Source organism: Salminus brasiliensis, chromosome 19, assembly GCF_030463535.1.
Source record: "Salminus brasiliensis chromosome 19, fSalBra1.hap2, whole genome shotgun sequence".
Classification (NCBI taxonomy): domain Eukaryota; kingdom Metazoa; phylum Chordata; class Actinopteri; order Characiformes; family Bryconidae; genus Salminus; species Salminus brasiliensis.
This window is the reverse complement of record NC_132896.1, coordinates 6,800,355-6,930,524: the sequence shown is the minus strand read 5'-3', so window position 1 is coordinate 6,930,524 and position 130,170 is coordinate 6,800,355. Positions and strand designations below refer to the sequence as shown.

Below are 130,170 nucleotides of genomic sequence, written 5' to 3'. Positions count from 1 at the left end.
GTGTCGGCATGGAGATGATAATAATGATGATGAATGAGCCGTCTAGAGGCCATATCACATTAGAGTTGCCTCTAATCAGGTAACGTGTCACAGTGAGGACTTTAGATTTATGACCTGATCTGTGTGTTTCTCTTCACTCATATTACTACCATTTGTTTTCACTGTTGGGCTCCGTTTCAACAGTGCAGAGCCTGAGCCAGCCCTCTTACAACACAGTTACCGTCTATTCTGTGTACTCTGTGCTTGTGCCTATACTCTGTGGCTCAATACTGAGGCTGATGCTTGAGGAGCATTTTTGTACATGTTCAAATATTTGTGGACACCCCTTCTAATAAATGCATTCAGCTTCTTTACGTTGCACCCATTGCTGACACACAGCTTGTCTAGTCTGTGTAGAGAAGTACTGCCAATAGAACCGGGCTCTCTGGAGCAGATAAACATGAACCTGTTGGTTCATAGTGGAACTCTGTTCTCTGAAATGATGGATCCATCCAATCCTTCTGGCATGGGTTGGCCTCACTGATGTTCTTTTTGCTCAATGCAACCAGATACTCTACAGCAATGCTTTCAGAAAGTCTTCTCCCCTGGACAGTGAAGAGAAAATCAGGATGGACTTGTTTTAATAGCCTTAATTTTGGAAGAAACAATGCATTAGCAGGTGTCCCAATACTTTTGTCCATATAGTGTATATAGTTTCTGTTACCAAGAACAGGTATTCTGGTCTCTGTGGCGTTCAAAAAGGAAAGCAGCATAGCTCTGCTGAGTGCTGGTCACATAAACTGGTCCAAGATCAGTACTACACCCTACACCCATCGTGAACATTAGTCCTGGTCTTTGAGTGTGTGTTTTTCTGCTCCCTCTGAAAGACTAAACAGCTGTTTAATCTTCCCTAAATGTGAAAGCTCTACAAAATAGATTAAATAAGAGACGGGGGGAAAGGGACAGGACCAGAGAGACCCAGAGAGTGTCCAGTAATGGCCGCCTCATGTCACACCAGATTAACTCTCATCTCTGAAACAACTGCTCTCAGGGGTGACATATTGATCTGTATGTGTGTGTGTGTGTGTGTGTGTGTGTGAGGCTTGATAATGTTTTAAAGGAATTTTCTGTCATTTTGTGGTCAAGGTGTTCGGTGTGCTCTATATGGGCTTATTATTGAAGATGGTTACTGGATTTGTTGTGGTAAAGGAATGCATGACTTAACATGAGACCCCTGAGCCAAACTACCATTTAAAGAAACAGGGATTTAATGCTATAATGTAATAATACATGCATAAAAAACATCATATCGGAATATTATGACCATCCCTGGTTTGGAATGTATTTGGCACATTATATGAGCTCATTTTACCATAAAGGAGCACTTTGTAATTCTATAATTCCAGACTGTAGTCCAAAATGTCAAGGAGGAAAAAAAACATCTTATTCAAACATCTTATCAACATCTTATCTTATCAAAAATCTTATTAATCACGCTTTTCTTTCATAGTCAGTGACACATGCTGGTGGTGTGGATCAGACTGTGTGGATACTCTGTAATGCTCAGCTCAAGCTCAGTTTTTTTCACTGCAGGAATCACAGATATAGAAGAGGTTTTTCAGTTCCTGAAGGAGGGAATCATCTAAAGGACTTCAGCCACCCCAACATTCTTTCCCTGCTGGGGATCTGCCTGCCCAGTGAAGGCCTCATATGAAGCATGAAGACGCAGCTTCATCGGGAATGAAACCCACATACGTTCAGCCAGACTTCACACAGCATTAACACAGTATTCCCAAAGCATTCACACAGCCTGACCCACAGTCCTCTCCAAACCAGTTCAGGCGTTTTCTTTTTCACCTCCACTCAGAGTGTTTACTGTATACTGGATGAGTATTTCCCTGCAAAACCCCACAGTGTAGGACCGCATGGGTTTCGGCCTGCAGGTGGCCAAAGACATGGAGTATCTCATCAGCAAGACATTCGTGCACAGAGAGCTGGCAGCCAGGAACTGCATGCAAAACCTTCAGCAACAGTGTTGAAACACACACACACACACACACACACACTCACTCACACATGTTTCTATTTTCTCTAAGGGGTGTATGTTCAAAAGACAACATCAATAAACCACAAACAGAAAGTCTTGATTGGCGAGTCAGGAATGTGGCAGTGGTGGTTCAGTGGTTAGAGCACTGGGTTGTTGATCATGTGGTTGTGGGTTTGATACCTGGGTTCACTAAGCTGCTGCTATTGGGCCCCTTGAGCAAGGCACTTCACCCTCCCTGTTCTAGAGAAGCTATGGCAGGTTTCACATATCCCATCTTGGAAACAGAAGAATTTCCTTGCACTGTCATGAGCAGTATTATGTGAGGACTGGTATTTTTGCAACTAGGCTCCCCCTACAGGTGGGGAGTATAATCCACTTTGGCACAACTGCAGTAAATACAAATCACGATATGAACGCCCCCTCATTGATGGCTAAAAGCATCTGTTGACAAGCGGGGAGATGTCAGAGCCAGCATTTAAAGGTAAAGAAGCATGTGGACAGAGGCCATAAAGAAAATGTACCAGATTACGCAGGTTGCGCAGCATATCCAAAGATGAACTCTAGGGTCTATGCATCTGTGGTTAAAAATGCTAAATTAAAAACACCCACCCAAACATCCATACATCTGCTTTTACCATTTTGTGGAGAAGAAACCAATGCCAGAACATCCTTACCCAGAGAAATGGCTCGGTTCTGAAGCTCTGGTGAAGCTGATGAGTCGGGTGCTTGTGAGGCTATCCTAAGCGCTAATGCTAGCCTAAGTGCTAACCTACCTAAGAACCTCACAAGTATCTGGTGGCCTTCATGTTTGGGTTTCCAATGTCTAATGGAAAATAAGATGGATATTGGTCATTTACATTCTGTCCTATTCCTGACTGGTTCTTTTTCTTGTGCTTCGTCTGCACACAGTGGCCATTTGGAGTGCTACTATGAGAAGCTCCGCCCTACTCTGATGTACCAACTCCTTTGACATCACAGTCTTTCCCTTGCAAGGTCAGAGACTCCTGCTGCCAGAGTTATGCCCGGATGGCCTGCCAGTATACACACACACACACACAAACACAAAGGCCACACACTCCAGCGGGAGGGAAGCGTGCCTCAGTGCTCTCATTAGCTTTGTACAAGAGCGTAAAAACAGAGAGCCTTTGTTGAACCTCATCAGATTCAGTGACCTGGCAGTAGCTCATCAGAAGCCTCAGCCAACTCAGCTCCACATGACTGCTGAAGTGTCCTCCTCTTTTCCCCTATAAAAAAAACCATGAAAACACACAGACAAGACAGGGGTCCGGGTCAGTACATCCTATATCATAACAGAGCTTCAAATATGGTCAGAGCCAGCTGGACCAGGATTGCTGCACCTGAGAGAGACAGAGACATACATTCTATGAAGCAAAAGCTGCCCAAGGCCACTGCTGAACACTGTAAAGGGAAGCTGATTGTCTTTATCACTGTAGATAGAGTACAGCCCTCTGAAGTAAGTCCTGCTGATACAAGCCTCTGTGTGCAGCAGGCCGGACGCAAGCGCTGACAGACATGGACTGGCTCTGCTGGACTCCTGACTGTACGAGCCATCAGCTCTCACACGGCTAACGCTGACAGAGGAGAGGGCTAAGAAAGCTCTTGTTTCTTTTTTAACCCATTAAAATTCTAAGGGTGTGTATATAAGACCCCACTTCCATTACTGCATTACCTATATTAGCTTAATCGTGTCTAAGTCATGACAACAGGGTTCAGTTTGTTCCAGATTTCTGCATAATGAAATTATTAAGATGTGCAATGAATGAGCAGATGTCCCAATACTTTTGTCCGTATAGTTGATTAGCGTTATTAGATGTTACTCAGCACAGCTGTAAGGACAAAGGCAGCCGAGATTAAAGCCTTTCTTAAGCAGCAGCTGTTTCTGTGGCCTCACCCACTGTTCATGCAACATACCCTATACAGCACTGAAACTGTCCAGTTCTGACTGTACAGGTCAAATATACAAATACATTAGGCTCAAACGTAACAATCTACTTTAACCTTATCAGTGTCCTGTCTAGAGGCCCGACTATACAAATAAATAGGCCTTTGTGGGCACTATGGTGCTGTAGCTCCGTCATCAGGTTGTCTCTGCTGAACAGATAAGCACTTCCTTGCTCTCTGAATGGTGACAGTGAGGTCTCAGTCTCTTTCTCTGCCTGTCTGAGAACTTTGACCATGACCTTTTGTTTACCCTTGGTGCACTTGACCTAATGTTGTCTAGACAGGCTCTTTCAGTTCCCTTGTGATGGACAGATTCCCCTCCCCCGGCAGGAAAACTGAACGTACGAACTCTCTGTTTTACCTCTCCATACAGCTGAAATGCTGCTTATTACAGGCAGATGTGGACAGTTAGTAGTCACAGGTACTCAGTCAAATGTTCTTTAGAGCAATTTTATTGGATTTGAACTTCCCTAAGTAGAATGGTAAGTAAAACCAAGCAAGCCTAGTTTTGCTGGACCGTCATTGGTTGCATAGAATTGTCATTGTGGCGAGTTTGGGACGTAGTTATGTTTCATGTATTCATTGCGTGGCATGAGTCTCCAGCTTTATCCTCAGAGCCTTAAGATGTAGACCACATATTTACTAGTTTTTAGATATGAAGGCCTCATAAGCATCTCCTAAACGGTGGCTGGTGCTGTAACAAAGCTAGCACTGTGGTAGCGATACTGGGCATGACAGGTGATGCTAACCTCATGGTAGTGATGCTTATGCTGTGGTAGCAATGCAGTACAAGGCCGTCGGTGTCCGTCATGGTAGTGATGTTAACACTGTGTGTCGAATTTGACACAGTTCAGCTTACCTAAGATTAGCTTTGTGGAAAAATATAGTCCTCAGACTATATGTATGTCTGCTATTTAATAGTTACAGTTGTATTCATTAACACTTAGATATTCATTTATTTTCACATTTAATTTTATATGTTGGTGTCCTGCTTTGTGATTTGTCTATTTTGGACCAAAATGAGAAAAAGAGAAGAATCGAGCTACATAATCTTCAGTTTCTCTGCTGGTAGATACTGGATGTAAAGAAGGTCCACTGAAGTTCTGGTGAGTTACTCAGTACCATTTATACCGATCAGCGATTATCTGGTTACAATGGCATCTGTCACAGGGATGGAATCTACATATTAGGCAGCGAGTGAACAGTCAGTTCTTGAAGGTGATGTGTTGGAAGCATGGAAAATGGGCAAGCATAAGAATCTGAGACTCTTCGACAAGAGCAACAGTGACTAGATGACTGGGCCAGAACATCTCCAAAACATCAGGTAGGCCTTGCTCCTGGTATGCATTTACATTCACGGCATTTAGCTGAGGCTCTTATCCAGAGCGACTTACAAGGTTACTTGTATTACAAAGGGCCAATGTAGTGTTAGGAGTCTTACCCAAGGACTCCTATTGGTGTAGCACAGTCACCTAGACTGGGAATCGAACCCTGGTCTCCCACATGGTGTAATAGCTCACTGGCAGGTAGTGGTGTTATCTGTTGAACCACACCAACCACTATGCAGTGGTCAGTAACTTCCAAAAATACTTTAAGGAAGAACTACTTGGGCCTCCAAGGCTCACTGATTATATCTAAGAAGGCCCCACCTCACAATTTACAGGACTTAAAGGATCTGCCACTAATGTCTTGGTGCCAGATCCCTTCAGAGGATCCCTTCAGAGCTCTTGCGAAGTTCATGTCTTGACAGGTCAGAGCACAAAGGGGACCTACACAATATTAGGCGGGTGTTTTTAATGAAATGGCTGATCGGTGTAGTTGAGTATGGATTATTAAGTATTTTTGGCTAATCTACACACCTCTGATTACAGCAGTGCTTGAATAATGGTTATATTATGCACAGGATAATAGTACACATTTTAAGGTTTTGTGTGAGTGAACATTTTTATATTTGAAATATTTTAATTAAAAATTTGACCTTATTGAACTAGTCTCCCTTAAACCTGTTTATCTCAATGTATCCAGCCTCCACAAAGCCTTTGTGTTTTCCTTGCTGAGCAGGTACTTGTTGGAACGTAATAGGTGAACCGGTTCACTCATCCTTACCTCAAAACCTGCCCCCACAAGTGAAGGAAATCACAGCCCCCACCTCCCCTACATTACTCAGCACTGCTTCATAAAGAGCAGATAGGCTAGAGGCTTGAGGAACACAAGGGCCAACCAGATAAATCAACAGGACGGCCTCTGGCCTCATGCCACGCACATCATTGATTGTGGCTTGTGTCAAAAGATTAAGGACGTTCTTCAGAGAGGTGAAAATAACTGCATTGCCACCTAGTGGATGATTTAGCACACTTTATTGCTGTATTTGGGCCAAGCTGTCGAACATATTTTAAATTCAGAATGAGAAAAATGTCTGACTTTAACCCGAACTATAAAGATCATCATCAAGACTCTGAAAGACGGTACAGAGAACAGAATGTAAGGCTTCTTGGTGTTTCTCTAAAAATCTCAGAGAGTCTCACGATATGATCATTTTTAGATAATTCATCTCCATGCTTAGAGTCTTCCTTCTTCTGCTTTAGGTCCCAGTTTCCTTCATCCTCCTCCACCTCAGACAGGTTTAGGGAGATGGACACACAGACAGATGTGCATAAAGGTCAATGCTATACAGAGAATTTCCGGTTGGAGCTTGGATGGGTTGCTGGGTTTACATGCTGTGTGATATGTGTCTTAAAGCTTTTTGACCAGAAGGTAGGGTTGGCTGCAGTACAATAATAATAATGATAAGTATTATTATTATCATCATCATCATAATATAAGTGTCATAAAAGTTAATATTACTGTTTATTAATAGTGAATTGTTCAATTTCATCATTATTACTAATATATTAATCATCATCATTCAGCAACAACCATTTAATTGTAGGAAAATAGCATGGTAGCAGTAATGGACTCATACCCACCCTCACGTTTAGCAGCTCCAAACTCTCCACAAGGGGGTGCTATCAGCACTCAACTTGTGCGCATCACTGAAGTGACCAGTTTAATGGCTCACAGGCTCATTTGGTTTGATTCAAAGTTAGGCTTAAGTCTGGCTTTGTAAAAGGACTTTCTGTAGAGCTACACAAGATACAGCATTAACATTATATGGACAAAAGTATTGGGACAACAATTCAATCATTGTTTCTTCTGAAATCAAGGGTATTAAAAAGGTTTATTTTACTCTTGTTGGAGTAACTGTCTCTATTGTCCAGGGAAGAAGGCTTTCTGCTAGATTTTCGATCATTGCTGTGAGGATTTGATTGCATTCAGCAACAAGAGCATTAGTGAGGACAGGATGTTGGTTGGTCACCACCCCACCTCATCACCAACTCCCCAACTTATCTCAAACGTACTGGAAGGAGCACCAACCATCATTCCAGAGAACACAGTTTCACTGCTCCACGGCTCAATGCTGGGGGGCTTTATTCCCATTTAGCCCACCCCTGGCATTAGACCAATGGTGCCAATAGGTTCATGATTATTTGCTCCAGAGAGACCTATTCTATTGACAGTGCTTCTCAACAGGAACTGGGCAGGGTGCAGGGTGGTGTCCACAAACATTTTGATATATAGTGTACTACTTGCCTGCATTTGACATGTTTTAAGGTTGAGCTGGGGTATATGGTCAACCCAGTGTGGGACTCTGAAAGTGTAGCCGTCCCATTTGAGAGTATGGTACTGAGGGTGGTTTGAGAACCACTGGTACAGAGAGTGTTACCATTCATGCCCTTTATTGCAGTTTGTAAAAAATAAAAATTCTACAGATTCTAAATTTGAACTCTCACCATGGTCTGTAAAAACCATCAGAATGAAAACATAATTAAATCCATAATTATTGTCCTTTATGTAAATCTTTATTATACCAGGTGACTGCAGAGGGTACAGTTACTCCTTTCTCATTCAACACAAGAAATTGCAAATTTATGGCACAAGGCCAGCACTTCTGTCGCTGATTTATTTAGTTGGATGATTCTTGCCTCATGACGTGTTCTTTAAGCCAATTTTCTCTTTATGAATTAGTGTTGAGTAATGTTGGAGGGGGGTGGGGGGGAAAGCTGGGGTAAGGATGAGTAAACAGGTTGAAATTACTGTCAATAAGAAAAAAAAACAGAAGAGCTTTTGTTCAAACTAATTTACTTACATGAAATCAGTTTCTCAGATTTGGGTGTATAAAAGCTGAAATATATATCATATATGTCATATCGTTTTACCATTTTCATGGCATAAATCAAATCAGACAGGCAACCAGTAGTAAAGCAGTGCTGGCAAAATAGCATTTCTAGTGTGTGGAGGGGTATAATAGAGAGGTACTTAAGCTTTTTTGTTGGGGGTGGGGACACTTCCCATCATGAGGGAAATGGAGGAGCCCGTCTAGACAACAATGGGTCAAATGTCAAGAGCACCAAGGGTAAACAAAAGGTCATGGTCAAGTGTACAGATGGCCAGTGAGAGAGAATTGCACTGGAACACTGAAAGTATTTGTTAAAAAGCCTCTCAGTCCAAAAAGGTCCATAAAGAGCCTGTTTATTCCTCCATATTTATTCTGCACAGACAGCCTGATAACGGAGCTTTATTCAACCAGGTTACAAGAAAAACAGAAGTATTATTTGTACCATGTTCATTAAGAGTGACCACAGGGGATATTGTGTTGTCTGTGCTTCTATACAGGAATATACAGTGTCAGAAATGTCGCTTAAACAAGACCACTGTTGCTTTTATACCAAATGTATTTGAATGGTACCAGAAACCAGACTATATATATATATATATATATATATATATATATATATATATATATATATATATATATACACACACACAAACACACAGCAGGGTCGGACTAGAGAAACATTATTTACAATCCCTCGGTTGATCTTTAAGCTAACTCACATTCACTGTCATCTCTGCTACCTTGCTCATATGCAAATGGATTGACTTCAAAAATGCCATTTCATGAAGACTTTATCAAAAAAGCACATAATGCAATACTTCAGAAACTCAACTTTTCAACTCTATCCAAACAATGGACCATTCGTACATAAATCAGCTGAAAGAGAGCACATATAAAAATCCAGACATGTCTAATCAATGAAACATAGAAAGATATAATGGCTGGAAGCACATTCATAGAATCATCATCACATGTAACACATCCAGTGTTCTGTAGACAGCATCCTGGGCCGCTGTGTTGGGGCCAGTCTGACGCTGGAGACAGGCACAACATCCCAGATTGCTGTTTTTCATCACAGATTAAACACACGCTCAGCAGCACAAACCACCACAGAGGAAGAAGGAACGATATGAGAGATCTTTTATCTTCGCCCCTATGGCTCAGGAGTCCCAAAATAAGACCTTCTCCTTCCATTAGATAATACAGTAGGACATGAGAGGCAAAACCTGATCAGCACTCTGACTCTGAACAGCTTGATCTGCTTGACTCCACTTAAATGAGAATTTGATCAATGCCCTCAAAAATAGGATTTTTTAAACCACTTAACCTAATAAAGTGGTTTCAACAGTTTCTAAAACAAACAGGCTTTTTAGCCCCCTCTTCACAGCCTTGGAAAGTCACAGTGAGTGAGTGTGGGTGTGGTGGGTTCAGTGGGTATGGTCTGCGCTCTCCTTGTCTATCAGCGTGAGCCGTGTGAGAGCTGATGGCTCGTACAGTCAGGAGTCCAGCAGAGCCAGTCCATGTCTGTCAGCGCTTGCGTCCGGCCTGCTGCAAACAGAGGCTCGTATCAGCAGCCCTGCTCCGTCCACAGGACTTACTTCAGAGGGCTGTACTCTATCTACAGTGATAAAGACAATCAGCTTCCCTTTACAGTGTTCAGCAGTGGCCTTGGGCAGCTTTTGCTCCATTGAGAAGTGCAAATGGTCCCTGGTTCACAGTCCAGTGTCGCAGATTTTGAGCAAACACACACACACACACACAGTCTCCCTCTCTCTGTTTCACCCTGCTTTTCTGTCCTGCTCTTTTTGTCCCTCTGTCTTACTCTCTCAGGTGCAGCAGTGCCGGTCCAGCTGGCTCTGAGAGGAGATGAGAGAGGGGTAGGGTGTCATTTTGTCGATGTTGACGTAGGTGGTGTTCAGAAGGATGTAGTGCTCTCCACTGAAGCTGGAGAAAATGGCAGAGATGCGCGAGACGAGCTCCGAGAAGGTGGGCCGTCGCTCAGGTTTGGGGTGCCAACACTCGATCATCACATTGTAGCTGAGAAAAAGAGAGAAGGCATTTTAGTTCTAGTTCTAATAAGGATCATAGGAACATGCACATGCTTTCAGAATTATTGTCAGTGTGTATCTTTTGTGATATGTGCTGGATAACAATGTATAATGGTGGTGGTCAGATTCCCACAGTGCTACTGGAAGTTCCATCAAAACAATCTCACCCCATCCAACTGTCTCCATAATTCAGCCATTTCCAGTCTCCACCACCAGCGTGAACTCCCTCTGCCATGCTACTAGCCCTTGGAGGGCTTAAGTCACTCAAAGCTAGTCACTACATCTGTTTGAACTGCAGCTAACACAATGTCATTGGACAGCTTCACACGCTTGGAGGAGAGTGTTCCTCTCTCCTGAGTTTTTGTTTTTGTACATTGTTGGTCACCATTGTGCTGAGTGCTCAATGCTCTCTGGGACAGCAGGCTAGGGATGGGGACCTAACCTGTGATGGGCCCATGCATTTAACCCCATCTGGTCCCATCACTGACCCTGGTGGGCATTGATATGCGGGGTTAACATGAAACCCATGACAAAACCTTCTGTTTCCTAGTTGGGCTACCTATACAGGCCTCTAATAGAAATGTTATTTGGGGGACTGATAAGTATTTGTTGTCTCGTATTTGTATTTGGTGTAAAACCAAAATCTTTTCTGCCAGTTCATTCCATAAGCTGTGTAAGTTCTTACTTACAAAGAATTGCAGCTAATAGAAAACCCAACCCAACCTGACAACTCAAGAGGCCAACACATTGTCTCTATATCTATAATAGCTCAAATTAACTCTGTTGTCTGTTTTAGCTATACAAAACTCTCACCACAGCCAAATAATATATCTCCAGAACAAACGATCCACACATTCTAACATTCCAATCCACTAATCTTCTGAGCAGAGCTGAAAGAGGAGGAGGAGGAGGAGTACTCTGACTAAATGGAATAAAAGTCTGTCAGATCATTCTGCAGAGGAGGTGGTGCTGAGCTTATCAGACATGGTGTTAATAATGTTAGACATTGAGGCTGTGACTATATCTGTTCCTCTGGGTGCAACGGCTGCCTGCTGGGGGAGTCCTCATATGTCCTGTGTGGTTATGTGTGTGTTGAGGGGATTGAAGGTTGACTCAAATCACAGAATAGACTTGTAGGGAGGGAGAGTTAAGCTTCAGCAGTCATGTGGAGCTGAGTTGGCTAAGGCTTCTGATGAGCTACTGCCAGGTCACTGAATCTAATAGAGTTCAACAAAGGCTCTCTGTTTTTACGCTCTTGTACAAAGCTAATGAGAGCACTGAGGCACGCTTCCCTCCCGCTGGAGTGTATGACCTTTGTCTGTAAGTGTGTGTGTGAGTGTGTACTCACAGGGCATCCGGGCAGAACTCTGGCTGCAGCAGTCTCCGGCCTTGCAAGAGGAAGACTGTGATGTCAAAGGAGTTGACATCAGAGTAGGGCGGGGCACCTCGGGTCATGAGTTCCCATAGCAACACCCCAAATGACCACTGTGTGAAGACAACAAGGAGGCAGAAATGAGATACAGCCAATGAAAACTGAACTTTTTCTGGCCACAGCCTCCTATGAGAGGTCAGTTTATCTAGATGGTTAAAACACATAAATTCTTTTTGTAAGTCGAGCAGTCACACCCGTTTTTAAGGCAGACCCGGGCAGCTTAGACATGAAGGCATGAGTCATAGCATACCTTGCAATAGCTGCTGTAATTGGCATGTATGTGCATGTGTAAGTAAGCAACTGAAGTGATATAGCAGAATGGCCAATAATGTCTTCTGTTTGAATAGGTAAGCTAGATAAACTGTGTTCAATAGGCTTTCGAAGTCTTGCCTGTTGAGTGAAAATCAGGTGTGGTTAGAAATCTCAGCTCACAGCCTACAGTGGAACAGTTATTTAGCTTTCTATTGCCCAACTCACTACACTACGTGGTCACTAATAAGCTATGTTTCCTTTCAAAGAATCTATAGTCTGATGGTTTTCTCTTACACGCCTCTTACAAGAAACATAAACAACATGATGGAGATATATGAAGGAACTGAAAAGGAGACCAGAGTTTTAAATGATGATGCTTTTTAACTGGAATGTAAGAAGAATTAAACAATGACAATTAAGGGACGTGACTATTAAAAAATTAAATAATTAGTAAGAGATGATTGGCTTTTTTTAACTGATTTTCCAATGCTTTTTTGTTGCTTAAAGGTTTTGTGGAAACAAAAATCACTTTTTTAGCGCATTTGATTTATTTGATAGTGCTTATAATTCGCCTAGAAAGTTGATGAAAGCATAGCTATAGATGCAGAAATCAGATAAACTGTATATTATTTACATTTGTCAGCTTTAATGAACTGATATATTATACAGACAAAAGTATTGGGACACCTGCTAATTCATTGTGTCTTCTGAAATGAGGGATTTGATTTGATTGCACTGGCCTAGAAAGTAGACAGAGGCATATACAGATATATAGATACAAATTTAGGATAAAAGTTAATACAGTTTATATAATTAGCTTCCTGCTTTATTAGTTTATTGCTGCTTTCATTGATTTATAGATGCAATCAGTTATGTGACTTTAATCTGCACTGGATGCTACACGACATTACTTAAGAACAGTGTACAGAATACCTACACATTTTCACAAATTGCTCAGTGGTATTTAAGTATGAGAGAGCCACTCACAACATCCGACTTGGAGGTGAACTTATGGGTCTGCAAGCTCTCTAAAGCCATCCATTTAACAGGCAGCTTGACTCCGCTCTTGTTGTGCACGCTGTAGTATTCTTTATCATACACATCTCTGGCCAGGCCAAAGTCAGCCACCTTCACTGTATAGCTCTCATCCAGCCTGCAGGAGGGAACACACAAAGTGCAGTGTGGGTGTACTATTTCTACTAAAATATGAAACATACGTTTATTGATGCTATTCTTTTTTTTACACAAGCAAGACTTGAGAGAAAGTAGAAACATGTGTGAGTGTGTGTGTGTGTTTCCACACTGTTGCTGAAGGTCTTACATGCAGTTCCTGGCTGCCAAGTCTCGATGCACAAACTTCTTGCTGGCGAGATACTCCATGCCTTTAGCCACCTGCAGGCCAAAACCCATGAGGTCCTTCACTGTGGGGTTCTGCTGGGAAATGACAGTAAACACTCTGAGTGGAGGTACAAATATAAACACTACAGCTCAAAAACAACAAGTGTTAGCACTGTTCTTCTGTGCAGCGTATTCAGGTCAGTGTTGAATAAGAAAATGCCTGAACTGGTCTGGACAGGACTATGTGGGTCAGGCTGCCCAGACAATATGCCCTTGTGGGGCCTGTATGGGCAGCCCAACTGGGAACCAGTAAGTTTTGTCCACAGGTTTCATGTGGGTCCTACATATGGATGGGCTAAACATGGGCCCCATCTGGGTTGTACACTGCACATGGGGCCTAGATGGGACTCACATGACATTAGGGTGGGCTGTAATGAGGGGTCCATTTGGGAAGCTCATCTCAGCCCCAGTAACAACATATATACAAACCCATTCAGAGCCCATGCCCACCTGGAACCCATCTAGCCCACATTCCACTCATGTGAGACCCACATGAGCATGCCGGCTGGAGTGTTAAAGCTGTGGAATGACATGTGACATGTGAAGACTGTGCAAATGTTGTGTCAATGTTGTGTGAATGTTGTGTGAATGCTGTGTGAAGGCTGGCTAAACTTACGTGTGTCTCATCCCTGATAAAGTTGCGAAGATCTCCATGCTTCATATAAGGCAGCACCACCAGGGGGGAGCCTTCACTGGGCAGGCAGATCCCCAGCAGGGAAAGAACATTGGGGTGGCTGAAGTCCTTCATGATGATTCCCTCCTTCAGGAACTGAGAAACCTCCTCTATATCTGTGATTCCTGCAGTCAGAAACAGCACAGCACAATGTTTTTCTACCTTTTTTTTACCTAAGTCTCTTAAGTGATGGGTTTCCATGACCTAGTGATTTTGAATACCAGAAAATCCATTTAAACACCATCCAGCCTCACACAGCACACTAACACAGTTCAATATGTCACCCCTGAGAGTAGCTGTTTCAGAGTTAATCTAGTGTGGCATGATGCAGCTCTCTGGGTCTCTCTGGTCCTGTCCCTTTCCCCCATCTCCTCTTTAATCTATTTTGTAGAGCTTTCACATTTAGGGAAGATTAAACAGCTGTTTAGTCTTTCAGTGGGAGCAGAAAACACCAGAAAAACACACACTCAAAGACCAGGACTAATGTTTACACACATTTTAATGGGCATAGGACTGATTTTGGACCAGCTTTTGTGACCAGCATGCTGTTTTCCTTTCTGAACACCACAGAGACCTGTTCTTGGTAATAGAAACCACATTCAAAAATCCTCCTAATCCTCCTCAAGCACAGCCGATTAAAAACATGCTGTGGTGAATAAATCCAAAGAGGTAAAATAGAAAATCGATGCCTCTCCCAGTATTGAGCCACAGAGTACAGGCACAAGCACAGAGTACACAGAATAGACGGTAACTGTGTTGTAAGAGGGCTTGGCTCAGGCTCTGCACTGTTGAAACGGAGCCCAACAGTGAAAACAAATGGTAGTAATATGAGTGAAGAGAAACACACAGATCAGGTCATAAATCTAAAGCTGTCACTGTGACACGTTACCTGATTAGAGGCAACTCTAATGTGATATGGCCTCTAGACGGCTCATTCATCATCATTATTATCATCTCCATGCCGAAACAGTCGTATTAAAACAGTGCTCTAGTATATTAGCATTAGGTGTCAGAGGTCAGTAAAAACAACATGCAGTAAAACAAACACAGTAATGTCAGCATGGACACGGTATTTCCCACTTTAATGACTTTTAATCCCTTCTCCCACTACACTTCTCTTTTCAGTCCCAACCAGTCATACCCTTCCACATCTACCCAGCAGTGAAAGGATCTGTCAGTGCAGGAGATAACAGTGGGGAGCTGTGAGCCAAACCTCAAACAGTCAGCTCATTAATTAGAAGTGTTCTACTGTCCTTGATATAACTAAAGAGAAAGAGTACAGATGCTTTGGGTCTGCTTATTTCTCATTAGCAAACAGAGTCAAATTCCTGCACAGTTTTGTGCTGTTCTTGCTCAGGCACACTCTAGCACTAGCAATAGGAGGTGAAGGACTTAACGCTTCTTCTCCGATACATGTGAAGCCAGCCAGTGCCTGTTTTCGAATAGTTGCTGATGCAGCATTGCATCCGACACAGTCCCCACCACACCAGCTAACAAACGCCTGTGCCAGCCAAAATCACTTAAGAGTGATGAGGAGAGAGAGCACCATCTACCCTCCTGGAGAGAACACAGCCAATTGTGCTCTCTCTGACTCCGGCTGCTGATGCCAAAGTGGCTCGTGAATCGAGCGTGTGGCTCCGGGCCATAGTGGCAGCACAATAGACTGCTTAGCCACTCTGAGCCCAAGATGCAGGATTTCTACTGATTTATTTCTGCTACCAGGGCTAGCAAGGTACACTTGATCTACAAAAACTTGTTCCCCTGGTAATATCTAAGTATTATATCTAATATTTACAGAGGTGACAGAACACAATAGGAGGTTTCCAAAACTATTGTGAAAAAATAATAGACATAGGGACATCTTTAAAATAGCAACTTTATAGGATGTAAGTTAATGTGAAGAGATTTTACTCAAAGTAATTTTGCACCATTTCTATTGGTTTATTCATCATGAAATCTACACACAATGTAAAAGGCAGCTGCTGTGGTCAAATCATGTAGAATAATCTAAACTGAAAAAACATGGGAGATGCATGTGTTTTTGGACAGCTATGGTGTGTTAACACTATTATTCTATTGCCTGATTATTGTATTGGCCAGAGTGCTACAAACCACAACCCCAATGAACACACTTACGGTTCAGAGACTTGACCGCACAATGCTGCTTCTGGCCGTCCGGTTCTAGCAGAGTCCCATGAAACACACAGCCGAAGTGTCCTGTTGGTCACACACAAGGAAAATACCAAGAAAAATAATTAGTACATCAATCTGTCAGATGTCCTCATTACTCCAGCTGATCTGGTCAAGGTTTATTTCACTGAGCTTTTCACAGCCTGCACAATGAAGAATCCCGAGGGCAGACTTCAGTGTGAACAGCACAACAATGCTGTTTATAAGTGTTACTATTTCCTGATCTCATGTCTCCCCCATACTGCTTTCTTTCTCTCTGGGTTTCTCTTTCCAACTAAGAGGATATTTTCCCAGGCTGGACTTTTTACCATACAAGAAAAGTGCTGAATACGATGCTGAATGTGTTTTTAAGAGTGGGTTTACTGTGCATATTAATCACTGATGGACCTGAAGGTGTCAGTGCAAAGTTGCTCTAACAGACATCAACTCTGCATGTGTTCAGTGACTGAGGGGTGTGTAAAGGTGGGACTGTAGTGTTTTTGAGTGTGACTTGTATGTGTGTATATGTGTTTTAAAATAATGGTGTGGAAAGAGGAGTAATCTCCCCTCTGAGCTGCTATCACGTCCTCCCAGATGGCAGCCGAGTCAGATTACGGCACGGAGCCTCAAGACAGCCCAACAATGAGCCTGGAATTTAACACGGGAACAAATCACCACACACACCCCAGCAAGCACCCCAACACACACGTATGCACACACACACACACACACACATATACTAACGTTTACTCACCACACGCACACATGCACACACATCCACACACATGCAGTTTGGCTTTCTCAGGAGGCCTGTGGTGGGGTTAGAGGGGTTTTAGGGCGTCTGTGCGGGAGTAAAGAGTGAGCATGATGGGAACAGCCTTTTATGCAGAGCTCCACAGTAAATCTGATCTAGCTGAGTTCACACCCCCACTTCTGCAGCACAATGGGGTAGACTGGCAATTTACTGCACAGACACCCGGCAGTGTTGCGCGGATCAGAGGCAATTTTAAATGGCTTCAAATTTCTTAATCGCCCTTTTAAAAGGAGTATAACTTTGCATGAAAGTGCACATTCAATCTGTGTGTGTAATTTACACTGTATGATTTCAGCATCTCAATCACACAGGGCATCTGGGAAAGGTCATGGAGACTGTTTTGCAGTGTTCTGTTTTTTTTTGTATGTAAAAGTGGTATTATGGATGCATGGAGTGTATCTATTAATCCTTTAACATATAATAAAAAAACAAAGTGCCATGTTGGTTAGATACATTTAATAAGTTATAGGTTTGGACTGGATTCTTAAGGACAACACCTTAACCTCTACTTAAGTGTATTTACTAACAAATCCTTTTACTCCATTACTAGATTTGAGTCATTTTCATTTTGCTAATTACTAACTACTATATTGTCACTAAAATAACTGTGATTAATCATATTATTGTCATTTACTACACTGATATAATGACATTATAACATCATAATAATGCAGTTACACCCTTTTAATAAGCAATAAAAAATTAATAATTAAGAATATTCATTCACTAGAACTGCAATATTAAAAATGTTTAAATATAATAAATAAATCAAACATGACATATCGGCAAGTGTTGAGGTTTAACTGAGAACTCAATTTAGTGGGTCAAATTAAAACTTTTATCAGGCCCGTCCTGGCCTAGGTTTCACACCTATGTTTAAATGTTTATAGGAGAAACTGATCTGCTGGCCTGAATCTGCTGGCGTTTATGGGGCTAAACTGTGTTTCTGTTGGCCAAAGAACTTCTTCTATAAAGTGCAACTCTGATGAATGTACTCCTTTGTTTGTTGTCTGACCTCTTCCAATGATCTCGCTGACATGCAGTAGCAGGTCCTCTCTGGCGATGACCACATGCTGCACCTCCTTCAGCAGCTCAGGGTGCAGGCTGCTCAGGTCTACAGGGGCAGAAACAGGCAGCAGCGGGGAGGCCAGGTCTCCTTCTGCAGCCCCAAGCATGGGGGACAGGTCCACATGCGCGTGAGTGTACGGAGGAGGCCGGCACGACTCGCTCGGGGACATCGGCAGGCTCTGGTCTGAAAAGTAATGGAGTGGGTTCAAAATGTCAAAGGTCAATCACAGGCTCGCTGAAGCTAGAGGCTACAGAGGTCAGCTAAATGAACGGGCTCGCCTGGGAGGTCAGGTCATTACAACAACTACAAAGAGAAGAGGGAAACTCGAGGCCCGGCTTTACAGACGAGAGGCTGAAAGAGAGAGTATTTACTCCTCTGGCAGAGAGCGAGGGAGCATGCAGAGGAGACGAGAGGAGCGTGGAGGGGAGGGGGAAGAGTAGGATAAAGTGTGTGTGCTGAGATCCAGAAAGATCCCCTTCTGAGTCAATACGACAGAAAGAAAAACAAAAACTGAGCTCACATCGGCATGAAAGGGAAACTTTTTTCAGAGCAGGAAACAGCGAGACAGCAAAACGTACCCTCAAGCAAAGTGGTTCTATAGTCCAGAGACTCGTGAGACACCATTTCATTAGTGGGACTCACACTCCTCGCGTTTGCCAGCATGTCCAAGTGCGGAATGTGAGCGCGGCCGTCATACCAAACCATCCCCTCAGCTAAATCTACACGCAGAGAGAGAGAGAGAGGGAGAGAGAGAGAGAGAGAGAGATAAAGAGAGGGAAAGAGAGCGAGAGTCTTTACAGGCCGCTTCCCCATGTGCTCCTGCAGCATCATTCAAGTGCAACCCAGAAAACCGCTCCTTCTCTGTCTCTCTTGAGATACGACACACTATTATCAAAACGGCTCGTCAGTAAACAGGACCTGTTTACAGCAGCCACGTGTGATTCATCCAGAGTGAATCTCAACGTATTCTGAAAACAGTCCTTTGCACAGCAAGTGGAACATTCCTGGCACAGATAAAGCTCTCACAATCAAAACCAGATTATAATTTCTATCTCGGCTGGCTGACTACAACGAGAGTCAGCACTAGGAATTACACTGGCAATTGTGTAACATCAAAACCCACCCCTTCCCTCACAAGCACACAGAAAGAGTTGCATACCATCGATGTGCTTCTTTCTCCTTATCCAGGCAAAGAGTGCGAGCAGCATGACCAGCAGGACGGACACACACACCACGCCAATAATCAGCGGCTTGTAGTCCTGCTCCTGCGCCAGGACTACACGTCCCAGAATCACAGAGGAGGTGGCCTGCATCCACTGCAATACACACATATACACACACACATACACATTTATACATGTATTTACCATTTATACATGCCAGTCCATCACAAGATACCACATACACTATGCGTCTAAATGTTTGTGGACACCCCTTCTTATGAATGCCTTCAAAAGCTAGTAGAAAGTGTTCCCTGGACAGTAGAGACATTTACTCTACCCCTGATTTTGGAAGAAACAAATATAATAAGCAGGTGTCCCAATACTTTTGTCCAAATAGTGTACACGCCTTCACTAACACACTGACACCTAGGGGGACATTTAGCATGGCCAATTCACCTACCCTGTGTTTTTGGGAGTGGGAGGAAAGTAGCCGGAGTACCAGAAGGAGACACACAAGACTCCTTTACTACAATCTGGACAATTATGTCTAGTTACACTGGGCTGTGTGGTTCACTGCCCATCACCTACCACAAGCAGAAGGAGCATTTACTCACTTAAAAAATCATCTCGAGTGGTCAGACAGTGCACACACACACTTACACAGACAGGACTGGACCAGGAAGGGAAATTGGATAAGAGTTTCCTTCATGTGGAGGAGATTATTATTGGCTGAGATGAGTTTTCACACTGTGTTGAGATGGAGTCAGATTAGAGGCCCGATGTAACACACACACACAAACACAGGGTACCACAGCTGTACACACTTGATGGCACTATGATAACACTCTCTCAGTGCTAGATCCCTCCTATCACATCATCTTGGGCCAGCCTCCAGACCAGGAAGGTTTCTTTAATGTTCTCACTGAGCTAACTGTGGAGCTAGAGGAAATTTCATCTGTCTTATCAGTGTTGGGTTTGGTTCATAAAATAAAAATAAACAGGTTTAATATCTAATATTATTCCACACAGTTTTGTGAGGTTTTGTGAGGTGACAGAAAATATGAGTGCTGACCTAATCTGGTGACCTGATTTAATCAGGCTACTGAGGAATGGCAAGAGGTGGAGGGACAATCGCAGAGAGAGAGAAGCACTGAAAGACTGACTAAATGAGAAAAGTGGAGTCTGAAAAGGGGCTGTGAGAGAGAACTGCTATAGACTAGCTCTACTGAAGCCGGGTTATTTGTACCAGAGGAAGTTCAGTAATGTAATTTGTTGAGACCTCATCGGCTGATTGGTATGGAGGTATCTGTGTGATTTACCGAAATTCCCACAAACAGCCCAATGACTGTAAAGGCATCGTTCATGTCAGTGTTATGCCACACGCCACACTCAATAACGGTAATATCATGTCACACAGGTTTTACTGTTCCATTGGGAACTCCAGGTTCAGACAGTTACAAAAGGCCATTCACTCCACCATTATTACTGTCAGGCTGCTTAAACTACACAGAGTGCAGATTCATACTGGATTAAAATCACTCCACAAGTATTAGTGCCAGACTGTAAAAACGACACACACTGCAGATTCATACTGGATTAAAATCACCCCACAGTTATTACTGTCAGACTGTATAAAGTTCACACACTGCAGATTCATACTGGATTAAAATAATCTAATCATTAATCACTTATTACAAATGACAGCACTTCCCCAGGTAAATCAACCCAGCTCTTGTAGCCTATATATCTTAAGTAAAACAGAGAGAGAGAGAAAGAGTAATGAGAATGAAAGAAAGAGAGAATCTGCTGTGACTGCTGTTCTCTAACCTCCACTTCCAGCTCTTTGGTGGCAGTCTGGAGCTCAGGGGGTACAGTGCACTCCAGAGTGTTTCCCACCAGAGTTACACTCATACATGAGCGATTAGACACTCGCAACACCTCTCCCTTCACTGCCTCCACATCTACACGAGGAACCTACACACACAAACAAAGAGAGAGCAAGATGGAGAGAGAGAGAAGGATGTGAGATACACACAACTTCATGTCCAGCACTGAAAGACAACAGGTATTTCACAGAACAGCATTTTTCACTAAGCCAGATTAGCCAAACGTGATGCCTGCCCAACAGCAGGAGAGCTAATGGACATTGGTTAGTAATCCACTTTCTGGTTTAGGTTATCCAGTTTACAGAGAAATCCTGCTTTGTGAAACACTCCCATCAGATGTGTAATCATGTTCAACTCCTCTCCTAAAGTCAATCTGCTCTTCTAAATGACTCTATCCACTTCAGACCCAGCCACACTCAGAGCTCTGAGGCAGGAGAGAGAGCAGAAGGCAATAAAGAAAACGATCACATTCCTTGCATGACAGCCTGGGCTTTACAGATTGGACACACAGTTCAATTCTGCACCTGTTACTGTACAGTACAGGCCAGCTTGAGACCTGGTCAGAACAGGCAGGCACGCAACACTTACGCACATACATTTGTACCTATAAACAGATTTCTATGAGAGTTTCTAATAATTCGTAAAAATCCCAATATTGTTTGGCATGTAGAAAGTCCTCCACCATATTTTATGCATCATTTTAAAAAACCACACCAATAAGCAGTGAAGAACGCTATATGTCCAAATGTTTGTAGACTTCTAATGATTGCATTCAGCTATGTTAGGTTGTACCCACTGCTGAAACAGATGTAAAAATGCACACACCCTGCTTGTTTAGTCCCAGCAGATACGTAGACGTACTGCCAATATAACTGGACTCTGTAGCAGATAAACATGAACCTATTGGCACCATGCCTAAAGCCATGTGTGGGCTAGAGAGGTATACAGCCCCCCAGCATTGAGCTGTGGAGCAGTAGAAATGTGTTCTCTGGAATGATGGTGGTGCTCCATCCAATACTGTTAGGGTGAGTTGGGGAGTTGGGCATGAGATGGGGCAATGATCACCCAACATCCTGACCTCACTAATGCTCTTGTCACTGAATGCACTCAAATCCTCACAGCTATGTTGTAGTAAGAACAACATGTAGTAATAAGGCCTTCTTCCCTGGACAGCAGAGACAGTTACTTCAACAAAAGCATGATGAACTCTTTTTTAATATATGATTCATTACGGAAGAAACAATGAATGGGCAGGTGTCCAAATACTTTTGTCCATATAGTGGACTAACTAATAAACGTTCTCACTGTTGGTTCTTCTGACAAGGTCTGTAGTTGTATTTATAGTCTCTGATATTCTACAGAGCACAAGACAAGCTGCCAAGTGCAATTTTCATTTCTACAAACATGGCCCTGCCATCCAGCAGCAAATGTAAACAAACAAATTGCATGGGAACGACTGCAGTGGCATGATCTGAATGATAGTACGACTTAATTAGATCCAAAATAAATGATAACTGCTTTAGTTCCCATTATTGTTTAATGCATCAAATCTGAGTGAATGTTCCTCATGTCCCCAGTATGTGTGTGAGAGTGTGTGTGAGATGGTGTGTGTGTTTAAAGGGACCAGTGCAGCATGGAGGGGATATGATTCTGGAGGAAGGAGCAGGATCTCATGTAACCCCCCACCCTCCACTCAACAGCTGCACTGGGCTAGTGAGCGGCACTTCTAGAAAAAAAATCCTCTTGTGCTTCATTGTTAAAAATGTTGAGTTTTTCGCACCGTTTCCCTCCAACAGAGTCTCACCATTCTCACCATTAATGTGTCAAAGCGTGAGGAACAATGAGGGAGAATATAGGAATACGGAGGGTAGAGGGTCAGCAGGTCTGCAATGGGAAACACACTACATTTCCTGTTTGGTCTCAGTATTGTTTCCTTCCACATCAGTGAGTGCAGAGAATCGAGGTGGATTTGTGTGAATGTGTGAAACTGAGCCCGTCTGCATGCAACCTTTCTTAAGGATGTGAGTGTATGCTTGTGTGTGTGTTTGCTAGATGGAAAGGGTCTGGCTCTCTTACCTTGATCTCCAGCACACTCTTGCTGCCTCTGGGCGTCAGAGTGGGCTTCTGAAACTCTTCAAACTTGGGGTCTTCCACGTAGGTCAAGTCGTACTCCCGCGTCAAGAAGCCGTCAAGCACAAACTTCATCTTGGTGGCGACCGGAGGCCGAACGTTTAGGCCTTTCAGTGAGGGAGTGATGCACACGATGGTCAGCTTGTCTTCATCCTGCGTGCAGGTCTAGACACATGAAACACAAACAGCACATTTAAACCACATCCTCTGCTCCAGATCTGAGCCAGAACCTAAACCATGTCCAAACTAGTTAATCTCACTCTGTTTATCTACTGCTATCAGCAGCAAACAGTGCAAAGCTCAATGTGGTTCTCTCACTTTCATCAGTATCAAGTGTTCCGAAGGTACTAGCATCATTTCTGAGCATCTCCTTTTCATTTGCACTAAATTTCATAACATGTAATCCACTCTGGCCTTCATCTTAACTCACTCATGACGGTCTGAGAGCGGGCATTCATTAAGTCCTGCTATAAGGCGTATTGCTGTCAGATGGTGCGCTTCATTTACAACTCAAAGAAGACAGAGCCATGCCAGAGCACACACTGCTTCGCCATTCTGACATTATCATAATGACTTCATACACGCAAGCCTCGGGATACAGCACACACACATTCCACAGGCTCTAAAGCCTCCAATGCTAGCAGGCTATGAAACTGATGCTAAATCAAATAAAAGATGGAATATTCAGCACACGGGATCCAGATGAGGAGCTCCATGAGAAGCTGCATTCGGTCTCAGCAGTGCTGGTATGCAGAAGATAATCTTCAGGGAAAGTGAACAGGGATTCTTTGTGCGCGTTGGGGTCTGACTCCAAACACTGTGTGAGTTATGACTCGGGAGGCCTTGCAGATGCCAGCGGTGACTCTATCTTTTGGCAGGTCTCTTCAGCCCATCATGCCTCCTGTCCGTTCCACACTCTCCTCTGCCCATAACAGGCTGGCTTTCACTTTACGCCTGTCATCTTCTTGTCATTTGTGAAGGACATTTTGCTTTCTCTCTGGGCTTATGAGGTGGCCCTGGAGCTCCAGGCACATCCTGAAGCCTTTGATTTGATTATATTGAAAAAGAAATCAGAGGTGGTCCCCTCTGCTCCAAAACAACTAGAATGCAAAGTTCTAGTCCAGCTTTTTGGAGCTACTTCTGAAACCATGGCTGGCAGATTTGCTCTGACTGCCTAAAACAACTCTGTCACTGCAGTGGGTGAACTCCCCATAGGGAGGCAGACCATGGTAAATATTTGCAATGTGGTCAGAACCATTGATGTAGCACATTTATCTACTGCACCAAAGAGACAAACATGACCTAGGCTAGAGAGTCTAAAATAAGATTAGATAAAGTACAAGCCTGGCAAAATAAAAATGGAAAGCTAGTTTAAAGTGTTAAAGTGCAGATTCTTATAATGCAAGGATTTCATAAGTTTGGTAAATATCCCATTTTTGTACAGTGACTAACAAAACCCACTGTATATGAGACATTATTCAGATCACAATCATATGTGAGAGATCTACACTGGAGCACAGCGCGAATGTCTTCGTCACCAAACAAGGTTTTCTCATGTATCTCATTTAAAACCAGAGTAGTCACAGTTTTGAAAAAAACAAAAAAACAACAACTGTGTCTTGTTTAACTGTGGTTACTACTTCCTGTCAACAGTTTCCCCGACCTCTCCTCTCCAGGTTCAGATTGAGCAACATCACAGATGGAACGCAAACACACTGCTGCTGGCCTTGTTCATTTCCACGAAAATGCAAACTTACTTTGTGTCACCCCTGTCCAACTGAAGACTGCCCATGCAGATGAACAAGGCTTGTGTATTTAAGTGAACCCTTTGCTAATTTAGACAGAAGAGCCAAACTCTGCAGGAACCAAGTCAAATATTTCTAAAGCTGATCCATCTCAGCTTCGCTTCTTGACAAACAAAGCGTTTAAACTGTCTGGATTATGTGAGATAACCCACTGCTGACTTAGATGTAGGCAGAGGGGCCATGATGGTGGGCCTAGGCAAACACGTCTGAAGCTGATTGGCTTGCCTGGCTCTCTGTTTGAACAAAACAAAAACAGTGTTTGACTCTTTGGTCTTTTTTAAAGGTATTTATGGTTAGGTAATAACTGGTGAAGAAATATCAGAAGCAAAGTAAAAGATACTGAACGCCTCTATATAGTGTAGATACACTACATGGACAAAAGTATTGGGACACCTGCTTATGTGCTGTTTCATTTGAAATCAAGGGTATTGAAAAAGAGTTTATCTTGATTTTGTTAATAACTCTCTACTGTCCAGGTAAGGCATTCTACTAGATTTTGGAGCACTGCTGTGAGGATTTGATTGCATTCTGCAACAAGAGCAGTAGTGAGGTCAGGATGTTGGATGATCACCGTCCCACCTAATCCCCATTTCCCCAACTCATTCAAAAAGTATTGGACAGAACACCAACCATCATTCCATAGGAAACAGTTCCACTGCTCCACAGCTCAATGCTGGGGGGCTTTATACCCCTTTAGCCCATGCCTAGCATTAGGCAGCCCCCCAGCATTGAGCTGTGGAGCAGTGGAACTGTGTGCCAATAGTTTCATGTTTGTCTGCTCTAGAGAGTCCTATTCTATTGGTACTACTTCTTTAAAGTGACTAAACTTTCATTAGAAGGGGTGTCCACAAACATTTGGACATATAGTACACCATCAAAGAGAGGTACACAAGTACAAGTATGTATAATAATAAGGGGCAAAACATCAGTGTAACAAAACACTTTAGTTCTGGTATTTCACCTAGAAATGAAGTACTAAGGTAGGCAGATTCTTAGATCACTATCTATAAGCCTGCAGCACGCACAGGCACTACACACACAGCTTTAACATAAGAGATATCCATCATGAAGATGTCCTACAGAAAAGCTTAGAGCAGATGAGTTCCAGACACTCAGATGACCTCTTGGGCACCACCAGACTGGGCAGGAAAAAGAGACACCCACATTACTGCCTCCTCCACTGCACGGACATGCTGTTTATTAAGAGTTGAGATGAGAAAGACAGCTTTGGCTTGTATTGTTGAGTGCAATTCGACCCATAATGGATCTTGAAAGCAGGTGTTTCTCCATCTAGGCACCCTACTGAGGTCTTTGAAGCACAGAAGAAACCTGTAATCATCATTAACCCTATTCACAATAGCCTCATAGATGACGTAGCAAACGTGAATGCTTTTCACATCATTCACAAATCTTCTAGGAGCTATGAACGAGAAAGATATCCTGGAGGAGGCCGGGAACCCGGAAGGAAGCAAGGTCTTCTGCTTTTTAAGTTCACTCTCTCCTGAAGGATGCCAGCCGTTAGCAACAAGTTGCAGCCTGTAAAAAATGTCTTTTATGTCGGTGGGAAAGCTGAGATTGGTTGAGCCCTGGATTTAGTAGAGATTGCACTAGCAGATATGGCAGACAGCTTTTGAGATCCCCCCCTTACTGATTGTGTTGGGGTCCAAAATTTGACTTTGGTTGCCTACTCTCCCTCATTTTTGTCTCTGGAGGTTTTCTTGTGCATGGATACAAAACCCACTGATGATTAACAACAATCCACAGAGCTCTTCCTTTCCAGATATACGAGAGTCCTGTCACCGACCAGAACGAAGCTCTTGCCCACAAGAAACGAAACCTGAAACTCCAAACCACATTTCTGTTTCCGCCATTGTCAAGCAAACTTCAACGTAACGGATGACAGGTCCACTCAGGTTACGTGACTGAGGCACACTCGAGACAGGAAAAAGCTTTTCTTCCACACAGCTTCCCAATAAAAGCACAAAAACTATAAAACACTTGTTCTTTATAGTTCATGGTGGGAGTGCTGGACCCCACACTGTTTATGGCAAAGAATTTACAGTGCAACAGCTGGGGAGCCATCCTAAATCATTAGTAAGGATAGTGTAGCATCTATTGCTTGGAATACACAGAACTTCAAAGGTGCTTCACAGTGCTTTTATTAATTGAAAATGTGCTTGTGTTGTTTTGTCTTCGATGCCAGTCAAAAGATTGAATATGTGCTGATCATCATCTTGAAAACATTTAATCCGAATGCTAGAGACCACAGTTTTGTTTTCAAAAACATAGACACCGGTATCCATTTTAGTAAACTGGAAGACTGTGGCAAGGATGGAAAATATGTGTGAGGATGTAAATACATCTCAAACCATGCAGCTACAGTGCACATTTACTCATTTAGCAGAACCCCCCACAGCTACGACATCTTAACTATCTTTTTTCATGGTCATCCCCTAGCATTTGGATTGAATGTTTTTAAGAGAATGATCAGCACACATTCATCCCGGTGTGTCCAGGTTTTTGACTGGAACTGCTAAAAAAAAGGTAGGTTCAGACTCAATGGGTTTATTATGGTAATTCATATTTTTACAGATTTGGGATCTTGCACAAAGAATAGGACACTGAGGTGGCCAGGAAAACACTATATGTCCTAATATATAAGCCTTCTCTAGAGAGTGGAGATTACTGCAACAAAAAATGAGAAGGTGTCCCAATACTTTTTTCTATATAGTGAAGCAATCAGTATGCCCACCCTAGGGACCTGTATTTGTATTCATACTTATCACCATCACTGCGTGTGCAAATGCCTACACCGTGAGCAGACCACACTTTATGAGTCTTTCCTTTTTTGCAGACTCTGAAGAAAGATGAGCTGCAGTACCTTTTAATTACATGACCATAAAATAAATAGTGACTTCAGCTAAAGTTTTTGAAGTGGTCATGAATCTTTGGTCCTGAATAGGCATTTTAGAGCACTGAGAAACTGAGACACTGCTGAGAAATCAGGTGAATAAACAGGTTGGCTTCCACACTGGGAGCCAGAGGTGGTGACAACATGGAGCGTTACGCGTGGCTTTTCCATTTCCTCTTCACATCTGCAGCTCCAGCACTTTCTTTTCCTTCACTCTAGGAGCTCTTTCTCCTACACTAAGGTTAAGTGCAATAACATGCGATTTGAGATTAGTGGGTTTTATGATGGCATGTGCGTACAGTAACAGACTCACCACATAAACCTCTTTATCCTTGGTGAAGGGAGGACCGCTGAGGACCATCTGAGGCTGCATGGCTGAGTGGAGGTAGACGCCAGATGCGATTACAGTGCTGCCTCCGCTGTAGGCACATATACAGACACAATATTGCCAAACCTGCTGTCAAATGCACCACTTATACATGTGCATGCTTATTTCCTGTCAAACTTCCCAGCACCACACATGCATAATGCATCTCAATTCCCAAGGCAATCACTTCATTCCTCAATGGTCCATTCACTCTCTCTCCCATTCTGTCTTTTCATTTTCTCTTTATTCATCCCTAGAGTTCTTGCTTACTTCCCCTGTCTTACTTCCTTCCAACAAATCGGACTCTGTTCATTTTCACTTGTCTTTCCTTTCACTTAATCCTACACTAATAAACTTCACCCCCTCTGCACTGTATTTCCTTTTCAAAATCTCGCCTCCATCATAGCAGTGCAGCCATTCATCCACCTGTTCTCTTCCCGTCCATGATTAACCATTTGCCTTGCCAAAGATCTCTCTCCTTTACACCCACTCTGTCTTCTGCAGCAGTCTGTTTGCCTAGTTTCCTTCTCTGCTCTATCTCCGTTCATGCTTTTCATTCCACCGCCTGTTCAAGTCTTTTTGGCCTCTTTTCTTCCCATGAGACAGATGGAACATGCAAATACACTGCGTGAATCTATATAATTGGGAATACATGCAGGATAAGAACATAAATCAGATAAGCTAATGACTATGATTAAAGAAACAGTGTGGGATATTTTAACATTTGTGAGGTAAATTTAACTTCTGGTTCATTCATTTTGACCAAAGCAATCAAACACTTACATTTACTTACACTACACATGCAGAAAGTCTTACTACACACTAAGGTTATTATCCAGGACCTCTGTACAAACTGGTGGGGCTATTCATTTGTAGTAACACCTAGGGCCAACAATTTAACCCTTCAAACCCCACATCTATTCTTTAGTGACTATTCTGAATGAATTTTTAGTAAGTCCTAAGAAACTGCATCGGAGGTTATATAGATATGAGAGTGAGGAGTCCCAGTGTGGACTCACATACAGGCCTAAGGGTTTCAGGGCTAAATACTGCCCAGTATGCCCAGTAGTGTGGTTGCAGTAGGTGTAGGATGTGAGGGATGCACCTGATGAAGGACCGTGTGGGCTGGACACTGTGAATGAGTGGGTCCTCATTGTAGGTGTAGTTGGCAGGAGCTTCCCGTATCACTCCATCAATATGAAGCTGCACTTTGTGCTGGGAGGGCATGTTTTGTGACGGAGTCTGGCATGTCAGCACAGTGGCCGAAACACTGGGGGTGGAAAACACATACACACACACACAGACAAACACACCAAGCCACGTCATGAACAGTTGGCAAACAACAAAAAGTTGAGCAAAGTCTTTAACTTCAGCTAAAAGTTGAACTCACCTCTGAACCTCACAGATGGCACCTCCAATTGTCACCTTCTGAGAGCTCCCACTGTTCAGGTAAAAACCACTGATTGTCAACGTAGTTCCCCCAGATTTGGGCCCGAACTCAGGAAAGATTCTTGTGATAGCAGGGTTCTAGAGGGGCAACATTAGCACATTACATAGATAACTAAACATGTACTCTGTATTCTCTGAAGTGGTATGAACAATTTAAATAGGGCTTGATAATAGGGTTTGAGACTGATGTTAAATGCTGGTGTTGTGCTTTACGAGGACTTACCACAAATGAGAAGGCCTTGATCTGTTCCTGCTCCTTACCACTTCGTACTTTGACCAAGTGGTCAGAATTGGACACGTTCACATGATCCAGGCTGCAAACCAACCTAAACACAAAGACAAAAACATCTCCCACAGCTCAGACAATAAACAAGCTCCCGTTTATACGCTTGTGGAGTAAGCAAGCTATTAGTGCAAGCTAATTTACTAATAACGAGCGTACTACTATGCACAAACAACACAGGAGCTATTCTCTCAGGGAAATTTCTTGTCGTTTCTCAACAATGGGTTGGCTGTGGAGTGTCATGTCCTGAGGCACAAAGGCTCTTGAGTAGTTTGGTGTATCTGTGTTAAGCTAGTTGGGTACGCAACTACAAACTGCACAATGAAGCAGTTTTGGGCCATTTTTGCATGGACCGCAATGCTGGGAACATGGTTCGGTCCTCCTCTGAAGTAGCTTTTCGCGGTATCTGCGAGGCAAACGATCTTCCACGTGAAACAACAATAGCAGTCATTCTTTGGAATACACTGTTAAAAGTATAAGATCAATCAGGACATTTTGGAGGTTTTTCAATTTGAAACTGTCAAGGAACCTCTCACTTAAGGTGCTTTGAGGAACCTTCAAGGAACCATTTTCTTCTAAAAAAAATCCTTAAAAAAGGTTCCTTAAAGTTCCTCAAGGATATTATACTTATAACAGTGTACAACAGAAACTGTGACCTGACTGCTGACAGGAATGTACTTTAAGTTGGACATATCTTGGAGTCCTAAATACACATGGAAAGTATGGCAACAATTTTGGAAAAAAACAAAGACCTTACCGATGATTGCTGCTGTCCTTCCTGGCCAACTTGCACTTCGCTCCAGCTACTTCAACGTCAACAAGCCTGCCATCAAAACGATCTTTCTTACTGAAGCCAAAGTTTTTCCCACATATTGTGATGTTGGTGTTGCCATTCAGTGGTGCAGTGGCAGGAAAAATCTAGAAAAAGAAATGGAAATTCTTGTTTTTTTGCAGTGTATCAACACATGCTGTGATTTTATCCTATCTGGGCTCAACAACGGGTTACATGTCTCTCACCAGAATGTTGGTAACTTTTGATGATGATCTGTTTTGGCAGTGTGGCTGCTACAAGAGCAGAATACCTTCTAATCTGAAGAAATCCCAATGAGAAGCTGCTGAACGTTGAACAAAACAGCAGCATGTGGCCACCAGTAAATTTGTTTCTCGTGCAGTTGGCCACTAAAAAAGGGTTTAAAAACCACTGCTTTGTGTCTTAAACTATGGGTTCATTGACCTGATCTCTTTGTGTGAACACTGCTTTGTGCAAGTCACTTCCTAACTGTGTACCAGGATGGATGCAATGGCAACGTCCTGTGGTTTACAGACACTATGACTTTATCATTTTTGCCAATTATTTTGAAGTGCTTCAGGGAATTTGGTCAAAACAGTCTTGATTCAAGTGCCTGGTAAGACTTCTGCATTGCTGTAGATGATAATCGGCATACCCATTAGGTCCTTAGTAGGCTAACCAGGCTAATGTTCCCAAAATAATGAGAAAACTGTTCAAATGTTCATTTTTGTTTGTTCCCAACAAATGCTAAAGACGAGCCACACAAAGGGACTATACAAATGAACACTTACTGATATTTAGAATCAATTACAACCCTTAAAACAGGATCAGAGAGCTCTAAAAATCGTGCATCATTGAAGAAAATACCACAATGTCTAAAGCAACAAAAATCAATGAAGGTCACTGAGAGTTTCATCTGCGGTCTCCTTCCTTAAAGCACTTATTCTATTAGCTTGATGCTATTGTCTACTTTGTAACCATGGCAATAAGGTTTGTGGTTGGGCTGGGCAGTTACCTCGGTGATGAGGATAGGGCAGGAGTCCTGGCTCCAAAGTCTTGAATCATTGCACTGAGGTGATCGGGTGCAGAGGTTTCTGTTCCTGCACCATCCACAGCCCATGAAGGACGGAGCCAGGAGACATGAGCTGCAGTTCCACAACTGCTCACAGCCAGGCCCAATCACAGGCACTTTAGACACCTGCAACAGAGAAGCAATTAAGTAACTGGACAGTGATGTGTTTTCTTCTGGGTTTGGCCCAGTATTAAAGCACATTGAATCAGAAGTGAAGCAACGACTGAGCGACATCTTTACTGGGTGAACCACGTAGGACTAGACCATCCTTCCATTTCAGGGGACATGAAAATAAGTGTGCAGACTGAGAAATACCAGCGGAAACCAGATCTTTCATGGTGATGTTCTTTAAGACCATGAGTTGCTGCTTGTTTTGGAGACTTGTTGCATTCAAGCTTCAGTACGTGAAATGCTGATCAGTGAGGTTCTGATCTCTACATGATCTCTAGCAGATTGTCTTGCTGCAACGTACAGCCTTTATGATCATCTTTAGAAATGATCATACTATAAATGTAAAGGTCTAGGATTCCCATATGGTTCACTCAAAATAAACTAAATAAAAATTATGAAACTACTGCTGCACTACATGACTAATACCTTGGCTGAACTTTCTTTCTCTCTCTCTCCCTCTCTCACACTCATACACGGTTGCAGCCTGTTTATACTTCCTCTCTGAAGCAAAGCTGTACTGACAAATCACCTGCAAGAAAGTCTACTTTCCTCAGAAATGCTAAATACGTCAAAGGTTCTTCACCTTGTTTCCTGTGACCAGCAGTACGGAGGCATCTGGTCGCTGTGGAGACAGCAGGGCTACCTCTGAGGACACGGGGAGAGTGTCCAAGAGGAAGTCCACATGCGGCTCCGTGTTGCCAAAACGGGAAACCACCACCTGCAGAGGATGCCAAAAAACAACATGAGTGACCTCTCACATCCAAAGCTTTTGTTGTGGACAGTAGAATTTAATAAAGCATGTTCACCATTTACAGTAAATGACTGCATTCTCTGTCAATACTATGATGATAAAATTCCTGTAAAAATATTTACAGGAACATAAAGGACTATAAATAACAATATGCTTTGCTTTGCATTGCATGTCTAATTCTGGGTGGGTGGCTGTTTGAATATTAGTGCTAGAAAAGACTGGCAAGACTAAGACCAGTCCAGGTCAGTGCATCCCAGTTCAGTGTAGCCCAGGCTATTTCAGAAAATCCAAAGGTCATAAAATGTTAAATTACAGATTAAGCCTTGGAACTTTCCTCAGGAGAGAACCAGAATCAAAGCAAAGAGTAAAGGGACGAGGCTCTGTTTGCTATGGATCCTATAGTAACTGCTGGTTTACTGTCTTTCAAGGGAAGATGACAAATTGCAGCATGACTGCGGCTGATGGCAGGGAGTGGGAGCAGACAAAGGTCCTGGCCTCAGGCGAGAGAACAAGCTAAAGGCTGCTGCTGCTGCTGATGTGGCATGTTGAGAGGTGTTGGAACACTGGCTCTGTCTCCACACACCTGGACTAACATTCATCATCTGCAATTACAGGCCTCTAAGCTAGGCCTAGGTCTGAATTTAGGATTACAGCATGTTTTCCATTAATGATAACTAGATCCGTGCTTTGACACACCTGTGGCGAGCTAAGTGTGGTGTTGGTGGCACATTTAGTGTGCAGAAAGTGCATACTGATGGAGAGGAGAAGAGTGCCTGTGAGTTAGTATGGGTTAGAGTAAGACTAGACTAGTTCAGCTGTATTGCAGGGGTTCATGTTTTCCTGAGCAGGTTTGTCCTAAACAAACCTGGACACTGGATTGGTAGTCTATATAATGGCCTCTTGCAGTGTTCTAAAATGTTCTAGATATTTAAAAATATTGCATACTATTCTAAAATGGTCTAAAAATGCTCAAAGAGGCTTGCAGGGTTCATGCTATAAAATCCTGGCGATGTTGCAGATGTTAGCAGCCAAATGCCCAAGAAACCACAACTGGCCTCAATTTCTGAGTGGGAATGATGGCTCAGTTCCTCTCTCCTGTTGATCAGAACAATGCTAGCCAATTGTGGGCACCTGTTAGGTCATGTATACAGACTTGGGTTAGTGTTTTTGTCCAAGCATTCCGAGTCAGCCACGACATTGTGCCAGGGGCAGGGGCAGCTCAAAAATGTGATTCGTTATGCATGTCATAGAGAAAGCGCATTAGAACTAGCACCCTCCTATTTTGGTAGCTACTGCATTATAGACCTTGAGAGTGGTTGAAACTGACCATTGGTGTTGGCAGGCAGACACTTTTAAGGGGCTTGTCCCAAAAGTCATCATTGGTTTCTACCGTTTCTTAAGTTTTACATCTTCTTCAATCATTCTTTTGGTCAGATCAGGCCTGAAAGCCATGGAAAATCAACAAAGCAGCTCTGAGAGACAGACAGACAGAGGCCTCACTGGACAAACATGATGCACTAGATTCACCATGGAGAACACCCTCGCCATGTGGACTTTGAAGTGGAGTCTCCAGTAGCAATAAACCATAAGATGCAACAGAGCCCCAGTAGCAATCCAACTAAGCCTTGCCAAATGAAGCCTAAACAATCCAGAAAATGGATATAAATGAGTAGTTATTGTGGGAAGAATGCTGTGCACTCAAGGGAGAAATACATGGGGACAGCACTAATAGCCGTGTGAATTACAGCTTATTGTGCTTGTAAGGGAAGTCCTGCTCAGAAACACCAGGCTAGGTGTTGAGTCTTTCACACTGACAGGGGGCGAACTAAACATTTCCTCACAGAATCAGGGTCTCTAGAGCTCTCCCTCTATCAGCAAAGACTCTCAGAGTAAGACTTTTCCTTCAGAAAACACAAACACACGCAGCGTTTATGGGAGCTTAGGGATTTAACATACACACAATAACCAGTGATATTTTGCCCTTCTGTCCTCATTTTAAGCTTCAGGCTCTTGACCATAATCTGTTTGTCTTCTTTTCTCTCTCTCTCTCTCCCTCTCTATCACTTATGGTCCTTGAATGGGGCAGCTGGGCTACCGCTCGCCCGTTCCCAGGCCTCAATGTCGAGACAAAAGGGGCGAGAAAAAGTTGAGGGGGAAAAAATACTGAAAAAAAAAGAGAATGAACGACAGCTGCAACTGTTCCAAGAAAATGCCGCGTGAGGACATGTCATCGAAGCCCAGTGCTTACTATTAACGCGCCGTACAACTTCTCCGCTCCGTTTCCGTGCAGCTGTCACCTTCTTTCTGCACTAGTCATTTCTCAAACACTCGCTTACCCTATTTACAAAACATGAATGGAAGCTTCTGGAAGCACATTTTGTCTTAAAAATTCAACCAAGAGCAACAACTGTTTTGTTTTACTGCCTCAATGCGTCAAGTTGAGTGTAGACGAGTGCGCTTGCTCACACATTAAGCTGATAAATTAAAATCCTGGTAAATTATGCAAAGTGCAGTCTCACAGTTAAGATACACACTGATAAGCAAGCAGGTATGTTTGAACAGATGGGTAATGAGCTGGAGTTTCTGGTAAAGCGGTGCAACGGGTCAGGGGGTGACTGTGGAGCAAACAGGAAAAGGCCACATTTTCCAAAATGGACCTGGCACCTGCACATTCATTCTTCAGGCCATTTTCACTGGTCACGTACCAGCATCCTGCCCATTTACAACACACATACAATAAAGCAGGGAAATGCTGCTGGCCATTGCAAACGTCTGACAGAAATATCTGCACTGCCTTAGAATTTTGGCTAGTGCTAGAGGTGTCGGCTAATGGTGTAAAATAACTGAATCTGCTGTGATTTGAGTTTCTATAGTATGTGTGTATTAGCATTAGACTCCTCTTGGTTCTGAATGCGCTCTTCAGTGCTAGTTTAAAAACTTGCAGACTCTAAAACCTAAACCTTCTGAGAATGTCCGCACTGCTGCTGGCTGGGAAATAATGTCCATTAATGGTGCTTGAGGTCACCAAATGGAGCTCTGAACACTATGGTTAAAAAAAGACTTGGAACTGGATTTGGATTAAAATGCCAATGCCCAATGCCCAATCCATTAAATTTGCCTGGATCTGCCCTAGAAGCTGGATCGAAATCAGCACATCCCCCCAAAAAATATACAATATTCCTCTTACCCAATAATTTAGACAATCGACCAAGACAGATCTCTGAAGTTTGTTTCTGATCTTTGCATTAGACCAAGAATTTAATGTTACTGCACTTTAACAAGTAATGGAGGTTTACACTTTTCAGTCTGCATACTTACATCTGCCTACATCATCACACTTTACTTGATCCAAATGGTGTCAAGCTGCTAAGCAATGTGGTTTCTTGCAGCTCGAGTGCAAAGTAAGGAAACAAACTTCAGCCACCAATCAAGTCTCGTCTGATTAGACCGAGCTACAGGAAACGCTGTGTGAATTAGATTCGATTTTCATTTGACTCACTCTTAGTTGTTTAATTCTTACCTGGATGACCCTCCCATCTGCAGTCCCCAGTGTGGCCACTGTGTGATCCTTCATAGGCACCACGGCAATGGAGGTGATGAGGACGTTGCGAAAGCGGCCGTTGAACCAGTCTTTACGCGGGTGAGTTCTGGTGACCTCTAGCCTGTAGCCCTTCTCGTGTTTCCCACAACCAGACGAATCGCCAAAGGAGCTCTTTGGGAAAAGGAAAAACAGTTCTTATCAAAAGCATATCTGTTACTGAGCTTCCACAGTTCTGAGGGTTCACTTATGTTAGCATGAAAGACATTTCAACCTAACAGCAAACAAAAAAGTGATTGCTCTAAATACCAAGAATTCCAAATGGTGGAGGCTACAGAACAAGTATGATCTAATTGAGTTGTGTGCATGACATATTCAGCAGCACAAGTGTTATACAGGCAGAGGTCTTCATGGTCTTCAAGTCCTCCATGGCAAATTCATTTAATTGTTAAGACTGCTTGAGGAATGAGGGAGGTGGCCTCTAAACAGTGAAGCTTTATAGAAACTTGGCATCTACCGTTTAATATCGCCTAATGTCAAAAGGAGCTAAGCTGTGTGCCTTCGCCCGCGGATCTTGGATCATCCTTGCCGCATTCGGACGGCTGTGCTCACAGATGGCAGAAATTCATGAGAAACTTGGTGGAATGTGGAACTCTCCTGCTGCTCCTCTAGAGCTTTCGCTCGGTCCAGCTTTCTTTGGCTCAGATCGCCACAACCTGTGGAGCTTGGTGGCTCATCCAGTGTTTCTTGCATAGTTTGAAGGAGTCTTGAAGCAGTCTGGTCTCTGAAGTCTTCACTGAGTAGATTTTGACAGCCCTATGGAAAGTTAGGCCGGCCATTCCAGCTAGAACTCAATGTCTGTGTTTACTCTGTAGGATTCCAGATTACCTGCTATTCAAAGTGGAGAAAGAAGAGACTTGTGGCCCATTCTGTGTTCAAGCCTCAGGGTCACAGACCCCAGCATGAGGGCCAAGGAGTCATCAATAATTAATGAAACTGGAGCCTGGCACTGCAGGCCATGACTAAAGGGCCCAACCAAATACAGGGAGCAGGCGGTTAATGATTAAGAGGGGGATCACAGCAACTCTGCTCAGCTGGTGTATTGTTACACTGTATAATGGTGTTGGCAACACAATTATGCAGAAACACACACACACACACACACATACGTTCAAAAAGACAGAAAAGGTCAGTTTACCACATGCCAGCCAGGGGGTGTGAAAGAGAGGAGGGAAAACTTCAGTACGGGAGGGCAACAGTACTTACACCAATAATCCCATAATTCTTTACAGAGTTTCGATCCTTCACTCTATCTCTCTTCCACGGTGAGTAAGGCGTATGAGTCACAGCCATGACTGAACTCTGAGTGAAACTTAGTTTCATTTGAGGGCATGTCTCAAAGGGAAGCTTTGAAGCTGAAGAGAACAATACAGTCAGGCGATAAATCAGGTCAGAGGACCACTGGGCCCTGCTCCCATTACAAGCTCGAGTGGGCTCACTCTCTCTAAGTCAAAGCCAGCCGGGGAGACTCTTACTGCAGGTGACACTGAGGTGGCTTGATGCCTATTCCCTTGGTGGACTGGAGGGTAGGCCTGAATGGCTTATTTCAGCATCAGCTTTGGTAACACTGATATTACAGACCACTGCAATATTCAAATGAGCCGTCTAACCTAACTCGAACACAGTGATTTTACTGTGGGTTGTGAGCATCTCGACCAATCACAGATCTAGCTGCATTACCGGGGTTTGCTTTTGCTGTATCAAGCCATTTATGTAAAACCAGTACAATTATTATTGCCATTTCATTTCCAACGTCATTTCAAGAGTTCCCCCAATTAAGCTTTTTTTTTACCCACTTTTAAGTTGTAGATGGCCAGTTTCATCCCCTACTAAGGTCACCCTTTATCACATGATGTTACTTAGCTGGGAAGGTGAAGTCTTGGCACTCCTGTCCAAAGGATGCATTGTGTTTTAATATGGTATATTGCATATTGCTGCTGTCACATAAAAACCTTGTATCTCCAAAATGGCAACTTTACAGGAGAAGAAAAAAAAGTAAAAATCCTTTATCCCAAGTCATTTTGGAGCATTTCTATTGGTCCAGCCATCCAATTTGGACGAAATGTAAAGAACAGACAGACATTTTATAAAACGACAACATCCAGTAATACAACACAAAACACCTATACTGTACTTACCTTACTACATAATGTGAATGCAATGTAAGTATATATTGTAAACCTTTAGATCTTAAATACATGGCAGTTGCAATGTAGGCATGCAGGCACAGTGTGGTATTTTATCTATCTCACACAGCCCCGCTGGAGTGCTTCGGCAGATAGAGCATGGTGAAAGAGATGGAGGAATGTGTACAGGAGAGCATCGTCGCTAGTATGATATGAGGTGGAGAGAGACACGAGAGAAAGGAGGTGCAGTGGAGACAGCCAGTGCAGGCGGGCAGCTCTGATGGACCTTCAGCCTCATCGGGTTTGTGGACTTTGTGGATTGTGCACCTAGCTGGTGATCCTTCATACACCAGCTTTATTTTAAAAACCAGAAAATGACCAAATACAACGTTCAGTTAGTTCACAGGGTGATAAAGTGAACACTGCACAGTTTTAAAATCAATCATTCAATAAATGTAATTCTGTCAATCGGACCAGAGAGAGAAGAGGGTTAGCATTAGCTTAGTTAGCAGGAGAACCATCTGCTCACCACAGAACTAATTCAAGTCTGTAGTTGAACTTGCAACTTACTACAACCTTAGTACTTACTACTCCCACCTGTTTTCAGAGCGTGACACCACCAATCAGTGAGCGCCCAGAGCACCCTCCACCCTGTGGCTCTCTTAAATGCACACGAACATGATTGCTACCTTGCTCTTTTACAAGGATCTGGACTGAAGCTGGTGTTAGAAAGTGGAACTTTAGAGAATGTCACAAGCTGAGAACATCTGAAGTAAAAAAAACATGCATTCTTATGCTGCTGTGAAGACAAACTAAGGATCAATGGCAGAAAATGAAAAACCTGAGCATTGTTTTGACAGGCTTCAGCAGCTATTATGCTGAGCCTTGCTCCAGAGGCCTGTCTCAGAGGGCCTGATGTATGTTGAGTGAGGGGTTCTTCAGGTTACAAGGTTATGGGTGTTTTCTGCATGGCCTCATCATGCACTCACGCTCACTTTCTTTCTCCTCCTTCATTAAAATTCATAATTTTTCATCAAATAACTTTATTTTCTGTGGTCTTTTTTCTTGACCTTATCATCTTGACTTCACATTTGCTTATTTATGGCTTTGACATCCACAAAATAGTTTCCTGCACCAATGTGTTATTACTTTGATGAAAAGCAAGAGCTGTGGTAAAGGCAAAGGCAGCCTAATCATGGCTCTGGTTCAGTGTTTAAAGCAGATCGTATTGTGTCCAGCACAATGGTGGGGTGATTGGGTTACAGAGACCAACCTTTGGTGTTTCACAGCTTTATGGCCTTTGGCGTCACTTCGGTGAACCTAATGTGAGTGAAAGGAGATCTGCAGGCCAAAACGTCTCTTCCACACGCTCTCCACTCACCCTCTAACTGAGGTACAGTGAGGTACAGTCTGCTGCATTCGTGCACAGAGCTGGGGCCACTGGAGCCCAACACTTTAGCCCGTCAGCTGCCCTTTGACTGAAATAACATGACTCTTGACCCTGTGCAGCAAATGCCGCCTGTGTGTGTTTGTGTGTAGTGCTAGAAGTTGTAATTGCTAGAAAGGGTGCCCCACCTGCACTTTGTAGAGCATGTCACCGAGCAATCTGACTCTGGTGTTGGTGGAGTTTCTTGGATTTCTGGGTCGTGTGGGTAAACAGTGGTGGGTAATTAGAGAAGCTGGCAATAAAGTCGGATTATAGCTTAGCACCGTGCAGTGGGGCTGCACCACTGATGGCAGTCTATGGTCTACATAAGACCTACACAACATGACAAAAGACATGACAGAGTAATATCTACACCACTGTTTGAAATAGTCCCTCATTAATTCATCCAGTAAGAATGTAATTTCAGGCAATTTTAATGGCAATTTCCTTTAAAATCATACTGTGTGCAGTTTATATAATCGTTCATTAATCATAATTGAGGTAAAATGCTCTATAAATCAGCATATTACCTGGAGCTCATATCGCCCTGCACTACTAGCATACTAGGTTCGTTCTCCATTGACATTCCTCAATTCATTTGAAAAGTAAATTGGTCAAATTCACAATAAGCACATCTAGAAAAAGCACACCAACACTTACATTATCTCCATTTTACCTGTAAACCGTAAAACAATGACTTCTCATCTAAAAACTAAAACTGTCCTGCTCCAGGGGACTGTGAGCAGTAACAGGAACAGGAGCGGTAAAGGCTCTAAGACAAGGTAAAACAATAGATGGCACTCCTGTAACGGCTCAAGAACCCAAAGGAACAAACTCTGTAATACTGCTTACATCTACCAGTAAAAAACACAAGCACACACACACACACTGTGAGGGAGATGAGAGCATGAGTGAGATTCCGTTTACACTTGTATTAAATGTGGACAAGCTCCGTCTCTGACCACCCAGGAATGTGGTCTGAGTGATCAGATCGTAATCCGATCACAATGCGTCTTGGGGGTGTTTACATCTGGCTTTTCATGTCGACAAGTGAAATCCGAATGTGATCCGATCACCAAAAACGCATGTTAATGCAAGGTGTAAACAGGCTCTAAGAAAAATCTGCATTTTGCTAACAAACTTTCTCATTGATGAACGAGGATTACCAGTGTGTATTACCACTTTCCTCATTTGCATGTTTCGTTTTTTTTGTCAGCATTAATGATCCATAATACCATTAGGAGAAAATACCACCTAGAAGCTAATATAGAGTATATTAATGTTTTCGCTGTTTTTAAACATATAGTATGTAACCACACAGGCAAGTCATCAACTCCACTCATCTGATTAATCAATACATTTAAAACAGCAGTTCTTAATGTAATGGAGGGAACACCATGGAAAACATCACAACTGCATTCAAGAAGAGCTTAACTCAGTATCAAACACTCTTCAGCAGCTTGGAGAATGGAGAATTGGTTTTTAAATCACTGATGATAGATATTCTTGATATGCTTAAAAAGTACATAGTATATCACAATAAAATGTATCATAATATATTAAAATATTGTCATGTTGCCCACCCCTATGCACAATATGAATTTAAGAGCATATTGAGGATACTGACAGTGCTAAAAGAACACTGCACATTTCATTACAGAGATTGTAATTGGTCCTTAAAATGTCCTTAAATATCATGTTATAACATTTTTACCATATTGTCCACCCCTTCATCTGATATCTTTAAGACTGTTTTGGAAATATTTCGCTTTTCTATGATGTCTCTCTATTTTGGCACCCAAACAAGCACTGATCATATACCATTAGGTTTGCCTTAGAAGAAATTAAGTAGAAGAAGTCTCACAATATAAAGAACATCTACATGTTAATGAAGACGTATTAACATGCTTTATATTGTGAGAATGTTTTTTCTTCTACTTCATTTCTTCTTCGATTTCACACTTTGGCTTCTGGCTTTACATTCTTTGTGTCTGTCTGTTTTTCATTCGTTCCTTCCTAATCTCTTGCCTGTGTTCTTTCAGGCCCATCTCTCCCTCTCCAGCTCCCCCACTTGACTCCATTCAACACTCAAGTAATCCATCAGCAGAATGCTTTGTTCCTTGCTAAAGTTTCCTGCTGAGTAACAAGGCCGGGTCCAGTTGAACTGCCCAGCAGGCTCTATAATCTCATAATTTAACTGTGTACTTACATTACACTTCGCAATAAGGCTTGATGTTCTTCGTCATACTTTAAGCAGTGTATATCGCTGATAGCAGTGCGCTTACATCTGCGATAACACTTCAGACTGAGCTTACAGATGATGGAAGCTGACAAAGGGCAATGGGGCAGCAGGAGGAACTGCACCATAAAATATTGTGGAAATAAAACGGCACCCTTAACTATGAAAAATGTTAACTATGAAAACTCTTGCCACATTCAGGACCAGTTCTTCAAGCCTGACTGATGCTGAAGTTGCCTTTGGGCTGGTCAAGTAATACAGAGTGCTTTCAAGATATATATAGAAACACTCCTGTTCCTTGCTCATCTATCCAATTAGAGAAACAGACAAATGGTAAATAGAGGATAATTTAGTGTCAGAACCACTTGGTAAAGCAAGTCGCTCATCTGGGTCTATGGATCTATGGATCCGTTCAAGCATTAGTGGAAAATGACCCATTCATTACAGCTGACAAGACGAGCCGCTGTTAAAGGATTCCTCCTTTCCACAGCCATGTTACAACACACAGCCAATTCGGGAGGGAGTGGGATGGATGTGGTTGAAGGGCAAAAAGCTTAGCCCCAAAACTGAAGTAGCGTTACGACCTTTTAAAAGATCAAATCCAGCACTCAAAACCAGACAATAACCAAAAAAGGGGATTTTCAAATGTGCAGTTTGCAGCGGCCCAGAATAATCAATTCCACTCTTCACTGTGAGGACTTGGCAGACTGTGTTTCTCTCTGATGATCTCATGGTTCTTCACGTCTGATGGTGTAAATTGTGCCTCTGAGAGAAGAAACCAGACACACGCGCAGCAGATTCTTTTTTGGTCGTAAGTGTTCTGCTCTCAATTTTGGTCTAAAACAATCTGATATTTTTGTGTGCGTTTGATTTTTCAAAAAAAAAAAAAAAGAAAAGAAAAGAAGGGAAAAGTAAAGCTGACTCCAACCCTTATTATGAAAAGGGACCCTATCAGGGACCCAGGGTATTTCTCAACACTCTTCAGCACGCTTACAGACAAAAGATCTCAGTCTTTCAGTGTATTCAAAGCAATCTCCTGTAACATCAGAGCTCAGAAGAGCAGATATCTACACCCAACACGGCCAATTAAAGCAGACCTGACAATGCATCCATTGTTTTCTGCAGCAAGGTGTCAAAAAAACACTTTACATGTTTTAAATGACCTCTTATCAGTCGCAGGCAAGTGGTGGTGCTGGCAGCTCTTGTCTCTGTAGATAAAGCAGCAGATTCTGTAACTCGGTGTGGCTGGAGCGTGTTGGTACTCATGCCAGTGTAAAGACTGTCGCCAGAAAGGGCAGGGTTCAGTTCAACAACACCAAACCTGGGAGGGACCACCTAAGCTAAGGGCGACGACAAACAACAAAGTCTAAGAACCAGAGTTGTGCTAAAAGAACTGTATCAGCTTCCTTGTGTCTCAGAAGGCCTGTTGAAACAGGCAGCTATCAGAGATTTGGCAGTGGGGAAGATTTATGGGAATTATTAATGTGTTCATTTGTTTGAACAAATAAGCAATTTGCTGTAAGTGTTATTCAATAAATGTCTTAAAGGAGTGGCCTACCAGTACTGCACAATAAATAATTAATTAATGGCTAAACGTGAAGCTTAAGACGAAATGCTCAGTGGACTTAAAACAACAAACGGACAAACAAACAAGCAAACAAATAAACACGTCAATGAATAACCTCATTCTCTGGTTTAATCCATGTAAAGTTGAGTCACACAGCTTACAAATTCTAGTAATGCTTCTCATACAAGAAGAAGCACAGCAAACAGGTGGTATCCTTTGCTTTTTTATGATACACCGTCTAAACTCCAGCCAGCTATTATACTAAGTGCATAAATCCACACAACAAATGGGAAACAAACACGGTTGTAATGTGTGAGGCTCAGAAAGGCATAGTAACAATGGATCATTGTGCAAAGTTTTCAAACATGTTAAACCACTGGAAACTGGCATCTCATGATATCGTCCTTATTATTTTTTTCAAGCCTTGGAGGTCTTTGGGGATCATGTTGAGAATAAGGCATTATAAAAATACATCTGTTTGTTTTCTGCCTTTGAAAGTAAGGGCACCGGTCCAGCATCGCCACGGGCTGGGACAAGCGCTCTGTTTTTGACATCCTCAATTAAACGCAACAGCAAGAGACTCTGTTCAGTTCAGTTCAGTTCAGTTCAAAGTCACTACGTGCAGATTCAAAACTGTGAACTACTAAATTTCCTTAAAGAAAGGCACAAAAGCCAAACGTCCCTATCTGTAGAATATCGCCATGACCCGATGCCACACTGGCATCTCTGATGCGTTCCATTAGTTGTCCAAGCAGGGCTTTTGCGTGCCCCACTAATTCCCCTGCTCAGGGTATCAGGTAAGGCTTGCTTTTCTTTCACACAGTGCTTTAACTAGCTGTGTCCGCTGAGGGGTAAGTTCTACAAGAGCTGAGTGACACCCTGAATAAGCAGCTAGAAATGGCTCAGATAAGCTCCTATTTGCCATTTGTGTGCATTGTGTGCGAGCTCAGGAGGTGATAAAAGTGAATAGTCACCGGCCAGCGCGAGCCCCTCCATTACTTAAGCACACACATTCATTCACACAGGATCCAACAGGCCCATTGTGTGGGTAGTAACGTCACCCTGAATCAGACCAGCAGTGGTGTTGAAAGTGTGAAAAAATGAAGGAGAAAAATGAAAGATTTAGTCTTAACTCAGAAACATTGCTGTTGACGTTTAAGTGGCTGGATGTCAGTGTGGTTTTGTGTAAAAACAGTCAGGATTCATTTTACGTGAACATTTCCAACCTCTCTTTATCCTGTTTTTCTAACCGTGCCTTTAAGATTGGCTTCTGATTGGCTGAGTCATTAAAAAAATCTTGTAAGCTTGTAAAAGCTGCTTATCTGGGCAGTAAGTGTTTATTTCCTAAGTAAAACACTAATATTAGAATAAATACCAGTAACATTCATACATAAATCTGTGGTTTTACATCACTGTGTTCATTAAAACATCTCCAAAGCTCTCCTCATTATAGTATTATTTATCGTTATCATCCAACACCTGCTTTGGTAAATCCATGCTTAATGATTTAGTGATCAACACATCCACGCTGTGCTGGCTGGGGGCCTGGGAGTGCTTTTAATATTATGTGCCACATTAGCAAGTGTCCACAAACTTCTGGCCATATAGTGAACTTTCAGTCATGTCGAACGTTTAATCATTGCTGTAGTGATGCTGTGTGTGGGCTGACTGACTGACCTGCTCACTGCCTTCAGTGCTGCTTCAGTGGGTTTAATGATTGAGACACAGGCAGGGGACTGAGTTAACCTGAAAGGAGGGTGTGGCAATGCATTACGCTCTGTGTGTGTGTGTATGTGTGAGTGTGTGTGTCCACACATGCATTAAGCAGAAGATGCATAGCAGTGCTCTTCAGCAAACCCACCCCCCACCTCCCAATCCCAGAAAGCAGGAAATTACTACAGGGAGTAAAAACGAGGAAGTGCGGGGCATACTGAACTCTACATATTAACAAACATGCCTGTGGGCCAGTGACTCATCAAGCTTACCCAAGAAACCTTTCTTTCATCTGACACTTTACACATGTACCTGAACTCAGCCTTAAGAGCACAGGCAGGAATCCGGTGCTGGAAGGCAAGGGAAAAGCACCTGCATGGATATTCAGGAACAGATAAGCCTGTCTCAGTTGTAAATAAACACAGCACAGCCCACCCTGTTGGTAACAGCATGCCAAAGGAGGAAGTAATAAACAGCATTATATATAAAATGGACAGAACAGTGGAGCGCAGCCCAGTCACACTCCTTCAGACGACAGATTGCAAGCGAATGGCGACATTTATCAGTTACCGTTGTGTGCTTATCTGCTTTATGGGACCTCTTATAGCCCCTAATCCCCCTACCACCACAAACACATACACACTAGTACAACTGCAAGATTCACATTATGTCAAAAAGTGAAAAACGGCAAAAATGGAGATACGCTTTTGAGTGACAAAAGTATTGGGACACCTGCTTGCTTCTTTTAAAAAGAAAAAAGGGTGTAAAAAAGAGTTCATCTAAAAAAATCTAAAAACGCTATTGTTGGAGAAACTGTCTCTGCTGTCCAGGGAAGAAGGCTTTCTACTAGGCTGTGTAGCATAGCTGTGAGAATTTGATTGCATTCAGTGACGAAAGCATTAGTGAAGTCAGGATGTTGGATGATCACCACCCCACCTCATCCCCAACTTCCCAACTCATCCCAACAGTATTGTAAGGAGCAAGAACCCAGTTCTTCCACTGCCCCACAGCGGTTTCATACCCCTCTATCTTACACTTGGCTTTTGGCACGGTGCCAATAGGTGCTGCTCCTCTTCTCTACAGGGACTAGACAAGCTGTGTGTCTCTGTCAGTTACAAAAAAGCTAAATGCATTCATTTGAAGGGGTGTCCACAAATATTTGGACACTAATCGAACACTGCCCCATCATATAAACAGCACTTAGCAAATAGTGGTCTCTGACTAAAAAAAAAGCTTTACGCTTAAAAGTTAACCTGAACTAGTAAAAAGCACTTTCAACCTGTGGGGAGTAAAATAGAGGGCATGAGAGAGGCTTCTGCCTCACAGGTGCTGGCTTGAAAAAGGAGTGTCCTGCACCTGGGCTCCAGCTGCCCACTCTCCTCCTGCTCCTGTTATGGTCCAGAGTCACGCAGGGGCGTCTACCAGGCTAGAGCTGCCAACACCACAGGGCCTGACGCTGTGAGAAAACATGCAGCTGCATACATCCACCTGCTTCACTGCTCATAGCTGTTGGACCGTGCTGTGTGCGTGCGTGCATGTGTTTGTGTGTGTGTGTGTGTGAGAGAGAGAGAGAGAGAGAGGGAGAGGGGATGAGGGTATTTGTCAACTGTAACTCTAGATGACTTAGCTAACTCCACGCAGGTCTAAAACACTCCACCACCAGCATCTGCGCTCGCTCACTCCAACTCTGTGTGTGCTGCATGTGCATCTTATCAGAGCTTCACTGAGAGCAAAAAGACTCAGGCAGGACACGACAGGTATGTTTTCTTTCACTACTGTTCTGTTTCTGCACAGATAACGAGAAACCTCCCACAGCCGAGCCCTGACCTACGAATGATACTCAGTTTTGCCACTTTGTGCGAACATGACCGAACAACACACGCGCACACACAGGCTGCAGCTTGCTGGTACTCATACGTGCCCGTCAAAACGTACCCTTAATTATGTGTTGTTTGAACATTACAGCACATCATTAATACACAATATAAAACTTTATATGTAGTGGGATCAATTACATTTGGACAAAAGTATTGGGACACCTGCTCATTCATTGTTTCTTCATAGTATTCTAAAAGAGTGTATCCTGCATTTGTTGGAGTAACTGTCTCTTCAGACCAGAGAAGAGATTACAAGATTTTGGGACTAGCACATCTGTGAGGATTTGATTGCACTTAGCGACAAGCACGTTAGTGAGGTTAGGATGCTGGATGATCACCACCCCACTCCACCACACCACTCCCAACATCTCCCCAACTCATCCCAAAAGTATTGGATTCAGCTCCACTGCTCCACAGCTCAATGCTGGGGGCTTTATACTGCTCTAGCCCACACCTGGCATTAGGCATGGTGCCAATAGGTTCATGTTGATCTGTTGAGCTATATGCCGATAGTCCTATTCTATTGGCAATTCTTCTCTACATAGTCTACACAAGCTGTGTGTGTGTGTGTGTGTGTGTGTGAGTGTATTTGCATATCTGTTTCAGCAATGGGTGTAACTTAAGAGTCTGAACACATTCATTAGAAGGGGTGTCCACAAATATTTGGACATATAGTGTATGAAATAAGCAATCCCCTTAAAGCGCTGTTTTATTATGCTTTTAACCCCCCCTGTCTAAAATCACGCCCACTCAGCCACAAGTGCTGTTATAATTGAAATGGCCGTCGATCAAATCTCCCTCAATTGGAATTATATTACACAGTGTAATCAATCAGACTTCGTGTTCAATTTAAAAGCAATCAGCATTTGCCAGTTGTTTCGCTAGTCAATCCTAATCAGATGATAATTTTGGCTTTAAATGTAGCTGTCTGTTATTTTTAGTCACATGTGCCCCCCTGCTATTAAGCTTGTTGGTGAGGTTCCAGCTCTTTTATGTAGCCACAGGACGCCTTAATTACTACGCAAATTGGACTTATAAGCCTGTCCATATGAGTACAGGATATTGCTGAGTAAAGGCAGACTGGGGGATCAATAGTTTTAAGAGGCTATTCTTTTCATTAATGGGTAAAAGTCTTTTTAAGGGTGCTGGGAATGTGTATCTATACTGTTATTCAAATTACTCTGCATCCATGCAATGAAAATGGTATAGAAAACTACACCATAGAAAACTACAAAAACTCTATATTAAAGAAAGAAGAACTGTGGTATCTCTTCTTATACAGTTTTATATGGTTTTTAGGTACACTATGTGGACAAAAATATTGGGACATCATTAAAAAAACTTTTTTTTCCAGCTTTTTACTGTCCAGGTAAGGTTTTCCACTAGATTTTGGAGCACTGCTTTGAGGACTTGATTGCATTCAGTGACAATAGCATTACTGAGGTCAGGATGTTGGATGCTCACCAGCCCACCTCTTCCCCAAAAGCACCAACTGGACCAACACAGTTCCACTGCTCCACAGCTCAAATAATCTTCTTCATACCCTTCTTGCCTACATCTGGTTAGCCAGCTTCCCTTTAACTAACAGCTCACTAATTAGCTAGCTGGCTAGCCTCTAGGCTGACTATTAGAAAAAACAACAACATCTGTACAGTGTTAGTGATGCACTGACATGGCAACCTGGATCAGCAACACAGAAAAAAATGATATTTATTTCTGTAAGTTTACAAATGCAAGAAAATCAGCATTTTATCTGCTATTTTAGTGCAGTAATCCAAAATCATCCAAACCTTTATCAAATATAGTTTGAAACATTGGTCAATTCTTAACACCTTTGATGTCTTAAAGCAAATAAATAAATAAATAAATCTGCTGATAACTATATGATCTTCATTTCACTGTGCAACCTAATAATATGATATGCTTGTAATCATGAGTATCGATTATAACACATCCATTACCAAGCTTTTTTCACTTTAGCACAACAACAAAACAAAACAACAACACAAAACATATAAGCTACTTATAAAACTATTTATTACATTATAATGCTACCTTACTGAGAGAGATATCACTGCAGTTGCCCTACAGCTTAGATGTCCAGCATCAAGCAGTCGGTCTAAACGCACTGCATGATCAAAAGACCCATCGATTTTTGACATGATGTAAATGAGATGAGCAAGTGTGAAGAACGTAGGGTTATTTATTTTTAGAGCTGTACAATACAAATCAAGAATTGCTATTTTTAAGAGCGAAAACTCTTTTAGCATCAAACAGTGATCCACAAATACACTATTTGTCCAAAAGTTTGTGGACAGCCTTTCCAATGAATGCATTCAGCTACTTTAAGTTGCACCCATTGCTGACACAGATGTACAAATGTACAACCATTCAGCTTGTCTTGGCCCTGTAGAGAAGGACAGCCAGTAGAATAGCACTCTCTGGAGCAGATAAACATGAAACTACTGGCACTATGCCTAAAGGGGTATAAAGGGGTATAAAGCCCCCCAGCATTGAGCTGTGAAGCAGTGGGTCTGTGTTCTCTGGAATGATGGTGGAGCTCCATCCATAATTTTGGGATGAGTTGGGGATGAGATGAGGTGGTGATCATCCAACATTCTGACCTCACTAATGCTCTTGTCGCCGAATGCGATCAAATCTTTGACGCTGGCCTACAAAGCTCAGAAAGGACCAGCCCCTCCGTATTTGAAGGGCAATGGTCAAAAGCCGATCCACACCAAGAGCCCTTTGAGCTTCAAGTACGGCTCGGCTCGACCCGCCATCCCTCAAAATCCACGGAAGACAAACGTCCAGGCTTTTTCTGTCCTGCACTGAAGTGGTGGAATGAGCTTCCCCTGGGTGTCCGAACGGCCAAATTGCTTGCTGTCTTCAAACGCAGGCTGAAGACCCTTCTCTTCAGAGAATACTTGGGTGAATAGCAGAGTGGTCTCCTTATTGACTTGTGTTTAGTAGAGTCTAAACTTAGAGTATCTTTGAATTTTTTGTCTATTCAAACTAGCTGAGGTTTTTCTTGGGTAGATAGTAAAGCACTTGCCTAAGCACTCTGCCAAATGCCATAAATGTAAATGTAAATCTTCACAGCAATGCTAGCACCGAAATCTAGCAGAAAGCCTTCCCTGGACAGTAGAGAGAGTTAATCCAACAAAAGTAGGATAAACTCTTTTAGAAAACTCTTGATTTCAGAAGAAGTTGGAGCACAGTAGTTGAAAACACACACAAAAACAAACCCACAGCAATTTGGTCCAATTCATCGTGCCCCTTTAGAAGGTAATAGTTTTACAGCCTTGAGTATATTGCTCTGATAAAAAATGATAAGTAAGAGAGAGCCCGTGTAGCATATGCTACTGAACATGACACGGTTATAAATCCAACTGATGGCACCAAGGACCTGTCCCGCCCATAAAAACAAGACAGCGCTGCTTTACTAGAAAGCTGGAACTAAAGCTTCGCAAGAGTGAAAGAATGACCGATTTCACTTTATAATACGAGCTCTCCCATCATAGTAACCATTCCTATAAATACTGTTTTCAGACCAGAGCACTTATCTAGTGACATTAAAAGCTATTTTGGCCTTGGTACGTTCATATAATGAACACTCATAGAAACTGTGCGGATGACGGAGTTTGGCGCGGGGGAAATGCGGAACAATAATATTTGAGGTGTCCGAGTGGGTCTTCTGACGTGGTACATTGAGAGCACTTTGTGCGTTTGGACAGATGAAGGACAAGGGCACTGAAACACTGAGGGACAGAGCAGACGAGAGAGCAGAAGGCCATGGAGCAGTTAGTGGAAAAGGGAAACAACTTGATTCTGGGGCCATCTGAGCTGTTAAACCAACTAATTCAAAGACTGCCCCACACAAAGGACACCTGTTGGGGTGTCTGAGGTCCTGGCTTGCCAACAGAATAGAGATTCAGATAAGATAACTGAGACAGACTTGCCGGGCTGGAGAATGGTCACTCTGAACCATGACAGTTTAAAGAGCTTGAGTCCTTCCCGCAGACTCGTAGGGGCTTAATAACCACCCCTTTATATCCAACAGTGTCATTGCGTTGTGGTTTTTGTATTCACAACAATGTGATGATAAGGAATGTGCAATGTGTTAGAAGGCAGAGATCAGGAGATCAGCGTGCTAATGGAGAATGGGCTAAGACCTCGAGCTGATGAAGGTTTTCCAGCAGGCTGCTCAAGCCATGTTTTTCTGTCAACATTCATCACAGTTCACAGAGCTTTAGCTATGCATGCCTCCCCATTACGAGGCCCAGTCTGAATATCTTTGCATGCTAATTACAAGCCATTAACATTTGTGGCTAACTAGGCAGATCACGGTGAGATATGGGCATAGTGTGGTTAACTCGTATAACCCTGTTCTGCAATGAACTCTGAGAAGCAATGGCCCTGTATTTATTGACAGGCTTCTCAGCAGTTAAATTCATGTCATTATTGATCACCGTGATTTATTGATTGATCCAATCCACTGTGATGGATGAGCTAGCCAGGCAAGCAGCTCAGCAATTTACAGCTATGCAGAAGATGAAGCAGAGTGGCAGTGATAAAATGTCAAAGCAGCCTCTTGAAGCTCTGTAGGATCCTGTGGTGTTTGAGCGATGGTGGAATTAAGGAATATTAAGGGTGTAGTGATTTCAATACAGCACAGATTACCTTTGCAAATGCAAAACTGTATAGTCAACTGCTTTGGTCTCTTCCAAGGATCTCCTTTTTTAAAAGCAAAACTAGAAATCTGGATGCATATGCTAGGCCTTTCTCCTGGAATTGTGTATAAAGTCGAGCGGTGGTGTTCTCAAAAGCTTATTTTGCTACAGAGCTGGAGCAGCAGGCACTGAAAACACACACTATATATCCAAATGTTTGTGAACACCCCTTCAAATAAATGCATTCAACTTCTTTAAGTTGCACTCATTGCTGATGTGCAATCAGATACGCAAATGCACGCACATCACTTGTCTAGTCACTGTAGAGCAGGATTACCAATAAGAATAGGACTGGGGAAGGTAAACATGAACATAGTGGCACCATGCCCAATGCCAGGTGTGGGCTAGAGGGGTATAAACCCAACAGCATTGAGCTGTGGAGCAGTGGGAGTGTGTTCTCTGAAATGGCAGTGCTCCATCCCACACTTTTGAGATGGGTTGGATAAGGTGAGCTGTTGAGAATAAGGTGGGTTGGGGATCATCCAGCCTCCTGACCTCACTAACACTTAGTAACAATTCAAATGCAATCAAATCCTCAGAGCAATGCTCTAAAATCTAGTATAAAGCCTTTCCTGGACTCTAAAGACCCCAACAAACAGGATAAACCCTTTATTAATTCCCTTGAGTTTGGGAGAAACAATGAATAAGCAGGTGTCCCAATACTTTTGTCCATATAGTGTACTTTTTAAAAACTTTTTTGAGATCTATCTAAGCTAAATCAGTACTTGTAGTTATTGCAATATTGACATCAAACACAACCAGTCGCAACCACTTTTACTCCATGATTTTTGTAGCTGTTCTGATTAAGCAAAGATTTTTTAAAAGTAAATTACGTAGGTCTTCCCTTCCAACCTTATATCATACCATATTACTGCTTTATCAATGCCTTGCTCTTATATTGCACCATACTGCCATTTCATTATGTAGACATCTCATCAGTTGTCATCCATATCATGCCACCCTACAGTCAATTATTCAATTTGTAAACAATAAACAGTAGTGAAGCAAAGAGCTGAGTAAACAGTACCAGTAACCTCATAAAAAATCTAATCAACTTGATAGTCACACAGATCCTACCTGATTGTAGGGCTTCAGGTCCGAGCCAGATAAGTGGTAGAGAGGCTTAGTGCGGCCCTGCTTCATAAACTCCCTGAAGAAGTCGTTGATCTTAGCGATAGAGATCACACACACTGTAGAGCTGGCTGTGGGTTCAGGAGAGTCGGGTTTGCTGCGGGCAAAGGCAGCAAACAGCACATCTTCTCCTTCATTCAGGTCCGTCTCCTTGGACAGGTCGCTGCCAGCTTTGGCTACATGCGCCGCCTGAAGGACGTTAAAGACCATCTGAGTCGAACGCTTTCTCCTGCCCTTCTCTGAGTAGATGCACTCAAAGGGCATCTCCACATAGTGCTGAAGCTCCAGATCGGAGGAGCACATGCGCACAATTCGGGTGTGGAAGGCCTTAGAGCTGCTGCTTTCTCGCTGAACGGTAAGGAAGTAAACATATGGGCCACTCTGGAAGGAATAAACGTAGTTCAGGGGATAATTCCCACGCAGCCCTGGCGCTAGGTCCATGTAGGACTGCTTAGAGACGAACTCAAAGCGGTCTTGGGTCTCCCACATCTTTCGCACAGAGATAGTGTGGTGAAGACAGCGAGAAGAACTTGGAGTGGAGTCAAGAGGCTCTGAATTAGCGACAAAGAACCTCACGACACCACCAACTTCTACGTTGACAATCTGGGTTCCTGCAGGGCCGGCGATGCAGTGACTGCCGTCTTCGTTATGCGAGCGCATACAGTTCACATCTACGTCAAGCTGGCCATCTTCCAGCAGGTGCCGGGTGCAGACGCCATCTCCCACTGTGCCACAGCTGAAGAGCTCAGGATCGTAGTAGGTCTCCATCACCAGAGCCATGCTGGTGTTGTTAGCGTTGGGGGGTTTGTCTCTGCAGCCTTTACAAGCACTGCATTGCGGACCCTCATGAACAGGCCCAGTTTTATACTCAAACATCTTCTTGAGGTCTCCTGATAATGCATAGAGTTTGTTGGTCGCACCCACGTATACGCTACCATTGAAAACTAGAAGCTTCTGGACAGGTGTGTCTGACACAAAGTGAGGGAGATCGTAGGTCACGGAAAGATTGAGTTTGGAGATTTCTCTTGGCTCCTTACATTGCCCATCTATGCTCCTCCACAACGTCTGGAGAAAGACGAGAATGCAAACAGTAGAAGGGAGGTTCATTCTCATTTTGTTCCTCTGGAAAAGAGAGCAGAACCAAACTGTTACAGGGTGAAATGGGCAAAATATATCATTCAAGTACATCAATTGTTGGTGTCGCCAGCTTAGACGCAAGCATCTACGAACGATGCCGGTACACACATAAGCCCATTAGAGAATTAAAGCAGGCAGAAAAAATCTTCTGAGGCTAGTGATTGAGACAAACTGTCCTGGTTAAATGACATGGCTAAATCCCTCCCCCCTGTAACCATAATGGCTCTGAGATCACTGCCTTCAGTTCTAAGTTGAGGGGTACTGTAATGAAAACCTGCCCTTGAAATAGTCAGAGGACCCGCCATTCACCGCAGCCTATGTGGCCGAGCACTGATAACAATATGGGTGAGATTCAAATGTCGCAACAGCATTTCTGTGGTAGAGTAACAGTGGAAATGAATCACTAAGCTGTGGCTTGCACTGAAAGCGTGGCAGTGACAAGTCTAAGTTTAGACAGCATCCTCAAGGGAGTGGTTGATAAACTCGATTAAGGCGGGTAGGCTGCAGATGCTGGAGAAGTGATTTATTGTTGGTGTGCTTAAATGCTTTTCATTTAGGAGGATGTTTAAAAGAGGGACCGGGGCAGAAGAGAGAGGGAGAGCGACACAGAAAGAGAGACAGAGAGACGGAGAGAGCATCAGACGCTGCTAATCTCAGCTGAGTATCCTTATCTGAAGTATGTAAGCCTGAACAAAAGGAAAGTCCTGCATGGACAGAGCCGTAACAAGGGCCTTAAATCACCCCTAACTTTTGTTGGTGGTCCTTTAAAACTGGTTGATTTCTGATGGGACCTTTTTTCTGTTTAAACAACTGCATCTTTTATATACGGTGATGTGCAGAAAGCCAAGTAGGCCTGCATTTAAAATAAAAACAAAAACAAAAGAAAAACAACAAAATTGCTTAAATTAGTCACAAACTTTCCCGTTTTAACTCATTTCTACTAGCTATACCACATAAACCCACTTTACCATTCACCTCCATTCTTCTACCTGAGAACTGTCCCAGTGTGAAACAGGGGTCCGGGAGTCACACAGTAAACAGAGATGAGGGTAGCAGTGGTCTTGTTTTTTGCAAGCTATGAGGAAAAAACGTGGAAAATTGGACTAAGACTAAGACTAAGAATTTATTATAGACTATTTTAGGTTACACAAAATAAAAAATAACAAAAATAAAAAAAGTGAATAAAAATGGGCTACCTTGAACCTTTAAATAATGCGAATCAGGACCAAGAAAAACTCAGAAACTATGAAAATAACCCATTAATTTCCCACAGAAAATGCAGGAAAAACACAGCTATATTTATTCACAGAAAACTCAGAATTCGCCTCAGACAGAAACGCAATGCCGGACAGTTCACGCGACCAGCAATCGTTTACGACTAAACCTGAACCCAAATATTCAGATCTTATTCAGATCATTTCCGTCAGGAGATTAAAAACAAACAAACAAACAAAAACAAAAAAAAAACAATAAATAAAAACTTATAACTGAAACGTATATTTTTACTCACCTGCTCGAGACCCGTCCAGAAACTCTGCTCACATCTTTCAGCTCGTGCTGCGCTCAGGCGCCAACTCTCTCTCTCGCACACACTCGCTCGCGCTCGCGCTCTCTCTCTCTCTCTATCCTCGCTGAGCAAGTTTCCTCTCACGAGATCCTTCGGTAAACTTTGGGGGGAGGAGGAGGGGGGGGGGGTCAGTGGAGGACCCTCAGTCCGGTTGGGAATCTTTTAGCTAGCTACCTCCTGATGGGATGGGGTTCGCTCCCTCAGGCTGCGGCTGTGCTTTCACTCACTCTCTCAATAACACAGAGGCTTCAGGTGAACGCGCGCGCGCGTGTGAGTGTGTGTGTGTGTGTGTGTGTACGGTCAGTTACGTCACGGAGCCACGGAGTAGCGGAGCAGCTGATTGGCCGGCAGAGGTCTTCTCCTCCTCAGGAGTGCTGCTATGTGCTATTACTGCATAATGACATGAAAAATAACAACATTAGCCTTATTATTATTATTATTATTATTATTATTAATAATAATAATAATAATGATAATAATAATAATAATAATAATTTGTTGAAATGAGGATGTACCATCATTTTATAAAAGGGAAATTCCACCAATTTTCTATTTTCAATTTTCTGTTTCTATCAGAAATGAGACTCAAACACAAATTGAAATATGAAATTATGAAATATTCCATTAAGAAATCATTTAAATCCAAGCTTTTGTTCACAAACTGCTTTACTGTGTAATCATAACATTTCCCTGCTCAGACACACCGGATCCACCTCCTCAGTGAAGTGTCAGGTTTAGTGGTTGCACCCCTGATCTAAATGAATTTCACACACATTCTTCCCTGTTGTCCACAGACCTCCTGCAGTGGTTGGATTTTTGGATCTTCGCAACGCGGGCCCACACACTCTCAATGGAGTTTACAGCTGGTGATTGTGTTGCAGTGACATCACTTGAGCCCACTTCCCCACTCCTCTGGATGAGCGCTGTGGTATCTTGCATTGACTTGTTGAAAGACTGCGTCATACCAGGTTGGTTCTCCACCAAAAAAAAAGCAGAGATAGATTCTTCAGACACCTCCGAAACAGCTGGTAAACATCAGTGTGTGATGCATGAACACCTGAGCACTTTTATGACTGTGAGTGTAATAACAATATAATAATAATAATTATGATAATAATAACAACTTTATCAATAATGCAATGTGGTAAAAAGCAATGAACCACTTTATTCATATTTAACTGGAACAAACCCTATGAATGGGCAGGTGTTTCAGTCACATGGATTATCACAATGCCTGTTATCAGATTAAAGCAGCAGTATGTGAAAATTGGTATTTCTTGCTCCTGAGCTCCCCCTACAGCCAGGAAGTGGATTTCACCTTGAGGACACTAGGAGCTTGTGGAAAGTGAAAGAAGCTTGTGTACTGAGGCAGATATGACTAGTTAGCCGTTAGCAGCAGTCGGAGCTGGGAATATCAAGGATAGAGACACTATTCTCCTTATTACCCATCAGTGGAGCCATTATTTTATTAAAAAACATTATTTTACAGTGTGAAATTGATGATGATAATACAAATCATAGATCAGATAACACTAATAATGATAATAAAAATACTACTGAGGACAATGATAATGCTGATAATGCTTTTGATAATTAAAAAAACTATTTTTTTTAAAGACGAATAAAAAATAAGTCTATCAATATACATATTGATATATATATATACTTTTATCATATATATATATATATATACACACACATATACTTTTTAGTACTTTTTGTAATATTTTTCTTATTGTCTTTTTTTTGTCCTACCCTTGTAATTGCCTTTTTGGAGAAACAAGGTATTTGACATATGCAAGGGGTCACAGTATGACTAAGTGCAGTTTGTCATCACCCTCGGCTAATAGGTTACAAAATAACAGAAAAAAATGTCCTTCAGAGTAGCCATCACTGGCCAGTGGTAAAAAAAAAAGTCCAGTCCTAAACCAATAACATATAATGAATAACGTGAAGACGTGTGTGATTTCACTTTGTCATGGCTGTTTGTTGCGTAGTCTCTGTGTTATAACTCATTAGCCTTAATAACGTGTCTCTGACTGTACTGAACAATAACTCTGTATCTCTGTATCCCGCTGTCAACAAAGCCTGACTGTGAGTGAGGCCGAGCATTCCCTCTCCCCCACTGTAACTCTCTGTGACTGTTACTCTCACAAAGTGCGAAGAGGAAAAGGTCACAGCCGTGGTCAACCTCACTTTGCCACCCAGTAATCACCAAACCCGGTGTATGTGTGTGTGTGTGTGTGTGTGTGTGTGTGAGACAGAGAGAGAGAGAGAGAGAAAGAGAGAGAGCGAGAGAGAGAGAGAGGAATTTGGGAACTATGACACACTTGGCAAATATGTTTACTCACTCACACTCACCACACCACCTGCCCCTGGCCTGCATTTTCAGGCACGTTACACGTAAACAGCTCACATTTCACAAATATTTGGATAGGCCGAGTTACTATTTTTGCTATGTTGTCCCGAACCTATTCTAAAGATTCCTGACGTTTTTACACCCTACCATTACTTATAACAAGCCAGACATTCCCAACTCAGCCCTTTTAGTCCCACCTAGTGGTGATTAATCTGCACTGCACACAGTTTGGTCATGGGAGATGTGCCAGGAGGAACAAAAAAGTAAATTAAAATAAATAAATAAATAAATAAATAAATAAATAACATCAGATTAACAAGATTAACTTTTGCAAGAGAACATCTAGACAGGACACTGAGCTTTGAGGAGCTTTGAGGAGATGAATGGAAGGGGTTTTCTCCCTGTTTGGTCTCTTTCTGATGGTAGATGGGAAGAGCTACCTGTAGGTCCTGTGATGACATTTTAGGATCACTGGAGAGGTCTTTACCATTTTGAGGTCTGAACTTGGGCTGAACTTGTTAGAACGGCCTGATCTGGCCCTGTTGGCAGTTGTTTCACTTGTAAATGATTAAGCGGGGAACTGGAACAGCGGCTGATTTCTTGTTCTGAGATCTTTTTAAAGCCCTTCCCAGACTCATCTGCATCTACAACCCTCTTTCTGAAGGCCTCAGCGAGCTCTTTGGCTCTGCCCATGGTGGTCTTCACCCCTACACTTCAACTATCAAGAGCAAATCAGACTAAATGTCTCGAGGTTTAAATAATACAGACTCCTTCAGAATCCTCTCTAACCATGTTCAGATCATCTGCAGCTGATGTTCTGCACCTGATTCTGATTTTAGACATTTTGAGCCGTAATAAATGTGTGTGGAAGGGGGGGGGGGGGGGGGGGGTGTCTAACATTTAATACTTTTTCTTGTTTTCTTTTTACAAATCATTTTTTAAAGTTGAATGTGTTTCGTTGTATTACATCCATCTCTCAAATATCCAGATATTTAAATATGTTCAAAAAGACAAAGGATGACCAGGGTTATTCAGACATTTATCCATGACTGTAAGTGATTGACTGATTCAGTGATTCGGTCTGAATGAAACTGCAGCTTGTGTGAACTCACTGTTCTAATGTAAATAGACTTGTCACAAAATAGACCAGACACCAAGTCTTCTTAAATGAAAGTGTTAAAGCATTCCTCAAACAGACTTTCTTATTCAATTATAATTTACCACCTTCAGGTCAGTGCTCCGTAGGTTAACTGCTGACCAAACCATTCTGTTACTGTAAACCTTGATTGATGGTCGACTCATTACAAGCCTACTGGTTCACTTGCCTCCACTCTCCATCAGCACAGCAGTGATTTAGCTGCATACTTTGGGATCAATAATGTTGTCCTTTCCTTTGCTTCAGATTGGCAGCTTACATGCAAGGACTGTGCATCAAGACTGGTCATAATTTATAGTATTCCTAAATTCCTATGCAGATTTTTTTATTTTGCAATAAATTTCAGTGTGTATGTATATATATATATATATATATATTTATATATATATATATATATACACACACAATTCGGTTCATAATAACCCAGGTGTGAAAACATTTTGGTGGTCTAATACTTTAAGTGAGGGTCACTCAATAAGCTCTTTGTCTGAACAAGCTTATCAAAGACTGAGGATTTCTCAGCTTATCCAGAACACACTGTTATAACGGCATTGCTTTAAAGCTGATAAGATATTTCACATAGACAACAGTTCTAGTAAAGCTACTAAAGCTCCTTTTAGAAAGTGGACATAGCCCAAAACCCAAACACCTAAACATAACCACAAACAGTCAAACTCTTTCCGAACTGATCAGGTGACCTAATTTATGGTAGGTTTTCTGGTTTTCTTTATGGCAGTTTCACCAAAATCCGGCTCTAGAACTCAGATAGAACTGCACAAATGTCAAAATAAGGATCTGTAGTCTCGAAATTTAGGGGGAATTACATACACTTTAAAAGTTTCTGTAAAATTAAATAAATTAAATGGAAACAGTCAGGAACGAGACGCCCAAATAGTTACATTCCTCCAAGAACTTCCTCACATTCAGAAAGTTCTGGGATTGGTGTTTGGTCTAAAATATAAAGGTGCACGTATTTGTACTAGGTACACTGATATGTGTCCTCCGCATTTGATCCATCTGTGGAAGTGAACACACACACACACACACACACACACACACTAGTGAACTAGGGGCAGTGAGCACACTCACACCCAGAGCAGTGGGCAGCACCCAGGGAGCAGAGCTGTTGAAAGACCTTGCTCATGGCAGCTTGCCAAGCCTGGGTATCGAACCCACAACCCTGTCATCAATAGCCTGGAACTCTAACCGCTGAGCCGCCACTGCCACTGTGCCTCCTAAGTTAAAATAGTCCCCAAAGTCTTGACCACTCCTCAGCGTGTGTTGGCTATTAAAGACTTGTATTGGTTTACTGATGGTTTTGGATAGAAAATAAGATTGCTATGTTTGTGTAATTCCTTGTAGACATGGAGACACCTGGCTCCATTTACCATCACTGTTAAACACCTTAGTTAGTAAGTTTCTCTATAATAAAACTTTTAACACCAAACCACTCTGAATGACTTTTTTTTTTTTTTTTTACATCTTAATGACTTAATTATGCAGAAATTGTAAAAATTCAGTGGAATCCCCCATTAAGGTGACGCTGATATGAAAGGTCATGGCCCCTTTATTCAGATGACCTCTAATTTATTCATGTGAAAGAAATACGGCTGTGTGTTTAACGCTGATACAGCCCAAGAGACATGTTTTCCTCTCTCAGAGGGAGACGCTTTTTAGCCTTGTTAAATGTTTATGAACGCTTTTAGGCACTGAACCCCTCACAGTGTCGCTCACCATGGCAACAAATATCTGACACAACCCAGTGTGACACACACAAATACGCAAATGGGATATTTATATTGCCCTATACATTAAAACCAGTTAAGTGATTAACATTGATTATCTGGTTACACTTGGCTTCTGTTAAGGGGTGGGATCTACAAATTAGGCCTCAAGTGAACGGTCAGTTCTTGAAGGTGATGTGTTGGAAGCAGGTAAAATGGGCAAGAGGGAGATTCTGAGCCAGTTTGACAAGGACTTAATTGTGATGGCTAGATGACCGGGTCAGAACATCTTCAAAACATCAGGCATCATCAGGTCTTGTGGGATGTTCCCGGTATGCAGTGATCAGTACTTACCAAGAGAGTGGTCCCAGGAAGGACAACCAGTGAACCAGTGACAGTGTCATGGGTGGCCGAGGCTCATTGAGTAGATACAAAGAGGGCCCCATTTTGCCAACTTACAGAACTTAACCTTTTAAACTCTGTGGAACCGCCGGTGGTTCCTGGCTTTTTTCCTCACTGGTGTAACTTACGAACAACCCAGCAAGTTTGCATTGCTTTGCATGTATTTTCCGATTAGTAATACTTAGAGTGTAATAAAAGTATCTGCTGCTTACATATTGGTGCCAGAAACCACATGATGCCTTCAGAGGTTTTGTGGAGTCCATGTCTTGACAGGTCGGAGCTGTTTTAGTGGCATGAAAGGGACCTACGCAGTATTAGGCAGGTGGTTTTAATGTTATGGACAATAAATGTATCTTAAACCTTGACCTCTGTATAAAGAAGGAAAACAGCACAATGTGCCGAATGCGTCAGAAATCCATGCTTTTCTATTATTGGTTGGTTCATTTGTCTAGACAGAAACCAGAGCACATACACTCATGTGCCACTACAATGGGCAGCGCACTACAGAGCAAATGTGCATTTCAAAGGTATTTCCTGTTCGTTTTCCTGCCAGCTGAGGATGACGGGGGTCATTGCTAACGTGTTGTTTTTGTACTGCGTCTCTCTGGTGAGAGTGATTCAGTATATCTAGCGGGCAGAACCGAACACCTGGCTGAGAAACACAGCAAACCAGAACAGGTGGCTCTCAGCTCTGTCTGAAACACTGTCGTCTCATCACAAACACCACCTGTGATGACCTGTGATGTGCACCACTTTTCCAGGGCCAGTTTTAGACCTCTTGTCTTTGCAAAATATGAAACTTAATTCCCTTCATATTCATCTGTGTGCAGTGAGAGGAAGCATCTGCTACTCTGACATCAACAAGTGATAAACTGCATGCTTCTATACTCTCTCTTGTCCAAGTCAAACTACACACCAGCTCACCTCATTTCACAATTGATATGAAAGGGCAAACAGATGTTGTGATGCCCCTGGGCCTGCTTTAATCAGCAGCTAGTAAAGGCAAGTCTTTCCTCAACAATCAGCAAATCACCATGCTCTGTATTTGATTAGTTAAAGATTCGTTAAACCAGAACCTACTGAAGATTCATTAAACCAGAACCTACTGAAGATTCATTAAACAAGAACCTATTGAAGATTCATTAAACCAGGACCTACTAAATATTCATTAAACCAGAACCTACTAAAGATTAATTAAACCAAAACCTACTGAAGATTTGTTAAACCAGAACCTACTGAAGATTCATTAAACCAGAACCTACTGAAGATTTGTTAAACCAGAAACTACTTAAGATTCATTAAACCAGAACCTACTGAAGATTTGTTAAACCAGAAACTACTATAGATTCGTTAAACCAGAAACTACTGAAGATTCATTAAACCAAAACCTACTCAACATTCATTAAACCAGAACCTACTAAAGATTCATTAAACCAGAAACTACTGAAGATTTGTTAAACCAGAACCTACTGAAGATTCATTAAACCAGAAGCTACTGAAGATTTGTTAAACCAGAACCTACTGAAGATTCGTTAAACCAGAAACTACTGAAGATTTGTTAAACCAGAACCTACTGAAGATTCATTAAACCAGAAACTACTGAAGATTCATGAAACCAGAACCTACTAAAGATTCGTTAAACCAGAACCTACTGAACATTCATTAAACCAGAACCTTCTAAAGATTAATTAAACCAAAACCTACTGAAGATTTGTTAAACCAGAACCTACTGAAGATTCATTAAACCAGAACCTACTAAAGATTAATTAAACCAAAACCTACTATATATTCATTAAACCAGAACCTACTGAAGATTAATTAAACCAGAATCTACTGAAGATTCATTAAACCAGAACCTACTAAAGATTCATTAAACCAGAATCTACTGAAGATTCATTAAACCAGAAACTACTGAAGATTCATTAAACCAGAAAATACTGAAGATGAATTAAACCAGAACCTACTGAAGATTTGTTAAACCAGAAACTACTGAAGATTTGTTAAGCCAGAACCTACTGAAGATTAATTAAACCAGAACCTACTGAAGATTCATTAAACCAGAACCTACTGAAGATTAATTAAACCAGAACCTACTGAAGATTCATTAAACCAGAACCTACTGAAGATTAATTAAACCAGAAACTACTGAAGATTTGTTAAACCAGAAACTACTGAAGATTCGTTAAACCAGAAACTACTGAAGATTCGTTAAACCAGAATCTACTGAAGATTTGTTAAACCAGAAACTACTGAAGATTCATTAAACCAGAACCTACTAAAGATTCGTTAAACCAGAACCTACTGAACATTCATTAAACCAGAACCTTCTAAAGATTCATTAAACCAGAACCTATTGAAGATTCGTTAAACCAGGACCTACTAAAGATTAATTAAACCAGAACCTATTGAAGATTCGTTAAACCAGGACCTACTAAAGATTAATTAAACCAAAACCTACTCAATATTCATTAAACCAGAACCTACTAAAGATTCATTAAACCAGAACCTACTGAAGATTAATTAAACCAGAATCTACTGAAGATTCATTAAACCAGAACCTACTAATGATTCATTAAACCAGAATCTACTGAATATTCATTAAACCAGAAACTACTGAAGATTCATTAAACCAGAAAATACTGAAGATGAATTAAACCAGAACCTACTAAAGATTAATTAAACCAAAACCTACTCAACATTCATTAAACCAGAAACTACTAAAGATGAATTAAACCAGAACCTACTGAAGATGAATTAAACCAGAACCTACTGAAGATGAATTAAACCAGAAACTACTGAAGATTTGTTAAAACAGAAACTATTGAACATGAATTAAACCAGAAACTACTGAAGATTAATTAAACCAGAAACTACTGAAGATTTGTTAAACCAGAAACTACTGAAGATTTGTTAAGCTAGAACCTACTGAAGATTAATTAAACCAGAACCTACTGAAGATTCATTAAACCAGAACCTACTGAAGATTAATTAAACCAGAAACTACTGAAGATTTGTTAAGCCAGAACCTACTGAACATTCATTAAACAAGAAACTACTAAAGATTCATTAAACCAGAAACTACTGAAGATTTGTTAAACCAGAACCTACTGAAGATTCATTAAACCAGAAACTACTGAAGATTTGTTAAACCAGAACCTACTGAAGATTTGTTAAGCCAGAACCTACTGAACATTCATTAAACAAGAAACTACTGAAGATTCATTAAACCAGAAACTACTGAAGATTTGTTAAACCAGAACCTACTGAAGATTAATTAAACCAGAACCTACTGAAGATTCATTAAACTAGAAACTACTGAAGATTTGTTAAACCAGAACCTACTGAAGATTTGTTAAGCCAGAACCTACTGAAGATTAATTAAACCAGAACCTACTGAAGATGAATTAAACCAGAAAATACTGAAGATTTGTTAAACCAGAACCTACTGAAGATTCATTAAACCAGAACCTACTGAAGATTTGTTAAGCCAGAACCTACTGAAGATTAATTAAACCAGAACCTACTGAAGATGAATTAAACCAGAAAATACTGAAGATTTGTTAAAGCAGAACCTACTGAAGATTCATTAAACTAGAAACCACTGAAGATTTGTTAAACCAGAACCTACTGAAGATTCATTAAACTAGAAACCACTGAAGATTTGTTAAACCAGAACCTACTGAAGATTTGTTTGCTATCTCTTATCACTACATTGACAGATATAACACAGTTCTTATTGGTCAGAGATCAACAGTTTTAGGCAGGCATATTCTTTTTGGAAAATGAGTCACTGTCAATGACAGGCTGAATGTCCGTAATGTTATGAACTACCAGCAGGGGGAGCCATTAGACAACACAACGCAAACACCAACACTTAACATGTCACTGATCACATTGAGCAGATATAATACACCGGCATACACTGATCAGCCATAACATTAGCACCAATGCATATTATTGAGTAGGTCCCCCTTGTGCCACCACAACAGATCATGAGCCTTAGGTGCCCATGACCCTGTCACGGGTTCACTGGTTGTCATTTCTTGGACTACTTATGGTATGTGTTTGACCACTGCTTACTGGGAACACCCCACACAACCTGCCTGATGTTTTGGAGATGTTCTGACCCAGTTGTCTAGCCATCACAGTTTGGCCCTTCTCAGAGTGGCTCAGATTCTTAAGCTTGCTCAATTCTCCTGCTCTCAACACATCATCACCTTCAAGAACTGACTATTCACTCGCTGCCTAATATCTCCAGCCCTTGACAGACACCACTGTAGATGGTAGTCAATGTTTTTCACTTCACCTGGCAGTGGTACTAATGTTATGGCTAACTGGTGTATTTAAAGAGTTCGATGGGGTTCTCTGTAATAGAGTCACTCTAAAGTGACGTGTTTCTGAGCTTCATAAATAAGCTTTTTGGAAGTCTTACGGTGGTACACTGCTGACCCAAGGTACAGTGCTGTCCAGGCAACAGTTTTTGGAATTTAGAGAATGAATAAACAGTGGGCTAATGAGCGAGGAGTGTGTTTAAAAGAGCCTGAGTTCAGCTGTTTATTTCTATTAACCTGTCCACTCTTTAAACACTGTCGAGCTGATGTTTATGAAGCCATCTGAGCTGGCATGGCTTAAAGGACTAAACCACAAGCCTGAGAGAATACACCACCACACTGAGGCCTTCCTTTATACACACACTCAGAAAAGCTGAACTACTAGAAAGACAAATGCTTATAGTTGATGGTGACAATGTACAGTAATGTGCATGCACTGTTCCCCACAAAAGGATGTTGGATGATTACCACCCCACCTCATCCCCAACTTCTAGAGTCACCGCAAAAGTACTGGTTGGAGCACCATCCATCATTCCAGAGAGCGGTGCAGTCCCACTGCTCCACAGCGCAATGCTCAAGGGAAGCTTTATAAGCCCTCTAGTTCATGCCTGGCATTAGCCATGGTGCCAATAGGTCTATTCTATTGGGGTGTCCATAATCATTTGGACATATAGTGTGTAAGCCGCCAAATTTCCTGACTGTAAACCAGCCACTCAAATTAGAGCTAAATCATTCATTAGTGTATCACGAAAGGAAAATCAGCACGTCTCATTCTGAGGCAGCATAACAGGGTGGTGAATAGGCATTTAAGCATTTCTCACCCCAAATAAAGCCTGAATATTATAAAATACTGCATAAATGCATACTGCAGCTACTATAATAGATTGCACACCCTTAAAGCTTCACTTTACTGAACCACACAGACTTAAGAGACAATAAAATACAGACACGATTTCTTTTCGTAGTTTAATGTGCACGGCGTGATGTGTACAGTAAAAGCAGAGAAGAAGAATTCATGTAAAAAAAAAACAACAACAACAAATAGAGCCTCCTTCATGCCGAGAGGCTCATTCAAGCACGTATCGCTTTACCATCCTCCCAGACAGCAGGCTAGACAGAAAGATGACTGAGCTGAAGTGAGCTTGATGACAGTATCAAATAAAGGCACCCCTGTTTGCAGCAGTCTCTAGGGTCCGAGACTTCAGTTTGTTGCCAGTCTTTGCCAGTGTGTGAGTCCGACAGTGAAAGAATAAAGAAGCAAAATCTACGTCAGGTTTTTTTTTGTTTTTTTTTCTTTCCAGGCACTTGATTCAGCCTTTGGCACAAACGTATACACATAAACAAACAAACAAATGATGTCACAATGCACCTCAGCTGCTTTGTAAAATGTTACCAATGACAACGAGACAGACAACGAGGCAACGTACTTCATCTTTAGAGAGCCTAGAGAAAAAGGCTTTGGTGTTACTGTGCATTTATGCTAAAGCTCAGTCTTCACCGATGCTGAAAAAGGCCTCAGTTGGTCTTTAGCACGAGTGTGGTCAAGCTAAGAAGCGGCCGAGGGGTCCAAGCGGACGTTTCGGGTAGTTTCGTTGTGGGAGTGTTTTACCACGTAAAAAAGCTGTTTCACGTCGACTGGTTAAAGAGTTGCGTGTGACCCAAAGCCAGGTACAGTTTCTTTTGTTCGCTTATGCTGAGTTGACAAAAGTTTTCGGCAGGTTCACTGAGGTCAGCCCTTTTTTTAGCCTCGTGTTTGGACCGTGGTACAACAATGGCAGCATGCAGTGTCATGGGCAGTCTTGAAATCAGCAGGAACACGCCCACTTTATCAGTTTATAACAAAATAAAAAAGAACACAAAATGACTTTTGTCTAAAATTTAGGGACGTAACTGAAGTCGACACTCCACATAAGCAAAAGGTTTAGACTCTAGTATTGGATAAATGAACGAAAGCACGAATGAAGGAAGAGGGACAAAAAAACAAGAGAGCCAACAGATTCACAGCCTTGCTCCAGCAAGCCGAATAAAGCACTAGACAGGCTGCTTTGGTGCTCGTTTAGTGACAAACGCTAACAAATGAATGAAAAAAAACAACAACAACAACATATAACAGATGAATAACCCCACTAACATTTCATAGATCCTTTGCCCTGGTGGACAGACTCAAGCTGGAGGGAGAGCAAGACATTGGGCAGAGAGGGGTGACCGCTAACTGTAAGGCACCATAGAAACACGTGGTGAATGCCCCCACCCCCACCCCCACACCCCCCCCAAAAGCAAACTCTGTCTCTACTCTCCTCTGGTGAACCGCTTCAACATGAAGGTCACTCTTTATTCCCCTCCTTCTGAGTTTCCGTCCAGCCCCCGCCCCACCCTCGCCCGTTTCCTCCTTCACTTTCTCCGCTCCTACACCACCTTGGTGGTGCTGATGCGCACGCTGCTGAAGCATTTCCCGACGGCTTCGAAGAGCGGGTCGCAGAACGTGTGCACGCAGATGGAGTAGACCTGGCTCACGCAGTGGATCTCGATCAGGTAGCTCTTCAGGCACGGCACCACGGCCCAGATGTGCAGGAAGGAGAGGATGGCGAAGAATATGCCCCAGATCAGAGCCAGTGGGATGCCCACCAGTGCCGTCAGGAGCCGGTAGAACCAGTACTTGGTGACCGTGAAGGTGGTGTAGCTGGCCTTCCACACACCATCGAAGCTGTAGGTGCCCGCAGGCTCAGCAATCACGTCCTCAAAGTCCACCTGAGGGGAGATGAAGGCATGGGTTAAGGGCACATTGAGGCACACTGAGGCAGCTAACCACTGAGGCAGCTAATCGCTGTTTTCTAACTGAGACTAATCTTAGGCACAGCATTTTAAGATGGCACGATTTCAGTTTTTTCTTTTCCAATACTAATACCGATATCAAACCCCTTTTCACCCCTTCTAATGTCCACACATGTGCATTCAGCTATGTCGTTGCACCCGCTACTGACACAGATGTGCAAATGCACACACAAAAAAGCACTCTCTAGAGCAGATAAATGTAAACCTACTGGCACCACGCCTAATGCCAGGCATGGGCTCGAAGGGCATTGAGCTGTGGAGCAGTGGGACTGTGCTCTCTGGAATGATGGCTGGTGCTCCATCCAATACTTCTGGCATGAGTTAGAGAATTAAGGATGAGGTGAGGTGGTAGTGATCATCCTACATTCTGACCTCACTAACAGCTTGTGACTGTATGCAATCAAATCCTCACAGCAATGCTCCAAAATCTAGTAGTAGAGGGCCTTCTCCAACAAAAGCAGGATAAACTCAGGGGTATTTATTCTTTTTTTTTAAATACTCCTGATTTTGGATGAAACAACAAATGAACAGGTGTCCCAATACTTTTGTCTATATAGTGTATTACATAACATTATAACTGAATACAAAAGTAAATAAAACACTGCAGTTACAAACATCTGACCATCTGAGAAGTTTGTGGTTTGGAAAAGAATCACCCCTGTATCAGTTCCACACCCTGTTAGTGGATATTTCCAGCATACCGCCCATGTCTGCTCCACATTCCTTAGAGACAGCTCCCTTACACGATGCAGCGGCCTCCAGTGATATTACATCCTGACTCATGCACGGGGCACTATCTCCCTTGCACTGCACTTCATAAATCACATGCAAGTTCAACATGTGCCTGACATCAAGAACTAACATTTAGAGAAGGTCTCTGAGTACGATCCAGTAATAGCCAGCCAAGTTCGAGAGGTGAGCTGTAAATCCTCCCAGACTGGGTGCACCTCACAGGCCGTCCCATGTTCCTGTGCACCTGCTTCCACACATGCTCTGATGAAAACTGTGGTGCTACATGTAACCAAAGGAAAAAGCACACACTACTATTTCATCCTTCAGTTCCCTTAACTGTGTTTCGGGAGCCTGAGACAACACTCACAGATCACATAGCAATACTGTAAGTCAGTGGTTCGCAACCCTGGTAATAAAGAGACCCCCGGTCTTGCACATTTTAGTGATTTTCAGCACTAACACACCACCTTCAGATCAAGACGGGATGGTTAATGAGCTGCTTAGCTGGACTAGACTTTCTGTTGGGAATGTGCAGGGAAGGGGGTTCTCTGGGACCAGGGTTGGGAATCACTGCTCCAAGCAATCAAAACACATGCTGTTAGACTTAGCTTACATAGTTCAATATTCAACATGAAGATGTAAAGCTCTGTGGTATCTTTCCAGACTTTCCAGAACCTTTTCTGGAGACCACAGTTCACTAGTAATAGGGATTCACCACAGAAAGCCTTTGTGGATCTGAACTAGGCCCCACTGGTGTTTGGAAAACTGGCCCTCAGAATGCTGCGAGTATAAATGAATTGAAAGCACACAAAATGAAAGATGACAACACCCAATCATGTGAAACCACTGTGGCTAGACTGACTCGGTACAGCAGATGAAAACAATCTGGGTTCATGGCCATATATAAACGTCTTGTTTCTCCCCCCCATTCATTTCTCTGCAGTATATCCCGACTGGCTGGATGCATAGTTTCCATTACTTACGAACTTTGAGGCTCAAACGAAACTGCGTAACTACAATAAATGACGGCTATTTCATTCCGGGGTTTACAGGAGGACGATGATTGGGTCCAGTGTTCGGTTCCAAACTGATCATCATTATAGTTACACTTTTATAGTTATTATAATCAACAAATTACACAAAATGTCTTTTTCTTGGTCAAGGCTGACACCGGTGTAGCCAAGCCTAGAGGCTGTAATGCTATTCCAGAGCATGACTCAAGCTTCGAAAAGTTTGAGAGGTGTGATTCAAAACACATTCATTATCTGACTGTTGGAAACAGGGTGTCTATAAAGTGAAGGCTGAAAAAAGAGTGCATTGGATTCCATGCAAAATATATTAATTAATAAAATGTATTAAATCTGAAAGATTCCAAAATTGTGCTGATGTCATTTTATTTATGTAGAAGTAAATCAAGTAAATTTAATCATAGTGTGCCTGTGGTGACTGTGGCACGATACTACTCTTACTTTGCTGATACCGATACTGATATTAAAATTGTGAATGTTGGCCGATACTTTACCTGATATGATTATGCTTTTAAATTCTTTAAAGATTTATTCATATAAAGAATTATTATTTAGTAATAATCATAAAATACAACGCATGTTCCATGCAGTCCCAGTGAGGTTTTTTTTTATTATAGAGGGGTGAACACTCCATCAATGGTTCTTATAAAAATGCATATTAAGGGGGTCAATAATAAGCAGCGTGTGGAGGCGGAGCTTAGTGAGATGCAGGCAGTGTAGAAAGCAGCCAGTCAGGGGCTTTTCTACTTCCTATGGAGACCGGTGGGAGCATCAATATTCTGTAGGTCGCTGCCCACCACTCTGTAATAGTGGGAAATATTATTGTCAATTGAGGCGTTTTACAGTTTTACGAGTTACAGATACAGCTGAACTGAATTTTCAACCACGAGGGGGCTCTCTAGCCAGGTTTGGAGCAGCAAAAGTGATATTTATCGGCACAAAATGGATTTTGCTGGAAAAAAAATTAAATTGAAAATGTATGTAGATTAAAACTGGATTTGGAATTTATACACACTTTAAAATGAGCCATTTTTACCTGAAGCACTTCAGGTAACCTGGGACTCAAACATTAAGACTCACACACTGCTACCCCACAATAAGAGGCACACAGCTAACTACAGTGTAACTGTGTGTGATTTCAGGTTAGATTTGATACAGAATGCCAATCCGATACCAGCGATGCCCATATGCCATCTCTAACTGCAGTAAATGCAGAAGGCCAGATGAGCGCCCGAGCCTGTAGACTGCAGATTCTACACTTGCTGGAGTCTCTGGAGGAATCCTGCTCCAGTGTGCTATTAAAAGAATGCTCTTTTACGAGGGGAAAATGTTCTATTCCAAGGGAAAGCTGCTCATGGCTTTCAGCAGCGGTGGAGCTCTGATGTGGATAGCGGATTCAACTCCACCACCACTGGAATAAGGGCCAGATGCCTGGCCAGAGGAACACCCTATGTGTGTACGTGTGAGTGTGTGTGTGTGTGTGTGTAATATGATGGTGGAAATGTAGATGGGAATTCCCTGCTCTCTTCCCATACGCAAGACCACAAGATAATGCGCACATGTCTCTCAGCCTCCATTCAGTCCAATCCAGAACTGGGGAAAATCGCTTGCGTGTCTAATGCGCCTTGTGAATTCAATCAGTGGACAAATCATAAGAGCCATTCTGTTCTAAGGAGGTCGTCTGTGGAGAGAGTGAGTCAGAATCATGCAAGAGCAAGAGACTGGGCGCGAGAGGGAAAGGAGGACAAGGGGGCATCCCTGATTTAACGGGAGCTTTTTACTCCTATTCTCAAGTCACAGATCATCCCTGGAAACATCCAGCCACTCCTTAGCGACAGCAATCAGACACTTTGAATGCACTTGCAGAAATGTACACTTATCAAAGCGACCGCAGCAAAGGTTAAACCAGCATTTTCAACATCCAATACAGCCGAACTCAGCCGGACCCACTCTCAGAGCGCCTCCACGCCCTGGAAAATTTCTGTCAACAATGTTGGGAGCAAAAACTTTGCGCGAAAACAGGAAGCTTGAAATATTTCCTCTGTTCCAATGCGGAGCTGAAGTTCTGACAGCTCATCACCGGACAGGGGGGGTCGGTCAGAGCAGCGCACAGAAAGGCAAGACGGAGCTCATGCTGTGGTGGGCACTGGGTCACGAGGGGTGTTAGGTCAGGCTTGTGCCCCGCAAGCTGCTTTCACAGGCTTGTGGCATGGCTCGAAAACATTTCGCACCACAGCTACAGCTCCGGGTGGCACAGCCAACTGAAGCTGCAAATTGCTGATTTGTTAATTACACTGAAAAAGGGGCACGGAATGGAAATCTGCTTAGAATTTGCACGATTTAAGAGGGTCGAGGGGTTGCACATTAATAAAAACATGGTGCGAAAACAGAACGGCACCTTAATTGCAGTTGACAGGTCTTTATTTAAAAAACTAAATTATTTGCAACCAGTTGAGACATTTAAATCATGCCAATTCAAAGCACTATTTTTATACAGTAAACTTTTTTCTACTTAAGAAATGAGAAAACCCCCAAAATAGGAATGTTAAACTTCCCAATGCTCCCTCTAAGCAAGCCTCTGGGACTTTATGATCATAATTATGAATACAAAACTTCAATGGTGTCAAAAATAAAAGTGACAGCCATCAAAGCTGCCACATGCACGTGCTTTTATAGGCGTGTGTGTTTTTATAACAGAATTAAATCAGAAAAGAAACGACCTACCTTCACTACGTGGTCGTTCAAGTGCTTTGGATCCCGGTTGACCAGGTCTATCTCCTTGGTGTGGACGTCCTGCATGGTCTTCTCGTTGATACTGTCGTTGTCCATGCTTTTGTTGTTGGGTTTGTAAATGTTCCCCTGCTTCCTGATGAACGGCGAGTGAATGTACTCCTGCGAGAACAACAACAAAATGGAGAAAAGTTTCCAAATGAGAAGGGGGGAGAGCAAGGAGCGACTCAGCACGTTACCCCTGGCATGGGATGGTTTTAAATGGACAGAAGCGGAGCACCACACCCCTCTCTAAGCAGAGGCCCACGTCCGGCCACCAGGGGTCCTCAGCAAGCACTCTCAGCGCGTTAGTAGCATCTACAGTCAGCTCTGCGTGCAGATACAGTGTGGACTAGCCTAAAAGTCGTGCACTGACTGTGGAGCTAATTTGCTAGTAAGCTTTGAAGGCGCGTGAAGGTGCACTATGTAGGTGCACGGCTTATTATTATAATTATTATTTTTTAATAAATGCTAAGTACTGCAATAAGCAAAAATAATAAGCAAAATAAGCAAAAATGGCCATGCTAGAAGAGCAGAGCTGCACAGACTGCAGAAAAGTTTCACCCAGACGAGCAAGAGAGAGAAATCGAGCTGTTCAACAGCAGCCAAATAGATAACGCACGAGAAACTGGAACACAGCGCGCGAGAACGTGCCAGTGGTGGACAGAGAGGGGGGCGAATACGTAGCAGTGCATTAGGGGCATTATTCAGGGGAGGTGGGGGATATTTCGGTAAGACACGAGAGATAAACGTTGGGATTTTACTTTGCGCAAAAGCAAGTTGGACTAAGGTGGACAGAGGAGGCAAAAACACCTCTTGAAAAATTAAAAAAACAACAAGAAAAAAAATAATAATCACTTTCCAATTCCAAATCTGTTCAGATCACCTAAAACAGCTTCCTCAAAGAGGTTAGACCTTCAAAAAAATATTTATTAATGAATTATTAGTAATATACGATTATCAGTTGTAGTGAGTTAGGGTGCTGTTATGGCTGAGAGAAAGGAGCATGGCAGCCCTCACTCACCTCGGTTTCCCCGTCCTTCAGTCCTCCAGTCATGCTGTCTGAAGTGCAGTCAGATGTGTGTGTGTGTGTCGAAGCACAATGACTTTCCAGAGGAAGCGCTGTGGGAGGCGTTGGGACTGGGAGTCCTCTCTCTCACACACACACGCACACACACACACACGCACACACACACACACCTACAGGAGCTCCAACACTAGCACTAACAAAACCCTAATCTGCCTCAATTTAGCCCAACTCCATTACAGCAGCACAGCAGTACAGCAGTACAGCAGTACACCCTGCCCAGAGCTGCTAAATCCTCCTGGCTCCTGGCCTCCTGGTCTCCACCGAGCTGCTCACAGCACTACACCCGTGTCTCTCCGTCACCTGTGTTGGACAAGTGTGCACTGTGATGAGTGAAACCCTAACCCGCCATTAGCCTGCCACTCAAGCAGGGGTAGCAGTGGAGATACTGACGTGATTTTTCCCCAAAGAGGGGCATAATTGGTCTCTGTAGATGTTGAAGGAGCCCCTCACACGAAAGACCTCACTTTAGCCTGAAGGTCAATGTGAAGTTGGTTGCTCTCCGCAAACTCTCCAAAGTTTAGCTCAGGCTGAAACACTCACAGTCGGTGAGGATCGTTGAGGATATCTTCAACTAGGTTTCAATCTAGGTTTTTACAGAGTTTTAGTCTCCTTGTATTTTGATAGCTCCATGCTCCATAGGTATGAGCACTGTAAGTGTGGGTTGGTACCCCCAGGACAGGCCTTTAGTACCTGTAGTTAGGTATCATAATTGTTGCTTGCTATAGTTATATTTAGAAATCCTCATAACAGGTCCTTTCACATTTTCGAGCCCCGTCCTAAAAGAGCTGAAGGACCCGTTTTGAAAGGGACGCTCTACATTGGGATCATTGATGTAAGGAACCCTCTGGTCCTAATTTGTTTGGATAGCTCCATGTTCTCTCAGTAAAAGCTACTAAGCTGTACGGTTTTAGGTACAAACACTGTGAGTGGGTTGGTGCCCTCAAGATTGTACCTTCAGTACCTTCAGCTAGGGAGCATAATTGTTGCCTACCATAATTAGAAATTCTCATGACAGATCATTTTCGAGTTTGAGCCCTGTCGTAAGATACTTAAAAGACCACGTTTGTGTTGTTTCTTTTGTTTTTGTTGTACCTTAAGACACTTTTCAACCTGAGTGTCAGTCAGAGAACCCTTTGTTTGGTACTAGATAGCAGCCGTTTTGCTAAGTGTGCAGTGTTGCACTGTAGAGGGCACAGTTTGTACCTTGAGGTCAGGGGTGCTGCTAGGGATTTTTGAGCCCCATGCAAAGATATTACGCTGGGCCCCACAACTCTGACAAAATATTCACTCAATACATTTTTAGGGCCCCTTATAATCGTAGAACTTTCCCCCTTCCCACATTGCATCCCCGATATTGTTATTTCTAGGAAAGTACCTTTAATTCTGAAAGTGTGTAGAGTACCTACATATGTACCAATTATTAACAAGCTATTAACAATGTTTACAATCTGTTGAAACAGCCGATTTTCGACAGCGTAAGGGTTGAGGGGGTTCTTCAAAGGTAGTACCAGAAAGGCAATGGTTCTAAATGCTAAAAAAACATATGGATGAATTCATGAGGAAGAAAAAGCCTTGTTTATATATATATATTTAGAGACAGTTTAGAATGGCTGTACATAGAGTTCCACTATTGTTACAAGTCAAATAATTAGGTTATGGGTTATGATATAAAGGTTTGAGTTTTGGTCATGGTCAAGTTTAAGCTTAAGGAGAATTCTGATCAATCCAGCAGCTGTTAACGTAACTTAAAAGTGGGATGAGCATCTACACTCCTAAAAGTAGAGGTGCTACAAGTGATGCTGGAGAAGATGGAATATGGTTATGGAACCTACAGTGGTTCTTCTGTGGCATTGCTCAAAAAACCCTCTTGTAGCACCTTTATTATTTAGAGTGTACAGTGAGAAGCTTTCATTCTGTTGTTTTTATTATTAGATTCGCCTTCCTTTCCTCCTTTTTTTTCTTGGAGACACACCCCAACGAGAGACTGACATGATTTGTTCACTGGGGCTTTAGTGAGCCAGTATGCAAAGGCATGCAAAAAGACAGGCCTTTTGTTCAGATGAGTGTGTGTATGTGTGTGTGTGTGCGGACTTGTTCTCAACAATCATTACTGTGAGAGCCAGTATCAAGGAGAGAAAGATAGTAAAATTTCCATTGATGAGTTTACTCAGTGCACACATGAGTGCTGCTTAACTATGGAGAGTGTAAATGAGACTCAAATGAACGAGTGCTGTGTTCACTACCACTCCTCCTTAGGATATAGTACAGATGTTAGTGCTGCTTTATCAGCGGTGCAAGCTGAAATCATCCAAAGGGCCTGTATCCCACAATGTCCTTACAATTTCCTGCAGCTTGGCTGGGTTTATCCACCAAAAATGGACATGTTCATTTTTACTTTACCATTTTTCAACCATTATTCATCACTAAAATGAAATAAGCTTTTTTAAATTACTGTGCCATTCAGACGGATACATGTAGATGACCTCTGGCTGACCTGGGGTCTACCTCTTTCTAAGACCAGCCCAGGCTGAAATAATCTCTATAACTTCAGCCTGAATGGGCGAGGCTAAACTGCCATAGACTGAAAAGGTGGATAAAGGTAAAGTCAGTGTTTTTTGTGATCACAAAAACCATTTATTCTATATATGCCTGGGAGTGAACGCTATGCATTGAAAAGAGTGTCAAATTCAGTGTGCCGTGATGTGAGCCCCATAAAAAAGTATGTTTTTTATGTAGAGAAATTTTTATGAGAACAAAAAATGATTCACCCGCTGACCGAGCAGGCAGTAATCCATCTTCATCAATGTACTCTCTGCAATAAGTGTGAATACAGCTCTTTGTTGCGTAAGACCCAGCGTACACCAGTACGCAGCAAACCCCGGGCAGGTTCTGCGGCGTCTACATGGAACATTCCACTTTGTGCAAAATGCTAACTCCCCTTAGGCCAACAGCAACAGCTCTCGCCATGTCCCGTTCCTCAACAGATAACTGAGAGGTATGGTGCCCACAGCGAAATGAAGACTGGTGTGATTTATGGTTGCCCTTATTCCCCACTTTCCCATCAGTCACAGATACCAGAGCAAGAGACGACAAACAAGAGTATCACTTCAAAAAACGATCCTTTATTTGGCAATGTAACAGAGAGGCTTTTTGGCCCTGATCTTTCTTAGGTTTTCTCTTAATGAGCTCGGTTGCGCTCAGGATTTTTGCTACATTACATCACTCAGTAGGGAGGAGGAAGAAAAAAGAAACACCTGAACGCCTCATGTTCCACTGCACAAACAACCCTTCCATTTTCTCTGAGAGGCGACTTAAAAAAAAAAGAGTAGGCAGCACTTCAAATGCAGCTTTGCAAGGCAAGCGGTCTCAAAAACCGTGCAGGAATATATTACTCTCTAAAATCCATAATGATCCTTGATGTTTTAATGGAATGTTAACGTTGTGTGCAGAGCAATTTGTCATTCAGCCCTACGCCTAAAGGCTCGGACAGTACAGCAAAGCACAGCACAGCATATACACAAAATATCTCAAAAATACAATAGCAAATCACTCTATATTCTCGTAGTGTTAATTAAAAGCATAAATATTAATTTAAGCAGAAAATATAAACCAGCTACTCTCCAACGGGACGTAGCTTTGCTTTTCACGAGTTTGCTTCTTGTTATGCAGTAGCATCATTTCTTGTCGGGCCAAAAGTAAGCCTGCAAAAGAATGCAATAAGCTGCACCTCAGCATCTATGTACTACTACACACTCTGTTATGAACAGACAATATGGCCTCAATCGGTACATTCACATGTAAGCTCTCATATACAGTATAAAAGTTTAATTATACACACACATATATATTAAATAAACACGTTTTTTTTTTTTTACTACTGATATTATCAAACAGGAGTCACAAGTTTAGGGTGAAGAATGATGGAGTAGACAGAGCATGGAAATAAAAATCTCACTTTTTTTTTTCTTGCATTTTAAACCCTTCCTATTGTTCCAGACATGACATGCAGTCATCCCACTAGTAAGCCACTGCATATCCTCTATCCCAGACCAAAAACAAACTGTGGACAGTTGATTTCAAGGCACATGGAGTGAAGTTGATCTAGGTCTAGGGGTCCCATCCAAGCTCAGGCACTCATTTAGAAGAAAGCATGTCATACAGAACATCTGTGCAGTTAGAGGAATTGGTCTGAAAGTGTTGTGTTGAAGTGTTGAAGGAATACTTCAGTCTTTTTAAATGTAACATACGGTCGGTTAGCACTGACCATACACTGATGTGTTTCCCTGTACTTAGTAAAAAAAAGACCCACTGTCTCAAAGCCCCCAAAGCATTGATTGCCATTGATTTCTATGGGAAGTGTGTTTTGGCTCAAAGTAGGCTACAGAGAACCTATTGTCCATGGTATTCGACCGTATGCTACATTGGTTGTGGTACACAGAGATTAGGCCCGAAGTGCTGGAGTATTCCTTAAAAGTGTTTCAGTTTTGCACAGTCTTGACGTTAATGGAGGACAGGCTCTTGCCGATGCTGTGGAAGAAGGGCCCCACGAACATGTCCATTAGGCTGGCCCAGACCACCTGGATGGAGGGCAGGGCCATCATGCAGCTGTGCACCAGAGGCATCACTATCCTGCAAACACCAGAGAGAAACACATTGAGTTCATCACAGGGTAATCATACACTGTTGCACCTTAATTACATTAGTCAGGCTTTTGGGCATTTTCTTGTGTCCCTATAGTTGCGTCATCAGTGATTTTTTTGCGGCCACTGGACAGAAACGTTTCGACATCAATTTGAGGACTCTTTTTCTTCTTGGCATTTATTTTGAAGACTATTTTGTACTATAAAAGTAACTTTTTATGAGCCGTTTAAAAATACTTATCTGTGTCTATAACTCCTATATTTGACTTATAAAAATAGTGGAGCCCTTTATGGTATATATACTTAAAAGACAAATGTATTGGGACACCTGTCCATTCATTGTTTTTTCCAAAATAAAGATTATTAAAAAAGAGTTTATCCTGTTTTTGTTGGAGTAACTGTTTCTACTGTCCTGGAGGAAGGCTTTCTACTAGATTTTGGAGCATTGCACTTTGCAATGGATTTGATTGCACTCTGTGACAAGAGCCTGGATGATTACCACACCATCTCATCTCCAACTACCCAACTCATCCCAAACGCATTAGATGGAGCGCCATCATTCCAGAGAACACAACACAGTTCCACTGCTCCACAGCTCAATGCTGGGGGGCTTTATACCCCTCTAGGACATGCCTGGTATTAGGCATGATGCCAACAAGTTCATGTAATATGCTCCAGAGAGTCCTATTCTATTGCCAATACTTCTCTTCAGGGACTATATATATATATATATATATATATGTATGTATATATATATATATATATATATAGTATTCTACTTTGCCATGCTTGACTCTGCCACACTATCCCACACCATTAGTTGCATACCAATGATGTACTGGGATGGTCCTAATCAACTCATACAGTCATAAAACTCACCAGTCACCTCATGCAATTGTATCTACAATTCATTTACATTTATATGGCTATCATGTAAACAATACATATGGACCAATGCCATCTTGGCTGCCCGAATTCACATTGTGCCTGGGAATGTACTGCCTGATAACACATCAGAACATCGAAACTCTGGTAACGTGCAAATAGCTCCCCACCTATATATAGCTTTCCTACTTACATTACAGACTTTCTCAAACCCAGAAGTTCAGCATTTTAACAGAACCATCCGAACACACATTTCCGTATCTATGCACTTCCTAGCGCTGCTTTTAATCAGTCTGACAGGAAACTAACTGGTTTGCCAAGCTAAAAGCAGCTACATTCTCCGCACAGCAACACATCTACGGCTGTTTGTGCTGCCCGTCAGTAAATCAGCCCTCTCCTGTCGAAAGAAGTGGTTCTTGGCCATGCTGAGCGATAAAAGCCACCTGGCTTGCAAGCTACGACAATACTGGCCTCAAGGGTCCATGTAATCGCTATCCCAATGCTTTACTTCATATGAGCCATAAAATTACTGCTGAGGTTCAGTTCATCTCCAGAGCTATTCTCATCTCTCTGGTCCAGTGCATCAAGATTAGTGCATCAGTGGTGTTTAACAAACATTAGCTCGGGTTTGCAGCATTAAGCCTTCACAGCAGGTGTTTCCTGTACAGTCTGATGCCTTTTGGTGCCAACTCTCTCGATTGGCGGATGGCGGATTGTAGTAAAGTTGCTGCAGGGATGGAGCGTGAATGGAGAATGCTGACAGACGTGCTTTAAAGCTTAACTAATATATTTCATACTGATGGCTTTCGGCAGACGTTCTTAATCAGAGTGACTTACAATTAAATCAAGTTACAGAAGTAGGTGAATGTAGAGTCTGGAGGTTTACCAAACCACTACCTTATACCAACCCTATTTGTTTTGTGTGGGGGCTATATGAGCAGACCAGATCACATCAGACAACAACCATTAAAAGCTCAAAATATGTTTTATTGCTTGGCTGCTGGGTCCTATAGGTTCAGAATATTTGCATAGGCTTGTCTGTACACTATACACAGTGGCAACTGGTAATCCAAAACTCCTGCAGAACTGCACGAGTGTTTTTTTGTGTGTAAATGTGAAGAGGTTGTGAAGTCAAGAACTTGACTAGAATGCTAGCAATCTGGCAGGAGCTGTGTGAAGCTTTTTTCCACTGTTAGCAGAACCCTGCATTCCAGCACCCTGTACAAAGTGTTTCACTTTTGGACACACATTTTGTGCAACTGCACACTAAAACATAAGCACCTTGTTTCCTGGTGTATGCTTACATCCACAGCCACTGTAAAAAAGAGCTAAATGTGGAAACCTGATGGAAAACTCAGATAAGGTAATTGCCTAATTAATTTCATGGTATATTTATATATATATACATAGAGAAACAATGACGTAGCACATGAAATGTGATTGTGTTTTTCCTCTGCTTTCCTATTTTCCAATGTTTTTCTCTTTGTTTTTTCCTTCTGTCCAGTGCCAGTCCTTATCTATGCGGCTACCAGCCAAAGCAAATATGCTGCAAATGGGTCTGCGGAAAATGTGCCCCAAAGCCAAAAATCTTTAACCAACAAGAAGCCTTTTCGTACCAAATATGTACACAGCTGAGGAGGCCGAAGACTATTCCAGCCACGAAGGCCATGGGGATGGCGAGGAGCGTGGTGAGGAGCCGGTAGAGGACATATTTGAGCAGCTCAAAAACAGCATGGCTCCATATCCACACTGAGTCAAAGCTGTGAGTAGAGCTCGGCTCTGCAATGATGTCTTCAAATTCAACCTGTAGAGATGAACAGACGAAAGTCAGACATCGTGTAATGTAAGGGTTCCGGCTTCGGGAACAACTGCACTACGTATGTAATGAACTATTCCAATTACAGTCTTAGCCTGGATTGCAAAGAACATGATGGCAAAATGACGATTTTATTTTTAATAGGAAATGCAAAGAAATACTGCATGTCGGAATTTATTCATATCCTGAAATTACTATTACATTTTTAACTATTTAAAAATATATATATTTTTACATTTATTAATTGATGCATTTATTATTGGATTAATTGAGCCCACATCTGCTAAGCTGCCCAATCCCCCAGGGTGTAATATAATGTATAATGGTAATACAGGTACTTAAGTAATCCACTACCATAATACAGGCTACTACTAAAGATCTGTCATTATATAATTAGCATGCATAGCTAATTAGCTTAGCTAATATAACAAGCTCAACTAATTAGTTATTTTTTTTATATTATCAAATCACCTTATACTCTCGATATGGGTTTGTGGGTGTTATTATTATTTTGCATTTACATATATTTAATAAAATAGAAAAAAGAAAGCGTGAAAGATGAAACTAGCACATTTTACCCAATAAAATTGTGACAAACCCCGCCTCCTTCGCGATGATTGGCTTCTACGGAAGCAGTTCGGAACTTTTAGCCAATCGTGGCGCAGGAAGTGGGGCTCGACGGAATACAGGTGGTTAAAAACAAGAGAGAGACCCATACTAGAAGCAGGTACTTGAAATTATTATAATTTGTGTATTATATATATAAAAAACACTTAACGGACTAAACCCGTGTCTGTGAGAGTTTATAGCTTAATATTTGTATCTAATGTGCTTTAAATCATTCAACTTCAGACAAAGCAGAGTGTTTTAAAACCGAAAATAAAGCAAAGCAAAGTCTGAACACTCGCACCAACAAAACAATGGCTGTGCCAGCATGCAACTTTCAACAGTGGTGATATTTAGCACTGCGTCCCACCTTAACACTTAATGCGTAATAACATCAGGTTCAGTTCATGGCACTTTGGACTAGAAGGTGCCTTACCTTCAAATGAGCGTTAATGTCCCGAGGGTCCCGGTCCCGGACCGGGTCCGTTGTGTACAGCTTCTCTTTCTTTGAGAGGATGGGTTCAATCGACCTGTTGAACAGGTCCTCGTCCATTATAACGCTCGTTTCTGCCTTTTCTTTTTCGAGCCCCATTTTCACTTTCCAGGGCAGAGCGCGCAAAGAGTTCTACGCCGTGCACGCGGACAGTCCCTCCACGCCCATGGCCATGGCAACGGCCCGCCCAATGGCCACGCCCACCCCCCCTCACAGCCTCATAGGCAAGAAGCGGTCAGTGCCTCCGTCCATGTGCTAATAATATCAGGTACACATCAGAGTGGGACACCCAGGGCTCTGTTTGAGGAGAGAGCAAGGGGATGCCATCACTTTCCAGCAGGGACAAAAATAAAATCAATCAGGTTTAATATTGATTGGTGATCACTTTGATCTCTATGACATTTATTTATTTATACACTCAAAACAGGGTTAGTAGAATGAGTCCAATGGATTTTGGAGCGTTTATACTGGCCCATAGACAATCTGACAGACAAACAGCCAGATTCAATTTATGCACATTGATCAATTATGCAACATAAGTGATGATATACAAATATGCCATTATGATTAATATTAATGCATTATCAGTTTCAAAGTCAAATGAATGCCTTAATGCATTTGAGAGCATAAAATAATAGAAAGTCTTTTTCAGCACACTGCACATTAACATGTTTACCTATATCATTTCTAGTGTGCACCGTCAGCCCACCTGTGTCGTTATTCCCAACAAACCTCTTGATATTTCCTAGAATTTGATATTTTCTTACTGTGGATAATGATATACAGTAACATATCGATATAAGTATTGTAATATTCTGAAATTATTTCTAATACAGTATTGTATGCTGAACTGGTTGTTGTTTTATGTTTTCAACAGTAAGACTTATAAATAATACATTAAAGTAAAGTTTCTATGGATTTATACAGACATATTATTTTCTGCTGGCCACTGATAAGTGTTGGCTCAGATATGATTTAATCTAATAATATTAATCTAATCATTATGCAACAGGTCCACTTCATAACGCACAATATGTATGAATGATAAAAGTAACTGTAGGAATAATGTGTTTAAAAATCTGTATAAATAATAACTGAATGTGTGATTTAATATTTTGGATTAAAATCTGAAACCTCTATGCCAGAGTTATGACATATATGTGACAATAATATAATAATATAATTCACAACATATATTAAAATATTACCAGTGAATATATATATAATTGTATGGCATTATTGACATTATTGGCCCATTTTTTGTGGTTTCACTCATTCAGTCAGTCATTCATGCTCATACGGTTCTCATATGGACAGAAAACACAAGAAAACACACAGAGAAATGACCACACCACCAAAGATCACAGCTAGTATCTCTCATTTATAATATGTGCTATTAACCATTAATAGAGTTTTTACCACCCAATAGTAAAGTAAAGTAGATTTATTAGTTTACTAATGGAAATGTATACTGTAGATAGCAATATGTGGGCCTTCATCTCTCAGCAATGTCCCACCTGCTGTCATGGTTGTCAAGACTACAGTCCTGGATGCCCCATCCCGCTCTGCCTCCCATGAATGCAAATATTTCATGTCTGGTTATCTTTGTCATGGTTGTCTTAACGCTTGTGTGTGTTTCTGAACACTGTTCACAGGCTATGGTTCCCTGGTTTGTTTGGATCATTGGGCTCATTTTGTGATTATGTCAGCAGTCCAATTTTTAAAAAAGCATCAGGAATGGGAGACACCACCATGCCTTTTTATACACTCAGATCATTTAGATTCATTACGTTTTAGCCATTAATTTGTGGACGTACACTGCTGGCACTATATAGGCCTCTGTAAGACTCTGACAGAGGTGCAAACAGTACACTCATTGTGATGAAAGCAGAAAACAGTTAGGGGGAGAGAGGGAGAGGCCTTTGTTGATCATGACAGCAAAGCAAAGTACGATCAGTTGTGTTGGAGAGAAGCATTCGGCCCTCAGTGACACACACAATGCATCGCATAATCCCCCTGGATAAACCTTCGGCTAGTTTCTGACAGCAAAGCATCAGAGCCGAGCACTGTGATGCAGGGCCTGCCTGTCTGTTTGTGCATCTGGCTGTGTGTGTGTGTGCTGTGACCGGGAGAAATAGCAATATCCATGTTCAGGTATGTGTGTGCTTGTGAAGTGGAGAGGCGTATTGCATGAATAAGAGTGTGTGTCTGGTGTATGGTGACCAATAGATACTGTATATCAGTGTCAAGACTGCAGGTCACTCTGCTTCAGTCCCACCTTGCCCTTTCTGTGACCTTCAGTTGATTCATCATCTGTCAGCAACCTTAACAGTAGGGTGTGTGTCAGCTGGAAATGGCAAGACATTGTCAATTTAACTGATACTTAAGACTTCGCAGATACTTAAGCATATCGAGTTGAGCCTGAGGAAGCAGATAACAAATGTTAAGAGTAGTTTCTCTGATTAGTTGGGTTGCTATGTGAGATGTTCTTCCAACCACTCCTTTGGCTGTCATGGTCTTGTGTAATCTCCATGCACAAAGAACATCATAGAATTTTTTGTGATATATAGACTAGAGCTAGGTATCAAAATGTAATACTTTTATAGTACTGCCCAAATTACAATGCACTTATTACCATTGTTACCCCATTTTCCACCCAATTTGGAAGGCCAATCACCCAATCCCTGTTCATGTGAACTCCCCCATCACTAGCAATGTCCCCAACACCAGGAGGGTGAAGACTAGCACATGTCTCCTCAGACACAAGTGAAGCCAGCCACTGCCTCTTTTCAAACTGCTGATGATGCAGCATCGGTAGGAAAGCATGGCTCCAATACAACAGCTAACAGACGCCTGTGCTGACCAACATCACACTAGGAGTGATGGGGAGAGGAACTGCCATCAACCCATCCCTAAGACAGCAAGGCCAGTTGTGCTCTCTCTGATTTCAGCTGCTGATGGCAAGCAGCATGACCCAGGATTTAAACCAGCAGATCATAGTGGCAGCGCCTTAGTCCACTGGACCACTCAAAGCCCCCCAATACCTAAATATTCTTGTTGAAAATCTAGACCGCTGGTTGGCTGAATAAACTACATTCTGTGTGCATGTCATTAGTCAAGTCAACGAGTTTCTCTACTAATTGTTAATTGGACTGTAAATCATTGCAGCAAGTAAATATACCAACCTAAAAAAAAGTATTGTTGGGGAAGCAGTATTGAAATCATGGTGGATAGTAACAGGATAGTAACGCTAGCTGAGCTAATCCAGCATTTGTTTGTTTACAAAAAGACTGGCTGTCTTTTTCTGTGTAAATTTTAAGTCGCATGTGATCTCCTGAAGCTTTCTGTGGTCTTCATATGGCTTTAATTTGATGTAGTATTGATGTAGTATTTGATGAAGCGCCTCTGTGCGTCTCTGTACTGACGCAGCGCGGCACATACAGTGTGTGATGGGTTTTACATTGCGAATCAATGTTCTTTTCAACTGTAAAACCTATCTAACATAACAGTAGCTACTTAAATGAACCATTCTCTCGTCTTTTCTTAATGTCTTTCACATTTCTCCCTCCCGGCAGTACGGCAGGTTCAGACTGGGGGAGGACGGGAGGACGCTGTATGGTCATTTTGCATTTGGAACAGCAGCGTGGTGCACAATGCAGATCAATATCCAGAACCGATCACCTTTATACTAAAATGACACATATTTGTCCATTTAAAGGGCACGAGCGGTCACTGAATGCTTTGATGTGGATAAAACTTAGCATAAGCTCTGGCCTTCCATGTTGGACAGCACTCTGTACCATTCTGCATCATCAAAACACCAATCATTGGAATATTTCTTGGACGAATGGTGTTCTAAAACCTGTCCTACTGGATGCTAACAGGAGGGAACAGTGACAGCTGACTGACATAGCACTCATAGTTCACATTTTAGTGGCTAAGCTGACCCAAATATGCCAACAGCATTTTTAACTGGAAAGAAATAGTTCGGTTGTTTTGATGTCATGACTTTCTGCAATATGAACATATTATTGATAGATGTTTCAGCCTTCTGTTTTATGGCAGTGACTCAGTATTGCCTGTATTGTTATTAAGATGACCCACTGCACTTCATGTGCTTACACAGAACTATGTTGAACTATGTTGAACTATTTGGTATTTCTTGCAGGGAGCGACCTGATTGGCTATGTTCAAATCGGTGCAAATCGAGTTGTACCATTATTTGTAAAGTAGAGCTCAGGTGAAGTAGGCCCACAGGTTGGATTAGGCCTCTGTTTTTGGTATCTGCTTTATTATATGGTATTTGATCTCTATATATGCAGTTTTCTACAGCTTAGATTTGGCCTACATTTGAAAATATGGCCCTCCAGCATTCCACAGTCTGTGGTCTGCAAGTGGTCCCAGTTTGATTATTCAAGACTCTCTCTTAGCCAATAAATTGCGAGCATTGTTGTCACACCGAATCACAGTATTTACACACTATAGATTTCTCAGCAGTATATCCTGTGTTTGTCAAGCCAGCTTCATTCTGACAATGTTTAATGAATCAGCCAAAGGTTGACGTTCCCTAGGCGCTCACTATTCCCAGCGTGTGGAATGTAGCAGTGCGCTTCCTTTAATCTGATGAAGACGAAAACAAACGGTATCAGTGAAGTCCCTACCAGCTGTGACTTCCTGACTGGACGCAACATGCAAACCTCGTTTGGAGAAGCGCCGCAGCCTGTAAAAGGAATGCACAGTGACACATGACATGAGTCGTGCAAAACAGCCTATGGAGTTTAACACCTGGGTCTCTTTCATCCCTTAGGCCAGGAATGGGGCTGTGAAAAAAAACAAACAAAAAAAAAAACACCCAGCTGATCTTCACTGAACATTTTCTGAATGTTTCCATGTGCTGCAGTGTGAAGGACACTCTGTGCTGCTTCTTGGCCAAAAATAGTTTTTTCATGCTCACATGGGTGCTATTTGGCACTGACTCTCAGTCATAGCTGGATTATTCAGAGAATAAACACATCAGTAGATTCATCGTAGTAGATTAATGTCACCACATGTCACACTGACATGTGGTGTGAAAAACACTGATATCTACATCTGCAGTGGCGTCTTTCAAGGGGTGGGATATATTAGGCAGCAATTTTACAGTCAGCTCTTGAAGCCAATGTGTTAAAAGCAGGCAGAATGGGCAAGCGTATAGATCTGAGTGCTCCAAGAAAGGGCAACCAGTGAACCAGCAACAGGGCCATGAGCACCTAAGGCTCATTGCTTGGAGGACTGCTGCTAAACCTCTTGGTGCTGTCTCCAGAGGTCTTGTGGAGTCCATGCCTCCAATGCTCCGATCTGTTGGGGAATCTACTCAATATTAGGCAAATGGTGCTAATGTTATGGATGATCAGTGTATATGGAGACCTATCCATTGCTAAACATTTTTTTATAGCAAATGTAAACATGTAATGAAACCATGGTTGGAAAAAATAACATGTGACTAAAAATATAGACTAAAAAAAAGTTAGTGGTGAAAAACTGTAACTGTATCCCCTGATAATGTGATGTTTCTACAGCAATTAAAGACAAGAACCATTTAGGAACGTTTGTTTTTGAGACTGTATGTGTCAAAGTATATAACACCATTTACCATTCTGTGTCTTGGCACAGAGCATTGCCTTCATGGCCTAATAAAGCTGTCAGAAAGAACCCAGTATCTCAATCTGTGGTGGAGCTGTTGAAGGTTTGATGGTATCAGCATTCACAGATACAGTAAACACCTTATCGCCACACCTGAAGCCTGCGGCAGCATTATTCGATGAGCTTGTTCTGCAACAGTAGATAAACAATGTTTTCCTGGTAAACAGCAATTAGAAGAACAGGACATTCTGTGGAACGGAGGAGGAGAGTCCTGACAAGCCTGGGAGAAGCTCACACACTGCAGTTCTGACATGGTCATCCAGTCCTGCTGAGTGGAAAATCCATCTCCTCAGAATGACAGGCCCCTCCAACCATTTTCCAGCATAGCTTAGATAAGGCAGACAACTCTCAGCAAATTGGATCATGCAGCCCGTTGTTGTTGAATTACTCAACAGCTACAGGTGTGCTTTTCCTCCTGTGCTGAAACCTGATGGGCTATTGTATTCATGAGATTCATCGCTTTCTGGCAGACCGCGTGTTGTTCTTTTTTTCCGATCTGTTGTAAAAGAATAGTCAGCGGGACATACCCACCCCAATGTAGCAAGATAGCAAGTTCACAAGAGGTTGTAGGAAAATTGCTAAACAGAGGGTATGACCCAGCTGCTTAAGTCGGTGGGCTAACTGCTAAGAATCCATCTGAAGTAGACCACTGATTAATTGGTTAGCGAGACCCATTTCCTTGAGTATCATTAGTGTATGGATGCTGTTACAGATCATTTGTTTATAATATTCAAAACCGTCATGTGATGAAAGGATTATCCATTCTGGCAGCGCTAACTTAAATTACTTAAGTAAAGTCAGCTACCTGTTACACTGTATTTGAGAATAAGGCTAATGTTTAAGTTTGATATTCTACTTAAACAATTTTAAAGGTAATATTGTAGCAATTTCTCTGTAAATATTACTATCGTGATCCTCACGAATCCTGAACCTCACTTGGGTTACAACAAAGTCCTTTTAGGCAAGTGTGTTAACACGGTGGCCACCTTTGCAACGCCGCTGGGCAGTTATTTCCAGTCACACAAAACCTGGCTCCCATCTCTAGGAATGAGTAGAGACCAGAATATTCAAACCTGAAGGTTACATTTCTGTTTCTAAAAAGGTAAAAGCACCTGAGTGGCCTCAATATATGAAGAATAAGGGTTGAACCTGTCAGATGTTGTGTGATTTCGCTATGCCTTTCATTTTCCACTGTATAAAGGGTGCCCGCCAGTTAGGCCCAATCTCCAATCCATTAGTTCCATTGTGGGACCTCTCCATGGTCCTGGACATTCTCTCACGCCACCTTTTGAGATGTTGGAGAGTGTGGGTATTTACAGTTTTGCTACTTGCACTTCTTTCCACCAAGTGAGGCAGCACATGGCTTTGCATTACTGATTGCTCTCCACTTTGCTACCTAATGCTGTTTTTGTGCTGAAAGTAAGAGACTCCTTCTATATATGTACTGCTTTGGAGCTGAGGGCCTTTCATGCTCATGCTGTTTTTCTCCAACTAGGAGCAGAGGCTTTATAAATCCCAGGCTTAACTCCTCCTGGTCCCATCACTGACCCTAGTGGGCATCCAAATGTGGGACCACGCCTGAGGGCAAAACTTTCTGGTTCCCAGTTGGCCTACCCACAGGCCCCACATGAACATATTAGCAGGGATATCTTCGTGTCTTGGGCTATCCCAGGCACATATTTCCCATTGGATGATGGAAGCAATGAGAGGCTTCAGGGTGCATTCAGCTAGACAAATGGCTGACTAATGGGCATAGTAGTTTCTCCAGTGAAACAGGTGGTCTTGCAAATCAGTTTCAGAAAGCATGCAGTAAAAGAGTTCCCATAGAGGTACCGAATGATTATTGAAAAAGATGATACAGTTACTTGCCTAACCCTGGTTCTCTGGAATCCCACCAGCATTGGAGGTGCCACTGGCGCTTCTGTGGTTGAGCACCTTATTTCTGAAAAGAGAACAAGGGTTACACAAGTAACCATATGTTTTCAAAGCTCAGCCTGATGTAAAAATTAAACAGTGCTGTATTGCTCATGCCACACTCAGGCTTGATCCAAGAATAGAAAGGTGTGTGTGTGTGTGTGTGGGGGGGGGGGGGGGGGGGGGTTAATTCACCTTTCCCCTCTCCATGGAAACCATGTTTATCCTCCACTGACTGTTTTTTTTAACAAGTGAATATTACATCCAACCTCCAGAAAGAAGACCAAACATACCTTCCAGTTTTCCCCATCCCATGGTCACTATGCATTGCTTAATGTGCTTTGCCTTTATTCACATAGTGGTTATCAGTACCTTTGTCAAAGCATAGCAGCCTCTGCCACTTTTGCTATTTATACAACGCTGGAGCAATAGCTCTATTATTCTCTATTGAACTCTTTTGTTCACTGCTCTTTTAACATAAGAATGTTAAGCAGCCAAGTGCAAATCTGTGTGTTTGATTTTGAGCCAATGAGTGAGATACATACACCACTGTTCCTTTTCATCATTTTTCTTGAAATGCTTTATCATACATACTGCAGAGGCAGTATTTAAGCCTTTTTGAAGACATTGCATACTGCAGTCTTCTGAGTTCATTTGTAACATTAACACAGATTTTTTCTTCTATGTAGGTTTAACAGTGACTTTTTCAGTAAAGAGACCTGGCACAGAGCTGCCGCCACTGTTCTTAATTTCTGGATTAGACAGCTCAGTTTTGTTCCCATGACATTTGTCCCACCCACTGGAAATCAGAGCGAACCTGGTTTGAGTCCGCTGTCACTTCCGGATAATGTTGTTGGTTATCTGTGTTAGGTTTTCTGTTCTGCTGATGAAGTCCTAACCAATTGAAGAGCTTGGCTGTATATACGCCATATGGACAAAAGTATTGGGACACCTCCTCAACCTTTTTTTTTCTTTTCAGAAATCAAGGGTCTCTTCTGTCCAGGCAAGAATGGAACATTGCTGTGAGGATTTGACTGCATTTAGCAACAAGTGTGTTGAGTGAGGTCAGGCTGTTGGATGTCCACCACCCCAACTTATCCCAAAAGTATTGGATGGAGCACCATCCATCATTCCAGAGAACACAGTTCGACTGCTCCACAGCTCATTGCTGGGGACTTAAATTGTTCCAGTCCACACCTGGCAATAGTTTCATGTTTATCTACAGGGACTAGACAAGCTGTGTGTTTGCACATCTGTGTCAGCAATAAGTGTGACTTGAAGTAGCTGAATACATTTGTATTCTATGGGATGTTAGAGGGTTTCTATGGGATGTTAGAGAGTTTATCTGCTGGTGTGAATATTCCTTGTTCAGGATGCTCCTAATAATAATAATCTCTCAAACCTTGACACCAAGCTTCCTCTAACTCACTCCTAATCCTCAGGCCTCACTTCCCAGTATTACAGTTTTCATAACACTTCAGAAATCTTTCTAAATATGACTTCCTGTGGGACAAAAACACATCCTTTATGAATGCCAGTCAATCTGTCAGCTCACAAACGTACTCTTTAGTGAAAAAAAAAGGACACAGGAGCATGTTTGTATTACTACACTGTGGTTTCACATACCTTCCTATGGTGTCATTGCACGGCCACATGCCTCCATTTGCTTCAGCATGAAAAAATAGTATTTCCACTTTTACTCTCTTTGGTTTGCTGCCATGCTTCAGTTAGCTTCAGTAATCATCTCTTTCCATCCATGGGTTTCTCATCCATGGGTATTAAAATGAAGCGCAGGAGATGTCAGGCATGAAACCTCTACCTGTCTGCCGATGAGGCGGGTTTGGCAGAGGATTAGAATAAGTTCTAAGGACTGTGTTGTCAAATCTGAAGCCCGAGACATGAAATATTCAGTAGTTTCTTGCTTAAGGTGATGTAGGCTGGGTTTCTGCCAAGCCTTGTCAAGTTTTCAATGAAATCACTTCTGCATTTTTCTTGGTTTCCTTTGTAGCCTAATGTTCACTCTGTAGAGCACCTGCTGTGAGCACACAGTCATCATTTGAATGCCAAGATTAAGCAGTGATAAGGATACCATGAAAACCCTTAGGGTCAACCGCACATTACTTTGTGAATGCACTGCAGGCATACTGCAGTCTTCTGGGTTCAAACTGCTTAATAAGTGACCTGGAAACCACATTAACTATACTGCATATAGTATATACACCGTTAACTGAATTGACAAACAAAAAAGGGTCTGAAAATGGCCTGACACGTGGTCCATGTGTGTGCTTAGTGGATAGCAAAGTGAACACTCATTGCTGGGGGGCTTTGTACCCTTCTAGCCCACACCTGGTATTAGAAATGGTGGCAAATCCAGATCCAGAAAGTGAAATATATTTAACCCAGGATCTTTAGCTTATTGCCATTGCCGTTGGACAACATGTCTAATACCAGGCATGGGCTAGAGGGTCCAGAAAGGTAAACTCCACCTCAGCTAGAGGGTCCAGAGAGTAAAACTCCACCCCAGCTAGAGGGTCCAGAAAGGTAAACTCCACCTCAGCTAGAGGGTCCAGAGAGTAAAACTCCACCTCAGCTAGAGGGTCCAGAAAGTAAAACTCCACCTCAGCTAGAGGGTCCAGAAAGGTAAACTCCATCTCAGCTAGAGGGTCCAGAGAGTTAAACTCCACCTCAGCTAGAGGGTCCAGAGAGTTAAACTCCACCCCAGCTAGAGGGTCCAGAGAGTAAACCTCTACCTTAGCTAGAGGGTCCAGAGAGTTAAAATCCACCTCAGCTAGAGGGTCTAGAGAGTAAAACTCCACCTTAGCTAGAGGGTCCAGAGAGTTAAACTCCACCTCAGCTAGAGGGTCCAGAAAGGTAAACTCCACCTCAGCTAGAGGGTCCAGAAAGTAAAACTCCACCTCAGCTAGAGGGTCCAGAAAGTAAAACTCCACCTCAGCTAGAGGGTCCAGAGAGTTAAACTCCACCTCAGCTAGAGGGTCCAGAAAGTAAAACTCCACCTCAGCTAGAGGGTCCAGAAAGTAAAACTCCACCTCAGCTAGAGGGTCTATAAAGTTAAACTCCACCTCAACTAGAGGGTCCAGAAAGTAAAACTCCACCTCAGCTAGAGGGTCCAGAAAGTAAAACTCCACCTCAGCTAGAGGGTCCAGAGAGTTAAACTCCACCTCAGCTAGAGGGTCCAGAAAGTTAAACTCCACTTCAGCTAGACTGTCCAGAGAGTAAAACTCCACCTCAGTTAGAGGGTCCAGAGAGTTAAACTCCACCTCAGCTAGAGGGTCCAGAAAGTTAAACTCCACTTCAGCTAGACTGTCCAGAGAGTAAAACTCCACCTCAGTTAGAGGGTCCAGAGAGTTAAACTCCACCTCAGTTAGAGGGTCCAGAAAGTAAAACTCCACCTCAGCCAGAGGGTCCAGAAAGTAAAACTCCACCTCAGCTAGAGGGTCTATAAAGTAAAACTCCACCTCAACTAGAGGGTCCAGAAAGTAAAACTCCACCTCAGCTAGAGGGTCCAGAAAGTAAAACTCCACCTCAGCTAGAGGGTCCAGAGAGTAAAACTCCATCTCAGCTAGAGGGTCCAGAAAGTTAAACTCCACCTCAGCTAGAGGGTCCAGAGAGTAAAACTCCACCCCAGCTAGAGGGTCCAGAGAGTAAAACTCCACCTCAGCTAGAGGGTCCAGAGAGTTAAACTCCACCTCAGCTAGAGGGTCCAGAAAGTAAAACTCCACCTCAGCTAGAGGGTCCAGAAAGTAAAACTCCACCTCAGCTAGAGGGTCCAGAAAGTAAAACTCCACCTCAGCTAGAGGGTCCAGAAAGTAAAACTCCACCTCAGCTAGAGGGTCCAGAGAGTTAAACTCCACCTTAGCTAGAGGGTCCAGAGAGTTAAACTCCACCTCAGCTAGAGGGTCCAGAAAGGTAAACTCCACCTCAGCTAGAGGGTCCAGAAAGTAAAACTCCACCTCAGCTAGAGGGTCCAGAAAGTAAAACTCCACCTCAGCTAGAGGGTCCAGAGAGTTAAACTCCACCTCAGCTAGAGGGTCCAGAAAGTAAAACTCCACCTCAGCTAGAGGGTCCAGAAAGTAAAACTCCACCTCAGCTAGAGGGTCTATAAAGTTAAACTCCACCTCAACTAGAGGGTCCAGAAAGTAAAACTCCACCTCAGCTAGAGGGTCCAGAAAGTAAAACTCCACCTCAGCTAGAGGGTCCAGAGAGTTAAACTCCACCTCAGCTAGAGGGTCCAGAAAGTTAAACTCCACTTCAGCTAGACTGTCCAGAGAGTAAAACTCCACCTCAGTTAGAGGGTCCAGAGAGTTAAACTCCACCTCAGCTAGAGGGTCCAGAAAGTAAAACTCCACCTCAGCCAGAGGGTCCAGAAAGTAAAACTCCACCTCAGCTAGAGGGTCTATAAAGTAAAACTCCACCTCAACTAGAGGGTCCAGAAAGTAAAACTCCACCTCAGCTAGAGGGTCCAGAAAGTAAAACTCCACCTCAGCTAGAGGGTCCAGAGAGTAAAACTCCATCTCAGCTAGAGGGTCCAGAAAGTTAAACTCCACCTCAGCTAGAGGGTCCAGAGAGTAAAACTCCACCCCAGCTAGAGGGTCCAGAGAGTAAAACTCCACCTCAGCTAGAGGGTCCAGAGAGTTAAACTCCACCTCAGCTAGAGGGTCCAGAAAGTAAAACTCCACCTCAGCTAGAGGGTCCAGAGAGTTAAACTCCACCTCAGCTAGAGGGTCCAGAAAGTTAAACTCCACCTCAACTAGAGGGTCCAGAGAGTTAAACTCCACCTCAGCTAGAGGGTCCAGAGAGTTAAACTCCACCTCAGCTAGAGGGTCCACTGGACGTGTAGTGTATCACAATTCATAAGTAGTCCAGTAGTAAAGTACTGAGATATACAGAAGCTTTGCTTTTCATAACCTTTCCCTAAAGCTGTTCTTGGAAAACACCTCAACTTCAGAGCATCCATTAGGGTCAGTGTTTTTTTCCTCTCTGCAGCAGAACATGATGGAAAGACAAACTCAACACTGTTTGTGACGCTCCAGTAAATAAAGATACATTGTAGTCATGCACTCACAGGACACACCGAAGAAAAACAGCCTGGGGTATCTGCCACACAACACCACAGAGACAGTACCAGTGTCACAATCCAAACCACAGTGAGTCACGGCCTCCTCCTCCTCCTGTCTGTTAGCGCTTAGTCTCACATGGCAGCGCTGCTCCTATCTCGCTCTATTCACCCAACTATTAGCACACTTAGCAAGCGGAGGAAACAGTGAAAACAGCACACAGTGGAATGCTCTGGCTGTTCGTGTGTAACGAATCCCACATTCTCTCTGTTACCACTTTTAATTTACGATAGAAAGCTTAAGCCATCGCTCAAATACCAAATTTATAGCTTCCTTCTCACCGCAGATGAAGTCGATCAGCCAAGACACGCATGGTGTCCAAAGTTTGCTTCAAGTGATGCAGCTAACAAGTAATGGAAGCTTATACTCACATTATTAACACTGTGCTAATGGCATGCAATACACTGTTGTCGCTGTAGCTGAAAATGCGTCAACATCAATATTTTCAGTCGACGCATCGTTTTAACATTATTAACATTTTTCTTTTTTTTATGATTTCAGCTTTTTATGTCTCTAAAACACTTTTTCTCATTAGCACTAGCATAATTGCTCCATGCGGTCAGTTGTTTCTGGCTCCAGTTTCTGGCTGCAGCAGAGTCCAGCTACTTAAAGTTGCACCTCTTGCTGACACGGCAGTGCAAATGCACAAACACACATACACTGCTTGTTGAGTTCCTGTAGAGAAGTACTGCCAATACAATAGGACTCTGTGAAGCAGATAAACATGAACCTGTTGGTACCATGCCTAAAGCCATGTGTGGTCTAGAGGGGCATTGAGCTGTGGAGCAGTGAGACTGTGTTCTCTGGAATGATGGATGGTACTCCACCTGATACTTTTAGGATGGATTGTGCAAGAGGTGGGGTGGGATCATCCAACATCTATAAAGGGTTCAGAGTCCCACTGGTGACTAGTCTAATACTGACCATCCCAACGTCCTCAACCAGCTGCTATAGACCTGCTGCTGCTCTTAACTGGATTAGGCTGGGATTAAGGGGACATTGAGAGGGCTAGAATTAGGTTTTGGGTTATGGGTTAAGGTTAGGATTAGGGCCAGGATGAGAGTTAGGGTTGGGTTTTGGGTTGAGGTTAAGGTCAGGATTAGGACCAGGGTTAGGGTTAGGTTTTGGGTTGAGGTTAAGATCAGGAGCAGGGTTAGGGTTAGGTTTTGGTTTGAGGTTAAGGTTAGGATTAGGTCTTGGATTGAGGCTAAGTTTAGTATTAGGATCAGGGTTAGGGTTAAGTTTTAAGTTGAGGTTAAGGTCAGGATTAGGGCCAGGGATAGGGTTAGGTTTTGGGTTGAGGTTAAGGTCAAGATTAGGACCAGGGTCAGGGTTAGGTTTTGGGTTGAGGTTAAGGTCAGGATTAGGGCCAGGGATAGGGTTAGGTTTTGGGTTGAGGTTAAGGTCAAGATTAGGACAAGGGTTAGGGTTAGGTTTTGGGTTGAGGTTAAGGTTATGATTAGGACTAGGTTTTGGGTAAGGCTGGGTTATGTTTTGCTTATTGGGAGTAAGACATTAAGTCTGCTTGATGTGACAGATGAACAGTAAATCTACTGAAGGTCAGTAAAGCATCAACAGAACATCTTCAGGATATTTCCTTCAGTGTAGTCAGATGCTGCACTGCTGCTTCTGCGCTGATTTGCTGTTGATGTGTTACTGATACTCTGTAAAGAGTTTATTAATAATCTACAAAGGACCACTCCACATAAAATGTTACTGAACTGATGTAACAATGTTACCTGATAAAGAACCGTCAAAGTTTTAAGGTATAAAAAATGAAAAAGGGACCATATCAGACAAAGCAGGCTTCATCTGATCACCTGAACTTGGAGTAATGGGGACAAATGTATGAATTAGATCAGTTTAATAATCACCACGCTCTGTTTTTCAGTTCTGTCGAGGCTTTTGCACTCGCTGACACTAATGAAATTCTCGCCTTGTGGACGGAGGGCTGTGGGATGCTAAGCAAACTCAGTGGCAACCACCTTAGAGCTTGTAGTTTTCCAGGCATGTTTACACTGGGATATGAGGGATACCCTTGTGCTGGAAGTCATATACGGCAGATTTAGCTCCCTTGAAGGGAAACCCTGTAACAGGAATATTGCAAAAAAAAGCAATGTGGTCTCCTACCTCACAAAAAGGCAATTATAGACTGAACAGCTCTCTTATCTATTTAGTGGACAGAGCATTTTTCTTCCATCTGTGTGACTGTGGAGAGAGGGGGGTGACCATGTTGCTAACAGACCCTGCAGCAGTCAAACAAACAAGCTCTCTGTGACTCACCACCAGAGCGGAATCCCCGTGCTACACTTTGCCTTTAATTACACACTCCCTCACTCGCGCTCCCTTTCCCTCACTTTCTCTCCGACTACTCTATCAGCCAGGACACAGCTCTCCTTCTCCCCCAGGCCGCGCACGCTGAAACGCCTCTGTTGAGGCTATTTTTAGGGAGTGCACTCCCCTTCCCTCCATTTTGCTCCACAAATATTGACCTGGAGTCTTGATGAGAGCTTGAAACTCTCATTTATTTAGGCTTCATGTGGATTCAGTAATCCGTCAGACGTGGACATCTGCTGACTCCCCAAAGTCAGCTACATACAGCATGGGTGAATCGGAGCTGCTTGATATCTTCTCCAGGCATCTTGCCAACCTTAGCTAAGAAGATCAGGCTTAGAGGGATTGTTTTGATGTTCTCCTAAAGGTGAACTCTACAGGGCTTAATCATGGGTGTGTTTTGGGTGTAACGTGCAACAAACCAATCTGTGTGTCACTTTCCATTCCCATTCCCACTAGATTTTGGCGGATTGCTATTTCAATGGTGCAAAGCTGGGGTGTATGCACGCTGGTCACATGCCTGTGTTGACAATTCACTGCCAAGATAGCAATGAACGTCTGACTGGTGACGTCTGCCTTAGGTTGTGTTCAGTCAGTGGCCAGTGTACAGTACCTCCTGTGTTTTCCATTGCATAGCAATACGCCATATTTAAGCGATGCAGGCGGAAGGCGTGACAATAGACAGTTGGCGGGGCGTAAGATAGCAATAAGCACTGCAAAGGGTGTAAGATAGGGTCCTGGGTATCGAGCCTTATCGAAAAGACAAATGATTAAGAGGAGCTTTAAGTGAGATTGGAAAATTTCACTTAAAATTTCACAATGTGGAAAATTATTTCTTCATAATGAAATGTTTGAGATGTAAACAAAGTCTTGCAGAGTGGTTTGGTGTTAAATGCACCAAGGAAAGTACTGATTACAGAATTCTGCACAGTGGTGGTGATAGGAATCTGAAATGTTTCATGCCTATAAAACTGGGTTCTTCAGGTCTAATCTTCAGGTTCCTTTTTCAGACATACACAGTACACTTGCCAATTAATAGATGAGTTCAATCAGATGTGTTTCAACAATCATCAAACTGTGCTGGACACTGGAATTCCTCGGGAATTAAAGAACCCTGCTATTAAAAGTCTTACATTAGATGACATTTTTGTAGTTTTTGCTTGGTTACTGTAAAGCTGAGTTTGACGAGTCAACACTCAGTTGTCAGCCAATTTTCTTACACTAAGAGGAGTCGCCTGCAGTCTTTTCATTGCTGCTAGAGGTCGTGTTTCCTCTGAATGCAGCAATGGGTTGTTTTACACGACAAGAAAAATGGCCACTGTGCACGTTTTCTCCAGGTGCAGTCCACTACATGAAAAGGTCATGAATGTTGTCTTTTCTGGATGGGCACACGTCAGCAACTACACTGCATTCTTTAGATTCTGTATATCACTCTGGTGGTGTCCCCTAAAGCACACATCACTGTGTACTGTGTGAAAAGGTTGGTTGGTCATCTCTGGCTGTGTAGAAACACACTGGCTTCTCTTATCTTTAAAGAACTGATTGCACATAAAGATCCTTCAAACACAGTTTAATGTACAGGCAATGAACAAATGCCTTATGTGCAAATGTTGTAAGGGTTTGCATGAACGGTTTGCATGAATTTTGCATTGCAATCCAGCTGACAATTCAGGCTGTAAGCTACATTAGTTTAGTGGCAGCTCTCGTAGCAGGCTTGCGTCTGGTGCGGCAATCAGGCAACGCATACCAGCACGGCCTACAGCCTCCAGCGAGCCACACTGCAGCAGGTCACACTGTAACCCTTGTGGCTAACTGTGTACCAGGAGGCGCTCACGTACAACAAAAGTAATATAGACTAGGGTACCGTTACAATGCATGACAAAATAAGCCCCTACTGATGTCCTGATGATTTCTAGGTTAATCAGTGACTATAGGGTCTGCACCGTCCTGGGAGCACTGATGAAGGACTAGAGGATGGCCAACATAAACTGTGAGCTCCAGTCTCTGACTTTACATCTACAAGGTGGACCAACTAGGTAGGGATTAGAGTGGTCTGTGGGTGGACACAGTGTTTTAACACTCCAGCAGCACTGCTGTGTCTGTGTTTTATGGCATTTCCTGTATGCATATTATGATTATAGAAATATGATTCTGATATAATTGTTAGAAATATGAAATATTTTAATTTAGTTAACCCTTTAACCCCTAATGGCGTGTATAGGCCTACATGGTTACTGATAGTGGTTTGTGGACACCCCATTCTAATGAAGCATTCAACCACTTTAAATTACACCCATTGCTGACAAATATGTGCAAATGCACACACACACACACACACACACACACACAGCTTGTCTAGAATAGGACTCTCTGCAGCAGATTAACATGAACCTATTGGCACCATGCATAATGTCAGGCGTATGCTAGAGGGGTATAAAGCCCCCCAGCCCTCAGGAATGATGGTTGGTGCTCTATCCAGTACTTTTGATGAGCTGGGGAGTTAGGGATGATCAAATCCTCACAGCAATGCTAGTACCAAATCCTAGAAAGCATTTCCTGGACAGTAGAGACAGTTATTCCAGCAAAAGCAGGATAAACTCCCTTGATTTCACCAGTGGTTTCCCAGTAAGTTTGTCCATATAGTGTCAATTAGTTACTGAATAATAGGCCTTAAATCTCTAAGCCTAGAAGGTTAACTGTGACCAACTAAGGGCTAAAATTAAGCTAGTTAGGTAATGATGTGTCATTTAAAAACGACAACTGTTCACAAAAGCAAGAGGAGTTCCTAAAGTAAAGGGGATCTTCATCCATTTTCATCTGTATTGTCTTGCTTTTCTTTTTCTGGTCTTCACAGCCCTGTGTAAAAGGAAAAGTCGGGAGTGGGAGATGGGATGGGAGTGTCATTTGTAATGAAGGCCAGTCCCTCTGTCCACACTGCTGCTGTAACATAGCAGCACTCATGGAATGAAAGAAAGCTGCACAAGAAACCAAACCCTTTGCCTCTGGACCACACACTCTCTGTGTTGTAACATGAATGTGAACTGCTGGAGTGAATGGGGAAGTGTGGGTGGCTGGATCGGCTGAGGGAGTTCAAAGGAAGCTCTCCTTATGAGAGTGGAATAATGAGACCGCTGCTTACCTCTCGTTCCGCGGTTCATTGGGGATGTAATGAAGATGTGAAAACAGATGTTGGAAGGAATCACTGCATCCTCCCCCACCATCATCACCACCCCCACCACCACCACCACACCTCCGCTTCAGCCTTCCTGGCTACCTCACTCCCTGCACACAAACGATAAGAGGCTCACTGGCTAAGACAAAGGGAAGGGTGTGGCTAGCTTATGAAGCTAACTTTCCCAGTGGTGGCTCTTCAGGAATGTGGCCTTTGTTATACAAAGACTTCTTATGTCTTTGAACACCTTTAATATCTATGCATAAACCAACAACAGATCACCAAACAATGGTACTGTGCTAGCCCAGGTTTAGGAGGAATTACTGAGTGATCCATATTTGTTTATGGTGTATCAGCATTATTGCAACCTACCAGACCTAATACTTACAATATATAAAGTAACTGTCCTCTCTGTCCAGTAAAGAAGGCTTCCTACTAGATTTTGGAGCAAAGCTGTGAGGATTTCATTACATTAATCCACAGAAATGTCAGTGAGGGTCAGGATGTTGAATGATCACCAACCTAGCTCATCCCCAACTTCCCTCAACTCATCCCAAAAGTGCTGGATGCATCACCAACCATCATTTCAGAGAGCACAGTTCCACTCCTCCTCAGCGTTCCTCTAGCCCACGCCCGGCATTAGGCATGGTGCCAGTTGGTTTGTGTTTATCTGCTCCAGAGAGTCCAGCTCTATTAGCAGTACTTCTCTATTAGAGGGCTAGACAAGCAGTGTGTGTGCATTTGCATATCTGTGTATTAAATGAGGACGAGATCAGTCTCTGACCACCTCCAACCGTGGTTTGAGTGATCTGATCTTTGAGTGATCAATCTAGGTGGTCTTGGTGGCTTTCCATGCGGACAAAGGAAATCTGACCATGATCTGATTAGGAAAAATTAAAGGTAAAGCCAGGTGTAAACAGGCCCTATGAGTTGACATATTATAGATTTATAATATGTCTATAGATGTATAATATTATGTGTCCCTGTAAAAGTTTAAGTAATAAATGATTAATAGGATTTCAAAATATATTAATTTGTGAAACTATCAGTAATACAGTGTTTGGTGTGGCTGATTCTGATCTAGGGGGCTTTCACTATAAGAAGCAATGGCATTGATAGAATAAAAGAAAAACAAGGCATAATACCACAGCCAAAACAAACACAGTCCATGTACAGTCTATCAAGATGACCTGCAAGCACTGGAAGAAGATTCATGGCGAACAGGGCCACGGCCTGAGGAACACAGTCCATTTTCCATTACAACCTGATATAAAATGAATCTAACCCTGATAAAAACGTGCTTTTGAAAAGCATAGCGTATTTGTTGTTACTGGGTGAGAATCAGGTTGGAGATTATGTGATAATTTGCCGACAGCTAAATGTGGATTAATGGTGACTGTTGAACTGCAGTTATATCTGGCCAGTGTGAAACTACTGAGACAGCTGCAGGATAAACGGGCGTGGATAATGTTGAAGATAATTGGACTGCAGGCTGAACACTGCCCCTATTGGAAAGACTGACACAGGGTGGGGAGCAGGCTCCAGTGTGGTAGCGTGTTCATAAGTGGAGTCTATACAGACATGATGTATAAGGTATGCTGAAAGCCTCTCTCTGTCTTTCTAAGAACTTATAAAAGCATGGTCCGTGTCTTGAAGCATTTTTTTTTGCAATGCTAAAAATGATGAAATTACTCATTACTCAAAATCACTAATGGACAAAAGTATTGGGACACCTAGTCATTTGTTGTTTCTTCTGAAATCTAGGGTCTAGGATAAGAGTTTATCCTGCTTTTTTTTTGAGTAATTGTCTCTACTGTCCAGGGAACACCTACGTTGTGGAGCGTTGCTGTGAGGATTTGATTGCATATAGTGACATGATTGTGTGTGAGGTCAGGAAGTTGGATGGTCACCACCCCACCTCATCCCAAAAGTATTGGATGGAGCACTAACCATCCTTCCAGAGAACATGGCTCAATGCACGTCTGGCATTAGGCATGGTGCCAATAGTTTACATTTCTCTGCTCCTATTCTATTGGCAGTATTTCTCTACAGGGACTAGACAAGCTGTGCGTGTGTGCATTTGTACATCTGTGTCAGCAATGGGTACAACATAAAGTAGCTGAATGCATTCAATAGAAAGGGGGTCCACAAACATTTGGAAAAATAGTGAAATGCTTAGTTGTAGAGAAACCTAACGACTCAGATTTCTTTGCCTTCACCTTCTTCTCCTGTGGTGGTAACAGGAACTATGGGGTGTGATTTCTCCAAAGCAATTTTAGGTACAATCAATATAACAATTGAAAATGACCAGGGGTTTATATGCAATGGTGAAGGTGGTCTGTTTTTATCTTAGAATGCGTCTTTGCCATGAATGGATTTTAAAACAGTACATTTCAGTCCAAAACCGCACCTCCGCACTATGCCAAACACTATGTGTCAGGCATCAGGTGGTGTATTTATAACCATTTCATATAATAGCTTCCCATTTTTAAAGGCCTTAAATGCACAAATTGGACATCTGGTTCCCATTTACACCACTGTGAACAATTCTGATTCGGTACATTTCTCTAGAACGGCACATTTCACACCAGATTCCCCTACATCACTGTGTTTACATCAAACAGTTGAACTATGCTGGACAGTCCTAATTTTACCTCTATTTCCACAGATGGATTTTCCTTCCCAGTTTTGGATAGGCAACTACCAAACCCACTCGTTAGTACTCTCCCTCAAACACATCTAATGCTCCCGACACTGGGAGGGTGAAGACTCCCAGAAGACTCCAACACATGTGCAACCTGCCTTCCGCCTATTTTCAAACTGCTGGTGATGCAACGTCACCAGTAAACCAACCGTCTGGGTACACAGCTCTAATGTATTAGCTAGCAGATACCCTCACTGGGCGTGTGTTGCTTAGAACAGACAGCAACACACTGGGGTGATGTGGGGAGAGTGGGAGCCATTAACCCACTCATAGAAAGCAAAGCCCATTGTGCTCTCTCAGGCTCCGTCTGCCGAACCAATGATCCCTGGGTCAGTCTAACCAGTAAAACTTGGGTCATAGTCACAGCATCTTAGTGCGCCAGACCACTCAGAGGCCAGTGGATTTCCACTGTACAAGCAAGTAAGCATTTTATTAATTGCTGAATTGTGAGATTTACACACAAACACTACAGTTTTCTACAGTTGTCACCCTCAAAGTCTTTTGAACCCACCATCCCCCTTAACAACTCTTTTGGATTTTGGATTTGGTTTTCTTAAGCTCAGATAAGCGAGTCGAGAGTGTAGAGCTATCTGCTAATGTGCAGCTGATACTTACAGGTTCATGGAAAAGCACATCCGATTGTGAGCAAGTACGAACACGCCCCAGGCCTCATTCCTAATAAAGCTAAAAATACATTGAAACCATCTGAAATGAAATGAGTCATGAAGCTCAGTGCCAGATCTTTGCCTTATCCGGCTCTTAGTACACATGCTGTATTTCATGTGCCAGAGATGCATTAATTAAATGCTATTGGCATATTTGGAAGGTCACTCTTTTGAGTTGCCTTGCATGGTTGCCCCAGGCTGTCCAAGTGGCCTGTTCATGAGATCTACAGCCATGCCAAAGTGGCACATGGAGGAGGAATAAGTCTGTATTTTGGGCTTTGACCTATTTTGAGCACTCATGCCTGAGCTGCTCCTCAGTCAAGTTTGATGTTGAACCCAGAGAGTAAGAAAAGAAGCTCCGCTGGGACCGTGGAATTATAAACAGTCAGTCTTTTTTTTTCCCCTGGTGATGGCAACACTGCTCATATCAACTCCAGAGTCAGTCCAGCTTGATTGTGTGTGATTCTCTTAAAACCATGTAAGGAGATTTTTGGACCATGTACTCCAGAGCCACAGGAAGCTAGAGGGATGGAAATCCTTAACGTTCTTGCCACAAGAACGTCATGGTGTCCAAGCGGTCTTCTCTCTCATAGAACTAAACGTGACCCTTGGAGAAAATGTAGCACCAGTGTAACTCAGGTTGAACATGTAATTGTGGCCAATATCCACTTGACATTTACGCACATCCTGGTCTCCTGTCTGGTGAGCTGCCATGCTGCAGAGATGGGCTGGCCGTGTGATCTGCACTGTCATTGGCTGGCGTACGACCTCTGTCCAGCCGCAGGCATGATACGGCAGAGAGAGAGCGGGTAAAAGACAGAGAGAGAGAGAGAGAGAGAGAGAGAGAGAGAGAGAAAGACAGAGAGAGAGAGAGAACAGGGAGGGGTCAAAAAAAGGGTTGCTATGGAAGCCCAACACAGCATCTGTTCAAAACATGGCACAGCATTTGTGTCTCCTGACTGACTTCTAAGTGAAGCCTGTGTACATTAGTCCATGATTACTCACTGCAAGAGATGAAGGCTCCTGGCTTTGAGAGAGCGCAGGAGCCAGGAGCGTAGCAGCTGTAGCAGCTTTTGCTCGCAGACAGACTAATTTGGATGTGAAGTCAGCACACCAGAGGAGTTCTGGTGAGGGAGATAGACGGATAATTCCTCAGATCGCTTGAGGAGAGATATTTGCTGGATTGCGAGAAGAACACAGCTTTGCCTGATGCCTTGATGGAGGCCCCACCTCACAACATACAGCACTTAAAGGATCTGCTGCTAGCATCTTGGTGCCAGATACCACAGGACACCTTCAGAAGTCTTGTGGAGTCCATGTCTTAAATGGTCAGATCTGTTGTGACCTACTCAATATTAGGCAGGTGGTGTTAATGTTGTGGCTGACCGGTGAATGTTAGCAGTTACATTTTTGAAAATGAGGTGTGGGAGTGTCTCTAATGCTTAACCAATGTTTTGATTGGATCTGCTGGGAACGACACCACCACCACCAAAACCGTGGCCACTGAATGTCGATGTGTAAACACTGTAATCTAATGCAAACCACTCAGCAGATGTGGTGTAGATCAGGTCTGGGATTTCAGAAGGATATGACACACAATTCCACATAGGACATTTCTGGAAGTCCCAGCTTCACTGGTTTAAGGTGGAATTTGAAGTTTGATGTCTCAAATAGTTGTAAACACATTTACGTGTTGTGAGCCTTACCGACGAATGGCAACACATTCAGCATTAAATGGTTAACCTGGCACTTTCTTTCCCCCATCATGACAATAAGGTAATAACCCAAAATTTGTTAGGGGGACCCCTGGTGGTTGCGAGGCTTTAAGCAGCTGCTTATGCTGTAACAGCCCACACAAATATGCTTACAGCTAAAACTGGCTGCAATAGGAGGGAAACACTGTGGTTTTCGCTTCTCAGCCTTTTGCCTTAGATCAAGTGTAGTATCTGTTCTTATCAGTTTAATATCTGATACGTCCTCTATATGAGGACTATATATTAAATAGATTTTTTGAACAGGGAGCTGGAAGAGGAGCTTGCTTCCTTCCGCTCCACGCATCAACCTGGTATTGCAGTACCTCCAGGAGCGGTGCACCCCACTGTGGGACTAATAAAGGATTATCTTACTTTACTGTAAATTAAAGAATCTAAAACGTACTCATGTTCAGAGCCGTGTAATTTTGTGCTTGTCTACTATGTCAGCCACCAAATTATCAACAGGTTCGAGTGACCAGGGTGGCGCCAATCCAGAAGTACCACATAGAGTCACATCATCACTATGTGAGAGCATTTTGCTTGGCACTCCCTCCCTCTAATGATCACTTCTTGTGCCCTCTCACACGCAAGACACTGCTGTGGATGCGCTCACGTTTCCACTCCAGCCCCATTTTCATGTTTTAATACCCCTCCGCTCCTCTCAACCTCAGCCAAAGGAATGTATGAGTAAAAACAGTGCACTCCCCTTACGTTTCTGTGACAGTGATGGAGCATTAAACCAACATCAGCTCCAGAGTGCATGATCTCGCTCTCTCGCTCACCATCCATCTCCACTGTGTGAATTGATAGGCCTCGCTGAGTGCTCACTCAGGAAGCTATGTGTGGTAGATAACAGCAGGAGTAGGAGGTGGGGTCAATGTGCCCAGCCAAACTCTTGAAGCTGGAGCCTGAACGAGGTCACTAATTAATAAAGGCCGGGAAATGGTTTTGTTTTCCTTCCACAGCTGAACATGAAATTAAGGCTTTATCTGCAGTCTCCAGGCTCTCAGGCCCAAGGGACCGTCCTGTGGAAGCGGACCCTTCTCCACACCCAAAAAAACACAGGCCCAGTGGCCCGGCCAAGCTCAGACTTCCAAACAACAGCACCGGCTAATCACCTTTCCATCTCTGGACCATTCTTTGGAGAAGATCATTCTTTGGCCAGTGGAAGTGGAGAGTGATGAATTGCAGCTACTCTCAGCACTGATATGGCACTGTTTTGAGGGATAATTACTGAATACTGATAATTACTAATTACTAATGATTACGTATAATTACTAAAGACCATGTCATTTTAGAAGCATGACTGCTCTTAATTCAGGTTCACTAGGGAATAATAAATGCATAAAACTATGATGGCCAAATGTCTTTTTTTCCAAGACATTTTTCCCTCTTTTTGGGATGTAAAAGAAATGAGTCCAGACAGAATTTCCCTCTGATTTCACACTTTTTTAGTTTTGCGTTACAGACACCAGTGCAAGATCTCATGACTACTGAACCATAACCACTGATTTTTGGTTTTGTCATTCAGTATTGGGTGAATTGGAAGGAATTATAACAACAGTACCGCTACACTGCCTAACATTTTGACTGTCAGTGTCACAACTAACCAGTGACAAATCCTAAATCCTACACCCCTCACTGCCCCATTCACTTCATACTCCATTCCCTGTTTGCTGGCTTTCTTCTGCTTCCTTCCTCTTAACTCTGTGCTTCCCTACTCCAGTGCATGTTCTGGCCTTGAAGCTTGGCTTGTCCCCACAAAAGAAGGTGTCCCAAGGAGCCATGTGGCTATATAAAGTCCTGTGTCTTAGAACTCTCTTGGTCCTTTGCCCCATAGTCTTCCCACAGCTGCGCTGCCAAGCCGACACACATTTTCCTGGCCGCGGTTCAGGAAACTGCTGCTCCAAGCCGAAGGATGGAAACTTCAGGGCTGCCTTTGCCTGGATACAATAAAACACACACAAACACAGGAGCAGGGGTGATTCAGAGCGAAACACACAGCGCCTCCTTTATCGCATGGGGGCTCACCCTCCGGATACCTCCCTTATCAATCCTCCATAACCATTAGCACCAGTCACAGGCTATTGGTAGCACACAGTCTTGACTGTAGCCTCCCAAGCTCATTTTTTAAAGAACATATAGAGCCACAATGATCATTCACATGCAAAAAAAAACAAAAAACGCCGGCCCCCTTTTTTCATTCCTCGTTTCGAGGCGAGTGAGTCATTTTTGCCTTGAAAAACAGAGTTCCCTTTTTCCACAAATGGCCTGCAGGCACTCAGGAGCTTCTCTGTGATGTTTACTGGAGGGAAGAGAATGGCAGGAACTCACACAGACACAGAGACAGCTACCCTACACTGGAAAAGAGGAAGCCTCATACAGCTTTGTGGCAATGTACAGGGACCAAGCAAATCCAAGAACAGAAATGTTCCCCTGTGTCAATAAACACTTCCAAGTGAGGGGAAGTGTGGAGATCTGAGGATTTTGAGACATGCCCTGTGAATACAAGCCAGTGTTTGAATGGCAGGATCCATTAAACACAATACGTTTTGGATTCTGACCACAGGAAGGGTTATAATTTGCTCTGTTGTTACAAGCCTCTCTTTAATGAGCTCTGTTGGCTTGAAGCAGAGGCCTTCCTGGGTTTTGATCTTGTGTTAGCAAGCTACAAGCATGTACACACACCATTCAGAAATGTGCAGTCCACAGTTCCTGAAATCCTCCTGAAAGCATCTACACTGGGCTAGAAAATAACATACAGTTATACATAACTATACCTTTGGACTGTTTGTGACGGTAGCTAACAGGGAGTAACTTGAGGAGGGACCAGCAGAGAGAGAGAGTGAGTGTATGTGTGTGTGTGTGTGTGTGTGTGTGTGTGTGTGTGTGCCGTGTGTTCTGCTTCTGCTTGGATCCAGGAACCTGACATGAGGGAGCATTCCTTGTCATCACCGCAACCTCGTACTCCCTCCTTCTCCAAACACACGGCTCCGTTTCGGTGTTGCCATGACAGCACCAAACCATTACATAATGCTGGGGTGGCCCACTCTTTCCTGCTGGGGTTTTCAGGCAGGATGTTCAAGCTGTGATGAATGTGAGCTCTGACTCAAAGGGAGATCCTCTCTGATGTTCCACTGTACTGTATTATTCGCTTAATTATAAGCACCACTGTGTATACTCTCAAAAATCAAGGAAAATAATTAGACCCGAACTGCTACCTATCCAACATCACGGGGCAGCCAAATGCATTTGGAGGGAAGCGTTGGCTAGCTGATGCATCGGCTATCAAACGCTCATACCACACTGAAGCGATGTGGAGAGAGAGAGAGAGAGCCTGATCTACCCAGAGAGAGAGAGCACAGCCAATTGTGCTCTCCCTGGCTCCGGCTGCTGATGGCCATGGGTCAAGAATATTGTGGCTGGGATCTACAAAATAAAGGTCCTACGTAGGGTTCTTTGAGCAGTACCATAGCAGAACTACTTTAGTTTCCATAAAGAATCACATTTAAAACCTTTAAAGGGGTCTTCACGCTCACATGCAGGCTTAAAAAGCAATGGAACTGGAATTTCATGGAATTTTAGAGGCAAAGTTCAGGTCATGGCCATCTCAAGTCGCCTCACCTTTTATCATCTTTATTTTTAAAGAGAGTTCCACTAAAACTTCCACTAATTAGCCACTATAAAGATGGACAGTTACAGACTGTAGCTAATGTATTGCTATACAACCCTTATCCTTTTCATCAATGGTCAGTTTCTGACCACAAGACCTGACATGACATGAAAATGGCATGGTAGTGTGTGTGGCACTGGTACAGGCACAGTGGTCTTGCTGGGTTTTACACATCTGTGTCACTGTTGGGTTGAGAGTGAGTCACCAGCCAAATATTCCCGGCCTAGAGCGCCCCTGTGGTCAGAAAATGACTACTGCCTAAGTTGGCATAAACTAGAGGGCAGCTAATACACGTTTTGGACCATTATCTGCTTCAAACACCATATCACCTTGGTTGGAAGAAAAGCTTGTATCTTCCTTTTTTTATTATTGTCACAAATGACTTGGAATAAACACTGACTCCCATTGAAAGTTAAGAAAACTATAAAGTTTTCTGTAAAGTGGCATTTTTGAAGATGCAAGATTTCTGTTCTGGTAATATGTAGAATAGCAAAAAAATGTAGTCCACTTTAGCTGATCTGTCTGGAAGACACTGAAGGACTAAAGAACTAACTTTCATTTGTGAACACATTCTTAGTCATGTAGTAGTCATTTGCTTCTCTGCACGTACAGCATGTTGGATCCAGTTACTGAAACATCAACCACATTACATAGACTCTGGAAAAATATCTGTCTTGTGATTCATATGAAGCTGCAGGAGATACATCAGGCACAAGATCAATATTCTCACTAAGTAGAATTTTCACAGAGTAGCAGACCACGTAAAGTTACAGAGCAGTGTGCTGAGGCACATAGTGCATAAAAGTCACCACTGCTCTACTGACTCAATAACTGCAAACTCCCAAACCCCCTCTGGAATTAACATCAGCACAAAAACTGTGTGTTGGGAGCTTCATGGCCGAGCAGCTGCCTGTAAGATTTACATCACCAAGGACAATGCTAATGCACACGCCGCCACTTGACTCTGGAGTAGTGGAAACCTGTTCTGTGGCGTGACAAATCATCTAGCAGTCTGATGGACCAGTCTGGGTTTCATGAACATAAGGAGAACGCTACCAGCCTGACTGCATTGCACCCACTGGAAAGTTTGGTAGAGGAGGGATAATGCTATGGGGCTGTTTTTCAGGGGTTGACCTATAGGCCCCTTAGCTCCAATGCAGGGAAATCAATGCTTCAGCAGACCAGGACATTTTGCACAACTTGGTGGAAAGGCATGGTTGGGTGAGTTTAGTGTGAAAAACCTTGACTGGCCCACACAGAGCCCTGACCTAAACCTTATCCAGCACCTTTGAAATGAACTAGAATGGAGAATTTTGACTTTTTCTGAATGAATGGGCAGAAATTCCCACAGACAGACTCCAAAATCTTGTAGAAAGCCTTCCAAGAAGAATGAAAGCAATAAGAGATGTAAAGGGATACCAACTCCATATTAATGCCCATGAATTTTAATCTCCTGTAGGTGTTATGTGTGGGTGTCCTAATACTTTTGTCCATGTAGTGTAGGTCTAGACCTTTTTGTTAAGTTTCGAGCTCAATCCTCAAGGGTTGGCAGGCTTTGGGTTAAGAGGATAGTATCTTCACTGTTGTGTTCTGGATCCTGGCCATTGAACAGTCTGCCTCAAGAGACTCTGACAGATATAACAACACTTAAGTAGCATTAGCAGACTGTTAGCAGAGTAACGCTAGCATTCCCTGTGAAGGATTCCCAGCCCACGCGTAGGCCTGCAGCTGTCCCGAATCCTCACAAGCACACATGTACATTTGATCTGGGAGACAAAGGGCTCCCTGTGATATGGTCATTGGTGTCTGCTGGATATGAAAGGAGAAACAGATGTTTGGGCAGGAACACAAAGTGATGTCAGCGAGCTAAAATTATCGGAGGACATCCCTGCTTCACCATGTGGGCTGGATGGATGTGGGGGTAATGGGGGGGGGGGGGGGGGGTTAGGGAGTGTGTGTGAAGGGACAGGGTTCATGCAGGAGATTTTCTTTGTGCATGGGGAAATTCTTTTGTCTAAATGGAAGTCCAGCAAGAATCAAGAGAGTAAATCTTTCCCTCCAAGTTCAATTTGGGACACACCCTCATCCTCTGGCTCATTTTGTCCTGCTGTGTGGACCACGGTTGCTTGAGGAAATGACGGCATGTGTTTTTGGGTAGACAAGTGAAGTTGATCCCTGGGAGAGAAGTGGGCTTCTGAAGAAAAGGTCATGGCTGACAGTTTCTGACTAGAACCGTAGCCCATCCTCAGTACCTGCGTCCAGTCTAGTCAGAAGCTGTCAGCTCTGGCCACTCTTTAGCAGCTTATCAAGCCAGGAGTTCCACAGCTGAGAAACGTTCCAGGCATGGAAGGCATAGTGCTAGCTCAAGACAGACTTAGCATAGAGGGGTTAGAAAAGGGGAGGAATTTCAGAGGGAAGGGAAGTACCCTTAGTTTAATTGCTGGTTTTAACATGCCCATGCCAACTTTGGAAGCCCATAGCACCTACACTATATGAGCAAAAGTATTGGGACACCAGCTCATTCATTCTTTCTTCTGAAATCAAGGTGTAAAAAAGACTTTTTGCACTAGGGTGCTAGTGAGGTCAGGATGTTGGATGGGCAACACCCTAATTTATCCGAATCTTCCTATCTCATTCCAAAAGTTTCGGATAGAGCACTAACCATTATTCCAGATAACACAAATCCACTGCTCCACAGCTCAGTGCTCAAGGGGGGCTATATACCCACCTAGCCCACACCTAGGATTAAGCATGGTGCTAATAGGTTCATATGTATCTGCTCCAGAGAGTCCTATTGTATTGACAACACTTCTCTACAGGGACTAGCCAAGCTGTAGAGCAGCATTTGCTCATCTATGTCACCAATGGGTGCAACTTAAAGTAGCTAAACGCATCCATTACAAGGGGTGTCCACAAATATTTGGCCAACAAGGAGTGGATGTTTTAGAGGGAACACAGCTAACTGACCAATCTGTGCTCTGTTCACCAAATGTGTTCTTGTAAAATATTAAGAGTGTTGAAGATGTAAGGACTTTGTTGGCCTGGTTAGCTTGGTAGGTTAGCCAGAGTCAAGACTATTTCATACCAGCTCTCTGAGCAACTGTTGAGGCCAGGATAGCGAGGACATACCAAATACTATGCAGTACCACCTCCTGTTACTTCACTGTGAGCTCCTGAAATGTTCCAAATACCATATAAAGCACCCTCATTTAAAACCTGGCATTCATTTAAAGGATGTTTACTGTATGATGGATAGGTCACTCTGTTAGGACAGGTTGGATTGGATTGTATGGGATGTATTTTGAATAAATGGATCCTGATCTGAGTTTTTTTTCCCATCAGGCTGTTTTTCATGAGCTCCACAGCTGCCCATTAGAAGCAGCAGGGCAGCTCAGCTCCAGCCCAGACAAGGCACCGCTGTAATTATCTCACATCACGGCCTACAATCAGATCCAGAATCAGCGCTTAAGGTTGAGTAAGGGGACTGTTCCTCATTTCCATAGAAACCCAGTGAGCATGTTTGTATGTGTGTTGTTTGTGCAACCATGTAAGCCCTGGTCCTCTGTGTACTCCATGCAGTTCCCATTCCTCAAATATTGGGTAATCCCCTTACTTTTCAATAAAGAGGAAAGTAATGGCAATGTATGTGCTCTCCAGTTACCGCATAAACCTGCAATGCTTATCTCTAAGCCTTTTCCATTGGCTCATAGTGATTGATTCTGTTTATTTCTAAGAGGGCTGGTCTGATGGAATCTGGAGAATGTCTGCACGAAACATTAAAAACAATATCCTGGGCTTCACAGGGGTGGGGTGATATGAATCAAACCTTGTTTAGAAAGCATGAGTCTGCCTATCCATTTCATCTGGAAGAGGTTAGAGGAGTGTTGTGTGTGTGGGTGTGGCACTGTTTCTCCGTATTTCCATTTTTGTCCTTTCTCGCGCATTTGTTTTTGACACTGTCAGAATGGGGGGGGGGGGGGGGGGTTGTGTTTATCAGTCATAACATTAAAACCACTGATGTGAAGTGAAGTGTATAACATTGCTGATCTGGTTTCAATGGCATTTGTTAAGGGATGGTATCTACATATTAGCTGTGTACCATTATTCAACAGTAAGTTGAAGTTAGTGGTTGGTGTGGCGCAATAGGAGCAACAGTGGAGCAACAGATAACACCACTACCTGCCACTGAGCTACCACACCATGTGGGAGACTGGGGTTCGATTCCCAGTCTGGGTGACTATGCTGCGCTATACCAATAAGAGTCCATGGGCAAGCCTCCTAACACTACATTGGCCCACCTCTGTAATACGAGTAACCTTGTAAATCGTATTTGTCACTGTACTATGTACAGCAAAATGTGTCCTCTGCATTTGTGGTAGTGAACCAGGGGCAGTGAGTACACACACACCCAGAGCAGTGGGCAGCCAACACCAGCACCCAGGAGCAGAGAGGGTAAAGGGCCTTGCTCAAGGGCCCAACAGGTGCAGCTTGCCAAGTCCAGGAATCAAACCCACAACCCTGTTATCAATAGCCCAGCGCTCTAACCGCTGAGCCACCACTGCCCATGTAAAGACCGGGTACCAGCCAAATACCATTTAAATATACACCAGTATCAATATCAGCCATAACATTAGCACTACTCAGAAGTGGTGAAAAACACTGATTATCTTCATCTGCAGTGGCTTCATCTGGCAAGGGTGGATTTATTAGGCAGCAATTAAAAAAGCAGGAAAAAGGGACAAGAGTGAGAATCTGAGACACTTCAGCAAGATCTGTGACGGCTAGGGTTAGGGTTAGGACATGTTCTGAACAACTAGGTCAGAACATGTCCAAAACATCAGGCAGGTCTTTTGTGGTGTTCCTTGTATGCAGTGGTTGGTACCTACCAAGTGTGCTTCAAGGAAGAATAGCTGATGAACAGGTGACTATGTCTTGTGGAGTCCATGTTATGACAGGTTGAGGCAGAGTATAAGGCAAGACACACATTATTGTTTTTATGATATGGATAATTGAAAGATGTCTCATTTGTATTATATTTATATTTATTTGCATAACTACTTGTAATTTGTCTTATGTGTACAATACACCTGCAAGCTCCTATAAGTAATTATGCTATATCTCATATATACCTATAAATGACCTCATTTTAATCTTAAACTCAGTCCCTAACAGACATGATTTTGCATTTTCAGCTTATTTCAGTGTCATGTTGGACCTGTAGGTCAGCCTGGTTTTACTACAGCCTTAAGACATTCTTGTGCGAGAACTCAGAGCTGCTAGGGCCTATTATTATAGAGTAGCATTTCTCTCAGAGCAACTGTTGAGGGCAGGATAGCGAGGAAGCACTGAATACCATGCAGCACCACCTCCTGCTCCTTGGAGTTCACTGTGAGCTCCTAAAATTTATGACAGTGAAGACTGCAAACAAGGAGACAGTGAGAGGGGCCTGGGCTATTGATGTGTCCACTTGAAAGATAGCCCAGGCTGACCAAACTCCAGAGACAAAAAGACCCAGGCCCTGTTAAATATGTGGGAAAAGCTTAAGGCAGAATTCTTCTGGGTTTAATTGAACAATTGTACACTTGGTTTTATTTTTGGAACTTGTACACTGATTATGCTCTGTGGCCCCTGGAAACTACTGTCTGCATAAAAAGGGCCCATATCATAGAAACGTGAATGTTCCTGGATCTAAAATCAATAAACTATTGAGGACTATTTTTTGTTTTTTTTTCTAGCCTTTCCGCTACATGCTTAGCATCCCAGGAAACTCACAGATCGTTCACATGCACGCTACTCAGCTACTTTCAAAACCCTATTTTAAATCTGATACTATCTGATGAAACCCTCACAAATAGTTTGAAGCGTTAAGCAGTAATGCACAAAAAAAACACTGTATCAGCTTGTTTGGCCTACTGTGCTTACGCCGATCTCCACACTGAGTGAGGGTTCCTCTGATTGCAGCGTAACAAACAAGCTGATTGACTCATTTAGTTAAAAAACAGGACTTTATCTGTAGACAGGTGCCATGTTGAGCTTTGAGAGATCTGCCATTCATATTTCAACCTACGGCCAGTCTCCTCAATTCTAACATCTTTAATGAACTCTTCTCTATTAACTTGTTTTCTTATCCAGCTGCTGTGTCTCGTCTCTTCCCTCTTCCTGTATGTCTGGTGCAGTTCATCATCATGCACAGATCTGATTGGCTGAGTAGCGTGCATGCGAACGATCTGTGTTTCCTGGGATGCTAAGCATGTAGCAGAAAGGCTAGAAAAAAAAAATACTGCATCAAAATGAAATAGTTCTCAATAGTCTATTGATTATAGGTCCAGGAACATTCACGTTTCTATGATATGGGCGCTTTTTATGCAGACAGTAGTTTCCAGGGGCCAAAGAGTATAATCAGTGAGTTCCAAAAATAAAACCAAGTGTACAATTGTTCAGTAATTTGGTCTTCAGTTTCCAGTGTTTTCGAGTCTCCCCATTGATACAGATATAAGCCTGGTCTAGACTGGAAACTACCTGGCGGTGCTGCAAAGATGGCTGCAGAGAAAACTAACTTGCCTATGAGGACTTGTGAGTTAATTTCACAAGGCAGCTCTAAAAAGAGAAAAGCTTTTCAGCACTTATCCAGAGTGACTTACAAAAGTGCTTTGCTATTTACCCCCCAAAAAACCTCAGCTAGTTTGAATAGGCTACAAATTCAAAGATCCTCTAAGTTTAGACTCTACTAAACACAAGTCAATAAGGTGACCATAATACTCTACTATTCGCCCAAGTACTCTCTGAAGAGGTGGGTCTTCTGTCTGGGTTTGAAGACAGCGAGCGTTGGACTCTGCTGTTCGGACTCCCAGGGGAAGTTCGTTCCACCAGCCTGGACGCTCGTCGGATTTTGAGGGATGGGGGGTCGAGCCGAGCCGTACTTGAAGCTGGAAGGGCTCTTGGTACGGATCGGCTTTTGACCATTGCCATCAAGTACAGAGGGGCTGGCTGGTCCTTTCTGGGCTTTGTAGGTGTGTCAGTGTCAGGGTTTTGAATCTGATGCAGGCAGCAGCTACAGGAAGCCAGTGAAGAGAGAACACAGCAGTGGAGAGACATGGCTGAATTTAGACAGACTCCCCTTCTTCCCACGGGCAGTTCTAAACCAGTGTGTCTCATGTGTTTCAAGACCTCAGCCGTTGTTAAGCATTTTATTTTAAGACGCACATTTTTTTCCAAAAGCATTCTGTTTTATTTGATATTATTTTTATTTATGTATTTGTTATTTATCTATATCTGTATAGAATATTTGTGTTTTTTTTCATCAAGTTCTGAAACCTGAAACATGAAAATAATTATTGCTGAAATTTACTGAATTTTAATTGCATTCTTAATTTGAACTCTCTTTCACTTGTTGATGACATAAATATGAATATAAATCCTAGGCTGCTTCAATATACAGAATATGCTACTGAATCGTAATGCAATGCGATGTTCCAGACCTTGACTTGAAGAAATTTCCTCTAACTGGACCTAAACACCCCAGTTCTATGGCATTGCTCAAAAACACATTTTAGCATCTTGATTTTTAAGAATGTAAGAAATAAAAGGAGACTAAAATGCCAAATGTTGTTTTTGGCACATGAACCTCCTTAACCCACAGATCTTGACCACAACTACACATCAGAAGTTCAGAAGGTGCTACCCTGCCGCACTCCAGCACTGCCCATACTCCATTCGGCCTACGTGTGTGAGGGCACGTGTATGCGTTCATGGCTTCCAAAATGAGCATCCCCTCTCAAAAACAGAGGCGTTGGAGAGAGGAATTTTCCAGTGTGCGCTGTGAAAGAGCTGAGTGTGGCCCGCAGGCCCGGCTGCTTCTGTCTGCTCCCACTGCTACAGCAGCAGCAGCAGCAGCACGAGACAGCCCAGAGTCTCGCCAGTGTGTCACCTCTATCTGTGCTTGTATCTGCCCAGCTCTTAACTTGTCTGTATTTCTCTTTTGTATCTAATCTTTGTATATACCCATATTATGATGCCCCAATGTCAAGCCGGTGGTGCTTCCATCTTTCAGCTCTTTATCAATTGGATCTCAGCATAACTAAATAATTAAAAAATAACATATCAGTGGACAACTTAATACAAACAACTTCAAACAGCGATAAATAAAGCGTATAGAGCGTATTCTGGTCTGGTGCAAGATTACATAGTGTTCCAGTGAAGTAAGTGAAGCTCATACTAAGGAAGAGTGATTGTATCTGGCCTGGAGAGTCTGTTAGTGTGTCCCGATTCAGGGGCTGCATCCTTCAGAGTATTTAAAGGCAGATTCTCGCAACTAGGCTGTCCCATTTTAAAAGCTCCTTTGTTTGCGGCCGAGAAATGCGTCCTTCTTTTCCATGGTATCCACCCGTCGGATCTTTGCCTTGCGGTGATGATGTCAATAAACACATTTATAGTGAAATGTGTTACTATTATTATTTTTTTTATTAGAATATGTACCGTTACAATTAAGAACATCTACACTAAAGGTAAACTACAAACAGCAGTGCTACAGGAACAGCAGTGCTGTGATGCAAACACGAAATCCCTGGTAGAGTAGACTGTCTCATCTCGGTTAGGCCTATGCAGTCAATGCAGACTTTGAAAGCTACTCCTTCATCAACTGTGTCCTTTGAAGGATGCAGCCCCTGAATTGAGACGCACCTCAGACAGTGTGGATAAGCTACCTTTATTGCTTCGATTTGACTAAATTAGACTTTAAAATAAGAATTAAAGCAGCTTCCTGTGCCACTGGCTGCCATACAACCCAAAGCCCAACAGATTTCTCCAAGTGTTTAACATTTGGCAACATTTGCATTCCAAATGCTGCCTTAAATCTATCTTAAATGGTAACTATGGACAAAGAGTTAAATTTTTACCTCATCAGTCCACAACTCTTGTTTCCAAAATTCCTCTGGCCTATCAGACCTGTTGCTGTCAAATGGTCTGCTTTGCCGTTCTGCCCAGTTTTCCCCCTGGGGAAACTCCCTTGACTGAGAGATGCTTTGACATCTGCTTATAGCTGCTGTCCACTGCCAACTGCAGGCATCAGTAAGCTTCATTTTCAGATGCCTAGAGGAGCTCATGGTTGTTGGGAATTTTAATCAGTTGACAATCTCTAATGGCATTTTTTAAGATGTCTAATGATTCCTAAAGAGTCAGTTAAGGCCTTCCGACTTAAATTCCAGGACTACTTGGTAGGGTGTTGAGACTTTTGCACATGACACATTTACTATTTTATGTTTTTCAGTTTTCACATTCATCAAATACAAAGAACTTGTATATTAACATTTGAAGAAATAATGGATTCTTATCCAGTTCAACCATATTACTCCATTCAACCATATTGTGTAAGACTAAACCTACTCAAGGGGGGGTGGAGGGGGGGTGGCTGATTGCACCACATAGCCATAGGGCAGCAATTATGGCAGGATTAGGTCTCTGCCTGGCTGAGGTTGGGAAACTCCTTCCACGTGACAGAGGAGACAGCAGTCATTGCTCAAACAAGAGCGAACATTGCTAATTGGCCTGCATTTACCCACGCGCTTCACCATCTGATTGGAAGGAAGAAGGTGGGAAGACAGGACATTTCAAATTAGCTCCTACTGCTGTAAGTAAATACAGTAATAATAGTGGTGAAAAAAAAACAAGTGGCTCCAGAGAGAGTCGTGCGGTTTTTGAATTAACAAAGGCAAACCGTTCTGGCTGCTGTCTCATTCCTCCGTCATTGCGTAAGACTGCGTGCTGACAGATATTGAGAATACACCACCTGGGAGTCATTTCACCATTTCACCCTGTACCCACTGGTCCACACAGCAGCCTTGTTATTCTGCTGCAATGCTGCTGAAGTTTACCAAACCATTGCCATGGCAACGGACGTAAACCATGTCAGCGCCAAGTGGTGGTGACTGGATGCCGGAGGCCGTATTTTGTTCAAGCTACAATTATCAGATGATCATCTGTGACTAAAGGACCATTTCAGGATTCGTACAATGTTCTACATACAAGTTCATCAGACACACAGAAATCACACCATCTGAGCAGAAAATGCTGCAAACAACCAGTGAAAGTTTATTCCCCACACCTATAATCTCAACCTAATCCTAAACCTAACCTACTGCACCTAAACCTAACTCTAACCTTAATGTGACCCCAACTTAACCTAACCCTTACACTAACCACTGTAATGTACCTAATTTACCATTACCTGAACCTACACCTTAAGTTAAACCTAACCATGACCATGACCATGACCTAAACCTACACATACACCTACACCTTAATTTTAACCCACTACACCTAATTCTTACCCTTAACCTAAACTTAACCTAACCTACACCTAAACCGTATCTTAATCTACTACACCTAAACCTAATTCTAAACCTAACGATGACCTAAACCTACACCTAAACCTAACTCTAACCTTAATGTAACCCCAACTTAACCTAACCCCTACACTAACCAGTGTAATGTACCTAATTTACCATTACCTGAACCTACACCTTAACCTAAACCTAACCATGACCATAACCTAAACCTACACATACACCTACACCTACACCTACACCTACACATACACCTACACCTACACCTAAACCTAAACCTAACCATAACCTAAACCTACACCTAACCCTAGACCTAAACCTTAACGTAACCCACTACACATAAACCTAATTCTAACCTAAACTTAACATAACCTACACCTACACCTAAACCTTAACTTAACCCATTACACCTAAACCTATTTCTAAACCTAATGATGATCTAAACCTACATCTAAACCTAAACCTAACCATAACCTACACCTATACCTTAACCCAACCATCTAGACCTAAACCTAAACCTTAACTTAACTTACTACAACTAAACCTAATTCTAACCTAACCTAAACTTACCCTAACCTACACCTGAACATAAACCTCAACTTAACCTACTGCACCTCAACCTAATTCTAACTTTAATGTAACCTAAACTTAAACTACTATGCTAAACCTAAACCTTAACTTAACCTACTGCACCTAAGCCTAAACCTTAACTTAACTTACTGCACCTAAACCTTAACCTTAACTTAACCTACTACACCTAAACCTTAACTTAACCTACTACATCTAAACCTTAACTTAACCTACTGCACCAAGCCTAAACTGTAACTTAACCTACTGCATCAAAGCTTAAACCTTAACTTAACCTACTACCCATAAACCTGACCCTTAACTTAACCTACTACACATAAACCTAAACCTTAACTTAACCTACTGCACACAAACCTAATTCTAAGCAGGTTAAACTATTTGTAATACTCTTGATTTCAGAAGAAACAATGCATAATCTGGCGTCCCAATACTTTTGTCTATATGGTGGATCACACTAGTGTAAAACACCTGGCTCACTCAAATACCCTCCCCTGTGTTTTCTGTAGGTTTTCTGGTTCTTTACTAAATGTTAAGGAGTGATGCTGCTGCCATGCTGTTATGTTTAATGTTGGTATTAGGTCACACTTTACCTATGAAAGAAATGTAGGAAGCTCAGGGCAATGATAGCTCTCTGACAGATGAAGCTGAACAGGTTTTCTCACTCACGTAAAGGCACAGAGTGGCACGTCTGGCACCAGCTGAGCTTTCTAAGGAGGAATGCACTGGGGAGAGATATACCTGCAGCGAATGAAGCAAACATACAGCTGCCCTTGACCTTTCTGTCAAACCTTAACAATATGCTTCTAGTCAAATCAGCTCTGGAAGGTTCCCAGGCTGGTTCATCAGCCTCTTTTCAAAGGTAAGCAGGCGTTTCTGAACGGCTACACCCTGAACAATTCTGAACATCACAGTGAATTTGTAAAGAATCATTCAGATCTAACTGGCGGTCATTAACAGTCTGGCTTCATCAGGGTGAGTAATTCTCTGAGGGGGTCTCGGGGTTTGCTCCATACGTTGGTGCTTTGCGCCGGATTACCTCAGACTGTAAGAATCTGCTGCAGCTGACTTATGAGCCTGGTTCACGTTCTATGAAAACATTACAAAGAATGCTGGTAGCGTGTCTTTCCATGGAATAGACAGCATTAGGTTGCAGAGACATGCATATCGCTGCCGTCCAATGAAAAACATGTATCTCCATTTTTGTCCGATTTTAGTTTTCTCCCTCGTTTGAACCCTGGGAATAATTCTGGATGAATAGGCCAATAGAAATGCTTTAAATTACTTGGAATAAACTCTTCCATTCAAAGTTAAGAACATCTTTGCCTTCTCCTGTAAAGTCTCCATTTTGGAGATACATGGTTTTCATTGGACAGTGACAATATCCTTTTTCTTTGCCCAGAGAAGGTATAATAATGTATTCTGGGATGTGTAGGCCTTAACGGATCCACCAAACCCACACAGTGCGGATTCAGGTCAATGAATGCAAGGAGGCCAAAGGTTCACCCGAGCGGTGGCAAACAGAGAGCGCCACAGAGAGAGCAGCAATAAGACTGAGCAGCCTCTGGTGTATGCTCAAGGTGGAGAACCCGGACATCATTGTAAAGCCACCTGACAAAGTCTCCAAATCACCTTGTTTACTATAGAAGGACCAGCAGTAACCTTCAAGCACATGTTGGATTTGGGTTAAGATCTGTTTTTGTAAACAAAATACACTACGTGTCCAAATGTTTGTAGACACCTTTTAAATTAATGCATTCATGGAATTAATGCAATTTGAAATTGCACTCATTGCTGCCACGGATGTGCAAATGCATACACACAGCTTGTGTAGTCCTTGTAGAGAAGTACTGCCAATAGAATAGGACTCTCTGGAGCAGATCAACATTAACCTATTGGCACCATGCTGCCTAATGCCAGGCATGAGTTGGGGAGTTGGGGGTGAGGCAAGCTGGTGATTATCCAACATCCTGACCTCACTAATACTCCACTGAATGCAATCAAATCCTCACTGCAATGCTCCAAAATCTAGAATCTAGAATCTACACGTAAACAGTAAGCAGCAGTGTTATACAGTTTCTGAGCACTTCTATTAATCGGCGTCTCGTGAAATCAGCTGTGCGCTCAGTACTGTCCAACGTCTATCTGTGGACGAGGTTTTTTTTTTATGTTTAGATGCGTAAAACACAGCATATTGCTTTGTTATCAACGCGATCGCTAACAATGCTAACCTAGGACAATGCTAATAATGCTAAACACCGCATAAAACGCTGGTAAAGGATCATCAAACTGGTTAAACTCCAAATTCTTAAGCTAACTAACATTTACGGCATTTAGCTGACGCTCTTATCCAGAGCGACATACAAGGTTACTTGTATTACAGAGGTGGGCCAATGTAGTGTTCGGAGTCTTTCCCAAGGACTTTTATAGCACAGCATAGTCACCTAGACCAGGAATCGAACCCCAGTCTCCCACATGGTGTGGCAGCTCACTGGCAGGTAATGGTGTTACCTGTTGCTCCACACCAACCAGTTTAATGTCATTCCCAGCTCAGACATCCGATTTCCGAGGTAAATGGAACCCAGCTTAAGTATGAATTTTGGATGTTTAATATTTACTGTCATCTGCATTACATACAGTACTACATACTCAAAAACTAGTTAGTATTACCAGTTAGTACGCGATTGGGACGCCCCTATTACTTATTAGCTACATTAGCTTCATAGCACAATGTAAAACGTAGAGTAACCAGCCAGCTCCAACTATGGCAACCGAGGCACAGCTAACCATCACTTCTGGAACTTATCACCTTCTTGGAGAGGGGCTACTGACTACTGACTACATTGACCACAGCAAGCCAAGTGAAGGCACACGCCCTGGTCAGAGGAATCATGTTAACCAGCTGAAATCCAGGCATTTTTAAAGGGGAAATTAGAATTTTGTATCTTAGGTTATCTGCGTTCTGCTCTTAGCTTTAATCAATGATACGTGTTTGTTCTTGTTAGCAAGTCAAGACATCGGAAGTTCCTTACATTCTGCAACCCTAGTTTGATTCAATGATTTGTGTTTGACCTTCAATGTTTCATGGAACTATTTCTTACAGAGCAAAAACAGGCGTAGCACTCAACCCAGAAAGCTTCAGCTAACAGTGGAACTCAGACACCTGTTCAACAGGAGTGAGGAGGATCTCATTGTTCTTGAGACTTGGCTGGGAGGCAGTGGTGCCGGCACAAACACTGGAGCTAGATTCCAGGAGACGCATTCCTTCAGCAAGCAGAGACCAGCGTTGCGGAGCTGAGGAGTGAGTCAGGTCCTGCGGAAGAGAAAGCAGCTCTCCAGTGCTGTGCTGGAGCAAGCCAGCCATGATCACAAGATAATGCCCAAAGATTACAGCCTGAATAGCTGTGCTGGCAGTGAGATAATCACATCCATTTAATTAACTTTTCCAAGAAACAGACTGAGGTGATCCTCTCCAGACGGCCTTTTGTTGCAGGGTAAACAATTTTAACCTTTGCCTTGGCATGTCTGAAGCCTACAGGTTTATAATTTGTAAATAGTCTTAAATGTTCTCAAATGTTCTAAAAGGCATATGCTTACTCATATGGAACTCCCAGTCACCTCGCTTTGACTGCATTGAGAGTGGTTTAGCTTAGCGGGTTTGTTGCAGTGTTGCAGATGCAGAAAACCTGGTAGCTATGGTAATGGTAGCTGATAAAAGCCATGCGACTGCCCCGGCACTGCTGGTTTCAGCCATTCCTGGCTGTAGACCTTTTTCTACAGTTAGTAGAAATGTGCAGGCCATCCTACACAACCTCAACCACAATACACAAGCTTCCTCAAAGGCATTTTCAGCCAGGATTTCTTTTCAGACATCATCATAGGATAAAAAAAGCTTTTCTTGGAAGCTTCTATTTTCTCAGTTTTATGTACACTGTATGGACAAAAGTATTGGGACACCTACACATTTCATCTATTGAGTTTGTATGACCATCCAGTCTAAATCCATAGACTTTAATATGGAGTTGGGCCCTCTTTGCAGCTCGAACAGCAGTTTAGCAGAGTCAGCAGAGCGTTGGAGACTTTTCTGCACTATGCTTTGAGCTTTATGTACACCATATGGACAAAAGTATTGGGACACCTACACATTTCACCTACTGAGTTTGTATGACAATCCAGTCTAAATCCATAGGCTTTAATATGGAGTTGGGCCCTCTTTGCAGCTCGAACAGCAGGTCAGCAGAGTCAGCAGAGCGTTGGAGACTTTTCTGCACTATGCTTTGAGCTCAGCATTCGGCCCTGACCCCACTCTGTAACTTTACGTGGTCTGACACTTCCTGGCTGAGTTTCTGTGGCTCCTAAACGCTTCCACTTTTTAATAATATCACTCACAGTTGATGGTGGAAGATCTAGTAGGGGAGAAATTTCACCAGCTGACTTGTTGTTGTTGTTGCAGTGGTGGCTCCTATAACACACAGAACCACGCTGGAGTTCAGTGAGCTCTTTAGAACCTCCCATTATTTCACTAATGTGTGTAAGAAAGACCGACTGCATGGCTAGGGGCTTGATTTTATACACCTGTGGCAATGGGACTGAATGAACCACCTGAATTCAGTGATTAAAAGGTTTGTCCCAATACTTTTGTATGTGTATGTGATCAAAGCAGTTACATTGGTTGGCCACCATTGCTGCTTATCAGTGGTTCCCATCAGTTGATTAATGAGGTGACATTGGACCTTCAGAATGAGCCCGGATTGTGCACCTGATTTTAACCCCTTTACCATGTGACTGAGACCGAAGGTTGAGGAGTGGTCATCCAGGGCTACTTGTGAAACTCACAGATGGAAGGAATGTATCACACTCTGAAAGGACAGGCAGGGGAAAGTCTCACAGTTTCACTCATGCACTTTCCTGTGTGATCCGGCATTTTTCTACATCCTGGGATGAGACGGATGAGTGGAAAAAAGGCAGGGAGGTGTGAAATGGCTGCTAAATCCAAAATGGAACAGAGGCTGGAGCCTGCCTCAAATTCTGACCTCCACCCCCTTGCTCCTTCACAGAGAGGTGATACCACACTGACGTCAGTGTTGGGGAGAGGGAGTACCAGTTAGGAAACGGGTCGTCCAGGACGGAATCCCCGCTCACTGCATTCCAGAGAAACGTGCGGCCTATGGGCTGCTCAGCTTCATGTCAGTAGCTCCCCTCTCCCACACCATCATGAGACGGCTCCATGAGTCAGGGCGGAGGAACGTCAGGGAGCGAGGTTATCAGCTCCAGAACCTTATTTAAACACAGCTCTATTAATGGCATTTTACTGTACTGTGGTAAATACCAGACCTCATCATCTGAAATCCATCTGCTCTCTCTCTCTTAAACAACACTCAAAAGGATACTTTGGCTAAAAACCTCAGAATGTACAGTTCCGTAGTCAATCAGCGTAGACGTATTTGGTGTCTTAAGCCAAAAGCTAAAAGGCAAATGTAGGTAACAAGTCATTATAATGTTTAATTACTTCAATTACTTCAGCTTTTAGCAGTAGAATGAAAGAGGCAAACATCAGACACCGAACATCGTCTTGGTGAGGGGTGAGAGCAATGGAGAAATAGTGTAAATTGGGTTTTTTTAAGCTGTTTTGTCTCGACAGTCCTGCAGTTACATAAACACTACTCCAGTGGGAGTTCTCTGTATGTATGACTTCTTAAACTGACCTCCCTGCCATCCCGCTACTCCCTGTTCGTCCCTCCATTCAGTGAAAAACTCCTTTCTTGTTACACAACATTAGCCGAGCTTGAAATCAGCCCCACTTAATGTTGATGGGAGAGAAGAAGCCTATGACCATAGAAGGCAGCCACACATTCCTGCCGGGGACATTTATTAGCCTGTAAATCTCTCTCTATTAAGCCCAGCCGGCTACGCTGCAGAGGATCTCTCTACACCACCGGCAAATTACTCAGAAAACATGTGATATTATATTTAACACTTCGTACTGCATTGCTTTACATATGAATGTTTTTTTTATATTTCAAACACAGTTCTGCATCTCCAGCAGAGCTGCAGTCAGGGTTAAGGGCTGACTAATGTAAAGGTTAATTGGTTAAAAGGTACCATAAAACCTTTGCCACTGCAGGGGGCTGCCGTGCAAAGTGGCTGAAATCCTCCCATGGGGAGCCATACATCTAGCTATCGTAATGAATAACACACTATGGTGAGTGACTCACTCAGCTGCAATTCTGTACACTAATAAAAGTCAGATATGTATTTCACCAAAAAAATGGAGGAAATTACATAACTCCGTTTACACACCGCAGTAAGACAAGCTGCATGTTTTTGCAATCATCTGCACAATAGATGCTTTCTTTCACGGACTGGATGAGTGTATGGTGAGCAGAACAGGACATAGTTTCCCAGCTTTTTCCTTTTTTATTGATTTTTTCCCTAATTAGACTTCCAGTGAGGAGGTCAGTGTCCTTAGCACGAGGGTCCACAGTGGCAGGAGTCTAAACGCACATGGTGTGGATTTGTGGGTGGTAGATTGGAGGCGGAAATATGAGCCCAATGAGAGAATCCGTTTATTCATGATTCAAACATCATCCAGCTCAGTACATGTTTGTTTATCCTCTGCTGGTCACTTTCTGGAGGCTGTGGGATGGACAGAGAAAGAGAAAGAGAGTGGACACTCTGTCCTCTGTGACTTCTGAGTCTTGCACAGGTTCAACTCGTTCAGCGCAGGTTAGATCAGGTCACCCAGCTTCAGACCAACAGTGGAACTTCTGTCATTAACCTGCGGGAGCGTCCCATTTGCATACTAATTACTAATTACTAATTCTAACTAGTTTTTGAGTATAAAGTATGAAGTATACATAATCATAATTATAGATAATCAAGTGTGGCATAACAAAGGTGCATGACAGTGATGTATGTTGGCATAGCAACGCTGTATCACTTCCTGTAAGTACAAAGCAGATTAGTCTGTTATTAATTAGTGTACCAACCTGCTGAACCCGTGCTATTAGGTGCATGACAATGATGTATAAGGTGCATGACAGTGATGTATGTTGGCATAGCAACGCTGTATCACTTCCTGTAAGTACAAAGCAGATTAGTTTGTTATTATTTAGTGTACCAACCTGCTGAACCCGCGCTATTAGAACTAATATGTAGTCTATACCTCATAGTATTAGTGTGTAGTACGCAATTGGGACGCAGCCTACCTTGTCTCTTCTGTGACTTTTCACATGCCCAGGACATGTGCATCTGTGTTTGGGCGTGTGATCTCACAACTAAACCCCTCTAAGCTCCGCCCCTTACCTGACTTTGATCTGGAGGCCTATCTAACTCCTGTAAAGCTCATTAGCCCTGGTTCTATAGACCCTTGCTTAGCCTGAGTTCTGCAAACCTGGGTTCTGCCCGGTGTTTCTGTTTGTTTGGGTTTAGTGTATATTTACCTTTCCTTTAATATTTGGACTGATTATAGATTTACCTGTGTGTCACCTGTCTGCCCTGACGACAACGGGTTTTGTCTTAACCCCAGCTGAAGTCATTCTGCACATGCAGCTTCCCTCACTCTCCCATTCATTGCATTATGCAGTTTCATGCTTTTCTGTTGACTGTATCTTTTCCGTTCTGTAGTACTGCCCAAAGGGACACAGTGCACTTGTGGATATGACCAACTTGTTCCAGTGTGGACAGAGGGAAACGAGGCTATGTACAATGGCAGGAAACGGAAACTGTTATGGGACGAGTCAAACGGGGAGGTACAAGTGGCTCAGTGAAGGGCAGAGACGCTCATGAGTGGCTACACAGCTCATATTGCTGCCATACATGCTGGCAAAAACTGACTGAAGTGCACCAGGACCTGTGAGGTAAAGCTTCAAGCATTTAAGTTTCCATAAGCAGGGCAACCTCAGTGATATCATGGCGTGGTCTGTCCTCAAAGTCATCTACTGTAAACAGCTGTGCAAAAACCTCTTTTATTACTCAGCCTGGAGCCTCAGACTGGCCGTTTCAGACAGAACTTGCCCAAGTGCATTGTGCACTAGTCACATATTCTGACTAAAGTGCAATTTCTAGGCAATAATCCAAAACACATTTGTATATTAAATATAAATATTTCATTAAGAAATGGATTTAAACTTAATGTTGTTTATGTTGTCCTAGTAGAAAGAATAATAGATCAATTTGAGTATATATATATATACTACATCCCGAAGCCTCTGCGTCATAGAAGGCCAAGCAAGAAATTGAAGGCCCCTTCGTATGCAGCCTAGAAATTCAGCCTACGTCCAGAGCGATTTCCAGGACGCAAATTGATGTATCCTTTCTAGCCCTTGCTTACCCACAGTTCTCTGCGTATATACAGCACAGACAAAAAGATTAGTTTAGGTGTAGATTAGGGTGTAGGTTAAGATTAGGTTTGGGTGTAGATTAGGGTGTAGGTCAAGATTAGGTTTAGGTGTAGATTAAGGTGTAGGTTAAGATTAGTTTAAGATTATGTTTAGGTGTAGATTAAGGTGTAGGTTAAGAGTAGGGTTAGATTATGTTTAGGTATAGATTAAGGTGTAGGTTAAAAGTAGGGTTAGATTAGGTTTAGGTGTAGATTAAGGTGTAGGTTAAGATTAGATTAAGATTAGGTTTAGGTATAGATTAAGGTGTAGGTTAAGAGTAGGGTTAGATTAGGTTTAGGTGTAGATTAAGGTGTAGGTTAAGATTAGATTAAGATTAGGTTTAGGTGTAGATTAAGGTGTAGGTTAAGAGTAGGGTTAGATTAGGTTTAGGTGTAGATTAAGGTGTAGGTTAAGATTAGATTAAGATTAGGTTTAGGTGTAGATTAAGGTGTAGGTTAAGAGTAGGGTTAGATTAGGTTTAGGTGTAGATTAAGGTGTAGGTTAAGATTAGATTAAGATTAGGTTTAGGTGTAGAATAAGGTACATAGGTCAATATTTTACATTGTCCTGTAGTGAACCTGTTAATTGAATGTAAATGTAATTAATTACTCTACATAATTATGTCATTTTATAGCAAAACACCAGCGATAACTCAAAAACTCAATAACTCAATAACCAACTAAGTCTTCTTAGGAGTGTTAAAGTGTTCCGTATTCTCTGTTTCCTTCTTTTACACAAGTGTGATTATGATGAACATGTTGTAATGAATGACCTTGCTTTCAGCAGAAGGCCGACGCCCTGGCTGACCTGCAGCAGCTGAGGCAACTGGGCTGGAGGTGAAGCCGGCTGTGCTATCTGTGCTCTCTGCTAATGTAGTCATGGATTTCATAAATCAGTCCTCTCTGTGTCCTCTCATCATCATAACCCGACTGTCAACAACTTTTCAGGAGAGGAGAGACGCACCAATTTTTGGGTCTCAGCAGATTTTTAGCAAAGGTTCCCACGTCTCTAGAATGC

At 42.7% G+C, this 130,170-nt stretch overlaps 3 protein-coding genes and 1 non-coding gene across 6 annotated transcripts; 1 reads left to right on the top strand and 3 right to left on the bottom strand.

The window, feature by feature from the left end:
* Window positions 1–8,541: 8,541 nt before the first annotated feature.
* met (MET proto-oncogene, receptor tyrosine kinase) lies at window positions 8,542–56,213 on the bottom strand. Of its 2 annotated transcripts, XM_072663314.1 has the most exons (21): window positions 55,895–56,213; window positions 53,194–54,369; window positions 36,358–36,549; window positions 32,670–32,804; window positions 31,859–32,041; window positions 30,811–30,971; window positions 29,994–30,096; window positions 29,712–29,848; window positions 29,427–29,591; window positions 28,268–28,373; window positions 23,185–23,403; window positions 21,050–21,196; window positions 19,219–19,375; window positions 18,638–18,778; window positions 18,006–18,242; window positions 16,144–16,224; window positions 13,951–14,132; window positions 13,258–13,367; window positions 12,924–13,089; window positions 11,601–11,737; window positions 8,542–10,241 (listed from the first exon to the last, which is right to left on the bottom strand). In XM_072663314.1, exons 2-21 carry the CDS (start codon window positions 54,358–54,360, stop codon window positions 10,031–10,033), a joined length of 4,137 nt encoding a protein of 1,378 aa, XP_072519415.1. In that variant the 5' UTR covers window positions 54,361–54,369; window positions 55,895–56,213; the 3' UTR covers window positions 8,542–10,030. The 2 variants fall into 2 exon arrangements, with proteins under 2 accessions (XP_072519415.1, XP_072519416.1); XM_072663315.1 differs by lacking the exon at window positions 18,638–18,778.
* Window positions 56,214–66,875: 10,662 nt separating this feature from the next.
* cav1 (caveolin 1) lies at window positions 66,876–74,412 on the bottom strand. The gene is made up of 3 exons (XM_072663654.1): window positions 74,309–74,412; window positions 73,240–73,407; window positions 66,876–68,671 (listed from the first exon to the last, which is right to left on the bottom strand). Exons 1-3 carry the CDS (start codon window positions 74,339–74,341, stop codon window positions 68,330–68,332), a joined length of 543 nt encoding a protein of 180 aa, XP_072519755.1. The 5' UTR covers window positions 74,342–74,412; the 3' UTR covers window positions 66,876–68,329.
* Window positions 74,413–77,476: 3,064 nt separating this feature from the next.
* cav2 (caveolin 2) lies at window positions 77,477–82,969 on the bottom strand. 2 transcript variants are annotated; one of them, XM_072664051.1, is made up of 3 exons: window positions 82,758–82,969; window positions 81,516–81,703; window positions 77,477–79,003 (listed from the first exon to the last, which is right to left on the bottom strand). In XM_072664051.1, the coding sequence occupies exons 1-3, from the start codon at window positions 82,911–82,913 to the stop codon at window positions 78,853–78,855; spliced, it is 495 nt and encodes a 164-aa protein (XP_072520152.1). In that variant the 5' UTR covers window positions 82,914–82,969; the 3' UTR covers window positions 77,477–78,852. The 2 variants fall into 2 exon arrangements, with proteins under 2 accessions (XP_072520152.1, XP_072520153.1); XM_072664052.1 differs by lacking the exon at window positions 82,758–82,969 and adding an exon at window positions 82,294–82,736.
* A 23,358-nt stretch (window positions 82,970–106,327) lies between these two features.
* On the top strand, window positions 106,328–106,519 carry LOC140541612 (U2 spliceosomal RNA). The gene has a single exon (XR_011977939.1). It is a non-coding gene; the product is annotated as a U2 spliceosomal RNA (small nuclear RNA).
* Window positions 106,520–130,170: the final 23,651 nt, after the last annotated feature.

Excerpts from the sequence above, each read along its gene's own strand:
- met (XM_072663314.1), bottom strand. The coding sequence starts at position 54,360 with ATGAGAATGAACCTCCCTTCTACTGTTTGCATTCTCGTCTTTCTCCAG. Across the intron at positions 29,849-29,993 it reads TCAAGGCCTTCTCATTTGTG|AACCCTGCTATCACAAGAAT; the intron begins GTAAGTCCTCGT and ends TTGCCCCTCTAG. Across the intron at positions 28,374-29,426 it reads CCCACACGGTCCTTCATCAG|CGGAGGCAGCACTGTAATCG; the intron begins GTGCATCCCTCA and ends ATGTGCCTACAG.
- cav1 (XM_072663654.1), bottom strand. The coding sequence starts at position 74,341 with ATGACTGGAGGACTGAAGGACGGGGAAACCGAG. Across the intron at positions 73,408-74,308 it reads TGAAGGACGGGGAAACCGAG|GAGTACATTCACTCGCCGTT; the intron begins GTGAGTGAGGGC and ends TTGTTCTCGCAG. Across the intron at positions 68,672-73,239 it reads TGAACGACCACGTAGTGAAG|GTGGACTTTGAGGACGTGAT; the intron begins GTAGGTCGTTTC and ends ATCTCCCCTCAG.
- cav2 (XM_072664051.1), bottom strand. The coding sequence starts at position 82,913 with ATGGGGCTCGAAAAAGAAAAGGCAGAAACGAGCGTTATAATGGACGAG. Across the intron at positions 81,704-82,757 it reads ACATTAACGCTCATTTGAAG|GTTGAATTTGAAGACATCAT; the intron begins GTAAGGCACCTT and ends TCATCTCTACAG. Across the intron at positions 79,004-81,515 it reads CTCAGCTGTGTACATATTTG|GATAGTGATGCCTCTGGTGC; the intron begins GTACGAAAAGGC and ends TGGTGTTTGCAG.